Source organism: Pieris rapae, chromosome 15 (assembly GCF_905147795.1).
Source record: "Pieris rapae chromosome 15, ilPieRapa1.1, whole genome shotgun sequence".
Lineage (NCBI taxonomy): Eukaryota > Metazoa > Arthropoda > Insecta > Lepidoptera > Pieridae > Pieris > Pieris rapae.
In genome coordinates this window covers 4467421-4611573 of record NC_059523.1, presented here as the reverse complement: position 1 = coordinate 4611573, position 144153 = coordinate 4467421, and the positions used below count along the sequence as shown (strand labels likewise).

Genomic DNA, 144153 nt, shown 5'->3' with positions numbered 1-144153 from the left:
ATAATATTCAACATGCGAATAAAATAAATTGCGTTTTTAATGAGATTCGTGTAATAAGCGAAATCCTTCCGTCCCAGCGTATCTTAAGACATCACTTCATTAAGCCTTGATTTTTAACCCTTTGTAGTGAAATCATGGATTAAAAAAGACTTCGACCTTTTAGGTCTGGGCCTCAGATTTATCTGTTTCGTAATCATTTGTAATCTTGTACGCGGGGATCAGCCTTCTATGCCTGATACACGCCGTCTTTTTGGTTTGTAACAATTGCAAGTTTAACGAATTTAACCATAATGTACCTTTTTTTAAAATTTCATTCAATTTGTTTTCTTAATAAATTGTACTGCAATAACATTGTCGTTTTATTTCATGGCTAATATCTATAGCATAAAATATGATCACTGCTTAAAAATGCACTATAAATATACTTTTAAACGCGACCCGCGAACGTTTTTGGACGCTAAAGTTTGGCCATCAACATGTCAAAGGTGCCCATACCTGTTCTAAGGCATGCCGGCTTCCTCACGATGTATTCCTTCACGATAGTGTTAAATATGAATATGATATGAGAGTTGCATATCGAAATTATGTGCCATTTAGAATTTTAGAGGATCCTAGCAATACAAATGTAACGAAAATAGTTATTGTGCTAATGTCAATCACTGACACAACGCATTCAATATTAACTGTAACAAAACGCATGTCTTCTACGAACGCAAGACAATATGGTCCCGGAAACCAAACGGTAGTATGGCTCGAGGCAGCCATGGCCAGCTATTAGTATGTTCGCGGGGGGTGACATAAATCAAGCAGACAATGATTGTAATTGCAACGCACAGCGCAGGCGCACGTTTTGTTTTCTTTTTAGTTGCAATCTTAACGACTTCTGCAGGGTGTCTGTTTTGGTTTGCTTCTAGTTATAGAAAGATTTCTCTTTACGAATTGGTCGTAACAATAAAACTTTGCATTACTTTAATATATGTTTTGATGAAATTAAACAATTATTCTATTAATTTCGAAATAATGAAAATATTTATTTATTTATTTATTAAGTCTTCAACATCATACATTATACATATTATGAAATCTATTGATAATTTTATAAAATCTTCTATCTAATATGTACGACAATATAATATGTAAACATAAGTTTTGCTAAAAATAGGAATTAAAAAAAATTAATTACATATTGAATTATGTATTAAAACCTAAACAGAACAACAGAATATACAATATTTAAAATTTTCTTAATCTACATGCTACTAATTAAAATATTTAAAAGTAACCAAACAAAATTAAACCAATTTAAAAAGTTTGGTTCCCGTGGTAGTGTACCTTTAAGACTTCCGCGCTGTATTGCAGGCCTGCTCTGGGGTCACCGGTACTGTCTACTAGGTGCCAACTTAAATTTTTTTTTCGCCTGTGCGCTTGAACCTCACGACCCAAGAGTCTCTACTCCAAAGAGACCAAAATCAACTTCGAGGATTTTTTCTTACATTTAAGCCGTTGCGCCTGGTCTATGGCCGCCCCAGCTTTTTTGCTTGTTTAAGGGTGGTGAGAGGAGGCTAACGTATCCACAAAGGTAGCATACCTTACCAAAGCCCGTTCCATCTTCATCTGCCATAACATCTGGTCGCTTGCCATCGTCTCTTTAATGCCGCGATGCCATTTGTTTTAATTTTATTTTTATTAATGTCTACATACAGGATTCCAATCAAGAGATTGTAATCCGCAAGGAACTCTGCAAACCTGGTGCCGTACAGTTATAGACGAGGCAAAGAGGGCCGGAAAGACTTGGAGCGAGGTGGAACACGAGGCTAAAGCCCGAACACGATTCATATAGCTATGGACGCCCTCTGCCCCATCTAGGGGTTATAGGACATTAAGAAGAGACATATAGGAGACATACTTCCGCATTTGTTAGTACATTAATAATTAAATTGCATTGTTACAAATCAGCTGTATATAAGTATTGCAAAATAGTTATCGAATACATATATATGTAGCTGTTAAGCAATTTTAATACGCAGTGTGTATGTTTACCGCAATATCGACTGATACCCGTTACCTATTTCTGGAAGGTCACCGTTTGATCTCCAGCAGTGTGTCGAATAACACAAGCTGTAATTTGTGAGTAATCAAGACACGATATAGGACCTGTTTAAACAAAACTCTTTTACATCCCCACTGTTCTGTGACTTTAATGTCTTATTCAACAGAATTGTTACATTATATCAATTTAAACTAACGATACCGCTAATGGATGACAATATGAGAGACAAAAGAGCTTTAAACATTTGTTTTGCTGATTTTATGGGTTCAGATTTGTTATCGTGATGGATGGCGACATGAACGGAAGACAAAATACTGGACACTGCACCCCATTAGATAATTACTTTGGCGGCTTTTCGAAGAATGCTCCTGGGGAATAACTGCGTCTGCGCCGGGCCGGCTTTATGAAAAAATCCGTCGATAGTTAGCCATTGATCCTTGAGCGAATCACGGACAAAAATAATAAAAACATCACAGTCAAAATATATGTTGGACTTATTGAAAAAATATGAAAGGAACACTGACTTTCTGTTGACTTTGACGTGCCGAAGTCATAGCTGATTAACAAAGAACTCGCAACATTACCACCATTAGTATAAAAGTTATTTTCTCTTGCTTTCGGAGCGTTTTTTTCTGTATGGTCTCCCGGGGGCGTGGCCCGTTTCGAATGGAAACATTTGCCAATATTATCGTGAAAGGACTCTGAGCAGATGAAATAATTTATTTCTCGATGTCGTTTTGTGTCCCAAACTATATGGCATTGTCCGTTTTTTGCGTCGGTCGCTTTGCCGCCTGTGGCTACGACATCTCCATTTATCCCTTTACGAAAAACACCGACAGTTCAAGCGGAATTGTGAACCTTCTTGACGCGAGTGTTGCTTGAACTTAAGAAATTTTTGTTTGAATTAAAAGGGAGAAGTTAAGACCTTTTGCGATTAAAGATGAAAATGTGTGTTGTTGACAATAGTATTAAAGTGTTAGTAAGTGATCCGTCGGTTTTGTGCAAAGCGGTGATTTCTGTTGACTTGTGATTTACGTCTATCGGACGTTAAGGAGATTATGTAAATTGCCTTGGTTTTGTCCATCTAGGAGTGTGACGAATTCTCAATTCCAGAATAAATTGACATTGGTTTGAATTATTAACTATTTTTAATTAATTCCATAAATCTAGGAAATATTTATAAGAATAATATGGGTAATGAAGGTTAGGAGTCTCACCTGATGTTAAGTGATACCGCCGCACATTGACAATGCCTTTTACCTATTAATACGACCTTTTCTGCAGTTTCCCTAAGTCAAATTGGTTCGGAAATATTTCAGTGGGCACACATACTGGTGTGTAGCATAAACTGCCTTAATAAACGCTAAGTATATTTTTTAAGATTGGACAAGAATTACTAAACTGCTAAATTATGAGGAGAAATGTTGTTTCTATGAATAATGTTAACATATTATATATACATAATATGTTAACATTATTCATTATTATTATATTATTAATATACATAATATGAAAATAGCACATAATACCTAAAAACAAGAATATTAATTAAACCTTACACTATAGTAATTAAGAGAATTAGACATTGGACTAACACGAATACGAAATCCTTTATTTTTATTTAATTTCTCAAGTTATTTTTTTTTCAAAACTGTTATTGAATTTGGATGTCAAAAGTTTTTAAATAGAGTTTGTTCGTTGGTTGGGACCTCATTAATGGTGAAATAGACTATTTCAGATTTCTGTATCTATTTCGTGTTTTTTTTTTAAATAGCCAAGTAGTTGATCAGCCTTCTGTGCCTAACAGCCTTTTAATGACAGAAAGTCCATTCGTGCACAGCCGAGTATCGAACGACCTCAGGGATGTGAGTCACACGGTGAAACCAATAGGTATATACTGCTCCGCCTGTAACAAAAAATATACGTATACATAGTATATCATTCAATAAAGAAGAAGAATGTATACCTACTGGAACTGTCCTATTCACACAACTGTTGGAAAAACAACAAAAAACATATCTAAATGTAATTCTTAAGCATTTTCGAAACCACGCACACACACAAATAAATTTCATCAAAATCGAACAAGCCGAGTTTAATTAAAAACACACGAAGGGAATATTTTTTTAACCAACACAGCTTCTAGCTTTTAAAAGAACCATCTTCTAAATTCAAATATTATTATTGCAACTGGTGTTCTTATTACAAATCCTTGAAAATTTTTTTCTGTTCAATTTATACCGTTTTAGATTTACACCGTGACTGAAAAATCCTAAGACTTTGCCTTTAACAAGGGTCCTCTTTCAGTTTACATTCTATTCACATGTCCAAAAACAAACCATAACAAATTGTACTAAGCTGTAATAATGAGTTTGTAAATTGTCCACCACAATTCAACACTCCCTACTGTTCTTTAGCAAATCGGCCTCATCATTGTCTAAAAGGAATCACTAAGCGAGTCCTAACGATCTTTAACTGATTTACAATACTTCGTATGGGGTCCAAAACCACGAAATATTTTATTGTTTTACAGCCACCATAAAACTCAGTCACGTCAAAAGGACACCAATGATTTTCTAAAATGTAGCAATAAAACCATCAGTGCGCATTGAAAAAGCTCGGACAAAAAGCGCAATGTGGTTTCTATAGATTTGGCACGCTTGAATTTATTTTTGGCTTTATACCGCGTGATGAATGTGCGGAAGTCAAATCCCTTACAACTTAATAATAACGATAAACACCGGTCCCCCATTTAAATATGTTTCGCAACATTAGTGCGGCCATTTTGGTAAGCTGCGAGAGATTTGATTGTACGCACGGATTAGTTGGATGTTTGACAAACTTACTTCATTGTTGTCTGTGATTAATCGACTCTATCTAAATATTTTACTTAGCTGTTAGCTTTTCGTTAAATATATCTGTGACAATTGTAAAATGTCTTATTTATTCGTGATATTATTTTGTTCATATTTCAAAGTATTGTTATTATAAACCTTACAAAACTCGCATATAACTTCTAAAAATTGTTATTGTAGTAGTTAGTAGCTAGTTTTAATATTTGAAAGGGCAGTGTCAGCCTAGTAGATTTAGCGACTCATATCCATGAGGCCGTCGGGTCGACAGCGTGTGTCACAGGAGGCTGATCACCTACTTACCTATTAGATTGACAAATGATCATGAAGCAGATATAGAAATTTCAGGTCCTTTAAATATTCAGTAGCGCTACAACCTTTAAAGGTTGTAAAGCGCTACTGAATATTTTTTAATAGTATCTACTATATTAACTGTTAGTGACTAAAAAGGGCTCTATCAAAAGCCGACAACGCACCCTTAATTGTCTATGGGCTTCGATGACTGCCTTTTTTGGGCGTCCCACAGATTCGTTTGCCCCCCTATATTATATATATATATATAATATAATATATAATTTAAAATAATAAAAAATAAAAATAACAATGTTATCATAATTATAGTAAGAATCTTTAACCGCAGCTGCTTTTTTATTCATCCTATTTAACACATTTTAGTTGCAGATTCATAAGAGCATGCCAACAATAAGGAACTGTATCACAGATGTCATGCGCACATTATTAATAATGGTAACGCCGACATTTACCACAATAACCGATATTGCAATAACAAACACGTCTATATGATAAATTATAACATTTTATTGCATGCCCTCAATATTAGATGTCTTCTTTGCAAACATTTAATATTGGACTGGAAAATGGGCTCTATGTACAGGGAATAGAGTCGCATTTAGTGTAATATATCAAAAGCCGTTAGTCAAAGCTTGTGGGGTGGAAGTGCATTGATAGTGCTCAATCGTACGTAGCAAATTGTCGATATTCTGTGCAGTCATTAGCGGCACATTTTGGCTCAAAGCGGTGCAACACTGGCGCATGAAAGCGTTTTCAAAACTATTCGAGTGAAAATTTTTGTGAGACTTTGATATTTTAGCGTTTTGTTGTATATTAAGTGTTTTATAAAAAGGTTTGAGATTGTTTATCTTATTTTGAGGATTTAAAAAAAAGTCTTACTTATCTTAATTCTTATATAATACTTACCTACATTCAGGTACTATTTATACCAGCGTTGATTGCAAACAGGATGTATTTAATAAGGCATAAGGCGTAGCTTACATAAGCTGTTCCTAATCTAAGCATTCTTTAGGTTACTAAAATTTGTTTTAAGTAGTACAGTTAACCTCTTTATAACACGGTACTCTTATAACGCGTCATCATATTACGCAATTTCACAAGTATTATATTTATTATATTTCATAAGTATTTCGGGTATTTCACAAGTTATATAACCGTACTATGCCATTCATAATGGATTTAATGAGAGTACTACAACGCGTTTCCTATAACGCGGAACCAAACTACTACAGTATCACAAGGAGGAACCCATCTAATATAGAAAATATAATAATGTTACCCAAAACATTTTAATTAATAAATACAATACAATAAAATCTCAAAAAACCCGGCGTATTATTAAAATGTAAAAACATTCATACAAGTGATGTTATTTCAGTTTGTATACAAAAAGGCCCACCCCGAGGCCATTTCTAATCTTAAATAAAACAGGGGATAATCTTTAGACAGTTTTCAAAACAGGCGGCGAGTCAAAGGTTTTGTAAGATCTTAAAACTAACACACCACACATACTTAACCTAAACGAAATGTTCCTACAAGATTTATTTATTGTCGATGTTTCAGGCTTGCAAGCATCACGAATCATCAAAACAATGTTGGATCAAATGTATATTTTTTTTATCCCAAAATTATCCCGTTTCAAGAAACCGGGCGAAAATTTGAGCAGCGGATTATAAAAAAAACATTCATATTTGAATTTCTTTTTCCATTACCTAAATTAAACCAATGTCTCGTTTTGAGTCAAAGAATAAATGGTCAATAAAAAAAATATCGTCACACAACCCAGATATTTTTTTAATAAGCAAAACATTTTTATAAAAATATTAGCTGAAACGGCGTAGGCGGTCTATATATCTTTGTTTCAAGTATTTTAAAGGCACTTTAGCTACCACCTTACGCGGTCCAATTTAGAGTTGCACAAAAAACAATCCATCGTTTTAGCTAAAACACCAATTATCTGATGGAGATAGGTAAACAGAGATGGCGCCGTGTTTTGGTTTAAACGGTTATCTATTGAGCCACCCACGACCTAAATTAACTCTAATTTAGGGATGTGCTGGGTTTAATAGATTAAACTTTTATTAAAAAGTGCTATTAAACTTCTTTGTAATAATAATTAATAAAACATTTATTTACATAGAACAGAGATTAATTATACAAAAATTGCAAATCTTATAAAAATATGCAAATGTCATATTAAGTATCATAATGCCATAATAATAAGTACAGTTAAGTTATATATAGGTGTAGTCAAAATGCAATCCCACATTCAAAAATCTAATCATTTTTGCTTGTAAGCGGCTCTCTGTAACGCAATTTTGAATCACTGTTGCTATTTTTCGCTTAGGTTCCAATATAATAGTATAATTTATTTATTTAATTCAAGGTTCTACTCCCTTTTGAAAGAGTAACTGGAAGATATAACTTCACAGACAAGAAAAGTAAAAACGTTTATCATACTTTAGTATCGTAGTCTTTAAAAAACCTAAATGTCTCGAAGCAAACCCAAATCTTGGGTGGTTCGCCAAGTGCCAATAAATCATAAGATAATTTGTACATGTGTTCATCCTTGTCACACATGTTGATCTGTCATCGAGTACCTATTTGTTTGCTGTTGCGAACTTTTCAAAAAAGGAATATACCTATAGGCCTCAACGTTCCACTTTTGTATTTATTATAATATCACATGGAAAGGTTTTGTGGTTCTCCTATTTAATTATTAAACGAACATGCCCCGTTAAACAAAATCTGAAGTAATGTCAAGTATGTGGCAGGATTACCTATACATAGGTACAACAAATTATACTTTTCCAACTTTAAAACGCTACTAATACTTTTGGCGTCATTATAACTGTTTCTCAACCATTATTTAATTTTTTATGATAAATATGTTATGTCCTTCTCTACAAGGAAAATTTCAATTGTATACAGCCCTGATTCGAGGGATTAGGCTAACACTGCTCTGTTACATCGAAAACTACAGAAACAAAAGATTTAAATCAATCAATTGGAGGTAATCCAAAAGATGATACCGTTTATATGATATGATGATATGTTTATTTGTTATGTGGTATTACTTTGTTCTTAATTTAAACAAGTGATATAAGAAACTAGATACTTTTAAAAAGTTTTTATTACATACATTATTACATATCATTAAATAGATTACAAATTTACACAGATTAAAAAATTATATAACATATTTTAACTTACTTGGGACTTCACATAAAGTGTTAACAAAAATAAGTTAATCAAAGTGTTATCTTGACTCAATTAAACAATGAATTATCGACAATAATACAGCCATTTTCAGTGTATGTGTGATCTTTCTTAATAAAGCGTTCATTCCTTTGTCGAATTCACCTCATTAACACTTTGGAAATACCAGTAAAAATCTAAATTGATAAATGGAAATATTTTCAGATGGGAGGTCTGACATCAAAGACAGCGGCGCTGGTTAGTTTTGACAAATTGTTTGAGATCTACACGTGTTAATCACTTAACATTCTTTTTGAGGTAATTACTTCGGATTTGGCTTGCCTAATCGACGAAGGATGTTCCCTTGACATCAAATGAGAGAAATATTTCATATATGTTATTTAGGTTAGTTTAATAAGAAAAATATTACCAATTGTATATACAATATTAGGGTAAAAATAAAAAATAATACTTCAAAGTGATTTTCAATCAGGTACATTATTTCAGATTTTTTGTTAAGTGTTTGGTAAATTAAAATACCCTTATAAATATAACTAAGATGTTTCTTACTCTAAGGGCCTCTTTCACAATGTATGGATAAAGTACCAAATGGCTATGCAACACATAAATTATTCGAAAGATAAAAATTCGACGAATGACGAATAGCGCTATCTGACAGTCGTGAAACGCAAAAATACTGTTTATTCTACCAATAAGTAATAAATAGCTTATTTGGAACTCTTCCGGACATTGTGAAACAGGCGTATAGAATAATAACTTTGTATGGGTGACGTAAGTCACAAAATATATAGTTTATTATATTTTTTTAACACGTTAGTTTAAAATGAATTTAAAATTTGTCCTGTAGTGTAACCCCTTAGTAGTTTTTTAATGATTTCTCTATTTTTAGTAATTTATTATAAAAATATGCAATAATTAAAAAATCCTCATATTTTTTTTAAGGACCGTATGGTCCGTTACATTAAAATTAAAGTTCACACGCTCGCGACTGTGGTCTCTGGACTTCTGGTATTTGTTATACATTTAATCCAATCCAATGGAAATTCATACATTTGCTGCAAAATTAGTTTTCTTATAAATTCACCCTCTGGAGCACGTGTTTTTTCTTCTAACCGAGAAACAAACACGATGCTACGCAAATCGCTATCTCTTAATTGAATAGTCAATAGCTTCGATGACAGGAGACGGAAAATGACAGAGATATAATTAAGTGTTTGTAGTTGCGTTGTGGGTGTCCTGTCCCGGCTTTGGGACCAATTAGGGACGGCTTGAGATACGCCGCCGGATTAGGAAGTTGGTCCAAGGAAGAGCGATTTGCGAAGACTTTGCTAGTTGTAGGATACCTTACTGTCGTAAAATTTAGATAGTTAAAGCAAAGTTTGAGCAGAGTTGGCCTAGTGGCTTCAGCGTGCGACTCTCATACCTGAGGTCGTAGGTTCGATCCCCGGCTGTGCACCAATGAACTTTCTTTCTATGTGCGCATTTAACATTTGCTCGAACGGTGAAAAAAAACATCGTGAGAAAACCGACATATCATAGACCCAAAAAGGAGACGACGTGTGTCAGGCACTGGAGGCTGATCACCTACTTGCCTATTAGATTTAAAAAATGATCATGAAACAGATTCAGAAATCTGAGGCCAAGACCTAAAGAGGTTGTAGTGCCACTGATTATTATTATTAAAACAAAGTTATCAAGTTAATTAAATCATAATATGTGAAAATAAATTAATGAACTTTTAATATCAGATAAATTATAATATTTTGAAAACAGTCCAAATGTTAAACGAAAAATAATAATTATATATTTTAGTATCATGAAATGATATGTATAATAATATAGTGACCCCTTTCCAACGGAATAATAGCTTGTTAATTTAGCAGTTCGTTGAGTTATAAATTTGCAGTAAAAAATCTTTTACCGCACAAGAGAAGGCGTTGGACCCTTGTACCATACCTTGTATACGGATTACGGACAGTTAACGACAACACGCGTTTTCTTGACCACTCGAGAGTAACAGACAACAATATTGTCTCAGCACAAAGAAAATATAAAGAAAACGCTCCAATGCATTACCGCAAAATAATGGTCTGAGCTTCTTTGACGCGCCGAAAGCAAATTTTTGTATGTTTTACTTATTTATTATAATCATGTCTGTTGCTTTGGTAATGGTAGCCATATTTCTATGTGGGCAGTGTGGTTAGTGGTTTCAACGTACGAGTCTTATACCTGACGTCGTAGGATCAAGTCCGGGTAGTGCACTAATGAAGGTTCCTTCTATGTGCATGTTTGCATCACTCTTAATGCCAGAGGCAGGATCGCGTTGCCGGCCTTTTAAAAATTGGCTTGCTCTTTTATTAAATGGATGTTCAGGTTGTGAATTAAAAACAAATATGTGAATTACTGTAGTTAAAACGGTGCAATTAGATTTCGCTTATACATACAAGACATTTATCCCCTTACTCAGGTTATTAAAGGACAAATATGTTAGAAATGTCTCATCTGGTGTTCAACAATCTTAGATTTAACAATAAACTCAACAAGACTCACTCAGCTGTGCTCTGTAACGACCAGTCCAATTATTCCCTCTTCGCCTTTGAGAATACTTCAATATTTGATACCAATAGAAAATGTCTCATGAAAAATCCATTGATAACGGGTTCTTAAAACTTCGGGGTGATTCAGAATACAAAAATACGATGCGATTTGTTGCTCATAAAGGTATTTAAATGAGCGTTTAAATTAATTATTTAGTTTAATTGGGAGCAGTGTTGGCCTAGTGGCTTCAGCGTGCGACTGTCATGCCTAAGGTCGTAGGTTCGATCCCCGGCAGTGCAGCAATGGACTTTCTTTCATGTGCACATTTAACATTTGAACGGTGAAAGAAAACATCGTGAGAAAACCGGCTTGGTTTAGAACAAAAAATCTACTTTTTGGACGTGCGTCAGGCACAGAAGTCTGCTCACCTTCTTGCCCATTAGATTAACAAATGATCAAGAAACAGATACAGGAATCTGAGGCCCAGAACTAAAAAGGTTGTAGAGCCACTATTTTTTTTAACCGGCCATATTAGAATTAAAGTTTTCTAAAAATTTGCTACCCATGACGACATTAACTTTCAGCCTTCCTAAAATACTTTAAACTATTTTTTACAGTTAACAGTTAGTTATTTTTAACAGTTAGTTTTAGTAAAATATCGAAGATTTAGGAAATGAAATCTCCGATGCGGCTTTACAAAGGGAACGTAAATAATAAAATATGTATCAATTAGAAGGAATCTGTCACAACTAATTCGGAACATGTGGGGCCGAGTGTGTGTCGTCACGTGGTAACACTTTACTATTGCTCATGCGCATCCATGTTTTGAAGATTGGTGTCGACAAAAAATTTTTGGACCTCCAACAAACTCAAGTCTGAGTTTTGCTAAATACCCAATTAGCAGTTATTATACATATGTATGTATTTGCTTTATGTCCAAAGCGGAGTTCGGTCTAAATCATGTGTATCAGATTCTACGGAGACATCAAAAAAGGGGTTGTTTAAAAATACATAAAATTTAGCTGTTGTTCAGCTTTGCATATATTCACAACATACAAATATACAGTTTTTACAAAATTCTTAACCCACAAAGTAATAATTTTAATAATCAAAATAAAATTTGACCTATGTGGAAGTTTTACCTAAACGCTGGTGACATTTCCTCGTTGTATTGCGATACTTATTCGTATAACGATGTAAGCATTTACTTGCATGAATTTCTAACTCGTCTTTATTTATAAAATACGTTTTTTTCTAATAAAAAAAAATTCATAAACGCTAGACCTGAAACATATGATTATTTAAACTCTATGATACCAATATTTTCCATCCTTAAAAAAAACATTAATGTCTCTTAAATCCTGTTCGTGACTTAAGTTCAAGCAAATTGCAAATCTCAAAGCGTACGAACGGGACAATCCGATCAATTGGGCACGCCACTCGCGCTGATACAGCCTTAATTATCTCGTCGCTGTAAATATTTCATTTGAATTTATATAACGCGAGATGCGGAACCAATTGCATTAAGGCTTCTAAGGAGGAATTAATATTGTCTACGGTGTACGTGACTACTAAAAATGCTGTTTGAAGATACATTATTTTAAATTTGGAATTTATTCGCGAAACACTGAGCTTTGATTTGAAAAAGGAATTTAAGAAAACTTGTGATAAGTTTAAACGTAAAGTACTATCGGCTATCACAGAATTTAGCCTCTTTAGTAAAAAATCTTATGTTGATGTAGATATATGAAACGAATACTGCTACGCTAAGAATAGATCCAGTGCGGGTGAAAGCACTGCGCTTTATTTGTCCGCTAAAGCGACTATTATATTCATTCTCTATATCAAAGTTTCACCTATAAATGGCCATAGAATGTAAGATCAAAAAAGTATTTTGATTTTTAATCATTTTAATAGCAATAGGCTACCGTATTATTACGTTTGTAAGGTGTGAAACAGAATGCCGATCCGCCTACAATTATACCTTACACAATTATTGCAGCGCCAAGCTTATTAGTACCGATGACGCGATATTTCAGACAAAGAATAGTTAATTCTCATAGATACTAGAACATTTTTATGTGCGCACCAATACGGAATCCACCTGTCCATCATCCAAATAAGTAGATATAGAAGTCGTGTTTTGGTTTGGAAAGCGCAAACTCGGAGATGGCTGGAGAAATATTTATTTAATTTATTCCTTGGACCTAACGCTGAGGATGGATGGATGAGGTTTTTATATATATAAAAAATCCAAAATTAAGTCTTTCGTTTTAATTCAGTCTTTATGGGGAAGGCTTGAAAAATGATTTTTTATGTTGTTTCAAAAGAGGTAGGATAAGTAAAAATTTTTTTTTGTTCACCGATAAATTTGCTTGTTATATAATATAATTATAAAATCTCAATATATAAAATCATGTATTTTTGAACGTCGAATTAAAGGTGTTTGATATATAATAATTTTGTGAGAAATAAATAATATAGTAGTATCTTTATAGTTATTTTTTGATTTATTAACACTTCGTTACATTACAATATAAAAAAATTGATACAGTTAAATGAAAAGAAGAGCAACTGGCGACCTTATCGCTTTTAAGCGACCTCTTCCACGCAACCACAATATAATTACATACAATTTGACATGTAAAATAAATATTGGTATAACGATGTCCGCAGACTACTAAATATTTAATAAGAATGATTGCCAATTTAGATGCAAACAAAAAAGTTATTGTAATCGGTGTTTTGTAAGCCATGTACAAAGTACAAGTTGTAATTGCCACCTACAGGTTGATACTGTCACGATATCAATCCAATAAAAATAAATTTTGATAAAAGAAATTGATTTTATCAAAATATAATTCCATAACGACTTCAGTCCACTTACTATGTAACTAATTTAATCATAATTATTAATGTTTTAATGTTTTTTGAATGGCTACCAAATATATTTGACTTTTTATAATTATATCACACGGTACGAATACTTAATATTATTATCGAAAGACGTGGTAGCCTTACATAATTTAAATAACGCAGGTGTTCTCATCTAAAGATATCGACTCTTTGACGGTTCGGTAGGCGTTAATATCGGCACATCAAAGAGTGTCGCATCTGTATCGAAATCATCACCGGCATTGTACTCGCATCATTATAGCGCCACGCCTCCCCCTGGTCTGTAATAAACATATCAACTTCACACGGACCCCGGGCACACAATACCAGAGAAAACAAAGCCTTTTGTACGCTAATAAGTCCTAAATTATCGGCTGCCGTTTGATAACTCGCTTTTTTATTGAACTCTCTTTTGTCGGTTCTGTTCTTTTGTTCTTTGATTGTTTGATTTGTGGATTGTACATAATTTGAAGGAAAGTATTGTTAAACGTCTATATTGCAAAGAAATAAAAAAAATAAAAAAAATAGTGGCGCTATAACCTTTTTAGTTCTGGGCTTCAGATTACTGTATCTGGTTTATAATCATTTGTCAATCTAATAGGCAAGTAGGTGATCAGCCTCATGTGCCTGACACACGCCTTTTTGGGTCTAAGACAAGCCGGTTTCCTCACGATGTTTTCCATAACATAGAAAGAAAGTCCATTGGTGCACAGCCGGGTATCGAACCAACGACCATAGGGATGAGAGTAGCACGCTAAAACACTAGGCCAACACTGCTCATATTGCAAATTATATTTTGGATTCAATTGAGTACATTTACATATTCTAGTAGAAATAAGTTTAATTAACTTAAGTGTCTATTGCAGGATAGGAAAACCAAATCTCAAATAGCACATGAGCAAACATTATCTCAGCTAAGCGCAAACCCAAAACATTTGTCACGTCATAAGAGAAAAAAACGTCTCCAAACCTATATCAATTACTGTTTGAGCTAAAGGATTTACTGAGAAAGTGAAAACATCGATGACAAATACAAAAGAAGTTATTAAAATACATAATAGCGATGTCAACAGAGCACGGCCCACCCACGACACTAATTATTGCAAAGACAGATGTTATAGAAAGTGAATGTGCTGAAAAAATACTCGAGAACTTCAAAAATAAGCGCCGACGGATTACTGTAGTGCTAAAACAAAATGATCTCTCAATTATTTGAATAGAGTTCAAAATTCAATACAATATACTAACTAGCAAAACTTACAGACTTGTCTCCAATTGTAGTACAAATTTCGTAAACTTGAAGTGTTAGAGTTGAAAATCGTTAACCAAAACTCAGAGATAAGTTTGCAAGACAAATCGTCAATAGACAAAACGACAGCGTTGACAAAGCTGATAGTTTATTCATGGCGGATTATCTTAGGGATTTATTCATATATTTGCAAAAAGGACATCGCAAACATCCCGCACCGGGCTAATCGCTTTATTTAAGGTCCTTCATGGATGATCTCGTTTTGGTAATGTCATTGTTATTGGTTAAATTAACTATGCCGGTTTAGACGCTTTCAGTTCTTCAATGAGTGTTATGGTAAATAGGCACTTGAATTTTTGGACCACCTTCGATGTGCAATTGTATACGTTTTAAGAGTTTAATATGAGTTGCATTAGACGTAGTACCTAGTAATTACTGGTATATATAATAATAATAGCCTTTATTCAGATACATTTAAGCACATTAACATTGTAACCTTCTTCTAGTGTATCTGTGTGCCCTTTTTCGGCAAGGGCCTCAGTTCCAGGCTCTGTACTATGCCACTCTGTGCCTCCTGTTTCTTTAATGTGGTCTGTCCACCATCCAAGTGGTCTTCCTCTTTTTCCTTTGCTGTACTAGTTTCGTAGCTTTTGGCTTCTCTTTTCTGTTCCTATTGCCATGTGCCCCGCTCATTTCCACTTTACAATAATTTATTGTTATTGTAATCTGTTACCTTAGTTATTTTTCTTTAGTTTGTCTCTTCTTTTCTTCCCTATCGTATTATGCCTACCTTGTGTTTAATAGTTGCAATGGATTGCCGAAACCAGGGGAAAATGGAGGAAGCATCAACATGACCTTCTTCCATTTGCGTATTGTTTCCACAAGAATGTAAGTGCGTGCTGCTATTTCACCATGCCTACTACTGATCAAACTTTGACAAATCTTTGGTTTTATTATTTTTTCGTTTATATTGTTATTTTTTACTATCGCATTTAATAAAGATGTCATGTAGAACCTGGTTCAGCTCCTTACAAACAATTTGCAAAAAAATACTTGCCGATTAAAAGAGTGGCGGAGAAATGGCGAATTTTACATTTACTATATATATATTATTATTTTTTTTTCGTTCGTAGTAAATGTAAAATAAGAAAAATTTAATATGTACTTCTTAATTTACGGTCATAAGTGTACATTATGTGAACTAAAGGAATAAATTATTTTGAATTTGAACTAGATTTACGTATATCCTTAAATACTAATTAGGACTTATAAAATTTACAGAAACAAACTACTTTTGTTATTCATGTTTAATAACATAGTAAAGCTTACCATCTAACTTCAATAGCAATTCCAATTCCAACAGCATGGTATCTTCTGTATTTCGTAAGAAAAAGGTTTCAAATCATAGGAATGAGTTACTTTATGTCTATAGGAATGATTATCTAGTAAATCATCGAAATAACAATTGAATTTACGTAGTAAACTTGCTGGTAGGATTAAAAATTATGATGTTTACAATCGTTAAAACAATCCATCAATGTGCCTACCGTCAATTGATAACAAATTATTTATATTTTTTCTACAGGATTGTAATAAGCATGCGTCATGATTATTTAGCTTGAATTTGGTAAATACATTCTTTATGCTGATATTTTGCACTTAAAAAGCCAGTATAAAGTTGGAGCGACACCGGGCTTTCAAAACATCCCAGTAGTTAAATATCGCACTGGGTGTGTTAAGGCATCAAAGAATGTAAGTTTATAAGTATGACATTTCTTCTTCTCTGGCATTGAGAGTTTACATGGGAGGCGGTATTAGTTAAAATGAAGTGAGCCTCCTACCTTAGCTTGTTCTATTAAAAAAATATTCCCGATTGTCATGTTCGGGCCCAGTGTACCCCAATAACGTAATTTTAATAAAGTTATATCATACTGGCCGATTTATTCATTTCACCGCTAATGTGTGGGTACGTTTGTCGCGGAAGTCAAAATTTTACTCACCCTATCTCATTACTGTTATTGCGAAACCAATCTTATTAATTTAGTATAAGATCCAATATTGTATGAACGTTTAATAATTAGGGTATCACATGAGACTTCAATAGGATCGTCGGGCGTAAGAAATTAGCGACATTGATGTCCCATTGTCGAGTGTGACTTGGGTGTCACTGCGCACCAAATGTGCCCGCAAATATGTTGTATGATAGACATTTAACATTACAATAAAACTCTAATATATTGTGTTCGAAAAATACTGGAGTAGATAAATTATTACTATTGCTTTAGCAAATGATTTGTTATAATTGCAAATTCACACGAATCGTTTTTATAGACTAAGAAAAATATTATGATTTTTGCACCTTCGAAGCAGACAAGGACATTAATTTATTAAATGTTCTGTTCTACTCGAGCTCTTTGTTGAAGCGTGCTCTAAATTAAATCACTTTGAAGCTGTAAATACAGTTGTGAAATGAAACACAGTAGAGTATCTCTTTAAAACTAATATGATATTCAGACGATATTAAAATTATATTTATATGATTTCTTATGAACAGTTGGACTAGTGGTCTACCCTAGTGGTCTTATGTGATCGCTGAAGGAAACCAGTGTTTGTCAAGCAAAGAAGGCTGATCATCTACTTACCTATTAGGAAACACAAATGATCACAAAACAGATATCTAAAGCCCAGAGTTAAAGGTTATGGTGCCAAATACGATTTACATCATTTTGTTTCTTTATTCTAAAGATTTTAAAAGAAAAACCTTTATTACCCATTGTGAAATATACACTAGTATTCGCTGTGTCGTGAGCAGCTGGTGTCTTCCATTGGACATAATAATGATATCACTTGACGTAATACATTCTACATAACAATTTTATAATGAAACTACTGTTGTATAGCCATACCGTTTCAGCATAGAACTGGTTGAGAAGTTGCCTAAGATTGTTAGTTTTGAATCTATGCATAGTAATAGCAAAGAAATTGTTTAATTTTCACAAAATGCACGCTCGAATATCAAGAACTAGTCGTAATAAGTAAACATGTGTGTAAACATAATTCAATGTACGTCGCTCCAGTAACAGTACTAAGGGTCCCATTACAATAGGGCTAATTTAATCATAAGTCAGAAGCGAAAGCGTTTTACATAATAAGTTACAAAATGTAACTTAAATGATCTGTACAGGCGTTTTTTTATATGACCAATGATTACAACCTTTTAGCTCTGGGCCTCAGATTTCTGTGTATGTAAAATAAACTACATACACTTTTCTAATAGGCAAGTCATAATTTTGTGTCTGATACAGTCGACTTTTTGGATCTGAAGCATGTTACACGATGTGTGGGCATATCGTGATACATATACAAATTACAAATTATATCATCTCGTGTATAAATTTTTATTTAATTATATATACGGAATCAAGTTTTAAAGTATTGATTTTTCTCTGTAACTTTTAACTTCACTTCTTGCTTTCAATAAAATCGCTTATGCCCATACATTGAGTCATCATACATAATCTGACGCGGTTAAAATAAAACATTTATAAATATTTGTCGGCCGTATTGTTCGGCGACAGCTAGCACCAGAACCCGGGGGACGAGACATGTATTTTACAGAACTGGGTTGGGAAAAGTACACCCCAATTTATGGCCTTCAATAGTCAATTATAGTTTTTATTTATGTAACAAAATTATAATGTTCCACAACTTACTGAATTCCCGTTACGATATCTTTTATGTGTTTATACATACATTTATTAAAGAGATTTTTCTCTATTTATTTTAAATTTAGAATAGAGGACGGGATGTTTAGTTGTTTTTTTTTTATAGAACAGGAAACAAACGGGAAGGAGGCTCAAATGATAGATGAGGGCTTGCGATTGCATTGCGACTTAAGAATTGATACGCTCTTTTTTTTGAAGGACCCTACGTCGAATTAGTTTATAAATACTTGTGTGGGCTGGTTCCACATAGTAGTGGTGCGCGGTAAATACTGCCTGGAAGACGCTCAATTGTAGAACGACGGACTTGACTTTCGCCTGATGATGAAACTCTGCTGCAGAACTCAGCTAGCCTAGTCATGAATGTGTTGCCATCGTTACCCTATCACAGCTTTAAGTATAAAACTGTATAAAACCGTATAAAACCCTTCATTCTTGCTATACTGATTCCTTTGTTAGACAATAAAATTACGCTGGGTATACAAATGTAATACTAAGTTCAGGATATCTTTATTTATTATAAATAAACCAAATAACTAAGAATTCAAAAAAGGAATACCAAAAATTGAAACTAAAACAGACTAGCATAGACGATTATAAAAAATAAATACAATTTTTCCCCTCACATACCTCCTAAATACTACAAAATAGCAATTATGAACTAACTATTGTGTCAATGTCTCACCGTGATTCTGAATATTTGCTCTCAGCGTGATTCTGTTTCATAAATATTTTTGTAAATTAATGAGCATGGCATTTGTTTTGTTATTTTTAAGGGTGACATACATAAACAGTGTGACTTAAAAGAGGACTTAATGCAGGGAATGCTTACCCGACCCTTAGACTGAATGAATACTAGGCAAAGGTGGGTGGTGAAATGGGGTTGGTTAGGCCGCATGGTACTTAGACGAAATCCAGGAAGCAATATAAGAAGGAGACCCATTACTAGTCATGAAAGTGGATGAAGAGATATATCAAGACCATAGCAAATGGAGATCTTTGGCCTTTTTAGGTAGGGTTAACCTGGACTCTAGAAATAATAGCCATTCTTCCATTTCGTTTGTTACGCTCATACACCCGATTTTAAAGTAATTATTAATTAAATAAAGACTAAGTTCATAAATCATATATGAAGTCCTCGGTTTAAAGCTGTTACAAAGAAGCAACTGCAAAGCGAGGTTGGAATGGAAACTATGATCACCACGCCCAGAGTTACCCTAGCCGTCACCATCCAAATTATGTCATTAAACATAAAAAACCTTTGAAGCCGGTCGACAGTTCGACACAGAATGTATCATTTAGCCACGCTGGCAAAGTTACAAAACATGGCAGTTACTGACATCAAAGGGGTCCGACACCCCATATAGTTATGCATTTGAATTATTTTTATTTCATTAGTAACAATAGATTTCACCCGTTTTGAAATATGATTTGTTGGCGGCCATATTTATAAGCATCCCCTGCGCGAGCGCAGATTTTACACACACATAAACATTTCATTTTTTAATGTAAGCGTAGCGAATGTAACAAAAACCGTTTTTGAAATTATGTTGTCTAAATTCCGGCCATGTCGGATGGAGTGTGGTGAATTTTGATATGGTTGTGTGTTATGACACAATATTACAAACACGATGCCTTATGCACCTTGAATATTGTATTAATTAAACATATTACACCCGATAATAGGACGTACTATCAAGTAAGTTCTACTATATATAAAATTAAAAATAGGTGTTAAAGATAAAATTCTAGGTGTCATAATTTTCTTAACTGTTTTAGACGAATAATGTAAATTGCACTTAAATACGTCTTCTACCTAATATCATTATGTCTATTCGTACTATTGGACGCCTTTGGAGATTCATATAACCAGAAGGCTCGCAAGTGCGCTGCCGGCCTTTTAAGAATTAGCACGCTCTTTTCTTGAAGTAGCCCAAGTCAAATTGGTTCGGAAATACTTCAGTGGGTCAGGATCATAGGTACCGATGTAGAGACGATACATATGGTATTTTATATTATTTCCCATGATTAGGTCAAGTTCTGATGATGCTTTAAAATAGGCACACCTGACTTGTGATGCTTGACTGATGAAGAAAAGTAATAGGCTATAAAATAACTAACACTAGTTCATTTTTAATGAAAATCAATAAATTACATTGTAAGTATATAGATAATACTGAAATTACGGAAATGGATTCACCCTTCGAACAATATCGCAAATTGAGACGTTGCATTCGATATGCATTACCCATGTACAATATGCTATAATGGTCTCAATAGAGATTTTAGGCGGAACTAAGGTTAATAAATCAATATTATAGGGGTAACATTGGTAATAAAAATCAAATTCGAACAAAATAACTTGTTCGGATTTATAAACCACATGAGTAAAAGTTACTTAAATTTACAGCTTAATAAGTTTTGTTTGTTAAGCTATGTTTTGTTGATTTTTTTACAGGAGGCAGACGCTTAGGAGGCTCAACTGATACTGCCGCCATGGACACTCACATTTCCAGAAGCTTCGCGAGTGTGTTGCTGGGCATTTACGAATTAATACGTACTTTTCTTGAAAGTCCTTCACTTCAAAGAAGTTAAAAAGTGGCTCATAGATAGTTCGGAATTTAAAAATGTTACTAAATTTTTGTTGTTCCAAGTAGAATATTTAAGTAATTATCATAACAATTTTAAACTCATAGCTTTTTGAAAGAAACTTCTTTAGGCGCATGAGGGTAAATTTTTTACGGAACGTCACGAAGTTGTGCAGCGTTTATGTCGAAGAAAAGGGAGAGAGCGTTTGAGACAGATGGAGAGAGAGCGAGAAAGGGTGATCCAGAAAAAATTCACGTGTTCGTGTAAATATACGGTGTATTCGTTTAGTTACATATATACATATATATATATATGTATATTAGAACTTTAGATAGAAATTCTGTTTCGTCACGTGCAGTAAACTCAGATTTACGATTTTTTATTTATTTATTTTACCATTAACGCGAAAACACAATAATTAATTTACAAAGAAGTTTAACTTCTGACACGTGTACTTTGTACGTACGCACTTTTTTTATTCCCTTATTATGCTAACGTAAGTTTTAAATTGTCATAATATTAAACTCGTTTTCTCCCTGGACAACTATCAAATCACTTTATTTAATATTGAATAACGCGCCGTTTCTCATGTCCACTGTTGGACAAATGCATCTCTCCAGTATTCCCAGTACGGCCAGTTTCCCGCGCATTGTAACCAACGCCTTTCTTTCTTACCAAATCATCTGTCTACCTAGTAAGCCATCTAACGCTTCACCGTTCTCGGCCTCCATTCCAGGGCTTTTATGCCCCATAGGACATCCGGTCTTCGGGCAATATTCGGGCAACGGGCAATTGAATTATGCGATAAATACTAAATTGTACCGACGAATATGACGAGAAACTATATTTAAGTAAAATAACTCATCAATAAATAATATCTAAATAAATTGTTCCAAACTCGTTTAAGAGCGTATCTTAAAACATTTGGTACGTTTGGGTAATGCGAATGGGTAAAAAAGGGCCGCTATCACATCGCTATCACACAATAACACTTAGGAGAGGCGGCTTCCTCCGATGGTATGTTAATCGGCTATTTAGATACAATAAGAGTGTCGACTGAAATGGTTTGGATGCTTTAAATTATAAGCGAAGGCGATTACATCCCTGTATCTGTACTTAAAACCCATTTTTTGGCAATACATTAGCTTGCGGTCGGCGGTATGGAATAGCATTTATCGATTTAATTTATGTACGAAATGTATTGAAAATATACTCGTGTTCGGACACATTAGTATCAAATATTAAATTACAAAACTCTCATGGCGTTTGTTTATTTATTTGTTGTTGTCTTAAGTCAAGGTCAAAATAGTTTGTATTTTGTATGTATGTACACTTATAAAAGTAAAAAAAATACAGTTCTCTACCTATACTCAATTACTCACAAACTGATGCATATAATAAAAATTTAATTTGGCGACTGCCTGCTCGGTCAACGTATAAGCAGAGCAATACAGCGAGGAAATGCTGCCAGCATTAAAAACCTTTTTTTAATTTTTGTTATTATTACTGATATAGAAGTTTAGAATATTGCAAATACTTTATTAAAATAATTACTTTTTCTTACGATTGTTTTGAACTAGTGTCTTTCGAGGTACGAGATCTTCTACCCTGACGCCTATCGTCGTATTTTAGACCTATGAGCCTATAACATATTGGTTTCGTCACAATATTTCATGTCTGTACAAGCATGATTGGGAACAATTAAATTAAACTACATGAAGCTGGAATCCGTGCTGTAGGCTTTCCAATACTATCGCGAGAAATTTATTTATTAATTCAATTCAAGTGACAATTCAAAACGTTCTTTAACTACATATGTCTTAAGAGAGAAGTGCTTCTCGAACGCTACATCCTTTGTCTTGAGGCATAGCTTTATCTGCCCGACTGTGGGACAAACAGGCGTCAATTTGCATGAATTACATATTAACAGTTCGTTAACAATCTGTATCGCTTATAAATATTGTGCTGTTGGGCAACATACTGCCCGATAACTTTAATTCAATAACATATTTATGTTTGGGTTTTTAAACACAAGAGGAATATTGCTGTTTTCTTTTGGATACAATTAGGTTTGCTATATCATTCTTAAGTGGCATATTTGTATAAACAATTTCGATGTTTGTCAACATTTCCTTAAATAAAAACTTTTGGTAACTAACTTACGATAGCATGTAATATCTGAACGAAAACTATTTCTAGTAAAAAAATATGTGTATGTATTTAGTGTGGACTAAGATGTGGGTAAAGTTCTAGCTAACTAAACCAGCTTAGATCCTTCCAGAAACTACTACTAGTTGTATGGGCACTTCGTATGCTACTCGAAGCGACAGCACTGCTCCAAGGATTTTGGTTCGTTGGGAAGCCACAGCCATTACAGGACTAGGTTGGTGACTGATTCCTCTGTGCTAAAACAGCCTCTGCAGGACTCAGTTCAGTGCACTCAATCAGTGCTCAAGGGACTGTCGCGCCAAGGACAAAGAGAAATCAAGCAGACAGTAGGTACAATATTATATACATACATAAACAAATACATCATTACAGTCGAATAAATTATGTGCATTAACAGTTTATTTTGAATCAAAGTTACATACACATGACTATAATCATATCAAAACCCTGGCAAAAATCTAGATTTTTGAACAATGTGAATGCGTTTGATCGTAATTTACAAGACATATTAAGTAAGTTAATTAATTAAAAGAACTCAAAAGGTTTTTCATAATCTACCATTAAATACAACTGACAATAATACAACAAATGGAATTAATAATTCTGAGAGACTGTAAAGAGAACATGACAATTAACCTCAAAATTCGTTTCTTGTTTTGATCGTATCCGACCGTGTGATCACTTCTACTGATTTTCTCAATTAGAAACTAAATGCTATTAAAATTGTAGTTATTTCTCTATTAGATGGGATTAAATATGATAGTTTAATAGATTGACTTGCTTCTAGTATTAAGAGAAATGATTGAATCTCAATTTGACGGCAGTTACAACATGATGTTAATGTTTCATATTATAGCATTTATTAAGTTTATTGACAGTAATCTAAAGTTAGAAGCTTTTAAGTTAATTGAGATTGGAGATTGGTCTTTGTCAGTTTTAACTTACAGTTTACGTTATAGAGCACTGTCCGGATAAGTTCGTAGAGTAGAAAGACGTAGAGTGAAGTTAAAATAGCTGCCGAAGTCCGATCAAGTTTTCTACGCTGAATGTCAGCGACCTCACCTAGGAGGCATAGAACCATAAGTCAAGTTCATAAAAAATATCTATAATCTATTTCCTAACATGATGCAAGTTGTAACAATTTAATAGTATTGTATTTTATAAGTATAACATGACTAACTATCAGAAGATGTCTTCTGCATACAAATATTCCTATTTCCGTGCAGCTTGCAATTGACACAACTATATTATTATTATCACAATTATATTGAGATATTGTATACGTGGAAGACGTATATATCTCGATAAGAGATAGCATAATCTCTGTCTCAAGGGCAAAATTGGTAGAGGCGCGACTAGATACGAACATCGAACGGAAATGAAATGCAATACTAAAACCTTATCAACAATCAATCAAATAAACAACGGTGCATGATCCAAATCTTATGATATATTTAAATCTTGTTTTTGAGAATTTTTCTTTCGCCTTGTAATAAGATACTTACTTATATTATTTATTAATTGCGACTGAATTAACCCTTGGATTAGCTGTTACATTTTTTTGTTTAAGTTAAAGTTTGTGTTCAATGTTATTTTGTGTTGTATTTTGTTAATTATTTATGCACCTCTTGTACCTCTGTAGGTGTTTGTTTTGCCTGAAAGAAATCTCTTGTTAGCGATAAGGCCTAGTTGCCTAATACCTGCTATAATAACTTAAGTACCTGCTTTTCTATATGTTTCTTTTGTATAAGGTAACGAAGTGTAAATAAATAAATAATTTGTTTCATATTTATCGTGGCTGGCCATTGGCAATACAGAAAATGTACAAATACAATTTAGATTATGCCCCTCGTTCGTAGTCTTAAAGTAAACACATTATAAGATTTTAAAAAAATACTAATCTAGTTCGTAGTTTTAGTTATGTTTATGTTGGTCTTAACGATAAGGGCTTTAAAATAAACAAGTGTCTAATTGATAATAGTATAATAATCTTAATTTTTAAATATAATTACAAGATAAAGTATTACTTTATTTACTTATTATTTATAAACCAAACCAACCAAAAAATATATCTAGATATTATAATTAATTATTATTATAATTAATGAATATTTTGATGAATTTAATATACATACAAACACAGTCACTTTAACCAAAAATTGGCCTTACTCAGTTTAAAGTTATAACATTGAACAAAACATAAGGTACACTAAACTTAACAATGAAAACATTAAATTTTAAAATAAAAGTAAAAATATCACAAGGATTCTTGTGAAATTTAAAATGAATATTCCATAATCAACACAGATATTGTTGTGACAGTGTGTCAAAACGAATTTACTTTATCTCTGGAGTGGATTATCTTGATATTGGCATGAATTCGGCGTGTATTGGAAACCTAGTAGATGATAAAATAGGTGTTCAATATTAAATAAATATCATTTGAAAAAAGAAGTTATTAGCTCTTTTGTTTAAGCACAGTATTAAATTGGGCGACTGCGACATCTTTTTCATTGATCAAGTAATATTTTCTGTAATTTGATCCAATGACTCACTGAATTTTGATCACTGCTTAGCATCTAGTAGGAGGAGGTTGTTGGAGGGTGTTGCCAGAGGGCTCGCGAGAGGATCTTTTAGGAATCAGTACGCTGTATTCTTGAAGGACCCTAAGTCAAATTGGTTCGGAAATTCTTTAGCGAATAGGTTCTACTTAGTGGTGGTACCCGGCTTAAACTACCTTAAGATATGATCAGTTAATAAGTCCTGTTGACCTACTTGTTATAGCTTATATACCATATGGATTTATAGTGTCGCATTCACCGTGATTTCCCAATTTATAAAGAGCATATAACTTTTATTACAAAATAACATTTCACGTGGCGCCATCGTGAATAGTATTTGACCAAACAAAAGACTATCGTCAAATCAAAAATAATTTTCTCCATTACAAAAACGAGCGTGTAACGGAACGCGGCCATTATTATATATCTGTTATGCAAATAGTCTATTGTGTGAACAGTCACACTTTTCGTTTGCGGCGCCGAAGCAATTATTTTAATTATATTTGCTAGAGGGGGAGGACCTTCAAGAAAAACGTTGGTCATTCTGACAGTACAAATACAGTTGTAATAAAATACAGTGGGGAATTTCTTTGATTGTGATTTCCAATTTAACATTGTCGTTTGATTCACGGCGAAACCATAATTGAAAACGCTTGTCAAATATGTAGGAATTGGAGTGCATGGCTGAAAAAAATCAAATTTTGTTGTAATAAAAATGTTCCGATTGGATTAAATATCCACTCAAAAAATATTAGTTCTATAATATTTATTATTCTACATTACAACATGATGACATTTTGATTATCGGATAATTAAATTTAAAAATACATATAGATAATTATAATATTTTATCAGTTATTTGTTTATTTTTATACACTAATCAGTACTGATAGATAGCATTAAAATATTTTAATTTGACTATAAAACTAATGATAATTTGAATAAATTTCACAATTTCGAGATTTTTATTATTTATTTCAATATTATTAGACGACGTCCTAAAGCCAAAGATCGCTTTCTTTTTGGAACCACTCGAGTATTTTGTTTTTTTTTTAATTTCTGTCACACATACAAAACATATTTTTTAAATTACAAATACATACATAAATTCATAAATCTATTTACGATTACACAACAGCAACGTCATTACAAACTTTCAGATTTTATCGCTGAAATCAAAGCAGGGGGCGCCATTTGACAACACTCAAATGCCTATTAGGGCGATCAAAAAAAATACGCGAGACATGTTACACAATGACAACAAAAACATTTAACAAATAGGACTTCTTGCGAAATATGAGTAGCACAGTAGCAGATAAACATCTACAAACATATTATTTTTCACTCAACTTAGTTTAATCTGATTCCTATCTACTTGTGTAACGCTAAACTGGTTTTATTTAGGAAGCAATCACACAAGTTATTTGCAATATTCAAATACTATTTTCAGCATTTAAGGTACACAGGTACACTGCTATTTATATTTTTTTTATTATTTCTATTGGTTAAGTATATTGTAAAATTATATTTGTTTGTTTTAAATTCTTGTGACATTATTATAATATTGACTAAAAAGATAGATAAGTGAATTGGCCATAAAATGAAGAATTATCTTTATATTTGTTTGTTAGATGGATCGGATATGTCAAGAATACATTTATCTAACATTACATTTTACTAAAACCTTAAATATCAATAATAAACATAGTTTTTGCAATACGGTGTAAATATGAAAAACATAGTTTATATAAATTAAATTTTATGAACACCACATCTATAAGTAACTGTTAATCTCTGCAATGAAGTTAAATAGTTTGCTTTCCGCGGGTCGTGAATATGCAACCTATTGAGGAATCTTATAATTAAATAACATCGAGAAATAAGCACAAAAAATATGAAAGGAAGTGTCATTTTTGGGCTGTTTTTGTAGAATTATTACCAGAATTTGTCACAATCGCCGTTTACCGGACACACCACAGAGAGAAGCTAATTCCCATACATTGAATCGGATTATCTATTATTTGCTCGCCCCAATAGATGCAATCAGTGAAACATGATCGTTTTATTATAACGATATTTGCTAGTTGCAGATAAGGCCTGAATGCACATATTATATTACTGGGTGGTTTGTTTCTTATTGTTTATTCTGAATTTAACGGATTTCCAACAATAACAGGACAAAACAGAAATAGATTTGTTCGTTGATTAGGATAATAATAGAGTGTAATCAACTATATTAGGTAAGGATGTATTATTGGGTAATTGTACGACTTTGAAGTGTGTGCGATCTCTGTTTCTAATGTATTTTTGTCTCGTCGAAGAGAACATTGTAGAAGATGTGACTGACCTGATACGGCCTGAAGAATTTACTCTAACATTTAGTAGTTAAGGATACTTATACTGATGTAAGACTTACATATTACAGTCTTTGATACATCAAGATACAATAAATTTCATTTCAATACAACAAACTATCGAAAAGCAGTGGTCTAGTTTAAGTGTTCGACTCTCATCCCTGAGGTCGTATGTTCGATCCCCAGCTGTGCATCAATTAACTGTATAACTGCGCGTTGTAACACTCGCTCATACACTGAAAGAAAACGTCATAAAACCGGCATTAGACCCAAACAGACGGCGTGTATCAGGCATAGATCATAGATCACCTACTTTTTTTGTGTAATATATGTCATAGGAGGCAAACGGGCTTCCTAGGAGGCTTTTGCCTAGTAGAGTACAACTGAACACGAAACATGTAAATGTGTAAATAAAATTATTTCTGTTTTTATCTAGGCTTCTGTTTTGACGGACAGCATAACATTGCTGTGGTTCAAGATATGATAAGACGTGCTCAGTGATGGAATCGTGCTGTACCGGTCTGTGAGATTTGACACCTGACCCGAGGTGACCATACTTTTTAAATTCTTTGGATTAATTTGAATATTTATTGCCCTGCAATTCTTAGCGAGTCAATGTTCGATTTGACAGTTAGGAATCACGGATGTGACGTGTTCATGCGAATCTAACGATCACCTATCTATTTATTAATATTTGTGGTTTTTTTGAAATATTTTATCTTGTTTTTTTATGAGTTGTGTGAATGTAAATGCTGTATTTTGTCTAATAAGGCTTTTGTTTAATTAATAAGCGTAATGTATTAGCATGTTTTCACGTAAGTAAGTAAATGTTGTAATGTCTGGGAATATCTCATAAAGAAAGGTCACACAGACAGTGGAGGCGAAAAGTATTTACATACATATTTGTAAAACGGTGTATGATTAATTTTTCACTGGCTGTATTTAATGGATTATACCATACTTTCACAAGAGAATATGAACCCTACACCTGACCTCCTACCGCTGGCGGTGTAAACCAAAGCGTTTGACCGCAAATAAACAAATAAATATAATTACATACAAATCATATATCTAGTTCATCGCAATACGTCTTATTATCGTATAAACTATCTCTTTTAACCTGTCATTTCGCCTAGATCAATCTGACGTTTCTCGCGCTTACTGCTACTGACGTACAGCACTTGAAAAAAAATTGTATTCCTTTTAATTGCTAAGCGATAGTCACCCTTACGCCATAGATATAATATGGCTAGTAGTAGTATTGCCTGCCAATCATCATTTGTTTTGGTATTCACGTGCGTGTAACTTGATCTGTGGTTTTGTGTATTCAGCGTTCTGTATTTGATTGAATACAGATAACAATGTAGATCGAATATCAGGAGAAATGTGTTACAAAATTGCAACGTCGTGGTTTGAACTCTAGATTCAACGTCATAGAAATCTGTTAAGGGCCTAATTTGTACTATTTATATGGAAACTCTTAGTGATACCACTTGCAATTGTCCATAGATCACAATGATAAGTAATATAATATCGTTTTCCAATATACCTACCTATATGATATGAACGTTACATAATTTAATGAACATTTAGTTCCAGTATGTGGAACCAGCTGCCCACTGAAGTAGGTATTTCCGAAACAATTCTACTTAGGGTCCTTCAAGGAAAGATCGTACCATCATGGGTATTGAAGTAATTTATTTATTAGTATTCCTACAATAAGCGCTAAACGGAATACTCATTAACAGGAAAGTGAACAATATTAAATATTATTAATATTTAATATAAACACCTATTTACGTAATACATGTAAATAAGTCAGGAGTTACAGATTGTAAAGAGGTTCTTCGCTTCTCTCTTCTTTTTAATTTTATTGTTACCCAGAGCAAAGCCATTTTAAGGATATCACAGACTATAATTAAAAATAACCAACCTACTTTTGTAGTGTTGAATTCAGTCTCAGTATCCTATAGGTGACTTGATATAAATAATGTAATAGTATGAATCGTAATAATAGAGAAGTAGGTATGGTGACCGAAGCCGCACTGTCATTATGTCATCAATATTCTACGCCGATCGGAGGGCTACTGTTATCAATATTGTACCGCTTATTACGGCATTACACCATAATATTTTCACAAAATGGTTCTAAAGACACGTTCCTAAGACTTTTGAAGGTTTTTAATTCGGAATTAGTTTGTATTGTAATCTGCTGTATTAAATGTTTTTTTTACTGACTGAAAATAACGGAAGTTTTTGGATGTATTTTGAAGTATTCAAAATTCGAGCGTTCTCCCTCAAAGGCCGGCAACGCACCCACTAAAAATGAGTGGCTATGGGCTGCGATGACTGCCCTTTTTGTGCATCCTACAGTATAATAAATTCGTAGGTAAACTGATACAAAAGCTTAAGGAATCAAATATTCTGTTCCTAAAATCTCCTAATTAGTATCATATACTAAGCAATACAGTGTCATTTTAGTGTGTATTTTTATAGATATTTAATTATTAAAGTTTACTTTAATACCCAATGAACTCCAAAATACTAAATTCAAATTTCTCATTTAAATTCTGTGATATTTTTTGGGCTGCCTGGAAGAAATTGATATTTCACGCTGTCCGTTATGAAAATGTTTCTTCAAAAAACCTTTATTTATTTTTTTACTGTAACCACAGTCTAATTTGAATAGGCTATTGTCGACATGTTGGTAAATTCCCTGAATAAATATTAAAAAGTTAAGCGTCGACGGCGGCCATTGCTTTACCATATTATTTAGTAATTGTTATATGCCATCGTATTACATAACTTTTATACACATAGTCGCTATATAGTACCTACTTCTACAATTTATTTCAAACACACAAATATACATTTTTTTACAATGTTATATACCAACATATTTGATAAATATAAATTTATATTAATCATGTTTTCTATTTATCAATTTTAAATTATAATAATGTATAAAAATAATTAAAAATTGATAAATAGAAAATTAAAATGTTTAGTCTCTTTGGCAGTGTACCAAAGCTATTGTAGTGTACCTACAAATAAATAAAAATTTATGCCAGCATTTTCTCGCTGTATTGCGTTGTTTCATACTTATTCGTTGAACAAGGAAAGCATTAGCTCTGGGGTCACTGGTACTATCTACCAGGCGTCAACTCAAGTTTTTAATTAGCGCCTGTGCCCGAGTGAACATAATTTTCCAGAAAGAATCTAATTGATGATAAACCAAATGATGTTTCTGTCTTGATGACAAATTATATTACGTGAATTTTTATTTAGATAACACAATAGTGTGAAGAACACATGAACCTAAAATTAATTAGGTAGGTATCTAACACAATTATTAAATACATCATAATACTAAGTCATTTTCCTTTGATTTCACTAGTCATCGGAATATTATCTTGATGCTAACATAGTCATGGCGATACATTGATATTATTAATCTTGTTTCTATAATGTTATCGAAAAAAAAAATTACGATCTCCAATAGAGGATTATGTATTGATAAAAGCAATCGATATGGGAGCAGACGAAATTATCTTATTTCCAAATGTACAAAATTTGTTGTGCAAGACAACCTGCATCTCTGTTCTTTTAGTTTTTAATACACGTTGAATTGACAATATTCTTTGGTTCTAAGTCGGTTGGAAATGGAATCTGTACTGAAACTTCTTCTGATGCCGGTTTATTACGAAAGGTTGGCTTAAAAACTAGAATTGCCGGATAGTTTACGCTTGTCGCAACAGTTTCTCGGCGGATGGGATGCCCGTCCACTTCCGTATTCACGATTTCTTCCTTCGACCAGCCTGTATCTTGCTTTGAATTTATCCCATCGTTATGAGCTGGAAATTTTATACACACATATATCCGACTTGTCACATTTTAACAGTCTACATGAACTTTCGTGTCACCCTGAGTAGTTGAAGGACTCTTCCCTTCGTTACTTTTTGGATCCCGCTGAAGCGAATCATGTGACATGGTAACATCACGAAATATTCATTGTTCTGAATATTGTGTTCACATTGTGATGACAGGTCGATTTTCAGTTACTGTATTGACGCAAGGCTGATCAACAACTAATTCTGGTTTTGCTTAACCGTTTTCAAAAACCTGAAGTGAAAATCTCTTTACAAATTGGTTTTCATCAGTCAGCATTTATCACTACTCAAAAGACTTAAGTATAATTTTAGGCGAAAACAAAAACACAAAAGGCGAAATATGAAAATTCTTTTTACAATTCTTATAAATAGAAGAAAATACCATCAAATTATGGTGAACAATTAGGAGTTGCCGGTACTAGGCGTGCATAAATTATGAGGATAATGTAGTGAACTGCGCGACCACAACATTAAAACAGTTCCGCTTGATCGGCGTGCTACAGCTGGCGACCTTCTCATGGTCCCTGCCTACCTGGTACTTAGTCATATTTAATTTTGACAATTATGAAGTTACATCTATTTTTTATTTATATCATATAAAGTAGATATATATATAAATAAACATTAACATATTTGTATTTTTGTATTAACAGTCTGCAGTATTTCTTCAAAAATCTAGTAGCATTCGTCTCACAATAATTTATTGATCACAAGAACATGTTTTTTTACAACAGAGTTGATTAAATTTTACACATAAAAAAAGAGAACATTTACACATAAAATAAATTTTTGGTTGTAAGCTTCTTGCTTTGTCTAAGCCGCGTAACTAACACTGACCAAATTGATAAAAAAATGAAATAAAAAAAATGCATATTTTTTGAAAGTGGAATAGAAATCATTTCATATTCCTCACAAAATGTCCCCATCTACTCAGGTATGCAAGCGATTGAATGAGGAGCAAGCGGTCATTATTGTAATTGAGGTGGGAATCACACAAACTGTTTGGACTTTATTCCGTAAATTCTCCATACATGACACATAATATTTAGACCATTATTAACCACAGTACTAAGATGCCTCTGTGTGCATTATTTCAATTAATCTGAAGAAAAAAGGTTTTGCTTCGTAACTATTAAATTTTTTACTTCAGGCTTGGTAAAATATAAAAATAATTGACAATTTTATTTAATTTCGTGGTATAATTTATAATAATAATCTTATCACATTTATTGCATTAATAACTACGAATTTCGCATAAAAAACAAGAAACTTATTATTATATATAATAATTAATTATTGACTATACCTTCTTCTATTCCTTTCGTCTATCCTCCAATGTTTATTCTTTCTTTGGAGTAGAGACTCTTGGGCCAGTGCGCTAATGACATAAATTACAGGCAGGAAGACGGTACATGTGACCCCAGAGTTGGTGCATTTCTTTAACGAATAATTATCGCAATACAACGAGGAAATGCAGCCAGCATTAAAGTTACACTATCACAAACTTTTTAAATTTGTTTAAATGTTCTATTTATCATTTTTTTATTATTATTATGTAGGTGAATATAGTAATTTGTGTGTTAAAATATATAAATCGTTTTTATGCAAATGTCAAATAGCAGGCTTTATTCCTTAACGTAATGACGAATGCATTTAAAGTAATATTCCCAAATATGACAACTACATTCTTACCTTCCCATTCCCACGATTTTTTTTGTCAGCTGGAGCGTATACACTTTTAAGTGTCTTAGCTTAATTTCATATAAAAGTATCGATACGAACGCTTCTTAGATTATGCTAAAGCAATGAATTGTAGTGAAGAGTTTGCGCAGCGGGCGTCAATGCGCACTCCATTTGGTGAACTCTCTAGTGTTACTTCAAAATGTCTTGGTCCGATAGAGAAAAGAAGTTCCCATGTTATTAAATATAATGTTTAGAGATCGGTTAGTATTTTAAGTTCCATATACTTCGTTTTATATTTGTTTACATATAGGCGTTTCAAAGATTAAAATCACCAGCTTTCCGTGCCAACCAACTTGCAACAAGTATAGTTTCACTGGGAATTGATATCCAAGACATCAATAATTCATTAAAAATAATACGATTATAATGTTAATTCTTTCATCATCTTCTATTACATACCGTATAAAAACTTGTATAAAATTAATTGAAATCAAAAACATGCATAGTTACAACCACAAATAAATTCATATAATTTGAGCATTTCTTTTGAGTATAGGCTTCGCAGATGGCGTCTCCCACGATCGGCCTTCCCCATACATTATGTATGATGTCGAATTAAATGTTTGGTTTACAAAGCAAAACTATGACTTATATTGTAAAAAGAGATATTTGTAATTGGATGAATATTATTGAGTTAAATATCAAAAATATTTACATTATCTATGACGTCCTTCTAATGATTTTTTTTTTCGCAAGGTATTGATAGTGTCTATGGGTGTCACTTAACGTGCGATGCCCCCTATTCTATTAAATAAAAACTTTCAAGTCAATCAGATATTTTCGGAACACCCATCCGATTACAGGAAGGGCATTCTGTTATCGTTAAGGTTCTTTTGCTAATCTATATAAGCCTTTAGTAAACCTTATATTTTTAATCTTATTATACTTATATATTTGTGCACTCAAATTTTTGTTTATTTCTGTTTTTTGTTATGGCCTTGTTAACGCGGCGATAACTAGAGTACTGAGTAACAGTACTTGTACGTCCATACGTACCGGGAACGGCCAAAAAATCGAAGAACGGTGACTGAACAAGTAGAACTGGTTGAACGGAAGCTGATGATAACAAACTAGCTTTATGATAGGCGATCGAAATTACTTTGTATTTGACACGAACTGAGAAGTCGCTATGAGTATGTATCGGATTTCTGTTTATTATATATAAATAGACATATATCTATTATTTTTTTCATATTTTGTTACCAGTTTAAATAAAAATAGGTAAAAAAACTTTTTAAGTTAAACGGTTTTATGTTAAACATACATTGCAATGTTTAAGATAAATGTACTAAAAACCAAAAAATAATAAAATAGATACAGTCGTGGGAATTATAAACATATGCATAGACTAGACTAAAATGAAACCAATGATGAATAATGAAGAGTTATATTATATATAGGTACCAAATAGCTATGCAACACATAAATTATTCGGAAGATAAAAGTTCCGAAGAAATTTCGCGCTATCTGACAGTCGTGAAACACAACAATAGCGTTTATCCTACCAATAAGTAATAAATAGCTTATTTGGAACTTATCCGGACATTGTGAAACAGACCCTTCATCTAATAAAGTTTGTTCCTTTATTTCAGATAGGTACTCTATAGCCTTCAGAAATTGAATTGTTTGCCATTTCTATTAAGAATTTAAATGATTGTAACAAAGTATTCTTTATTGTGTTAAAAATTCACCAACAGGTTCACACCTAAGTATTTGGGCTACTATTTAAGTGAAGTTTGGTTAAATTTTCATGTTAAGGGCAGTTGGTAGTGGCTTCAGTGTGGCTTCATCCTTTAGGTAGTAGGTTCGATGTCAATGCAACGCAATTTCTGTCTATGTGCTCATGTCACGTTCGAACAGTGATGAAAAACATCGTGATGAAACCGTCTTGCCTTGGACTCATAAAGTCGACATAACGGCGTGTCAGACACAAGAGGCTGATCACCTACTTGCCTATTATATTGAGAAAAATATTTCTCATAGAAAGACTTTATCTTTCATTAAGCACGACAAATAATAAATATACACACTTGTAGTCCAATTTTTATTTCGCAGTTTATACCAAAACGGGCCTGGATGTATCTGTTGTACTCTAAATAAGGGGACAGATAAGCAAACAAGGATAAACGTTTTAAGAAGAAGGAAGTTTTAATTGCGACTTCCAGCGATTAATAACACGAATACCTACATCTCACTTGCTTGGTCTCTGAACAAGGGAATTGTTTAACTTTAACTATTTATTCACGAAAATGTCTCGAAGTTAATTTAATAGTTACTATTTGTATCAGCGAAAACTAACCTCTCGTGTGCTTTATGTTAGTTCCTATACTGTAAGAAACAGTTTTTTTTGTAAATATTGTAATGTATTATTGTTTGAAGTTGATGTAATGGTAGCTAATAATAACAATATTTTAATTATATTAATATACAATTACAAACTAAAAATATATCTAATAACTAACCTTAAAATTTAATTATTAAAAAATATTATTAAAAGGAGTCCCTTTAGGCAAGGTTCCGAAGATACTAGCAGCGTTCCCCCTTTGAATAGCTAGACTAATTCTTTGTGCAAGGTAGCTGCCATTATAATGGTAGCTTATATTGTTAAATAAATAACATTATTTTTGTCAACCATATTTTTTATATTTTGTTCACTGACTGGTTTGATAGCTAAGCCTTGTAAAATATATGCTTTAATTTATTGTTAAAAAAGCTTTGTTACTGACCCAGTTCTGTCATTACGATGTGTTTTAATTATATTGGCAATAAGATACAAAATTATTTATAGAGACAGGTCAATGTCACAAAATGAATGTCTTGAAAGTGAATGAAGCGAGAGGGGTATATCAGGACCGTAGACAGTGGATATCATGGATGTCTCTGCCTACCCCGGTAAAGGCATTTTCTTTTGCGAACTAGCGAACTCTGGAATCGACTACCGGCGGGGATTTTCCCTGAGAGATACGACCTCCAAAAATTCAAAGTTCGAGCGTACTTTACAATGTCACTTATCCCTATAACGAGTTTCGAGTGTCTGTAGTAGTGGCATTAAGGAGTATAGTGACATCGCCCACGCGCGACCCCGACGCTAATTCAATTTCATATTCATTTCTATTATAGTGATGTTTGTTAAGTACAACTTATCGATGTGAAACAGGTATTCTATACCGGATATTTGACACTGCATATTCGTCAGTCATCAGTACTGGGAGGGGCCAAGATTGATTCTAAAAAAATTTTTTTTTAGATAACGCGACTTGACTTGTGAAAGTCCAAACGCGGTATCGCTTGTTATCTTGTGGTGTTTAACTCTTGTCCGTCGGCTTTATATTTTATCGTAACAATAATAACAAAATTGTGATTTTTTCATAAAATTATCGATATCTATTGCGCAACAGTATCACTGGTGTGGGCATCAATTATTTAACCTTACTTAAGGTGCGGGTCACAAACATCGCGACGGAATTGAACATATGAATTGTCGCGTTGAGTCGCGGCCTGTGAGTGTCCACTTTATTCAATCCGATGGACAAAGAATCATCCTACTTATCTATTCATGTATATTTTGTTCTAAAACATTACGTCTGAGACTGAAGCACTATCAGACGAGCCGATATTATAGGGACGAAACTGTAAAGATTTTGGATAATGTGTAAATGTATGTATATTAGTTTGTTCCATATACAAAAGAACGGTTCTATAAAAATTTAATCTATATAATGTAATAACAATTATGAAAATGTTATTTGATTCAATTGTTAAGGTAATTTGATAATGAAACTCAACATAAAACCTCTTTAGGACCCACTTTCTAGGCAGAAAAAATACTCTATTAAAAACACATATCAATGACAGTCCCAGCGCCATTTAAAAAAAAATTTAAATGACGTTTATAAAATTTGATTCGTCCCGGCATTGTTTCAAGTCACATTTCGTTTAAACATATCAAAACTGCTAATAATAAAAATATTATTTGAACAATTGTATTTACACTAATTTACTGATTTATGTAAAGTAATGTATGGTCCACAATTTAAAGGCCTCTCTATTGATTTTCCGACTATACTTTTATTTTATATTTTGATTCGACATATTGGAAAAATATTTTTTTCTTAGTTTTAGGACCACAGACTCCATGTAATGTATGATACAATCGTGATTATGACGTCTATTACATATTCCCGTTTAGGAGGCTACCGGACTGTCCGATAATCGAATTAGGAGCATAATAATTCGATTGATCGGCCGCGATCAAGAGTTCACGGACTGACATGGACTTTGGTGTATTCGATTTTTGGATGCGGTATATTAATCATATAACATTAACGATGCACAATGTCAGTAACATTCTTTTTTCTTTTACTGAAAAATTCAGCTATTGAAACGATTAAATTTAATGATATCTGTGATTAATTTAAAAGTGCGTTTTAATCGCGTTAAGTCTTTACCTCTTCTAAATGAAGTGCATTAATAAAAGGCAATATAAACTACAAAATAGATACACAAAGATATAAACTTCTTAAGATCTTATTGTACTAAGCTTTCAACAAGCCTATACATACTTTTAAAATAATACACAAAACAGCCGTTACTAAAATCGGATAATCAAAACAAATCATAAAACCTCTTTTGTAAGATGACGTTCAGACGTAATCTAATCTGTGTCGTCTACAAAAACAATTCACACCTAAGCTCACATTTGCAGAACAATAGATTAGTGTAGACATCGATATCTCGTAGATAAATACGTCTTAAGTATCTAACAGTTTGTAAAATACTACAAATATTTTTTACCTGTCTAATCGGTTTAAATTGCCTTTAATATTAAGAGATGTGTGTAAAGGATTATCAGTGAGCTTAGCATTAGGAATTTCTTGTAATTTCTTATATTACCGTTGGCCACAAATGACTAAGTTTTAAGCGTTCTTAGTAACGGGGTATGGAGCAATACAAAGTCAACGACGTGTGTCAGCCACAGGGAGCTGTTCACCTATTTGCCTATTAGATTGCCAGATGCCATGTAACACATACATAAATCTGAACCCTAAAAATGTTGTAGTACCACTGATGTGCTTATTTATTTTATTGCAGTAAAAATAACATGAATAAAAAAATACTAATGCCGTATCCACTATTTCCTACAAATGACAATGACATAACATTTGTCCTAACGTCAGATACGTCACACGTCATGACGCAGTTGCGTAGCAATCGTAGATCTCTGTAGCTTTAAAGTATTCTAATCAGCTATCTTTAATCTATGCCTATTGATAGTAATGCTCATTATGATCTGTGGTAATACTGTGCCGACGATTCTAAGTCTGATTCATTTAAATTGTTAAAGGATTAGTCACAATCTGTTTTATTTTATTAACACATAATTTTTTAGAATAAAAGAAAATGCTTTAAAAAAGTTAAGTTCACTGCTTTGCATTTGTTACAAATATTATACTTATTATGAAATTAATTATTTTATATTTGTAGCCAAAATGTGAATAAATTTTACTTTTTATTACCTACTTATAGAAGTAACTAGTTATTGTTTTTGCTATGTAAAAAGATTTAGGAATATAGTAATATTTAAGTATATAGTTTGATAAAAATAGCATTTAAGCGAAATGGTCAACGAATAAAGGGCTATAGATTGTTAATGATATATTAAAGGGAGAGCTACCGCGAACGTCATAACTAATTAACGAACAACTACGCAAAAACGAAATTGTTTCATCACTTTTTTTCGAAGTTTTTATCTGTAAATTTTATGTTGGCCGTAATTGTGTATGGAATAGATAAATTGTTACGTTTTACTACCGTAGAAAATAAATAATATAATATGAAAAGTAATTCTGAATTCATCATAAAGAAAACTTTTACATACATAAATATTACAGAAATACTCTTTTAAAACTACGTTTTATACACCTATATAAATCGATATTATAAAGTCCGAGGAGTTTTTATAACCTTAACTAAAACGGAAATACAAAAAACATCGTTTAAGTTACAGCGTTTTTTAATATTCTTTTGGGTCCTAAAGTTCACTTTGTTTTTTTTTTAATTTATATGACTAAATATGTTATCTACATTTATATATTCATACGAAACAATAGTCTGTAACTGACTGAATAAAAATAAAGCCACCTTTTTTCCATACTATTAAAAATTCCAAATTCAAAAGCGATGGACTGACGACAAGGTTAAAGTTTCCGGAGAGAAATGGAAGAAAAACGCAAATAGGTAACAGATTGGCAAGTTCAGGAGGCTTTTATCCAAAAGGGGCCCATATTGCAGAATACGATGTAATGTAAAATAAAACAAACTAACATATAGGTACCTACTTAGTGCATAATAACTAAACTAACACACTTCTGATTTATAATTTCAATGCGAATAAAAACTTAAAACTATTGTTATCAATATTTAATCACGGCAAATGTCTTGTAGGTATTTACAACCATTTTTGCCAATGTCATTATTAGAAATATAATGAGGAGTTTCACCAACCTATATCTAGCCAAAGTTTATTTATTATCAAAATCGTATTATGAATGTTTACGTAACAAATTTATCAAGATTTTCGATAAAGATATCCACGAACAATACACTATATTTTAGAGTAAGTTTTACTTAATTGTCACAAAGTAATTGTGTAGAAATGTTCAATATAATATAAAGAGGCGCTTCGAATGTGTGGCGTCTAATGCGTTATGCTGCTTGTGTTTAGGGGGGATAGAGGGATGCGGAGAAGCGGGGAGCGGGCATTGTGGCGAGGGGCGTTTCCCTATGTATCGAAAAGCTCTCTCCGCGATTGGTGGACGCAGCCTCTCAAAGCTGCCGAGGCGGACTGAGACGCACGCTCTATAAATAGCTACGCCCGCCTCCGCGCATGTCAGTTCGTTCGTTGCTCGCAGTGTGCACGCACGCGCGAGTCGTTATCTAAAGTGTTACAAGTGAATATACAACATGGTGAAGTTCGAAGGAGATTTTAGTATTAACGCAATTTTAATGAATCATGCGGCCTCCAAACCGCCGCCGTCTCCTACTACATCCAATACCACCCCATCTGAAGCTGATTTGAGCGATTCAGAGCTGGATGTTACGGGCACCGAGCCCGTTGACTGCACCAAGCCTAAAGACGACGAGAAGAAGGACAAGAAACATGAAAAACCTGCATACAGCTACAATGCATTAATAATGATGGCAATACGGAACAGTCCCGAGAAACGTCTCACATTAAATGGTATCTACGAATACATCATGACCAACTTTCCCTACTACAGAGAGAACAGGCAGGGCTGGCAGAACTCCATCAGACACAACCTGAGTTTGAACAAGTGTTTTGTTAAAGTGCCGCGACATTACGATGACCCTGGTAAAGGGAATTACTGGATGTTGGATGCGTCCGCTGAAGATGTTTTTATTGGTGGTACAACTGGCAAGCTACGTCGGCGGTCAGCGTTGAACGGCAGATCACGCCTTGCTTGTTTTAAGCGGCCTTTATTCCCTGGTGGCCCCTTACCTGGAGGCTATCCGCCAACCACATACTCACAGTTGGTCGGTTTGTACTCGCAATTGTTGTACCAGCGATACGCCCCTATGCAAATGAAGACTCCGCCAGTGACTCCAAGCGCCGTACACCCGGCTTTTAGAACTGAAAACTACTCAGGATTACCCTATTCTCCAGCGATGTATGAGCGTATGCCGTCGGGTCCGTTCTTGGGTCAGTCGCCGCTACTCCAGAGCTCCCTGAACCCGCAAATGATGTCGCAGACGTCCCCGCTGCTGCCACCATCGCCACCTATCATGCAACATTCGCCCAGCAACTCAGGTGCTTCCAGCCCTGAGCTGCCTTCACCTTCGCACCACCCGCTAACACCCCACATCTACAAACCGGTGACAGTGCTTACGCGACAATAACTGTAATCTCAAGAGGCTGAACACATTAGTGTTGATTATCTGTGATCTAGATTTAAATGCACCAGTGGAATTAGTTTTAAGGTAACCTCTCTGCAATATTATGTATTGTTATCGTAGCATTCCGCTTCGTCTATTGTAAATATTCCAAAGTATTGTATATTTATTTAATAAATAGTTTTAAGTGAGTATAATAAACAAAGATATTGAACCTAATTTACGTTTCATTCGTCCCAAATAACACCCAAACAAACCCTTTTATTGTTGATAAAGTCGAAAGAAATATTTGAATTCAAGAACTAACTTATTACACACCTCTATTACATATTTGAAAATCCAAGTGAACCAATTTATAAATTATAATCAATTCAACAGATAATATTACCTCGGTAATAATAATAAAAATCGATTCCTTGAGTCAAGTCTATTACAATTGACTGGAGGGCAAAGAATATTTAATTACAGTAACATCGAATGCTTCACCCAAAAGTTAATGAACTCTCATGTGGTTAGAACATAGGCCTATCTGCAACCGCGTTGGTTATTTTTAGAACTCTATGTTGTTAATATTACTTTTCAATAACTGCTCCAATACATATCTTGTTTTATACATTAGGTATGTGGAGTAGGCCGAACGTAGGCCTAAACTGTACAAGAGTAATTATTAAAGAAATAAAGAACTAGGAATTAATAATGGCGTATACATATCACGAGAGATAAGTAAATTATATAAAAAATATTTGTAAAATCCTTTTGAATCTGTTTAGATTTTAGAGCTTGGGAAGTTGCGTTTTATATATAACTGCAATAAACGGCGTATAAACATGCATTTTAGATTAACTATGAATGATAATAGTTTTTACTATATTCTTGATATAGTGATAACAATATTACAGTTTTAGTAGTATATCTACTATTTCATAATCATAAAAGTTTCATTCGTACCTCCCAGCTAAGTTCAAACCTTTGTGGCCAAAGTTAATTTACAAGTAATAGGACAACAAAAAATATGCCATCTTTTAGCGTTACCAATTAAATGAAAAGACAATTTAATGATATAAATTGTTTTAGGTAAGGCTTTAAATATAAAATGGTCCGTAATTTTATTAATCTAATCTTTACATAATATTATAATAAAGTCTTCGGCCGAGACGAGATCTTTTTATAAAATTGATTTTAATGTGTTTCTTCTATAAAAAAATACAGAGAATTTTAGAAAAACACTTTTATGTGTAAGTACGTATGAACTCGAAACTGATTTATAATCCTGCTTTCCTTACATCAACACCAATTATGCATGAAACTTAGTTTCATATGGCGCAGCCCGGAGGTAAACGACCACTATTGAAGATATTGTGGAATATGCTTAGTACTCCTAAGCCTATTTTAATAGCGCTAAATAACCTGCATCATAAGCACACCCCACATACATCCTTCACGTTCATAGCCTTTCCCACCATCACACAACACAACGGAATTAGTAGAATCTATAAAGAATATTAAGGGTCTGTTTCACAATGTCCGGATAAGTTCCAAATAAGCTATTTATTACTTATTGGTAGGATAAACAGTATTTTTGCGTTTCACAACTGTCAGGTCGTCATTCGTCATGAAACGGAAGTATCTTATTCGAAACTTTTATTTTTCAAATAATTATGTGTTGCATAGCTATTTGGTACTTTATCCATACATTGTGAAACAGGCATTTAATGTATTTCATATTCTTTATAGATTTTATAAATGTATGAGCCTTTCTGTACCTATATGTTATGTATTTCATCTTTCGCTTTATCATTTGTATATGAGTAATTGTTTTTTATTATATACAATTTAAGTGTGGTGTAGGAAATTATTATTACAATTGAGACTTAGCGCTAAATGTTTCAAAAATGGTTTTGATTTTGAACTACGGGACGCGTTGTCTCCATTTTGGATCACTACTTGAGAAATATACGAACACGCTAGTTACAATGATAAATTATTGAATAATTAATGAAATGAATAATAAATTATACAGTACAAAAATAATATTACTGGATAGTAATTGAAGAACATTCTAGATATCCTTCAAAAGCTGAATGAATGTGAAATTAATGAATTTGTAATACATATAAGTATTTCTGTTTTTACTAGTTTCATTTGTTTTTAATTAACTCGCCTTCCGGCGGATTCATTGAAATTAATTTCTTTTACGCGGATATTGATAAAACTTAGTTTTTTAATTTTGATATTCTTTTATTTGATGTTGAAGGCCGCACAAAGTTTTACCTTATCAGAAATATCAACTTACGTTCGTTGATATTTGGAAAATATATTTCAGATGCTGTTAATATGGTGAAATAATTTTATATCAACAATGCTTATTGTTGAATTATTTTACTACAAATTTACTAATTGTATAAACATGAATTGGTGGCGGTTTATTCGCTAAAACTAGAGAATAGAGGGATTTGGCTAAATATGATGTTGAAATACTAAAGTTCAGGGAAGGGAAGGTTTAAAATGTATAATATATAAGAAATACTTAAACAAATAAAAACACGAAAAACGACAAATGTTCTTAGCTTATAGGCACACAACAATAATTGTGAGTCGTAAGGATAAGGGGGAAATTAAAATGAATTAGTAGAAATAAGAAGATACTTATAATACACTTCTACTTTGCCTTTAAAATAGTATACAGTACCACTAAAATTTTTAATGAAAATATAAAAATACTTAAAAGATAATTAAAGATAATGAACTGGTAAATTAAAATAAAAAAAATATTTTCTACTGGCGCCCACGTTTTTACACGTGTTTAAATATTCATTAACTTACTTGCGTACTTGACTATTATTATTTGTTTTTATGTTGGAGTCAAATGAACAGGAGGCTAAGTGATAACACCGCCCATGGACACTCTTCTGACAGTGCAGACTCGCAAGCGCGCTGCCGGCCTCTTAAGATTTACGCTTTTTTCTTGAAGGAACCTAAGTTGAATTGGTTCAAAAGAAATTGCAAATTGAATTTTATTTATATTGTAATTGTATTAATATTGTAAAGTACAATTTCGTTCAACATTTCCTGTCGTGTGACGTCATATTTGAATGAACCGTTTCATTTAATAATATAGGTAGGTATAGTAAAAATTTATGTATGATAGAGGGGTCTTAGGTCTAATTAGGTATATCTACTAATTAAACGATTTTTGATTTTTGACTTTTGGAGAATCAGCTAGATGTGCAGGTACACGTCATAAAACCTTGGCGATTAAAAAGAGTGACTGACAGATTATTGCCAGTTCTTCTGTTCTCCTTGATTTGAGAATCGGGAGTAAATTTATATTTAGAACTATTTTTTTACTGCCATAATGTATATATGAAATGATATTTTGATTGATGTCAAACATAACATAAAAATATATTTTTTAATTCAAATGAATAAATATATTATTCTGTAATCTCATTTAGATTAAATGATTTAAGTTTTAATCGTTACTTGTACATATTATCTATATGATATTTTTAAATATTCAAAAATATTATGATTCACACATGATAAACATTGACGTCAAATGTGTACTAATGATTAATATACCTAACTAATCTTTTGATAGGGGTTCCACTTTGCTAATAAACTTAATTATTACTTTACTTATCATATACCTTAGTGTATTTTTTTTACATGTTACACGCAGAGATCCAGAAAGCCTAGAAAACCTCATCGAGACTGGCAAAGTGGAGGGCACCACACCTCGAGGCTGATGTCTTGCTGGAACTGATTAAGTTATGGGTTACCCATTACGGGTCTTACCACCCATGTCCAAAGGCTTGCGGAAGACAGAGTACCTTATGTGATATGTCGGCTAGTGTGGGTGGGGCACCACATTGGAGCAGGGTTTACTATAGCGCGCCTAGAGTGACACAAAAAGGGTTTCTCCGCTGTAATGCTATATATATATATATATATAAAGATGCCTTTCTAGAATTGAAAGTGTGCAAAGGCGGCTATCACTAAACATGAGGTGAGCCTCCTGCCCGTTCTATAAAAAAATCCTGTTTCGAAAAGTTCCGCCAGTTTTATCCCTTTTGCGACTCTAGATAAAGGCATACCAGAGGTAAGCTCCTCAAGTTCAATGTTGCCTTAAATAAATATTGTATTTAATCTTTCAGCTACACATATTATTTAAAAAACTTAGTCAATATACAAAGTCAAAATAGATTACATTGTTAAACAAAATATACGCAAGAAAAAACCAAGTCAATTAATTACATGAATAGATAAAAACGGAAATTAAACATAATGAAAAAGTAAATCCTCACTACTTCTAAATAAAGTCAGTGTTGCCGCTTTTTAAAGTATTTTCTTAAGCCCGATTTGGGAATGAGGCACATATAGGTATACACAAATTGTATTGTTTTCAGGTAAAACCATCAGGTCATTGCAGAATTTCGCAGATAATTCTTGAACCACGATGCACAAGAAACAATTGTAAATATCGAATTGATTTTATGCTCGCGTAATTTCAATAGTTGCACAGTTAAGTTCAAAGTTCAACTATCAAATTAATTAGGCATGCTATTGTCGAAATATCGATTACAGTATTGACTTGATGCCCGCGACTTATACGATAATAAGTGCTTGTCGAGTTGGAGGTTTCATGGTGGCAACACTTTTACAATTTGGAATGTGCTAGAATACGGAAAAGAATGTGTTGAGCGTACTGCAATATCGTATGTCAAGGTTTTCTTATTGATGGTTTCCTACTGATATATATTAGGGTAAGCATTATATAATAATAAAATCAAATAATGCTTACCCTAATCCTAATCCTTATACTACAAAGCTAATTTGTAATAAATAAAAGCTAGCATTAGCTTTAACTAATCCTTTATTTTTTATTAGGTTTGATAAGGTTTAGTATTAAGATTAGAATAAGAATTAGAATTAGGATAATAATTAGTGCTAGGATCAGGATTAGGAATCCTAATAAGGTTATTTGAGCTACCTTCTAGGTATTTGGAGTGCTTCACTGCTTTGCAGTAGGCGCGGGCAAATACTCAGACTATTGAAAAATTGTCAACTGCACATGTGAAGATTTTTTTTTTTTATAGAACCGGGGCAAACGGGCAGGAGGCTCACCTGATGTTAAGTGATACCGCCGCCCATGGACACTCTCAAATCCAGAGGGCTCGCGAGTGAATTAGAATATTGATTTTCGAGCATTCGTGTTGTATGAAAATTAGAGACCAATTCAAATTTAAGTATGACGATTTTTTTAGTAGAATTGAGTATGCAGAAACCTCGTAGCGACTAAGTGCGCTGACTGAGCTATATTCATAGAAATAGACATTATACCTAATAACATTTTTTTTTTCTTTCTTAAGAACAAGTTTTAATTATGTAATGCCTGTTGGCTACTTATTGGCCCTGGCTCAGCATTATGCTGAAGAGCAGACTGTATACATTCGTCTATATAAATTTAAGAATTTGTATAGCCTATCAAAGTTTTACGTTTTTTAGTTTTAGGTCTTAAGATAACTTGATGAATTTTTGTAGCCCATTTCATAGGAATAATTAGTTTTGATACGTTTCCGTTATTTTCTTCTGTTTTCAGTGTTTTTTGATTAATTCTAGAATTATGTGTTCAAAGTACAAAACTATGTCTATTCTTGTATAAAAACAGCAAAAGTATCACGCTTTTTTCACTACATGTGATCAGTCATAATATCTTTAAAAGAGTTACGATAAAATCTCACTCCATTTTATTTAACTATTCGCGCATAGTGCGTAAAACTCATTGTTTGTGGCTGTATGGACTAAGTTATGGGAAAAAGCGTATTTTTAACATTTCACTGTAATTAATTAGTTTAGTTTAATTAAATAATGTAAAAAAATCTTTAAGCGTGAAACAGTGCATTTGGTTTTACTTTGAAAACTGTTAACAATAATTACTGGCTCTATCATTCAACATTACTATTTTTCGTCTCGCAGAGTCGTTTGCCCCCCTATTATGTAATATATATATATATATATATATGTGTGAAATAAGTATATACTCAAAATTATTTTTAATGAAAATATGTAAATTTTCAAATATCTTTTGTAACTGTTATAATTAAAGCAAATACAATTTCAAATTAATTCGCTTTTTCCTATTTCTTGGGCCTTACAAGTCTTTAGCACCTGATCACAACAATGGATAGACAGACAAACATGTAACAATGACGTCTGTCAGTAGCTCCCATCATTAATCATCCATCATCCACGTCGATTTCTACTGTTCACTATATGACTAAAGAAAAACATTGTGGTTAGCACATGAGCCTTCATTGTCTACATAAAACTTTCTATCTATCTATCTCTACATGCCTTTCGGTAGACGGAGATCAGGGATCTTCCACTTCACTTGGTACAGTTCTGACTGACCTCTCTCGCTTCATCCACTTTTATAAAATTCACCATGTATGCTCGTTGGTTATTTGTCCCTTCTGTAGTACCTCCTGGATTTGATCCAGGTATGACTGACAAGGCCCACCAAACCCGATGTCACGCTCAACGGATGCCTTGTATAACCTTCTTGTAAATCGCTTCTCATTTTTTTGTTCTACAACCCTTTCGCATCCTTTATGAATATATTTTCTAACACTTACCTTCAAAGAGTATGAGAGGAAGATTTCGAGAAGGAACTTGTATATTTAAATATTTGAAGTTTTAAAGGTAAAAATTATTCACAAGAAAGCCAAATCAAAATTAATGTATTTTCACAAATGTTATCAAGAGATATGCTTTTATTGTTCGTTTGTATGAATAGGCTGGACATCTTATGTACTTATTTGAAAAATTCTTTCATATTAAAACCATACATTATTTCTGATGAACATAGGCTATAGAAAGTTTTGAAAACGTTCTGTATGTAATTATGATAGTGTGATCTAAGGTCAAAGACCAATAAAGATTCCTAAAACGCTGCAGCAAGTCTTCAGCATAGAGCACAATGATGTAATACAGTTTTATAAAAGACATCAATATCTAAAAAATAATTATTTTTATATTTAAAGTCTCCTATGCGAGAAAGGCTTAGCGAAACCGATAGTTGTTGCATAAAGTACATTTTAGTTAGATTAGGAATTTATTAGAGCCTAGTACAGTACCTTGAGGTACACCAACTTCAACGTTACAAAGGATCTCCTGGGTATAAAAATAATCTACACGATTATACAGGTTTTTGTTTATACAGTGTGGGACAGAATATTCCCCAGCGACCTATCCATTCCGCCGACCTTCGCGGTGGCCACACCATTCTCTATTATACACGCTTGTCAGTACCAAGATGTAGTGTGATTTATTGTTATTGAATAGGAATAACCAATAAAAATGTATAATAACCAAAAAAAGTTCTGCATATGTGTGACTTCAACTAAAGAAACCGTACCAGATCAGAGGTTTGCAATGTGGATACATTTTCAGTTTCCTTACTGTGATGTGCACAGTAAAACAGTTTATTTAATTTAATACTAGTTCGTTGGCCGTTGCAGAAATATAATGCAAATGACCTGAATTGGCAACTGACGGCGTTATCACTTTCGAGAGATCTCTTCCAGGCAACGACTGTGAAAAAAATCGATATGGTAAGCGAGAAGCGCAAGAATATAATTACTTAGACAAAACTAAAACAGGAACAAATAAACAAACTAAAAGGGCACATAATTTTAGATCAGTCTCACAGTTAGTACGAAAGTTACGATGTGGACAAGTATTTATATAGTAGAGATTAAAATGAATATAGAGAAGGAGCTTAACGAATAGGGACTGGAAGTGAATTAAAATACCCGTGAAATGAGAGAAGTAACCATTCGGTAGGTATCTGCCATAAATAGGCGAAGAACAAATTATGAACTAGAACTTATAAAACAATTGTAACCCTAGATTTTTTGCTATTTTGTATCATAAGTTAATATTATGATTATGCTCGAATAAAATTTTCCATAACGACAGACCATCAGCAGAAAAGACATGGTTTGAACAGTTTCAACAAAAAAAAGCTATTTTCTTTATATTTGGACTAATAGTTGCTGCAACTTACTTAGTTTTGATTACATTGGTATTATTATTTTTTTTCATATATGAAAATTACATTTTGGACGTAGTAATATAGCATATGTACCTAGAGTACAAAGTACAGCTGTCTACAAAACTAATCAATAATAATAAAATTACCATATTCATTAATTTTAGAATATTTTGTCTATGAAATTAGAAAAAAAGTTTTATTGTGATTTAGTTTACTGCCTTCACAGTTAAGTTGCCTTAACTTACCTTAGAAGCTAAACAATATACAGGAACGATCTAGCGAGTACTACTCAGCCTAGTAGAACTTTATTGTACTGTTGTCCTTTTGTTTTGAACTTTGTTGTCCTCCTTCCACAGACAGCAAAAATCTGATCTCAATCAAATGAAATCCTTAAGTAGCTTTAACAGCTTTGACGAGTAGATTGCGTATTACCTATGATTTCTTAAAGAGCATCGTATTTTATATATGTTAAAACGATAATAATGAAACATAAACCTTGTAAAGTTGGTACACATACAACCACATCATGTCTAATAAATTAATTATGTTACATTCTAAAAAACAGCCGGCATTAATTATTATCACAAATCTTTAATAATCACCTAATTGTAATATATTTAATATAGTAAAAATATTTGTAGCTCGGAAAAGCGTACTCATTTATGTATGATAAACTCGTTATCAATTATTTATTTTTATACAACATGGTTTAGCGATATTTTATTACAAACAAATATTATGACAATTACATCACGCAGTAATAAACAGTTATAACAACATTGTTTAAACGTGATAATCAGTCTTAGAACACCGACTGATTAGTGGTGCCTCGTGTAGTAAATCTTTACTGTAATCTAGCCAATTTATTAGGCGGAAATTGGGCGTTAAACTTTGGTAAGTCCTTGACCACTAAGGGCGATATAGTTTTTTATTTATTTTTTATTTATTCATACTTCGTTGCTAGAAAGAAACACAAATAACACAATATATATAAATTACAAGGGATGCAACGGGCGTGTTGATCAGATAGTGTTGTTATATTAGTACAATTTTGAAACTTGAAGGTAACAAAGTAATTTAGGTAGGTATATTCCCTGAAACTATGACCTTTATTAGTTGTCTATATTTCTTAATTGATTAAACAGTGAACAAGTTCACAATTCAAGGAGAGCAAAAATATTAATTTAGGGTGAAAACCACTATTGATTCTTGCGTTAATATATTTTCGTAAATTAAAAAAAAATCCCGTTTGCCCCCTGTTCTATAAAAAAAAATTAAGGAACAGAATTTACACCAAATATCCCACTTAAGTAACACAGTTAAAGAAAACACATGTTTAGTGTATGTATTTGTTTATTTCTTTCGTAATTCTATTTATCGCTATGGATATTATTTATACTTCCATTACGCATATTCAAGAATAGCTTATATAGTAGTCGTTAATGTCCGGACTGCGCGGTATACCAATAATCACCAAATTTTGAATGTCAAAGTTAGCACAGAACCTTGTGCTATAAAAATCACACGTCACATTACGATTTAATCAATGTCAGGTGACAGGCAATTATTTAAAAAGAGTGTAGATTATATTACAATTCATTATTTGTTTTATATTTTTATCACATATTCACAGAAGTAATGACTCAACTTTACGATTATTTTTAAAGATAACTTATCGTTACTGCATTATGTCAACTGGCGTAAACAAATGCCTTACTCTAGTATAAACATTTTTTTTTATTTAAAAGATTTAAGTAGTCTCAGTCCTTTGTGCAGAAGATGTTTCAGCGCAGAGGAATCAGTCAGCAACGAAGACCTTGAATGCGTGGCTGTGGCCTCCCCAGTGAGGTTGCTCTGTGAAGTTCCCAGGAATGTTCTGGAAGGAGCTAGACTGTCTTAATTGTCCCAGACTACACTAAACGGGCGTCTTTAAGGGGAAATTTAATTTAATTTTATTATCCTCCTATCTCCCATACTATCCCAAAATTATAATTCTAATTAAAAATCAGGCACAAAAATATTTCTCATTAAATAAAACCTAAATATAAAAATTCCCCATTAAATATAACCATCGGTTTTATTAAACAAATTTTTATATAAATAAAAATTGATATTTAATTATTTTGATAGAGACTTTATTAATCGAAACATTAATCAATAATTACCGGCTACTATTTATATATACGCGGCCGATGCTTACATACTTGTGGGGCCTTCCGAAAACTCACAATCGGGCGTAAGATTAGCACTTTATGCCTGACAGTGCAAAAACATTATTAAAATGATTGCATAATCTATACATACATAATCTACAAGCTGTCTCCGCGAACTTTGTTTCGCTTTTATATCATCTTTTTATTTATCCTACGTTTTATGTAGATAGACCAACATTTGGATCAGTATCCTGTGCTACCCTATAGAGCCTGTTCGCTTTCCAGACTGAACCTAAGTAGGTACTTTTAGAAAAAAAATGTTTTTTCGCCGCATTAAAATCTTCCTCAGAATTTCAGGTACATATTTTAAATATAAAAAAACTCGAATTGGTCCCTCTTCGAATTTTGCTGTAAGCTATATATTTTGTGATTATTCTTTATTTATATAAATAGATGTTATCTTTGTTTATTTATTTCACAATGTTTTGCCTGTTATCAAAGGTGGAAATGAAATTAAATTGATACCACAAAATTACATACAACATATTACTATATCACATTTTTTCCCGCTTAGCATTACTAACAATTTCAATGCTATTATGCATCAGTGAGCTGTCCTATCAACCAGTGTCTGACTAACGCTCATGCCCCGTATCCTATAGTCTCGTGATACGTTGTTTACTGACAGTAGTTCTCGAGTTCAACCAAGTATTAGAAAACCTGATAGATAGAGAAACCAGGATCTTACACACTAATCAAGAGTCAGAGATTAGAATGACTTTTAAGAAGCTGTAGTGGAAGTCACTGGAAGAAAAGTCCAATAATCTGACAGAATGACATGATGATGTCCATGTAATTTTTTTATACAGAACTGGACAGATGTTTGACCACAATCGTATCCGAAGTGAGAAGCTGTTGGAGGGCACGCTTGTCCAGCAGATGCATATTCCGCTTAAATGAACCTATATCATTCTGTCTCGGGAAGTTGAAAGGGGAAAGGAGTTCTCCTTAGCTGTTTTCACAAGAAACGACGAAATAATCATCCTGTTGTTGACATCCTGCAGTACCGCATCTGAGGATGTCAACAACCAAGTAGTGAAACATCAGCGTGCTTCTAGTTGAGAGTTTATTGAAAGGGGATTACGGAATCAGATTGTGAAGTTCCATGGAGAATTCTTCGAAGTTCAAGAAGACTGAAAGGCAGGCAACGACCATTGCCTTATTGGATTGGATTGCCCCATTGATTTATTGGAACATTTATGATGGCGCGTTTCGAGTAATGAAAGCAAATGGGGCAAGAGCTCTTTGCCACTTGACAAGAAAATGACTGCTAGATGTAGCATCAATAGAATACAATGTCATAGTGTTAATAATCTTTTACTATATATGTTACAGATAGAAAATTGTTGTAAACTGCTTTGATATAGTTTTTAACAGAAAATTTTAGTAATTTTGGTAGAATTAAGTGTTTAAGAAGTATGTAAGACTTGGGGGACCTGACAGGTATTTTTTACTCCAAGGGTTCCTAAATATTACATTGATTATTAACACATTTTATCATTTATTATTATGAATTTCCTATTTACTTCACAACACATATAAACAGAAATATCTAATTAAAACAAAATTAAATTTTTAATGGCGATCGACATTTTCATAATGACACCTACGTGACTGATCGCACGGCGTCGTTTATATCCAAACATTTAAGGAATTAAAAACAAATTAAAAAGTAATAACCGTGATGTTTGGTGTCGACTTTATTGATTCAATGAAAAACCGTTATAGAACGAATAACAATATAAATAACAAAAGAACATTTGATTAATCAGAATTTTGTTAATTATCTGAGAAGAAAACTTTATAACACAGGATATTTCTTCCCCTCTTTGTTCTTGCCCCCTACGCCACACTACACTAGGATTCCCTGTCAGCCTTCCAGCCAGTCCATTTGACATATATATTTAGAAACTTGACCTAATAAATTCTACATAACCCTTACTGTTCGTAATAGAATCAATTATATTTTAATAAAATTTAATGAGGGTCATGAGGGTGAACCCAAAAATATTTCAACTCGGCTGATCCGCGCATTGTTAATGAGTCGTTGTTGAGCTTTAGTTGGGTAAAGTTAGATGCAAATAGTTTTTTGTGCATTTCTTGCCAATAGTTACGTTAAGACATTAAGACTTATAGTAAGTGTTTTTGTGCGTGAACTATTATTGTAAGGCAAGGTACAGCATCAGTCTAACCACTTTTTGTTCCCAAATTAACAATTTCTCCACAATTTACGGCTGACGTGATTTTGTGCCTTTCGTCCTAATAAGGAGCACTACATTGAGGTATGTAATCAGGACTTAGTATAAGATTATGCATCGACGGCCACCGAACCGTTCTTTGTGATACACTTACAGTTTTATAATTAGACTACTGTTGCATAAGAAGAATACGTTTCACTATAAGACAGATTGATACGATGTATCTATTGCATAACTGTTTCATCCAAATCATAGTTAAACAGCTACTCATACAAATTACAAATAATCAACCAGATGTGCACACATATGAACAAGATTTTCAGCTACATTAATGTACACTGGACATGTAGCACTTTTAATTTTTATTGAACATTGAATAAAGAATTTTTGAAATTGAATTGAATATAATAAACAAATATGCCAGCCCATAAATTGTCAGCCTAATAGTAGGAGCGTGTGGCGGCAGCTGAGGCGTGCCTTCATGACGCCAGACATGTTTCTTTCTATAGGAGCAACACCTTCACACTCACTCGTAAGTTAAAGGAAAACGTGAAAAACGATTAGACCATAAACAACATGTGTCAGGCATGAAAGTTAAGTACTTGGTTACTAAGAAATTAAACACAGATACAGAAGCTAAGACGTAGAGGGTTCTGCTATTTTAAATATCCTTACATTACATTGAAAATGGACTATGGAAATCTATGGTCCGAAATAAGACCATTCCTGGTTTATAGACATCATCAAAAAAGAATGAAATTAATCGCTATTATGAGATTACGTTCAAAGTTAAAACTATTTATTTGTTTTTTTTTTAATGAAGGCAAGAAGGCAAGTTATTGATATGTCTTCTTGCACATAACCCTCGGCCTTACAATCCGTCCTACATATTTTTTTATACAACAGTATCCGAACTGGCCGGCGCCTCACCTGTTACTAAGTAATAAATGACTCGTGTTTGCCGCAACCTCGCCCAATACATAACGTAACACTGACAACCCATGTAAAGATTTATTTATTTATAAGTCGTCCTCACGAGCTTTAGCTAGTTTGGTACTTATAATTTTAAACAGCCAAGGCCTCCTGTGAAGTAGTCTATTTGGGTCTAAAGTTATTAGAGAATAGCGCAGTTTGATTCCCCTGCGTCCAAAATGTATTAAAATTGACAAACGGAAAACTGTTTTTCGGACTCGTTTTTACGTAACTCCAAAAAATACAAACTCTTTCAACTAATCATAAAAGTCAAATTGGCAGGTAGAAGGAGACCTGGTCGCAGACGCACGTCCTGGTAGAAAAACTTAAGATAATGGTTTGGTCAAAGCACCACGTCATTGTTTAGAAGCGCGGCAGCCAAAATTAAACTAGCAGCTCCTCGCTATAAGAAGAAGAAGAAAAAAAATCCACTCTTAGATATGCTAATATAATTTTCCGTACTTAGCGAATGTATAGAATGAAAAGAGTCGTTATACACACATTGTGCAATGTATATGAAATGTTTTATAAATCAATCGGTATTCAATTACCAATAAAAATATAATATGAAGTATACAAAAACTACTTAATGAAGTTATACGCTGAACGGATGCACAATTAATGATTTTGTTATTTGTCGGTAATCATCAAACGATGTCAAAATTCTGACGGATCAAGGCTTTGAGCCAGCCGCGACAGAGGTAGTCAACTTTTTAATGTTTAATTATTATTGTTATAAAGTATTTATATAAAACATGACTTCGTATGGACCTGTGTGTATAAGCCTTTCAAAACTATTAACCGAGAATAATTGAATAATAATTTTAATAATATTATTAAAAGTACAAATTAGAATTTTTTAGTTACAGCCTCAAACTAAGTAGAAATAGAAAACAGATAAACTTATATGGTAAGTGAGAGGGAGAGCCATGCGGTGGTAAGTGAAATGCGGCCTATTGGAGGCACTACCTAGAAGCCTATTTAGCCGCTTGAATGAACATATTATACTCTTTAGGGAAGATTAATTAACAGTTCTACTCCTTCGCTGGCACCAAAATTAACAATCCAAATCGTGTAGTTCGGCGCAGCTCAACAACGAAGGAACGAAACACCATGCTGTTTAGCATGAGTCATGAGTCTCTTTGACCATAAAAAAGTTGTTTTTGACGTTTAAAAATGTTGATAACACCTGATCATGGAGTGCAGAACCGATCAATCAGAGGCCGTGCATCGTTAGCGAGCCTCACAATAACACTGTTTACATATAACCGTTGTTACTCTATAAACAAACAATTATACATTACAAAAGTGACTCCTGCCGTAATAAGTGGATGGAAGATGGATCTACCAGTCTAACCACTGACTGGCCTGAAGGACCCAGTTGCTAAGGTCGAGAAGTTGACATCCATAGCGGCCGGAGTCTTAACATAGTCATAACTAGGGCATGCATCAAATCATTTTATTGATCCTCAGATCTGTTCATGGGCTTAGCTGTATTAATAGAAGAACCCTTTGTATTTCTCGAAGGTGTTTAAAAATATACTGAAGCCAGCTATCGAGTGACAACCAAAATGTCATATTGCGTGTCTATTGTAATTGGGCAACAACATCTGCAAAACAAATAGAATGGGGTTTTGCTCCAGTTCAAAAAATTTGTATAACTCATAACTTGGTGATTAAAAAGAGTGGGGGAGATTTTCTTGCCAGTTCTTTTTGCCCGCTCTACACCCTTGACTTGCGAACTGGTAGTTAATGTAAACTTTAATTTGGCTGCTGAAGCATTTTTTCGAGCTGGCAGCTACTTCGGACAACGTATTAGTCTAGTAAGTAATTGATTCATTAAACGCTATATTCAAAGGGGGAAACGCTGCCAGTATTTTTGGAACCTTCTAGAGATTAACTATTGTTTTTTGTTTAATGAAACTATGTATATATATCATAATAATAATAAACATTAAGCCTCATTTTGTTTTCTGTAGACGTTCAGAAGTGAACTTGGTTACATATACGATTAAAGATTTTTGAGTTTGAGATACCTTAGAATCTAGACTAAGCTTAGGTTTCCTGTATGACAAAAATCTAGGGTGCAACCTTCTTGGTGTGGTGCGTAACACTATTCGTATGTCAGAAAGACATTTTGACATACTGAAGTCGTATTTATCATGTCTAGCATCCGAATCTTAATTAAGACCGCTAAATAACTGCGCTTGAATGTTTTTTCATAACAACAATAAATAGCCAAGTTTAAAAAGGTCTGCGATATATTCAAATTTGCGTTTCCACTGTCACCTCATATCATTTCACATTATCGAGATTCATCTTTAAAAAATGACTAAACATTTTGATGTTTTTTTCTCTATTTGTCTCCGATGCAGGCTGTCACGCAATTGGTCTTGTAACGATACAGATTCTCTTTTGATCTCGCCGCCTTAAAACATACAAACGAATATAACCTTTAAACTTCGCTTAGAGTTGTGGAGTTATGTTGAAAATGGCTTGATTAAATCAGGAAGGCATTTGATATCTTTATTAATGTGGCCAAGCTCAGATGATCGATGATAACTAATTATTAGAAACAGTTTGATATGTTAAGTGTAATTTAAGTCTTATGCCATTGTGATAAGGTTAAAAATAAAATACGAGATCAGCGATTATCGTCCGTTATTGTTTGGTTATTGTTGAAGAGCTAAGTAGGATTAGACTAAAGATATCAATTTTTTGTTTGTTTTTGTTATAGCCTTTTGTTTACCTAGTACATAAATGATGTACTTACTTGTACAGCTATTTTAATTAAGGTTTTTAAAAAGCGAGATTAAAAAGGTTGGTTAAGGAACGTAAGGTGCATTTTAATTCCTTATTCTAGTGAAAGCGATATTTTTAAGCTTACAAAAAGATTAAATACATTTTTTTAAAAGCTTTAACGCATAAAGAACATCGTTCTCAGTCAAATAAACTCAAACAGAAACAAATAACAATTATAACTTTTGCGTTTTTGTAACGTTTACATCATTTTTTACGAAAAAGTGTACAAAGTTTTTTACTGACTGTCTGCCTTTTGATTTTACCTCACTTTTCATTTCGCTGTTGGTTTGATATAAGGTTTTACGCACTTAAAAGTTACATTTTTTTATTTACATTGTTAACTTCACTTATTTAATTACCCCTCAATCATAAAAATAATTAAACTTAAGTGTAAATGGGCGGGGCAAATGGCAAGAGGAACGAAAACTAAACAAACAAGAAAGTACTAAATTAGTGTCCAAAGTATAATAAAACGCAAAAGAGGAAGTCAATGTAGAAGGTCGATATATAATATTAAAGATACAGCAGTATCCGGGGAGTCAGGTAACTCTTACCGAGATTGATAAAAATTACTAGAGTACCTGTAGCAAGTGAGATAACAAGTAGGTTATAAATTAGTAAAGAATCGGAGTAAGACGACAGCTTCATCGCGTTGGCGCATAATTCTTTTGTAAATAACGAGCGCGCTAATTGCCAAACAAAACACAAATCCTATTTCTCTGTTTTAACTCACATAGATCTAAACATTCACATTGCCTTTATGTATTTACTGATAAAAGAAATAACGCTCTTCTGCAATACCGTAATCATTGTGTGTTATACCTAATATTTTATTACGTCCTGATGATCAGCTGACAGTTTCTTTGAGTCGTTTGTTAGGAGTGGACGGTTGGCTCCATTACGGACATAATTAAAACAGAATGTATAATAATATACTAAAGCAACTAAGATTAGCACCACGCACTCACTAGTGAGAACAATTTCTTAGAACAAGAAACACTAATTTATTTCGTACAAATAACTTTTACTGAATTCAAAATGGTAAAATAAAAAGTAAAAATACGTAATAGCTCAGTGGTGTGAGTCCAGTGAAGCATACTCGGCCCTTTTGATGCGAGCTCGGCGCAGCTCAATGGGATCACATAAAACAGTTTCCATGTTCATGTCCCAGCATTTCAATGTTTTTATTATAAGTCATGCGACTGATTACGATGATATGATTATGGTTTAATTTAGACTTTATCTAATTGAATTGTCCACCTTATAAATGAGAAACTATTTATTCTGCGTTTATAAAGTTATATGTTTTAGTGCCATCTCTGGAAATACTGGCCGGAATATTTTTTTGTATGATTAAGGATTGGTTCATGTTGCGATGTTACTCATCACAGATAGTATTAAATAATGGCCAAGAATGTGTTATATTATGTGTTATATATTTCTGCATCTCAGCTTTTCATCTTGTCTCCTAGAACACTAAATCTTTTAAGATTGGCATAGAAATTTATTTATTTACAAGTCTTGTACTTGTCTAAGTCTTGTAGTTGTCTCTTTATCTCGTCTCCAAGACCACTAAATCTATTAAGATTGGCATATAAATTTATTTATTTACAAATCTTGTAGTTGCATGCTGTACAACTGTATCTACAAAGACGTAACGCTAAATAAGACTTTACACCATTCCAATTCACAGTAGACATACAGACAAACCAAAGGAACTTAAACCCCCATTAATATACTTTTTGTATATTAATACGTCGCGTCTTTAAAAAGACCAAATCAGCCTCAATTTTAGTCCCATCAAACGCACAATACTACAAAAATAGGCCAAAACAATCTTAACACATTCACACAAAACAAACTGAACGAAACCTGACGCCATATGCGATTGAATAATTATAAGAACAATTAGCTTTTGATGCGTTTGAGTTTTAGCAAAACACGCAGGCCTCGGCTTCGGTTACCAACACCTTAATGCGCCAAGTTCTTCAGTAACCCGACACCAAGCAATTCAAATGAATCTTGTATTAGCTTACTCTTTCCTCAAGAACGTAGTAAGTATGAAATAAACGTAATCCTACATAATGTAACAAAAATTATATATAAACTAGCTGCCCCCGCGAACTTAATGAGATTTAACTGAGCCTACCTGTTTAGTACATACCAACATGGAACATTTTGCTATGCTATCCCAGAGACTGTTCGGTTTTCCGGAATAAAATCGTTTTAGGTTGTTCTGTGAATTTTTCTCTGTATAAACTTCAGAGTTCACAACATAAGTTAATATTGAAATAAAAAATATGGGTTGATTTTAAAGGGTTGAAAATTCAGGGTTATATGTATTTCCTAATGCTGTATCATAAAAAAATGAAACATTTTTCTTATGTAAAATTGAAAAAAAAAATGAGGGGTGGATTATCCTTAATATTTAGGGGGATGAAAAATTGATATTGTCCGATTCTCATACCTACTCAATATGCACACAAAATTTCATGAGAATTGGGAAAGCCGTTTCGGATGAGTTTAAACACAAACACCGCGAGAATTTTATATAATATAAGATATAGCGACATCCTCCGCCGTTACTTCATGTGCCCACAGCTAGGACTTCGATAATGTAACCCAAATTATGAAAAATATTCTTACGCTGAGTATTGACAATAGAGCGATGTACCTACTACAGTTTTATAGAAGACAATATCGACGTAAAAGTCCGAGACACCATAATTATTCAATATTTAAACAGATTCAGCGCAGCCGGGACTGAACGCTTTTTATAAGCAATTTTCAAAATTATTTATCCAGAAGTCATTCAATATTACCTTATCATTTAAATTAACGAACAGTTTTTCCGAACCAATTTGACTTTTCCTTCAAGAGCCTACCAACCAAAAAAGGCCGGCAACGCATTCGCCAGCCCTCTGGCATTAAAAATCTGTGGTACCAATTAACATCGGGTAAACCTTCTGCAAAGGGGCAGAAGGTTTAACTGATGTTACTTGAGTAATGTCGATTGAAATTTTTTTTTCCCTAAATAAATTAGAGAAAGAAAATTCCGTAAGCGTTATGCACGATATGTATGGTATACAGAGAATTAAATTAATAAATTAAAGATCAAAAATCTTTATAAGTATTTCCAAACCAATTCGACTTAGGGTCCTTCAATCCTTCAAGAAAAGAGAGTGCCAATTCTTAAAAAGCCGGCAGCGCACTCGCGAGCCACTCTGGAATTAAGATTTTCAAGTGGAACAAGAGTTTTAGATTTGCCGCCAATTCACAAAAATCGAATGACAATTGAATGTCGAATCTAAATTAAAGGTTACCTAAGAGTTCTAAAATTGAAATTCAAAAAAGTTTTTATTAGCAACGTTTCTAACTGGCCAGTTCTAAATATTTTCAGTGTTACCCACGTTTTAGGAATCTGTTACTATAATATTTATTTCTGCCAATCGCCTCCAGAGTCAATGAAGTCGTCCTAATGCTGGCAACATTCCTCGCAGATTGCTAAGCGACGAAAGTGCTTTTTTTTAACCTTCAAATGAATTACGTTTTTGGCGTATATGACAAAATGGCAAGTCCATCTTTTTAATTTGTTCACACGTGTATAAAGATGTATCACCCGCATAGTAAGCAGTATTGTTCACCCGTTCGCTCACCTGTCTGCGCTTCCCACATTCGGTATCTTTTGACACCAAAAACCCGCGTAACGCGATATACATCTTTTAGCGCAAAATGTTAGACAAGGAATCCCATTATGCCTTTAAAAAGCGATTTTTCGCATTTTATGAATTGAGTGGTTAAGTTACATTGTATATAGCCTAAAAACTGATCGATATTTTGTTACTGCTTTGTGCTAACTAATGTGTATTGTTAAGTTCCCATAAGCTAAAAAAAGATTATAAGCCTTTGCTTAAGTAAGTGAATTGAGCACTTTTGTTACAGTACCGTAATTTTTTTTTATAGAACAGGGGGCAAACAGGCAGGAGGCTCACCTGATGTTAAGTGATACTGCTGCCCATGGACACTCTTTGCCAGAGGGCTCGCGAGTGCGTTGCCGGCCCTTTAAGAAGTGATACGCTCTTTTCTTAAAAGGCCGTACTATTTATAGTATTAATTTTTGTTAGCATATCAAACATACTTAATATACGCAAACATATTTAATATACGCAACATATTAACATACAACAAAGTATATTTAAAAGTCATTAAATTAAATTACGATACAATATCTTTCACCCGCTTAATGTTTCAATTCGCGTGCGCACCAATCAATCACAACTCTGTATCGCCAACAAGATAATCGGGTTTAACCTCCATTAATCAAAAATTGATTCCCATACAGCCCGCGGCCGCTATAACTATTTATTTTTTAATAATGTGACAGGTAGAATGCCCGGCATTTAGTTCGCTTTATCTAAAAATCCTTTACGGATACCGCTCGGTTCGTCTTTTCGACCATAATTGTATTGAGTTTAGGATTATAGTTGAGAGAAATCGGTGAAATTGATGTTTGCATTCGATATCTTTGTATCGGCGTGCCTCAATTAGAGAGGCCAGTACTGGATCTATTCGATACCGCACTGGATTTATTAATTAATCGATATACAAACAACAGCCGTCATCGTGCTGATAACGCAGAGATTGAGACGATAGGTTTCATGTTATTAAGTGATACAATGACAATTTATTTCTATTAATTTCTTGTGTAACTTAATGGATTATATTTGGGTCAGGTTTTAGTCTGTGATCTAAGAAAAAACAAGAATACTTTCTTTATTCTTTTTTGTATTAATTTTAAATTTGTATACATAGAAACGTGGTTAATACGGATTTAAAAAGAAACTTTTCTTCATTCAGTATATTACCAGGTTTTTGTGCGCGAATAAAAACAAATTTTACATATTGAATCATGTAAAATGCATTAGATATGAATATATATAAATAAACATAAATCGCATATATTTTAGATTTTTCTGGAAAGAAAACTTTCACGGAAAAACCTTAACACCAGTTTCAATTTTAACAGTCCATACCATACCAACCGGTACCATAGCAAAATATTCCATATGTTGGCATATATCTACTAATAATTTACGCTTAATAAAAAATTATTAAGGCGAAAACTTTCCAAAACGTGTAACTTAACGCTAAGAACCACTTTAATACAAATGCGATTACTATAATATAATCGAATTACCGATGCGAACTTTTGGGTGAAATAATCCTTTCATTTTCGTCGCGTCTTACATTTTTGAACAAAGAATATTTTTTATAAATATTATCTTTCAAGTGGCCTATCACAGAGGTGGGTTTAAACATATTTTTTAAATAAATCCTTTAAAACGTTTAAGTGCAAGGGTTGTGTTAAATAACGCATGAATATTGTAGTGGCGTATGGGTTTTAGGGTATCTATTCACGAGGTTTTGCTACATGATACATTTTGAACAAACTAAATATTGCGAAAAAAAATTTAAACCTCATCTATATTTTTTTACACTTATCTTGGGTTTACTACAGATTTTTATATACCATAAAATGGGGGTAAACAATCGCACGGGACGCCCAAAATCGGCAGTTATTGCAGCTGATGGACACCAACTTAAATGAGAGAAAGTGTCATGCTATGTACCGTAAAACAGCTAAACGCCAACTTATTGATATGTATTATAAATTACCTTAACTGTAGGTAATATGCCAATACTGAAATCATCTCAAAATTTTTAGAAGTGTATTCTATGTATATAATATATACCTGCGACACACATTATTATCTTGGGAACCTGGTTTAAGGGACATTTTAATAATATATTTTAGTTATTATGTTTTAAGGCTATTGTTTTTCTTTTAATTAATGAAAATGTGATTAATATAACATGTATGATGTCTATGATATTGCGTAGTGTTGCCATTCTAATTAAACAAATGGCATCGTGTTTTATTTAATAGAGTCAAAGTAGTTGTATGGTAATTCACACTGTTGAATATCAATCAGCAGTGACGTAATGTTTAGGTGATTCAATATCAAGGAAGATGCATCAAGATCAAGACAATAAACGTCGAGTGTTATAATCGTTCGTAACAGCACTACCTAAAGACAGTCTGCTTCAGAGTTAAGCTCTCCTGATCGGAACCATGTTGCTAAACTTAGTATGGTGACCATTATTTACAAGGTCAAATAGATTTTTTTGTAAATAATTTATACCTTTTTCTAAAATTAAATTTGAATTGAATTGAAACACATGTTAAATACTTGTAACTGCTCTTATAAATTTTCATAAATTATTTGATTGACATATTCGAATATACAAATAAGAACAAGATTATTTCAATCTTTATCTCATACAGAATAATGACATTAAGATTCTCTAGGACTGGGGTTACAGCAGTAATTTGAACTGGGTAAAAAAGTTATCAATTCGGCCCTACTTTCAAGTTTTGCTTTTCGTGGACCTATCAGGATGTTCTGGTGTACCACAATTCGGATTTTGTAATCAGACCGATAGTTTTCAGGGTCTTTACGATTAACACCTGTCTTATATCCAATAGAAGAGCTGTGTTTGCTTAGTGCCTTCAGCCTGCAACTATGATCTCCTAAATCATAGGTTCGATTATTTATGTTTATTTGGATTCAATTTTCTCTCTTTGCGCACATTAAACATTAACAGAAAACATCGTGAGCTTGCCTTAGACCCAAAAAGACGACGGCGAGTGTATGACACCTACTTGCCTAATAAAATAACATGAAAAGGTTGTACTGACTTTTTATTTAATTTATCCAATACATAGTCACCCTACCCACTCAAGTGGAGTCCATCCGCCCCGTTGCTTGCATTTATTAAACATATCTTATATCAAATTGATTCGCTCTTACAACATATTTGATACAGGCGGTTTTCGCAAAACCAATCAAAGATGGAGTCCGCAGATGTGTTAGTTCTTTGTTGTATAATTTGCGTTTTCCGGCTTAATGGTTTTGTCGAGAGAGATTACTGTGAGGCACTGGGTTCGATCCCGGGCCGGTTAAGTGCGTAAGATGCGCTGCGTTAACGCATCGCTGCTTATTGACATGAGTGACCTTTTTAACCCCACTTTTACCATAGTGCGTATAACCTGCAGTTAGTCAAGAATTTTTTATACACAATTTCGCCTCAGATATCTCGGAGTTGAAAATACAAAATTATTAAGCATTTTATAGGCATGTAGCAGTCATTTATGCCTGACACACTGATATTTACCTTAATAAAGTACCAGCGGCAGAGCAGTGCTCAGTGCTTCAGCGTGCGAACCTCATCCCTGAGGTAGAAGTTTCGACCCGGCTGTGCCTATGGACTTTCTGTCTATGTGCGAATTTAATATTCAATATTTACTCGAACGGCGAAGGAAAATATCGTGAAGAAACCGACATGCCTTACACCCAAAAAGTCAACGTGTGTCAAGCTCAGATGGCTGATCATCTACTTGATTGACAAATGATCATAAAACAGATACAGAAATCTGAAGTCCAGACCTGTTGTAGTGCCACTGATTAATAATTTATTTAGATTTTAAAATGACATCATTGATACACAGTCACGCTATTGAGAAACGATATTAAGCGGCATCTATCATTCCCGTATGTCAAAATACATTTTTGACATACATACGACATATCGCCGTCTTCAATTGTACATATTATCTTACTATTTATTGTCTATAATCTATGAATCTAAATCTAGAAATCATTGCTCTACATTTTTTAAACATAATTAATATTTGGGACGCAATTTTTCTATTTTAAATTTTAATTAAAATGAAACGTTTTAGCGCAACCTAATTAACCTATTAACGGTAATCAGGGAAACATAAACATAAATAATTAAAATATTTACATAATTTATACAACTTTATTTTCAATGCAAAACAAGTAACAAAAGGTGACCTGAATTTATAGAATAATTATAGAATTGAATAGTATTTTTTCGCACTTTGTACCAATTCACAATTGTATTCGCTATTCTTGATTCAATGTTAAGGAAAAGTATTGTTAACCAACGTAAAACACATATACATATATGTCAACTTTATCGACAATTTTAAATATTATGTTTTCGGAAAATATTTTCAAGCAAATACGTTCGCAGAATTGTTGGGTAATTTGGAGACACCTTGATATATTTTATTTATATTATAACGGATTTTCCCCGAAGGTGTAGTTATAGACCACGGATCTCCCATTGAACTGCTAGGTCAGGACTGTATGGCAGATGACTCATTATCTCGACACCTGCCATAATCAAATATTCAACAATGCGTTTTGCGGAGCGCGCTGAAGCATTGTCGTGGTGAAGGAGGATTCGAGGGCGCTGCTATCGAACTCCATCAGTCTGGAGAAACTGTCCTTCCATCTTCTAGCACAACTGTCGCGAAATGACCTTTTCCACCAAACAATAAGACATCTTTTTTCCATGACTTCTTCCTTTCTTTACCTTAGTTGTCCGACCCTCGAAAGGAAACACCCACTGGGGTGATTGTCTTTTGGTTTCGGGTTCGTAGCAATATACCCACCTTTTATCACCCGTGCCGATGTCAAATACAGCATTTGAGTCACCGTCGTTGTTTCTATCTATCTTTTGGCGACACTCGTCCATGCGAAGGTGTTTCTGGTCGTCGGTCATAATATGGGGAATCCATCTTACACAAAGTTTCCTGACGCGTAAATGTTCATGTAATATTTTTGGAACTTGACTCATACCAGTACCGAGGCTTCCTCTATCATGAGTCGCACAGTACTGATGTTATCTTCAGTAGTCGCTGTTAAAGGACGTCCCTCACGCGGATGATCATTGAGATTGCTACGTTCACGCTTAAACTCGTAATACAATTAAAGTAAAAAGTGGAACGAGATGGGGCTTCATTATGTTACGCAGTCTATCATAGCTTTGTTGTTGAAAAAGCACACAGCGAAATCATCATAATAAATTTTTGACCGAAAATTTTCACGCGATATATTTACGTGACACCAAGATTTGCCGCCAATCAACAATAACATGACACATGAATGCTATACTACATTAGGTAAGCAAAGAGTTTTAAAATTGAAATTCAAAAAAGTTGTCATTAGCAATGTTTCAAACATTTTCAGTGTCACCCACGTATATGTCAAAATCGCCTTATTGTATCCATGAACGCATTTCACATATTTACGACGTATTAAAATATATAAAATTATATCACCGTAAGGATAATATTGCTATATCAAAGCCAGTTCTTAATCCTTTCAACACAAGTGATTTATAGCCAACAATCATTCTCTGACGTAACATGTTGACGTATTGTGTCCATGTCGTGTTTGGACATCAATATAACACTTATAAGTCATTTGGGAGGATTTTTAGCCTAGATCTATCAAATTTTCTTAAAATATACTTTGTTCTTACTGCAGCTCTGTAAAAATACTTTTTTAATGTTTATATATACATATATGATATATCATTAGCGATAAAAATTAAAAAAAAAACAAATACGATAACATAATTGACAAATTTAGATTATTAAAATCTAGATGTGTTAATTAAATAGAAGACTAAAATTTTAAATAAGAGAGACCAGATCTGGTGCTGTCTTCGCTTAACGAAGTATTATGAATTATCTATAGTATTACACACTACACAGTAAGTATATTAATACAGCGAAGAACTGCCAGCGTGAAAGGCACACTGCCACAGATACTAATATTTTCTTTTTCTTTTACATTTCTATGTACCAATTATTATTATTGCGCAGGTTAAAAACATTATAAATCCTGTATATATATTTGTGTGTTGGAATATAAACGTTAATTATCTCTAGCTTGATTAGAAATCTAAATAATGATTATCAAACATAGTAAAAAACATAAGCTCTAAAATTGATCCCTAGCAGACACCCCTTTTAATACATGCTTATAGCTATTCTACCAATGGTATTAACAAGTAAGAAGTATTAATATATCACAAAAAACGCAATACAAAGTTAAACGAGTTGAAATCTTTAACGTAATCCCTTAACGCTACTCAATGATCGATGAAATATGAATTATTAAAAAAAAATCTTGCAGAACGCCTAGTGTGGGAGTGGAACTGGCGGCGTGGATTGAGACATCCGACACGCTATCAAACGAGCCGCCATTGTATAGTCCTTTACTATCTCACAACTTGGTTCTTAACCATAAAGAAAACCATATCTACCTTAACTCTATACACATAAGCACTATTTTAGCGTGTTAATACGATTGCTAAAGGGAACATTTATCTTGGGAGATGTTCTTTAACCCTTATTCCGTGCGGTATTGTTGTCCTAAAATTTGTCAGATGGCTGTATAAAGGCTTTTTTAGTTTTGAATGTTGGTGCATTAGGCGTTGTTGATACCCGATACGATTCTAATATGAAGAACTATACATTCGGAATTGTCTTGCTTTCATAAAGCACTCACCGATTTTTATAGTCTTTATGGCCTCGACTACGAACAAATCAATGATATATGGACCTAAACGTTTGTCGAGTCATCTTAATGGAACCAATTAATATAGTATTACAATATCTCTATGGTATTAAATGACCATACCTGTCCTATTTTATAAACCTTCTATAAGTCAACAATTGACTCACTTGACTTCATGTCCTATAAACCATAGATGGCGTCCACAGTGAGTTTCCATCCCGTCTGGTCTTGAGCCTCGTATTTCACCTGTCTCCAAGTGTTCTTTAAAAAAATATATACGTGGGAAGTGTCGTGTCTGAAACTGGAGGCACAGAAGAGGACTTCACACATTACCAAGGCCTAAACAACCTTCGCACAACTTCGGCCTGCATGGCAGTCACGGATGTTTAGTCAGCGCATAAAGGAATTAATGTGTTTGACATTAATTCCTTGCACCGTTTTCATTCCTGCACATGATATTCGTACAGCTTGGATGCGTTCTCGGGGTTGACCCACTGCTTATCGTTTAAACTTACCACCTTATTAAAAAACTAGCTGTACCCACCGGTTCCACTCGCATTAATTCGGTCGTAGCACGATGTTCTATTTTCTCGGTAAATGAACCTTTCTATGCAAAAAGAATATTTTTTTGTTAGACATGGTGTCGCGAATATTGATGTTATTTATAAATCTGTAGAACATCACTTTGCTCTATTGTTGATAGTTTCCTCAACGTAGGCGATTTAGGATTTTTAATTGCCTTTTTTTGAAAGTTTTCTATAGCCTATGATCATCTGACCTAATTAAACTATAACATAGAGATGATGAAAGTTTTTTTTAAATAGTTGTATAATTTTGGATCCTATTTAATACACACAAACCAATTTTTCTTTTTATAATTTATATTGTATTTATTTAACAGCAAAACATCCTTTGTAAACTGAAAACTTAACTATTAATAGCGGCATACGTGGCTAGTTTTTCTCGCTTTCTCTACGCTCTTGTTGAATAAGTAAATGTAAACTTTTTGCTTCCAGTTCCTTTTTAGTAATAACTTTCATAAGTGTAATTAATTACCAACATGAATCTATAAATTTTGATTTGAATAGATACACTCCGTGCGTTGTACCTACGTTGCTTTATAGTATTTGTGAATTCGTACCAAAAAACAAGTAGAAGATATCTTACTGGTCTCTTTAATTCGTTAGCGCAGGTTAATTGATCCGACCCGGCATTTGGCTTCTTATTATAATTTTTATTGTAATTCTATAGGCACTGATTGCGTACACAAACAAGCTCGTTTACGCCATTCAATTTGTTACTTCTGAATCTTGTTTTGTCAGATGGAAATAAAATCCATCATTTACTTATAAGAAGCAACAAATACACAAAATAACTGCTATTATACGCGCATGTGTTTTACTAATAAATTATCTAGGGAACACAAATCAACTTATCTGCTATAACCCGCCCTATATATTTCAGCTGCTATGCCCTGCAAATTCCCTCATCGTCTCTGTCTTACTTTATCAGATTCAACGACATCTTTATTGTTCCTAGTTGAGGTGTTCTTTAAAATTTTGTCATATCATTTGTACCAAAAACCTCAACCTCTGTCAACCAAGCGGTTATATGTTATACCTACTGAGACCTTCCCTTTTCTTAACTCAGCATAGAATAAGACGACTGATTGACTCGATATTAGATAGATTGTATAAGTGTTTGTTGCCTCAATATAGGGCGGAGGAGTTGCATCACGTTTGTCGCACAACACCTCCCCGCTCGCCCCTCTGAGCGTCCTGCCAGCGCTAAGAGATTGTTGTCACATTCCTTCATATCCAGGGCATTGGTGCTCAAAGCTATTGTGGCAATTTAGTTCTATATAACCTGTATTTCAAATTTAGAATATCTCGGACGTTTTAAAATAGTCACTGCACTTTATTGTATGCTGTGGGTAGTTGAAAAAACATTCAGACATTCTTGATTGACAAATAGCTTTTTTGTGGTATATGTAATTTTGGAATGTTTTGTCATTTTGTAAAGGGAAATCTTTTTTCAGATGTTAATTGTTATAGCGCCGCTTTATGTGTCCAATTAAACGGTAATAGAAAATCAATTCATTAATGTGGTAAATTATCAGAAAACGATTTGATAGTCCAAAGATTCTCCTCCTAATTTTATATCAGTTTTTGTATTGTTGTAGACTACTTGTTTGGTGTTCTTTTTATAAATATACTTTTTAGTTTAATTTAATTTTATTATAACTTATAAATACAATTTGGAAACTGCTACAGAACATATTTGCACACAGGATAACTGTTATACTTATGAAGCGGTGAATATATAGCATAGCTCTTCCCCCCGTGGATCTAGATTTACTAAGGACTTTTGGATATTTGATTAAGGACTATTGAGATTTGCAGGCAGTTGGTCCTTTGATGTAATGTGTGTCCATTCTATTTTAAATAAATTTATAGTTAGCTCTATATAGTGTTTGAGGAACGCTGGACAACTAGACCGAAGGATACGGTAGCGGAGTGCCAGCCAACAATTGTTAGACAAGTGAACACATCCTTTTCACTACAATGATAATGGACGACCGTGCGTCTTCGCGCAGCTTCCTATTTACAACTCATACCAATTCATATACATCACTATGTGTTGTGCCAAGTTGTATAATCCAAACTGAACATCCTATATTTATTCAACCTTTGATCACAAGCTCATGTGATCTGTTATTTGGTCATCTTTAAAAACCAGTGGAACTACAACTTTTAAAGTGTCAGCGTCACATTTATGTATCATTTGTTTTTTTCTAATCAAGTGGATCAGTCTTCTGTGCCTGACACACGACTTTGACCTAGGTCAACATGCCAGTTTCCTTGCCAAGTTTTCCTTCTACGAGCCAGAGTTGCGCACTTACGCTCTAACTAAATAACCTATCTCAATCCATTTTAGACATCTAAATACAAATATTGATAAAAGTGTGCCAATAACCAATGGACGGATTGAGTACCTAAGTAAATTGTAACTATAATTAAATCATATGCCGGAAAACGTGTACACGTAAGATTTTTCATCAGAAATTACCGTGTCCAACCAACAATACTGTATTATTTAAATTAATCCTGCGCACTGTTTGCTTTTCGTATTTGAATTTGAATATTTGAATTGTTTAATGATTTGTGTGCAAATAATTGAAACAATGTATAGTTTCCACGTGTAGGCATAAATATTGTGGATAATAAAATTCGCTTTAGTAAATTTACACGTGCCTTTGTGAAGGTCATTTAAACATATGAAGGTTATGACGTCATAAAATTGTCGTCTAAAATTTTGTGCAAAGCAAATATTCTGCAATAAGCGTACTTGGACTAAAGGTGTGACTTAACGAATTGTAATAGAAATTATGAATTAATTAGTCATTTAAACTGGTATGTATAAAAATTAATAACATTCACATCTGCTCACTATGCTACACATCTAATCTTTTTTTTTAATAGAATAATTTTACTGTGTACCTTAACAACTAATATCAACATAACATAGGGATAATAACGGCCCCAGTCCCCATAATGAACAACTCTTTACTCTTTGTCCTTGGCGTGACAGATAGTCCCTTGTGCAAAGGCTGTCTGAAAGCAGAGGAATCAGTCACCCAAGTAGTCCTAGAATGCGTGGCTGCGGCTTCCAAACGAAGAAAAATCGTCGGAGCTGTAAGATCGCTCCGCGAAGCCTGCGAAGTTTCCAGGAATCTTCTAGATTTCTGAAAAGAGCTAAGCTGGCTGAATTTACCAGCATTTTACGCACGAACCAAATATAGTAGTATTTGGTCCGTGCGTATACCTGCAATAACTGGATGTTAAAAAATATTTTAATAAAACGAGTGCGGTACTTAGTAAGAATGAGTTATCATTAATTATACCACGTTGTAACAGCTGGCTTCGTCCATCCTTAAATATATTAGTTTAGGTATTATATACCTAATGGTAACCTGTAGCTCAGTTTCATCATCGGAAGGGGAGGCTGATTGCAAAATTCCACCCGTATCAAATCGACGTCTGTCATTGAAAAAGGGCGTTTTCAAGCCAGTTTTTGACGCGATATGAAACGAGCTATCCGCTGAAGTATTTCCGAAGTAAATCGACTTAGGGTTCTTCAAGAAAAGAGAGTACTAATTCTTCAATGCCCACTGATTTTAAGTATACCGCCACCCGTGGGTATCTCTTAACATAGATGAGCCTCCTGCCCTCTTTTTAAATAAAAAATAAATTTGACTTATTTTCTTAATATCGTAGTAACAATGTCGCTCAGGAACTCTCCATTGAAGAACTATTTACGCTTAGCGTCTAATGTTATTAGAAACATCAGTTCAGTACGATTAATTAAAAAAGCAATAAAAATTAACACAACACCCTAACTTAATAAAGTTGTAAAAATTTAATAACTTTATCAATTTTACGATCTTGATGAAGACAGTAATATAATTTTGACCCCACAACATCGGTTACCGAATCGCGTAAACGGCGCGGCGGCACAAAAAATTATGAGATGGAGGTGTGTGATAACTCTATGAATGATGAGCTGTATCTTTATTGTAATCTAATGTTATTGCATTTACACCTTACAACTTAATTCGATTTTATGCTTCAAACGTGCATTTTTAGCTTTCAATCTATTTGGAATAGTTTCAAGATTTTGTATTGTGTAAAATATTTTCGGGGCTAATATAGCTCAATAATTATTAGCTAATGAAAAATTCACGATTTAAAAAAAAAATAACACTTATTATTTGTATTAGTAAGATTTATATGTCTTAGGGTTTATTCCACTATAGTGACGCTATAACCTGTTTAGGTCTAGGCCTCAAATCATCTGTTTCATGATGATTTGTTAATCTACTAGGGAAATAGATGATCAGGTGCCTGACACACGCAGTCAACTTCGTCTAAGGCAAGCCAGTTTCCTCACGATGTTTCCTTCCTCCAAGAGCGAATGTTAAATGAGCAGATAGAATGTTCATATGTGAACAGCCAGGAATCCAATCCGACCTCAAGGATGAGAGTCGTACACTGAAGCCAAAACTGCTGTTAGAATTAATTAGAGTACTTATATAAAGTTTAATAGAGAATTTCGTAAGTCTATAACAAATGGGTTCGGGTCTAAAAATATCTGCCATTATACTTTTAAGTCTCATATACTTTTTCTGTAGTAATGTATAAATAAAATCCAGATAGTTCCTACTTTTTATTAAGTGTTTGTAAGGGGTAGGTTTATGTATTATCAATATTAAAAAAATTAGTAAAAGTATTTCCGAACCAATTCTACTTACGCACCTTCAAGAAAAGAGTTTACTAATTCTTAAAAGGCCTGCAACGCACTTGCGACTGCTGTGCGTTTGCCTCCTGTTGCGTAAAAAATAACAATATTATTAATAAAGAGTTTAATGTAACTTAGAAATGTCCCATATTATGTAATTTTTCTTTACATATTGTGTAGTATACTATGTAAAGATACTGTATGTTACTGTTAAATGTAATAAACTCCCCCACTAGTATCAGGGTCAGTGCAAAAAGAGAAAAAGCAGAGATGAATAACAATTTTATCAAGTTTGCAGATTGCAATGCGCGGACGACGCGTGCCGATCCCCTGCAGGGCTTACAAACTTTTTTTAAATTACTTATTACAATGGTATTACTTATATGGCGACATATACCAACGCTTTAACAATGTAAAATAATTAATTTGAGATGTAAAGAAGAAATTGGCACGCACTAAAAGTGTGTTTAGGACAGAAATTATCAGGAATTTTGCTTCTCTTTTTTTAACTAACGACTATAGACGATCCCCAACGAGAGACTATTCAACAGTTAGCTAAAAAAATGTCTTGTGAAGTGGATCGTGGAAGACTTCCAGCCATCAAGCTGATGCGGATAAAAAAACTTCGTCAAAAAGAATTGCATAGTGAAAGTAGCTAAGTACATATATATCTTTATTTAAAACGGATCAAATGTGTGAATCCCCTGCATCCAATTGCAGTGAAATTATCCAATCAAGCTGCTTTCTCAGCTGTTGACCTCTCGCCCGCACGCCGGCAGCTCGAGCTGAGCTTAAATATCTGGTCACGCTTTATCATGTCAGATATGTAGGCAGTCAAGCGGTATATATTAGTATATATATTTAATGGCGATAAATCCATCCTTCTATATTAGCCAATCAAAAGCATAAATAACGTAAGCACTTCATTTATATGTAGAGTAAGGTCAAAATCACGCCGAGCTTCTATTAATAAAAAAAACGCAATATTGTTAATATTTATTGATTCCATTACATTGATAATTGAATTAAAAAAAGTGTGGCTTCCTATTTTGTTTTTGTATATAAGAATCTATATCGCGTTCGGAGCTCAAAACTCTTCTGGGCATTCTGCCACACGGCGTAAGGTCGCAGCGCTCAAATCCTCCAGGATGGGATGGCCTCAAAGCCCGTGGTTTTGACGCTAGCCTTACTTCCTCCTGAATACTGTAACACTGCTTTTTGCCTTCAGTTTTACATTCGTGGTGATATTTCGAGCCGCCCTGATGTGCGAAAGGAATTTCAATATTTTTACTGAAAACAGAAGTTCTACTATAATTTCTCTTTGCTGGTACCTGCATTCTATTTGCCAACGGGCAGTAATTAGGGAAATTATTAGCTATTGCGTCACTTATGCCTTCGTTATATATATTCTTTCTTGGTTCAGAGCATTCAGGGGAAATCTCATTAAGCTTTGGGCACGTGGGCAACCTCGCTCGTCGTGGTTTTGGGCAAGGCTCTATGTACATGTAATCTATATCATCATCCTCTATTTCTGATACTTCAACTGGACTTCGCTCGCAATACTTCAAGCTAAGGCTGTCACTGTCAAACTTTTTAAGAATAGGAGTAGGTGTAAATCGTACCTGGGGCTCGGGTTCGTCTCTTACTGCTATGTCCGACGCTGTTATAGAAATAGTCGAGGAATAGGCCGCTCGTGGACGTGGAACTTCACAGGCGGCATCGTTTACATTAAAAGTCATTGTACTGTTATCACAAAACCGAATAATGTTATCTTTGAACACTCTTCTTTCAGGCACAAATCTTTCCTTGCAATTTCTACATCTTCTACAAATAAAATCTTGCTCATCTTGACAATCATCAGTGAAGCTATCTATGGAGGGGCTCCAATGTAGACCTGGTACAAAAGTTGGGTATGCGGTAAAAACTTGTTCTTTTAAGGCATGATTTCGTGGGTTCCTGGTAGATTTTGGAGACGATGTCGCATGAGACGTAACAATATAAAATGGATCATTCGAATCTTTCTTTCCATAAAAGTATGAGCAAAATTCTCTCGACTGTTCTGGCTGCTTTATCGTATGTCGTTTAATTTTGTCCAATTCATCAGCCATCTTCTCAGGATCTTCCGAACTAAATAGAGATCGTCGTGCAACGTGACCATTTTTACTTTTACCTTTCATATTCGTTTCGGCTTTTTTAAGCCTCAGAGTCATCATGTGTTTTTAAATTTTGTATTTTTTAACATTTTTAATTTTGACATCGTAATGTCATTCTAAATTCTGGCTGGGACACCAAAGAGGATAATTTCTGATATTAAATTCTGTACGTGTGGTTGACTGAGGGGGCAACGTTATCGTGCTAAGTATAATAAACAATAAATATGATTAAGGTACAGCTGATGCAACGGAAGAACCTAGTTGATCGCGAACCACTTCAATTCATAATCTCGCGACAACAGGGGATTGAGTAACATATTTCTTACAAACTCATTCTCTCAATCGTCTACGGAAAATAAAACTCAAAGACCAAGACAATAAAGATTCTTGTAACAGACAAATGCCGTATGTCATTAGAAATATTGACCAGATAACATAGAGCTACGTCTGCGATGTTTACGTATGTAAGTTGAGAGGTCAGCCATAATTGGTGAAGGTGATGAGGGCTGTCAAGATGGGCAGATGCGTGCAATTGTCTAAGTCAAAGATCAGAGGAAGTCGGTGCGGAGTGCGGGCAGCTGCCTGGCGCGTGCGCACTGTTTACTTGATGCTTACACTAATTGTATGACTTATCGTTAAACACGTGAACAAGTGACGAACAGTATTGTGCATCATTATGAACAATCTTATGAATCAGACCCCACTTACATTTCCGACAATCACCCAATTAATTATGATCAGCAAGAATGCAGACATAATACAGACGTTGTTCTTCGTACAAAACAATTTAATCTTCAAATTATAGAAATAGAGAGACTAGGTTTAGATCGTAAAACACAAATTAACGCGCGGTGGGCCGCAATTAAAATTACAGCGTTGATAACGCGGTTATAAATATTTTATCGTCCATAAAGTAGAATGTGTCCATTTCAGATAGTCAAGTGGTTCCGTATCAATTACTGAACGTTACGCGTCTTACCACACCTTCATTGAACGAACGAACGATTGTAAATAGACGCTAACGGGACATATGTATATCTTGGGTACACAACTGAATCTTTGAATTTTCTGAAACGATGTTCGATTTTTAAAAATAAATCATCTATGCATAAATTATCAAAGACAAAACGTCTTTATACTAGGGGGTGATACCAAAAAAAAGACATCACTATTTAATGCAAAAGTTAAGTTGGGGATTCTGTCATTCATCGGTACCTACTAAAGGTCGTGTTGGCGTTGGCCAGTGGTGGCCATGTTAAAAGGTGAATATATATATTTGCCAAAACATGTGACTTGTGTTACTTGAAAACTAATATTTAAAACAATTAACTAACATATAAGTGTATAAATTATCAGACTAACAATGTTATTCTTAATTTAGTGTTTCTGGTATGTTTTGATTAAGCCAGGCCTCATAAATTAAACATTTATGACTTGTTAAAATCGTTTTCACCAGGACCTTTCATTTTATTTGTTTTAAAAAAGTCTATAAAACAAACTAAGCTGTGTTTTGTAAATAGAATATGAAACAGTGGGAAGACTGCAGCCATGAAACGCCATTAAAAATATTCTGGCGGTAATCAATTTACGAATGTCACCCAAATTCCATAGACAAGAGAGTTTTTGACATTTATTACGACCATAGTCTAAACTTTTAACAGATTCTAAAAACAAGTTTTTCAATTAACTTACTTAAACAACTTGTAGTAGTGTGATGGACAAATTTTTACATATATATTTAATGCATAGATATCGATCACTTAAGGAGGATCCTTGATCCTTATAGAATATATAAAAAAAATCGAATAATTAATTTAAAGTGACTTCGGTTTTTAGTAGACAATTTTTAAAGCATAATAGGTAATACTTAAACAGTATAAAAATAAAATGGAAGTTTATGCTTCCTTCAAGGGCAGTTATGGCAGCCTATGTTAGGTGCGTTGTTAGCCTTTGAGGAAGGATTATGTTCTTTTCTTATCAATTGTAGGTCCTATCTCACAGGGTAGACCCCCACCGGGAGTAAATTAGACATCCTTGATGAATTAAAGTAATTTATTATTAATAAAATAAAATCAGCAGTTATTAATATTTTAAAGCATTTAGATTAGCCGTAAAGCTTTCGACGGACAATTATTTTGGAACATATTAACACTTGGGCGAATATTAACACGAATAAATAACATTATCAAATATCTCGATATTAATACGTTACATTTTTGAGACACTACGTCGCGAACAATGACCCTATAAACCTCTAATGTAAATAATATATTGAAGTTGCCTTTTGACATGTTAAAATGGAAATGGGCCCGTCATATTGCTTGTGATTTTCTTGACACCTATGTAAAAAGCCGGTCGTAAAGCTTTAAACTTGAAATGGCCCATTGGGTAGAAAAAGGAGGAACTGCTACTAGAAGCTTGGAACATGATAGATATGACAGGGCCTATCATCATATTGCCCGCGATTTTTATGACACTTGTGTCAAAAATTATGTTAAGATTTTTACTTGGAATGGCCAATTGGGTAGAAACAAGGAAACCTACTAGGGTCATGAAAGATTGTGGAGATTGTGAAAAAGATATGAATATGACAGGCAAGTGGTATAAAAGTCTTGATTGGACTCCTTCGTGTAGTGTTTAAAATAAAATAAATAATAATCTTAAGATTATGTATATGCTAATTTCGTTAAAAATAATATTCAATATTTTATTGAAACGAAATGTTACCATTTTTGGTAATGTCGTTCTTTCTGGGTACGTTTTAACAATAAACTAGTCACCCAAAAATTAATTGATAAGAAAACTCGTAAAACGATGGTTGTAACTTGCAGGTAGCTAATGAACTAATGACCACATTAAAGTTAAAACCAACAGTATACGTAACATTTTAATAGTTCTCGTTAACTTTATATGTGATTTACCACTTTATACCTTTTAGATTGGACGAAAAATAATTAATCCATTATGTAAGAAACTACTTTCAGAGCCGTAGTGGAAAACTAAAACAAAACACGAAAATAAAATGTTAAAAGATGTAAATCATTGATGGTATAACCCATTTAGGTTTGTGCATCAGATTAATGAATCTGTTTCCAGAGCATTCTAATTGGCAAGTACCTGATCAGCCTCCTGTGCCTGACACACACCCCCGACTTTATTATCTATTGCAAACCGGTTTCCTCGCGATAATTTCATTCACTGCTCGAGCGAATGTTCACCCGAAAGAAAGTCTATGGGATGGAGCCTACGACCACAGGGACAACAGTCGCTCTCTGAAACCAAAATTCAAATTCAAAAATCTTTCATTAATGTAGGTTACAACTAACATAATGTACACTTATGAACGTCAATTTTTTTTACATTTACTGCTAGTTCTCAAATCAAGGGAGTAGAACGGAAGAAAAGAAGTGGTAATAAACTGTGACTCCGCCACTCTTTTTAATCGCCTCCGCTCGAAATAAAACAAAGTCTTTAAAAATAAGTTTAAATTTAGTGAACGTGGTGATAATTTTATTGAAAAGCACTTGTTGAACGCGTAGTAATGTATGATATCCGTTAATTATTAAAAACAAATTTAAACTAGATACCTATATGCGCCCAAAAATTTAACTTTGGTACCTACAGACAAAATAGTCCTTCATTTTTTTTTATAGTTTACTCGTTAAATAGTAATATTAATCAAAATGTAAAAACTTCTTTTTCTTTTTAACGAATTAGACAATTAAAAGTTGTAAACATTCATATACTATTTACATATCTTTTGTTTGATCACGTCTAAGCCCTCGGGAGTTGATCCGATCATCGTCAGCTATTATTCCTTATAACTAGTACAAATAGAGGTGAATTTCATCGCATTCATACAATTTGTTTCCTATAATAGGCGTCCCACAGAGTGCATGCCTTTTGTAAGGTAATTTCACTCCCCTTCTGTTCACTGTATCTCATTATGGGAATACTCAGTAACACACTCGTGTATTATGTTATTAAACTAATGACTCTTTGTTGCTTAATGCTTATTCTAGGCGTCAACACTCGATAAATGATGTTATATTTCTTGAGTATTAGGTTAGGTTAGGAGTATTTAGGTTTTGGAACTGTCAAATAGAAATACATACTAAAATATGACAATTTGTATTACATAGGCTGTTAACATATTAAAAAAATACAACGTAAAACAATTTTTATTTCTTTATTAAGTACACGAAAAACATACATTGAATTTATATTTATAATCTATTTAACAATGTTACATATCTGTAGCCGTATTAAGCGCATGTGTGGCAGTTTTTGGCGCCATTTAAACGTTTACTTATACCAAAGTTTTCTGGGATTTATATCTGATATAAAATATGGCAACATTAATAATAAAGTTAGTTTAAATTTATAATCCATGAAAGAAGGAATGAATACATGGAGATTTGTATATACTTGAAAAATAATTGAATTACATAAATAAAAGAAGCAATTGAATTACCTCTCATTATGAACAAATTTCATAAATACGATTTTAAAAATATCGAAAATAACATTGCAATTTTTAACAAGCTGAAATAACAAAACAATAATACAAATATGAAGCGACACACAATTTGTCGCGCGAATTAAAGTTTTATGATGAATATTATCCTCCTATCGTATATTTTATCAGAATTTTCGACGTGGCACGATAAAGTAATTAAAGAATTCACTTTGATGTCTTGAAAGGGCCAGGTAGGATGTAAGATGGATACAAAAAGTATCTTCTCATTATGGCAGGTGTATTATATTAATATGTTATAGTATTAATGTTTTATTTTGGCAAGCGTAGAGTTGGTTACGGTATGGGGCGAATGGGGTTCAAGTTATAGAAGGCTTTGTCTATTATTATCGGGAATATTCGTTGGGCTAGAGTGGGTGTAGTGGTATCAGCGTGCGGCTCTCATCCCTCAGGATGCAGGTTCGCTGATGTTTGGCTGTGCACCAACGGTCTGTCTGTACGCATTGAAAATTCGCTCAAATGGTGAATGTATAGTGAGGTGCCTTAGACCCAAAAATCAGTGTTTTTCCGGCCCTGAAGACTCAGCTACCTATTAGAAAAATACATGATCACGAATCAGATACAGAAATCTGAGGCCCTGACCTGAAAGGTATAGCGCAACTGATTTTATGAAATATAGTCATCAAATATCTAAATAGTCGTTTAATCGAACGATACAAATCTATTTTTTTATAGTAGTAAATAGACGAGGCATGCAAATAATTAAATTACGTCACTGGTATTTCGCTTTACATGACATTAATACCTTAAAATAAAAGCAATATAACATCACTTATAACTTGGGCTTTAAATCGTGACCCTTGCCTATCGACGGGGGTCCCGAAGCAACTCATCAATTACTGCCCACTGCAGCGCCCGTGTCATAGTGCTGGCACACGTCAACAGGTGCTGGAGAAGTTTGGAGCATCCTAATGAGACTAATACTCATTGTAAGCTTGGCATTGTACCAGAGTACAATTTATACAAATAATATTTTCAATTTATTCAAATTCAGTCTCATGACATTATTAATAGTCTCCGAGTCTCTATATCTATATTAGGCAATACGTTACAAGCTCTGTGGCTGAAACGTTAGGAAACAAAATCAAAATCCGGGGGAAAAAAATACAATTTTTAGGAACGATTGGTGATAAAAAATTTCTGTGCTAAGGATGAAAGTAGACATATAACATCAGGCTACGAGAGAATTAACGCGGGTGTATTAAGTTCTATTATATAAAAGCTGACAGCGCCAGGAATTTTTTACCATACGGTACTTGCGATTTTGCCAATTACATAGGTATTGTGCGTTTTTTTCTTTATAATAATCACCAAATCACCTTAGCTCGATGGACTGAATAAACATTTTACAATGAAGCTAATCATCTTATCCTAGGCAAACCATACCACATAAACTCATAATAGATTTATTATATTAATAAAATTTGGTATTATACCAACCTGTCACCGACCTTTTTGAGTGGTGTTAAAGTCATAAATACACAGGCCATAAATTATATTTTACAATTGTTTATATTGCATCTCTTTGTAAACGAAACACTGGGCAATATAACTTGGTACAATTACTCTATTGTGTGACCGTTTAAACATTAAATGTATTATTGTAACATATATTGACCTTACCAGCGATATATGTTTTAAGTCCACTGGGGCTGAGATTTATATATCACCGCCAAAGTAAATTAAGAATGGCGTTCACATTTATGCCTGATTACCGTAAATAATAAAGGTTATTACTCACTCGTTAAATTTCAAAATTTAGATTTAGTGAGATTTATCGCTGATCAGCCTGTCATTCAGTCTATAATTGCACTCCGAAGAATGCTCCTTGGAACTCAAACTGATTCCGTCAACTTTCCAAACTACGCCTGTCTGGAAACACGCTGCAGATTCATCCCATCCTGATCCTCAAGTGTTCCTACACGATTTAGACGATCGATTTTTAATAAAAACACATGGAGTGGAACTCCTAGCCTCCTTCACTTTAAATAAAGAGGATTCAAGTGGCAGCTTGATAAGTATCTCTTGGATCGGCGTGTCTATAGGCCAAAGAAATATTTCATCAGGTGAGATTGCTGGCAAACGTCTACGAGTCCTGTATAATATAGAAACCTTTTGTGATACCAAGTGAAATAACGCATACAGCATGAGAGAAGGTTACAGGTATATATTTATGATACAAAATTACTACTCTATATTAATATAGAGGGAGAAACCTCTTCAAATAGGTCTAGATCTTAGCGTAGGTACTGAAGTGTCGCGGCTGCCGCGAAGCTTTGTGTGAAATCTGAAATATATTTTTTTTGTATAAAAAAAAAATGATTACATTTATAAATTTAATTTTAAGTTTGTTTGCAGTCCTAAAGGTATTAAAAACAATGATTTTTCTTTCTAACAGTGACATAAGAAAATATATTGCAGTAGACCCCCAGCCGCCCAAATTTTACAGCGCTCATATATTATGGCATCTCCAGTTTATGGTGCCCCTGAATGGTCAGCATTCAATAGAATATACTCCATAAAGAAATCCTTAATTTGTTTTGGTTGTACGAAATTGTAGCATTGTTCATGTTATTGTTCTGAATTTAGTTTTTGTCTCACGAGCAACGGGGGATAAGAAATTTGTTTGAAATGGTGTTTCTAAACAAAAACTGTTGTCAAACTTTCGATGTACGAAAAATGCATTATGTTACTTACGTTAGTTTATTAAACGAAACATGTAAAGTGAAAATAACCTTAAAGTTATTCTACAATCTTATCCCGGTTGCAATGGTCAGGATTAATAATTATTAGTCGTTCTGACATTAAATACAATGACAATGACAATTCTATGGCTGCTCGGAAATTAATTATAAGTGTACCCACTTACACAGAAATCACACAGAAATCTATCCGTAAGCGTTACATACTAACTTATTATTCTGGGAATCGACAAAAATTAAATAAATTATCTATTCTAGATAATTTTTATAGTTAAACACACTGTTCCATTGACAAAATCAATTCATTTTTATTACCGCATAGAACATTAAAAATTTAATAGGCGGGCGTAAATTTTATCTTTATAATGTTTTAAAATTTAAAGAAACGTGATCGACTCGGTGCATAAACAGTGGGAAAATATCAGAGAAGAATAAAACGTTTTAGTAATTTGTACAAAAGTTCATCAGCTTCCTAGTAACAAAATATTACTTACGTTAATTGCCTATTGAATCTTCATGGTCAAAAAAATATTATAAAAATTATGACGTTAGTACACTATCTAGTACCTAGTATAATCTCTATGCAGTAAAAGTACCTATATATACTTATATTTTGGTTATACTAATAATTGTCCTACTGTATCGTGATTCCAAAGGCTTGTGTGACAAAAGTTAAGCTAACACAATGTGCTAGCCACCATATATTATTTTACCTTTAGTAAAAACATTCAAACTAATTAAAAGCATTGATAAACACAGCTATCGCAAAATCTCGATTATACAAATGACAAAACATGCAATCCATCAATTCGCGCCATTTTATGTGTCAAGTGTCACAGTCAACTTTCTCATTCCAAGAACGAGGCACAGATCTGTTTCCATTCAGCCACATCATGTCCCAGTGTTGGCACTTTGTTCTAGCTTTAAACAAAGATAAACAACTATTAGGCTTCCCATTGAGCGCCACTGTAAGGACAATGTGGTCACAGCGTCAACTCCGTACAATAATGACGGATTGTAAATCTTAGACATATACAGGCTGATTTACGTTAATTTTGTGACTCATGGCTGTTATACTAAACCTAGAAAATTATTGTCACTGTATGCACTTTATACAGATTTTTCTATTTTTTTTAAATTAAAAATTATTTATGTTTTATTATGGGATTAATTTTAATAAACCTTTTAAGTACAGATAAATTCCGAATCAACCAACATTTCTAAGGTAACTCGACCAACCAGACTTAAAATTTGAAAAGAAACCTTTATTTTTCGAAACCCCCTATACAATGAACGATTTGAATCCAAATAACGGAACGCATTCGAAGGCCCAGCAAACCGCGCAGTAGCATTGGTGATGGATCGTACTTGAACAAAACAAACTAAGACAAAACATTACAGACTCAGCGAGGTGTCTATTGTAACGGATTCAAGGAAGGAAACGTCACCCCCTGTTGTTGTAACCGAGTTGTGTCACTCCTGCGCAACTGTTTTGTCATTTGGATGTATTCCTAAAGATTTTATAGGGATTTAATACCAATCATTTTGCGTCAAAAAATTTTATGTGATCAAAAACATGGTCATCCAGACTATCAAAGAATAAAGACAAAGAATAATAATAAAAGTTTATATTAAGCTTTTTACTTAATGAAAACTCATTAACTCTGAACCTACACTTTTACACAATTTATTATAAACATTTACAGTGTGTGGGTGGATGGAGACAGACAAAACAAATCAAATACGTGACAAGAAGAGATATTGCGGCACTCTATCAACGAATCTGACAACAGCATTCCATCCCGTCATTGTGGCTTTAAAACTTTGAGAGGTTTAGACCTTATAAAACAATAAACCTCACACAAACTCTACCTTGTTTGTTTCTAGTATGTAGGTACCTCTTATAAACACGAAAGATAGACTAAAGAATGATATACATACATGTATTCCCAAACGTGTAGTCATTATTTCATATGGTATTACGGATAAGCTTGTTTCCTATTAGAGGACTAAAGTTCTAAATAATTCTACGGATTACTTCTTGAACTAAGCTTTTTCCAGAAGAGGTAGACAGAGATCACAGATATCCACATAGCTGTATCGGTTCTTCAAAAATAACAAATATATCATAATTCACAAATAAGACACAACGCGGATGATTTATTGACGTTGCATTACAAATGTTTAATTTATGAATTAGTTAAATTTCATAGTTTTTATATATAATAATATACATGCGTGAATTACATCTATTATCTGAAATGGCTAATGGTATGTAAGAATGTTCTGCACCGAGCCTTTAAGTCAGAAATACTGGTTGATCAATTTAAGAACACATTCAATTAATTTTAGTTTTAAACAGTGATCATATGAGTCGTGTAACAGAAAGCATATAGAATTTTTCGTTATACGGATTGGCCTTTAAATAAAAAATATTTTTTTAAAACAATGCCTTGAATAATAAGCTAACTTTATTTCGATTAATACTTGAATAGAATAGCCAACAACATCTCAAACTATTCGCATTTGATCAGACTTAATTGCTTGTTTGTTTGTGTATAATTCATTCGACATATTGACATGCTTGATTTATTTCAACGGCGCAATAAATTCTTCCAACGTAAACCTTATTACTATAAATCCAAACTGTCACTGTCAATCAAAACTTAGTAATGGAATTTGAAATTCGAATTATCATTTATTTTCGCAAAATAATTACTAGTTTTTCAGTTTACGTAGATAAAATATGATGTCGAACTTTGTATTATTCTGTATAAAATCCATAGATAGCAAAGTCCAACTTTCTTTGTTATTGAACTTGTTTATAGTTATTATTACACACAATTATTATACCTTTTAAATCACTAAAAATGTATCTACTATATCTGTTATATACTCCTCGAAAGGTCCCTTAGATATAATGATCACCATGGATAAAATTTACCAAGACATTGTGATAAAATCCGGCGTATTTGACTAATTAACTGATAATCACCCTCGATGCCACTAAAGAGTTAAACAACATATAATAATTTTGATGTATGGCAGCAGATAAATCTATTAACAGTTGACATCTCTATCGAGCGGCGCGGCACAAGGCATTATTATTTTAATGTTATTATTCAAATTATTATAATCTCGGCAGCCATATTATGCCGTTCGTATAATCCTTTTTGATACGCCGCTTATAGTGTTGTTAGGATTGACGTACACTTGCCTTTGGATTTCGTTGGCGGTATCTGTTTTATATTCTGAGAATAGAGTTAAAGCATAAGTATAATTATCTATTGAAAATACGCCATTACCATAAGAATAAATAAATAAATAGAATTTAAAATTACATTATATATGTACAAAACTCTCTTTTATATTAACCTTACAGTGGGTGGAAACAAAGTTAAAATTTCAAAATAAACATCGATAACTATATAAAAATAACCTTATTCTATTGGTTGGTTATTGTTTATAATAATAACCAGCGACCCGCCCCGGCTTTGCACGGGTGCAATGCTGATACTAAATACACTACAGAAAATCTGTGAACGTTGTATATAAAAATGTGGGTTATACATAAGAGATAGACATATACCATCATGGACTTTTCTGTAGACCTTTTCAATGTGTACAATACTAAGTATATTATTTTGATAAAACTCGTAGGGTTCAGGTTGCCTGCGTTTGCAATGTAAGCGCAAAAAATCTTATTATTTACGACATCACATTAGAAACCTAAGAAATAACAGTACTTCTCCACTATTTAATGGATGTTATTATACATATAAACCTTCCTCTAGAATTACCACCAAACCACTCTATCTATTTAAAAAAATTCATTAAATCCGTTGCGTAGTTTCAAAGATTTAAGCATACAAAGGGACATAGGGACAGAGAAAGCGACTTTGATTTTTACTATGTAGTGATAAGCGACCTCTTACAGGATCCCAGTAACTAAAAAAAACTGAAAAAGAAACATATGAAGTGCATGAAGTTTATAACCAAATCTAGGATATAATTACAATGAACACTAAAAAATTATACTTTATTATAACTAAAATTAACAAACTTTATCCTATATAGTAAAAAATAAACTAAAAGCACATCACTTGTCATGTATTACAAAGCAATATAATTCATGAACAAATAAATATAGCGCAATATTTTAAACACATACAATATACTGCTAAACTGTTTTAATGAGCGACGCTCCTACGAAGGTGTAAATGCCTTGTAAAATACGCGCCGGGATATATCGGAGACAATTTATTTAAAGGGTTACCTCTCCCCTGTCCCCCCTTAGAACTCTATTGCAATGAAGACGATTTTCCTCTAACAGGCATACATTAACAAACAAAAATATGTGTTATCGTTATTAGTATAAAGTTTTATTTAATGTTTATTATGGTCGTTGATTGCAATGCGAATAATAATATAAATCTGTGTTGAGATAATTCAGGTGTCACAAATGTTGTGAATAAAATTTTCGTAAGTTGACTTGAATTTTTATAATACTTCTACGGACTTTAAAGTATTATTTAAATTTTAATCTGTTCTCGCGACATTTCTCTGTGACAGCTGACAGTGCTGAAGTATACAGGATACGAGCCTAAGGTCCTTATGTCAAGCCGCAATATAACATATTTTATCTATGAAATACTTCAAACTAAATAGTGAAATTACCTACAGCTATTTATTTATTTATAAATTCGAGAACAATCCTTAAAAATGTAAGAGAATATTTCCAAACACACCTCAATTATTTTAGAACATAGAAATTACAAACAAGGAAACTTTAAAAAAAAATTGTTGTGGTTTTACTTAAAACTACATATAAGATTGATTGAAGTTCCACAGTACGGGCCTAAGAGTCAGGTGATGATTGACGTCATAGAAATATAATACGAATATGGCATAAAAGGGCAGTGTTTTATTAGCGGGAGCCGGGAACGGGCGTGGTCTTGAAGCCGTTCCAACCCTATCGGAAGTGAGACAAAACTTCCTGTACGCCTTTGTTGCTTCATCAGACCTTTTCGCTGTGCTGAAATGAACAGCGCTTTTGGAATGAAAAATAAGGAACTTAATATGACACTAAAAATCAATTTTTGGAAAACTTTTATTAATCAAAATAGACACAGAAAGCAACCATTTAAAGTTAAAATTCTGCAGTGCATATTAAACAAAGAAAAAAATTACATATTATGTCAAAATATATGTCACTACTGCCACAATTAATTTAATAACTGTTAATCGCAGATAATCAAATACGAAACTAATTGGCTTATTCCTCCTGAATCCAAAGTGATTTGACGAATTCTTGTGCAGACATGAAACCAACTTGATTATTGGTTTTATTACCAAGGAGTTTTTTATTGTATTTTCTAGTAAAAAGATACTCCAATTTAATTGATTGAAATGTTTAAATCTCGCTACATTAACAAATATCAAAACTCTACGTTTATGATAAAATTTCATAAAAAAGCTGGATCTAATAAACTTTATACCTGCAAAATAATCTTAAGGCCAAATTTTGACAATTTTGTCAAAACGTTTCCTTCCAAATGTCAAAGGATTGTGAATGAATTGTCGGCGAATTCTTTGATAAAAACTGATTATACATCTATATTAGAGCGAGTATCTTATTTACTTCATGGTGTTGCCAGTTTTAATATATTGATTTACACTGAATATAATGTAACATTTAGAAGATTTAATTTTTTTTACTTATATATTTTTTTAAAGGGATAAAATAAAAGGACTTTTACGGTTCCGGGGCATCAGAGTGCTTTAAAGAATAGAGGAGGGAGGAGAGGATGAATAAGCGAAATAATGAAATGTTAATTGCTATGTAACGAATGAATGCAATTTTACAGTTGATGAGAGAGCCTCCGACGATTTAGCAAATCGCCTCGCTTATAAAACTTAAGCCTTAGTGAGCGAAATGTACAGCCTTGACTCGTACATACTACCCCAGGAAAAAGTGTGACTTTATTTTTATAGAACAGGGCAAACGGGCAGGGGGCTTACCTGATGTTAAGTGATACCGCCACTCATGGATACACTCAATGCCAGAGGACTCGCGAGTCCTGCCAAGTCTAATATATAGTGCTTTAATTAAATGCTTAACAGTCTCTAGGAAATGTTTAATGTCTCTGAACTAATCCTTACACTTTTTAAATCATTCCATGGCAGTATAACTTTTCGGAGTCCAGTTTCTGGAGCCCACTCCTGCTGCCAATGACGGTACCGAAGTCTCAGCTGTTTACTGTATTGGCACTCTACCACTTATGCTCTAAAATCTTATATGATGGATGCCTCTAAATAGATTTTTGTAAAACGCTAATGATTTAATAATTCTTGAAGTTTCAAATAAATATATTTGGTTACAAAGAATACCCAATAATCGGGTGAATTTGAACATAGCAACCCTATTTCCCACCTCCACACGTTCACTCGCTGTGTTACCCGATCTCTGTACTATTATGTCCATTATTTGGGCAACACTAATTGTGCTCCTTTCGAGACGGGAATGGGCTGTTGCGTTGTTTGTTCCATAATAAAAGCGAGATGTGGTGAAATTAGTCAGGAATGTTCTTTATACGCTTTTACTAAAAGGTACAGAGGGCCAAAGAGGTCATTTTACGTACCTGTATTCCATAGAGGCTTGCATTAATGTAGGTTTTTAAATTACGTGAAGACTTATTTGTTTAATTAAATATATACCAAGTCCTTAGACGAAGTATGTACTATATCCAGTAGAAAATTACTTTATTTTCACACGTTTCAAGAAAATTAATACGTAGACAAATTAATAAGCTAATTTGAAATAAATATATTCGGTTTGGCGTTAATAAATGCACTTCACAACTCTGAGGTCTTGCGTTCCAATCACGGCTGCCAACCAATATAATTCTTTCTACGCATTTGACACTCGCTGGTACGGTGAAGAAACCGGCAAACCTTACCACTGACGGCATATCAGGCACAGAAGGCTGATCATCTACTTGCCTATCTAAAAAGGCATTTGATTACGAAACAGATATAGAACGCTGAAGCCTAGACTTCAAGCGTTTTGGTTTTTGGTTTTTTTCCACAATACATTCTTCTTAACACCACATAAGTGGGTTCAGTTAGTGAAGTCAAGCGACAAAATGTGCAAACGTAAAAGTTATACAAAAAACGTTGTTTATTCATTTCGTAATTTTTAATATTTATGTGATCAAATCATTTAAGTAACAAATCTAGTTATAGTATTTTATTAATTAGCAGAGCAAAACTTCTGCTATTAACATAGGTAACTTTCTCTCGTTCAAAATAACATATTTTACTGAAAAACAAAACACTACTGAATAAATATTATTACGGCTGGTTTTTTAGCATTGGTGTGTAACAGTTGTACAAATAGATCTCGAGTTACGTCTTACGATACGTTGCACGTCAACTAATTTGTCGAAAATGCTTGATATTTAATACTGCATCAGATTGTTTTAAGTAAATATTTTTGTTGGTTTGAAATGTATCTGTGTCTTCACATATTTAGAATGTGCTTATTGATTTTCAATAGAATCAGTTGCATGCAATTGCAATAGTAATTTTTATGTCTCCTAACTAAACATTAAATACTTATCAACATTGTTATTTCTAGTTGCAACTACAGCATAAATTAATTACGAGTTAACGGATATTAAAGCGATTACAAGTTCAATAATTTCATACGTAATGGCAACCAGAAAGGATTTAATTGTCCTTAGATCAGTTAATAGGGTCTCGTAATGTTACAAATTCAGATAGATATACTTAGGTTGTAAGATATTACGTTTTACTTGGACGTTTATAACATTTGTATTGCTTTACGAAATTTGGTCAGATTGCATCTGTAAGATCGCACTTGTAAGAAGAAGAAAAAAAACTTAATTACTTTCTGGGCATTGAATGACTCTCGCCAATTTGCCGTAAACTGGGTGTGTTCTGACTAAACGCTTTTATGACTGACTGGTCAGGGTACTTAACCTTACCATAATTCCAGTTTCTTAAGCTCTATGCTTTATAAGTTTTACATTATATTTATTAGTTTACAATAATAAGTCTGCTTAGGTTTTTATGTAGACAACTGTAAAATGTAAGCCAAAATTATACAGTACGTCTCGCATAAGTATTTCTACCTGTTTCTTGTTATGTTAACACCAATGCTAAAGGTGTGTTTGTTGACATCTGAGTTCTAACGATAAGCCGATTCCCACGACAGAAATAGTCTATTTTACGAATGGAGTAAGTCAAGCGAAATAATCATACTTGTTGACTTTTATTGTATCAGAAATCCGTGCAGAAAGGTTTCTACTTTGTTGATTTCCTTTTTGATTACCGAAATTTACAGAATTACGCATTTATAATTATTATTTTCATTAAATTTCAAGAAGGTCGAGTCAAATATAATCAAGAGTCAAAACAAATAACATGATCTTTCTTTTAATATTAGGATTTTTACTATATGCGACATCTTTAGGCCAGTAGCGACAAGAAAGACTTTTATTTTACTATTTTTACTCTTCTTAAATTCTTTAGTCCTGGAAATCACATTACATTGTAAGTCAAAAGGCAAAAAAGTTATATACTTAAATTAAAAGAGGTTATTTGATGTAAAAGTTGTAAGTTGTAAATATCTTGCGGAATCACGACATCTATAGGCATTTAATGTAAGTGTTTACCTAAACTACTAATTGTATGTCACGCCATCTCGCGACAAATTTATAACTTTATAAAAACCGTATATCTTAAAAGAAACTAGTTATGATTTCAACATATAGATGTCATAGTTTCAGATCGAAAACCAGTGAATTGATATATTGGGCAATTTCATAAGAAAATTTCAATTTCAATTTTAGTAACCCAATAAAAATTTAAATATTACTATAACATTTATCTTAATCTAAATAATTAACTCTTTAGGGTATAACATTTTAATTTAATACTCCATAATTTCAAGCACATAATAATATATTATAATATAAAATATTTACGCAAATCAATTTAAATCAATCTGAAGGAATATTATTAAAATAAAATTAACCTAAAAAAATTAAGCCTGTCATGGTTTACAAATTTACATCATATTTACTTTCTAAAAATGGCACTAATAATACAATTTTATAATCAAATTATAACTGAATTAAATCAATATAATATATCTTATACTAAATTAACTATTTGATACTAGACGGGTCTAAATTATATAGTTGTTTAAAATGTCAATAAATGAGCTGTAAAATTTGTTTACAACCTACAATTCAATTATAGTATCAAGCAGCTGGTTTAGTAGAAGACAAGACATTTGTATCTCTCAAATAATGTACAAAAATTAAAAATTATTGTTGACATGACCATATTACAAATAATTAGTTTCTTTAAAACTATAAAAAAGGTATACTTTTAAAATATATTATGTATTTTATGAAAGTCAACATCTATTTAGATAAGCCTATAAAACTTGTGATGTATTAACATTGTGTTCCAAATTTCAAATGATGTATAAAATTACTCTATATATCGCATATTACTACTAATTCACTCTTACGTATTTGAGTGTTTTTTATCACTAAAATCTATAAATATTAGATAAAATGTGCTTTTTATAGGCACTGACCAAATCCATATACCATGCTCTATTACAATTTATTCAGCAAATTGCAGGCTATATATCTACAAGTTAGTATATTTGATACATTACAATTTTGTCAAGCTACAATATACAAACAGCATTTGTTTAACACTGGTGAAGAATTTAATTTAAACCAAGTAATAACCTATAATCAGTAGCAAGAATGTAACTTGATAAGTCAGTTACAATGCATGTTCTTAACAAAAAAATTTTCTCTGCTTAGGTTCCGCATCACTATCACTATCTGAAAAACAAGTAGCAAAACCACTTTTGTCTCTTAATGAATCCTTTTTCAATGATTGTTTTTTAATACACTTCTGTTGCCGTGCATCAGTATCTCTAATATTCTTCTTTGCACATACTGGGCTTCCAACATTTATTACTGGACTAGAGCTTTCCTCATTCAAGTTTATTTGATCACATGTGTTTTCAATAAGTCTTTTACGACTCCTAGTTCTATATACGAATCTTTCAGGTGAATTCTCTTTCCTATCATTCTTTTTTTGAGGTGGTTTTCCTTTATTTTGTGTATTTTTTACCCGTCTAGGATAACGTGATGTAGCACTGCTGCCTGATTGAAAGGACTCATTTGCCAAGTGACCATTATTCTTTTTTGAGATGTGTTTTTCATCAGTTGAATTTACAAATTTAAGCAAAGATGTGCTTTGGTTTATCCTTTTTGATTTTTCTTTATTGGAAACAGTGATTAGATTGATTACATTTTGAGATGAGTCTGTACTGTTATTTAAAACAGCAGATGTTTCCTCACCTGTGTTCATAGATTTGTTTACACAAACAATTACCTTGTTGACGTCATCTACACTTTGTCTAGAATCTTGTATAATAAGCTTGTTAGTCCTTCTTCTCACCTTTCTAGGTGTTTTTTTAAGTTTAGTTGAACGTATATAGTTTGCTGTGAAACCTGATACATCACTGTAGTCTTCATATTCACCATTACATACATCATTTTTTGATTTCCTTTTTATTATTTCTTTTTTACTTCTACTCAGTTCACTATCTAATCTTTTCATGCTATCTTCACCTTGTTTAGCTTGTACCATTTCTTGACTTCTAATACCATTAATAGCACTATCATTTACAATTTCTCCAGAAGAATCAAAGATTCCAGTGGTATTCATACTTTGTTGGAGACGCAAACTCCTTCTTAAGTTTTGTTGTTGCGAAGGGGATTCCACTTTAGGTGTAGATCTTGCAGTTTTATTTCTTCTAGTTAAACTATTTTTACTAATTTTATGAATTCTTGGCTTTTTTGGATTTGGTGTTGAAGTATTTTTTATATTAACTTCAATACCACTGCCAGATGAAATTGACTTACAGTTATTCACAACTCTCTTTTGGTTTTGCTGAGGAGTTTCAAAGTAAACATTCCGCTGTTTTTCAGATAAGTATGAATTATTATCTAGTAGGTTTTTCTTTTTCTTTTTCGGTGGTGAAACCTCATTTTCAATTGGAAGTGCATAATCTCTTGAACTGTGAGCCTCTACAGTTTGTTTCTTCATAAGTTTATCATAGTCGTAGAGGCATGGAGCTCGTTTTGTATAAACCCAATAAGAAATCTCATCCATATTGTTCATAAAGGGATCTCTTCTAGGCAGGTTGAAGATAATGTCGGTTTCAATGAATTTACGTTGGTGAAATTCTTTGTTGTGCATTGGCTGAGAAGAAGACGTCCCAGGCATTGGATGGGTGTTATGCATATGCAGGTCCCTTGCATCATCAGTTCGTCGCTTCCGCTTGACCCTACACGCCGGTGACCAACATTTCCCGCCATTTTCTTCACATTCCATGCACCTGGAAGGGTTTACATTATAATTAGAATTAAGACACATTAATATGTAAAAACATATTTTTAACCATTGTTGTAACAATCACAAAAAGCTTTTATAAAAACAAGTAAGATTACTTACGTTAAATGTGCTTTAAATCAACATGTTATAACTAAACATAACAATTTTACGGAATATATTTAAATCCTTTAAATCGTATAAACACAACCTATATAAGCTTTTAAATTTTGTATCAGTTGTATCAATACGGTACCGTATATATTAAGGTACCTTTTTATATGATCTAAAGCGACCTTAAAATCACAGAAAAAGAAAAATTTTATAAATCTTATTGTTTTCGTAGCAAATTCTAATACAAATTCACAAAATTATTAAATTCAGAGTACAGGAAAACGAAATATTTCTCGTGACATATGAGTTATGACACTCAAACGAAAAACCAAGCCACAGAATTCAGACATTGATAATAAAACATTATTGGAGAATGGAAGCTCACAATATCATATAATTCGCAAATAAACGCCACATTTGGCTTTCGCAACATAATTGTTAGAATAATAACTAAGGCGTTTTTGGATTGTCTTAAAAAAAGAGGTGTAAGGAATTTTTGTTACGCCATATTATTATGTTTTCAATATGAAGTTTTAATTTACAAAATCGCAGTGCCGCCACTTTATTGATGTTATCACCACATTAATGTATTAAAATACGGTTTATTTTTTTATGATCGAAGCTGCGCATTTATTTCATGATTATTTCATTGATAATATAAGCAAGCATTCTCTGTTTGTATATTTTCTACATACTATTGAAATTCTTTTGAATGTGTATACTATCTCTGTCACTGTCACAAACACAAGCCTTAACACTGACAATATTTTTTGCGGGTAAATTTATTTAGCCATTGCTCTTTTGTTTTGTTTCATAAAATACTAAGGCAATTTGTTTAGTATGCTATAATTATAAAATGAATAATTTACAAAGTCTAATTGATCGTCAGCTAGGCATTTGTAAGTATAATCGATTTATAGTAAGATTAAGATATGTAACATATTAAGTGTTCGCAATAACCTATAAATTTGTTTTTATTATTTAGATGGTCGGTTTAACTACGATAATATTCTGAAACGGTTCGTGGTATGCGAGGATGAGTCTTATTATGGACTGCAGAGCAATGCTCAGGCTGCCAATTTCGATCAAGATTCACCTATATTTGCTTGTCGCTTCTCTGAAGCTTCAGGATATGAACACATAGTAGCACTGGCGGATGAAGACGGTCGAGTTACTATTCAGGTAATTTACTCTAAACAATGTTTTGTACAACATAGGGTGTGAAAGAATTCTGTTAATAAATGTATCTTGTTTATCTTGCACTGTATACTAAATTTTACTAGCACTATATTTTGATAGGTATTTAAATTCAATAAAAACAATTTGTAACATTACCCTGGAAAATGTTACACAAGGAGAAGTTTCTCTAAAAATATGTTTTAATATTTATTTATTTAGTACTCATACAGCTAACATAAATTATATAGCCAAGCCTGCCTGAGAATATTATAGCCAAAGATGGAATACATGATAAATTTTACAACAAAAGGATTTATAAAAGGGGACAAACAAACAAACAAAAAGTATTTAATACATTTGACTAATTGTGATTTAATTTATTTAACTAAGCCTAAATTGGTTGTGTTGTGTGATGATGTAAAAGTGTGGGTATGTACGTGGGGTGTGCTTATGATGTAGGTGATTTTGTGCTATGGATATACTTAATAGACTTTTTAACCGTGATAACCTAAACAAGTCAAGGTCTAAATAGTGGTCATTGTATGTCCGGGCAGCGCGATGCAAAACTGAGTTTTTATAAATGTAATTTATCCATCATGAATATTTGTAGTAATTATTTTAAATTGGGTTTCAGGATACATCAACAGCATCAAAAGCTAATTCTTTAGAAGGGTTTCAATGTCATGATAATGCTGTGTTTGATTTAGCTTGGATGCCTAAGCACATGAATTTTGTTACAGTTTCAGGTAAGGGAAATAGGCATATTTTCATATGTAGATGAAACTTAATTTGTTGGAGCAGCAAGCCCTATTTATTTATTTAGGAATTAAGAATATATTTTTAGAATAATAAAATGATAATTATCTTTGGAATATATTGGCTCCTAGTGAATGTCTTCCTTTTTCATTGAAGGACTTTGAAGAAATTATTAAAAGGGTATATTTCCCTGCGGTGGCCGCCTATTACAGCTGTTCTGTAGGATCATTTGCACCCTTTTATATAATGGAAAGGAACTAAAATATTAAAACATAAAATATATCTCTTTTAAAAGATTTCTTGTAGATTTCTATTAACTTTTTCACACCACTTTATAACAATCAAAGGCTTAATTGTTTCTACCCATATCTTATAAATTGTTGCAAGTTTTGCAATAATGTCCTTTTAAATTTTTCTAAAAACAAATTTTATACAGAGCACAATATTATATATATAATATAAGTAAGTTTTACATACATGATATAATCTAACTATAATACACAATTTAAACATATGAAAATTCTAATAGTTCATCTATTGCTTGATGTAGTCGTTGCAAATATAATATTATCTGGAAAATTAAACTTATTGCCTTGTTGAGTATAATGTGTATGCCATTTATTTGTTATAGGTGACCACACGGCTAGCCTGTGGAATGTTGCAGAATCTGCACCTAGACGTGTAGTTTTATTCACTCATCACACGCGCTCAGTAAAAACAGCCGTGTTTCGACCGCAAGAGCCAGCCGTGTTCGCGACGGGCGCTCGAGATGGTCGCATCCTTATTTGGGATGTTCGAGCTAACAATCAACCTTCTGTAGTGGTTAAGCCCGATAACTGCTTAGTAAACTGCCACTCTTTAAGTTTTACACCCAAAACCCCCGGTTCACACTCGAAGAGAGCTCGCCTCGATCCCCACCGTGCCATATCAGTCACTGGACTAGTTTTCCAAGATGACCAAACACTCATCTCGTGTGGAGAATGCGATGGAATTATCAAAGTGTGGGATCTACGCAAGAATTACAGTGTACACAGAAGGGAACCACTTCCCAAACATGCTATACCGTACTGTGGAATGTCAACTAAAAATGGTTACACGAATCTTATCATTGATAATGCTAGGATGCGTCTATATGCAAGTTGTATGGATAATTATATTTACTGTTTCAATATATCCACTTACAACACCATACCCGAGCAAAGGTACCGGGGACATGAAAATAGTACATTTTACATTAAGACCAGTTTAAGTCCGGACAGTATGTATCTGGTCAGTGGGAGTAGCGACAAAAATGCATATATTTGGAATGTCAAGTATTCTGATCCGATCGTTAAACTAACTGGTCACTGGGCTGAAGTGACTTGCGCTGCCTGGTGTCAGAAGGGGGACGTAAAGATCGTGACATGCAGTGATGATGCACGTCATAAAATTTGGAGAATCGGGCGCGAGTGCCTCGAAGACGATGTGAAATATGAGGGCAAAGCTGAAATCGTCCCGCGCAGAGATATCTCTCACCCGGATCTATGGAAGGCTAGGCATATTGACTTGACCCCAAATTCTCTCAAGAGAAGATTAGGAAGTAACAGGTCGAGCTCGCAGAGCCCGAAGCGTATGCGAACAGAAAATAACACGGGAAGAAAAACAAAACGATGCCTTACAGACCTCATGAACGCGTCTAAGGGTGACGAGTCTCTAGCTAAGAGGCTTAGACCAGATGTTATTCCTGAAGAGGAAGAGCCAAAGTTATTGCCAGCGGGTTCTAAACGCCACTTAAACGATGACAGAGATAGTGGAAAGGACTTTTATAATTCAGATCAAATCCAAATGGTCAACGACTGCTATATTGCGCAACCTAGTTGTTCGTTTACAACTCCCACCAAAAATTATGAAAAAAAATCCTACAAAATTCTTTCGCCGAAAAGTCCTAAAGCTATTTCGCCATCTACAAACAGAACTCCAGTCAAAGTCAGTCCATGTAAAGTCAGAATTATCTCTTTCTCCACTCCTACGGAAAATTTGCCCAATTACGTAATGACGGGTGAAGCCCCGCACCTGAGCCTAATGTCACCAGTCAAGAAAAAACAGGATACGACAAATTGGTTGACACTGATGGTTCGACAGAAGAAGGGTAAGGTGGAAGACAAAGTTCAAGTTACGTCAGCTCCGCTTAGCCCAAAAGACCAAAACACACCAACGCGAAGAAATTCAGCCACAGACAGACCGCCAAAAACAAACAAACCTGGAACACTACTTAAATATTTTAGTGTTTCCAGGCGAGAGAACTGATTAGGATAAGTGTATAATCTATTTTAACCATAGACAACTAGTTATTGTCTCATCTGTGAGTGGACTTAAGCTATGTCAGAACTGATACAGGCATACTTGAGCCCAATAACTAATAGTAATGTTTCTTTAATGTTTAAATTTATGTAAGTATGAGGCGAAATCTTATAAACTAGTTCCTTATAGGCCTTAAGTTAATGATTTTTTATACTTAGGACAACAATAAATATGCATAAAATTTATTATAGTTTTATTACTCCTATATACTCTTGATAGTGATATAAACCACAAACTGGTCAATTCTGCTCATTTTATGGAAGGGTTTATAACTCACCTGGAGCCCATCCCCCCTCCCACAAATATGAAATTGCAGAACAAACACACACACACACACACACAACATTTTCTATAGCTGTAATACTTTTTGACATTTAACACCTTTGTCTTCAGTCACCGTGACCACGCACGCTGTAAAGCACGCGAAACGTCGGTTTAAATTTAAAATTATGTCTAAATAATTATAAGTTTAAATACAATAATACATAACTATAATCCGTATAAAAGTGTTTTTCTTTAAATGTGTAAAAGTTATGTTAATAAAAGACAATACTATTGCAGAACAAACAAACTACTCGAGGGGGGTACCACTTTATTCATTTGAGCCGCGGGCACCAGTTTGCGTATACGTCAGAAGGTTATCTGTTCTCGTCGCCTCGGGAATGGACTTTTCTAACCTCTGGCTCTGCGATGACCATCCGTGATTGTACGTATGCTCTCATGGGTCTTATAGCGGAATTGACGAAACCGATTTATCGAGCAAGTCGTAACTACGAGAGATTCCCCGCGCGAAAGTGTTTCGAACTGATCTGCTGAAATTGTGATACTTGGTGATTTTAAAGCCCACCATGCTAATTGGCTCAGCTCTAAAACCACCGATCTCGCAAGAAGATCCTTTTGACTAGTTTGCTTTAGCATATGACTTGACGCAAATGGTCCCTGCCATTACCAGATGTCATAAACCCTCTTTGTTAGATCTTCTGCTGACTTCGCATCTAGAGAACTATCCATTATAAAAATCTAGTGTTTACTTTAAGGACTCTTCTATAAATTTAACTTATATATTATACAGGGTGGCTAAAAGTCGTGGATCAAACGCAACAAGGGGTTAATATGGGGTCATCAGCTACAAAAAAAATCAAACCCTGCAGAGTTATAATTTATTTTGCGATTTTATAATAAAATTGTCTTTTTTTACTAATTCATATTAATATTCGAAAGAATCTACATTCTGTATCTTTTTCATAATATCCAGGGGATTGGAACGTATGAGACCTTGCTTTAGACATGCTATTTATGATTGTTTATTGATACCAATATGATACGATTTAAATAATACAAATCATAACTTTTTCTAGACTTCGGACCACATTGAAATAAAAAATACTCTACCGAAAAGTGACCCTGCATAACGAGATTTGGCACATTTAATATCATCCATACCATCTGTAATCTCAATCTAGTCCGATTCATACACAACTGGTTCTTTCGAATATATAAGAATTAGTAAAAAAGGACAATTTGATTATAAAATCGTAAAAATAAATCATAACTGCAGGGATTGAGCCTAAGGACCTCACATAGAACAACTTTTTGCAGATGATGTCCCCATCTAACCTCGCGTTTGATCCGCGACCTTTTGGCCAACCTATATAGTTGTATTTCTACTATTTTGTAATGGTGATATGTCTGTTATATTTCCTTGTTAAATAAACTTTCAAATTGAAAATTGTTTTTTTTTGCTATGTAAGTTTACTGTATTGAAATAAAGTCTGAACAATGTGTTCTGATTTTTATACTAAACATTAACAAACCTCCCACTAGTCAGCATCATTCGAGTTAAGAGTATATAATGATATATTTTCTTAAGAACAGGTTTTAATACATTGTACTTATTTCTTATATATATTGTACAATAGATGTCGCTTCTAAGTCAAAACTAATCTCACTAGCGTCACTCCGCTAGAGGGCGCTATAATTAGCTAATTGTTTTATTCCTTAAGAACTAAGGGGTAACGTTAGAAATAAAACAAGGGTGAAGATGTGCCATTGCTCACTCTTTATTACGCTTGTTAATTCAATATATAAAAACAAAATATAAATTATCTTGTAAAATATCACCAGTGATTGATTGTTAAACGTTGCACCGCTTTAAGCCCCCACTGAAATACTTGCATAAAAATAATCGAGCGATGCTCAGGGACAGGGGTTTGAGCGGCGCAAGCGCAGGCGTCAGTGTGACGTCGGTCGTAGCAAGAAATCATAACACAATTTTAAGAAAATTAACAAATGAGCCGCCTCCGCCATACAATTTGTTATACCTACTACATCTAAGACTGCACTTACCCTACACTTAACACTATGTACATACAATCTTTATCCAAGCGATTTAAAAAAAAGTCTTAGTACTTTTATCGTATTAATTTGAAAATTTGTTAAATGTCTTCTATCATTAAATTCACTGGATTCACTCGCACCACATTTTTTTTTTCTTCTTATTTTATAACGTTTTAGTTTTGGTTTAGGTATAACACAACAAAGAGTAACAGAATTTTTAGCCCTGCTAAATAAACTAACATAAGTTACAACTAGGTACAACCGATAATCTTGATACTTGTACGAACCACGCGCGCCACTCCGTCCCATACCCCGTTCCCCATCCGACCCGAGCACTCGCGTCACGTTTCCGTTTCCCAAAACTTACAAAAACCCTATCAAAAAGCGGGAATCGAAACGACTGTAAAAAATACTATGTATAAAGGACGCCATATTGCACAAAAGGCGCGGCGGGTTCGTATCAATTGACAAAACTGTTAAAACATTTCGATAATCTATAAAGAAATCACGTTGCATGGCTCGAGATTTTGTGTTAAATGAAAGGAGAGAAATACAAGAGGTGAGGTTTTAACACAAACAGCCAGCGTATCAGTCGCAATTCGAGATCAAATAGCGAGGCAACTGACGCCTCGCGTGACCGCGTCCATGCATGGGGCCTAGCGGACCCCGCGTGGGGCTCTTTGCGCCCCGCCCGGGGCTCACCGCTCCCCGCTTGGACCACCGATTATAACATACCATCCGTCAAGTCTAATTTAAATTACTCGTTATGTAACTAACAATGGCTTCGTACAAAATCCACCGCTTACTGGTATCACTGAAACTGTCACAGTTTCCGTCATAATTGGAAGTTTGACGAGCGATACACACATCCCGATATACTATAACAGTTTAAACACAGTATTCAAAATGAGTAAATACTTCCAAAAACTACGTAGTGTCGGCGGGTCGACCCGGCGCGCGACTAACATCTATCAGTAAGTTTGTACTTTGATCATTATTTGAGTGTAGAGGAACTAACACTGGAGCGATCTCGATTCGATACAATGATATGAAAGTCGAATAGTCAGCGGTCGTCCGTTGCACGCGACGGTCGCATTGTTTCGTGCGAACGTCGCTTACTAACACTGTGTATACGACATATAGTTTATTGCGCTAACGGATAAGTATAGACTAAATAGAGGCGGGCGATGTTTCGCACGAAACGGGCGGAATCCTGTGTCCGGCTGCCGGCGCGACGCGTCACGGCGGGCCCAGTGGGGGGTTGGTACGATCCTTGGGAAACTGTACTGATTGTGAGAGGCTCACAATTTCTGGAAAGAAAAACAAAATGCGTGACAAAATTGCAAAGATAGTAGAGTAGTATTACAGATATAAAATGTAAATCTTCTTTGGCAAGCTGGATCAGTGAAAATAATAAAATATCTGTCCAACTTTGGGGATTTCCGGGATTTTAGTCATAATGCGGGTCTAAATTATTTTAACATTTACCAGCAGTGTGCTCGAGTGTGGGGACACGCGCGGCTCACCAACAGAAGACGGAGAGTTCTCCGCCGTGCGCACCACCAACCGCGCGCCATGATCGCACGCCACCACCGCCCACTTTTAACTGAAAATTAAATTTATTTTGTTAATGTCATTGTATAACTTATCAATCATCGTCAATAACTTATGATACATTACTATATAGTAATGTATCATAAGTTATTAGAAATTTAAACAAAATTTAGAAACAGTGTAATCAAAACACTTACTATAAACGCAATTTTGTTCAGTACTTTATGTAAAAGGGTTCGTGGTTAATCACAGGCTAAAAATAGAAATGTATTAAAGTTTAGCCACGACATTTGACACTTACGATCAATTATGGTTTTATTTTACGAGCGACCAACAACATGCCAACCCCAGCTTACAATCTTGCATATAAACACATGTTTAAAATTGACTATTCACGCGTTGTTGCAATAATAATGTACTTCCAAGAACCAGTCTTTATACAAATAAATGTATGTGTATGTACTTAACATAAGAAAATCGACTTAAAATACCTACCTGTCAATATTATTCGCCTAGGTATACCTATACATGTCTCATCAGAGTTGCCAAAAACCACCTACCAATTTTATAAATCTAGACTTCTAACTTCTTCCTAAGCTGGAATTTTTCAATTCATAAGGTTAAAGACCTTATGAATTAAATCAATACAACCTTCAGTTAGCGAGATGTGAACAAAGGAACGTACATCTATGAAATATAGCACACGTACTAGAAAACTTACACAAATAATCAGTTTCCAACACAGACTTACAGATCTAACTCATAACATCCCTAATTTTAAAGTCGGATAAAAATCACCTGAATTGCAGTAGCACATAAAAAACAGTTTACATAGAATTTAATATCTGTTGTCCGTCTTGTGGTGTTTTTATTTCTCCGGTAACCAAACCAAGATAAAAACGAAATCTCTTTAAAAGCAGTTATAGTTTTTGTTATACCATTCGATGACTGTTAATTACAGTTTTAATAGACTCTAGAACTCCCCCAATGACTGTATAGAAATACAGTTATCCCCCTGATTTTCAATTAAGGGGTGACTTGACAATCGATATCAATAATGCATATTATTTTCGTAGTACAGAGAGGTGTAGAATGCGCGCGCATCACGGCCATTGAGTGGCGGGAGTCCTCATTGAGGACACCGGGCATAGGATCGCAGGACCCCATGTATGTACGGACATGTACGTGAATCGATTTTACTATGACAAAGGATTTACTATCAAAATGTCGCCGGCTACTTTCGTCTACTCTAGTTAGGAGTTGAGTTCGATATTTAACTGTCATCGAGATCTGTTTGTATTTGAGTTAATTGGTTGCGTATTTGTATATATATCTTCATAATTAAAAAGAAGGTTATACTGTTTTGTGCCCCAATTATATTAACTATTTATATTTGTTTGGTGTAAGCGCGACATACCTACAAGATTTTGGAGTTAAATTCTAGTACCTTAGGTACATATCAATACAAACAATATCTATAAATTTATTAAAAAGTCCCAAATCATAATACCTAAATAACCATTGGACACTTAACACAGGCAACTTTATAGTTAATGATTCTATACTGACAGCTTATTCTTTCGCATTTTAATAAGGTTTGAATTGTGAGCTTAAGGCATACTGCTGGTAGAGCCCGCATGTAAAGGTCACTGACCCTGAGATAAGCGTTAATTTTAATTTTGTGTTGTCAGATCAGGAAAATAGTCTCTTGAGTTATACAACTTGTTGATTTCAGACCATAATTCTATTGTTACGTTTGACGATGGCGAGGGCGTATCGATATGTAAATCTATTTAACTATACAAAGAGAAACTTTTATATATTACAATATAGCCAAGTACAGCTAATATTATTAACACTATTAAAGTGTTTTAGCAGAAACTTTATCTTCTACTAGCGACATGTCACGGTTTCGCCTTGATATTGAAAATAAATATTATTTTTGAAATAATCATTGCATTTTGAGTTTTGTTTCAAACGTTTAAATATCTTGTACCTACATTCTCTTATGTTTAGTACTAATATACATAATATGTTTTAGTAATGGTATATGCCTATACAAATATAATCAGCATAAACTCAGGTTATTTATGTATTTTATAAAGTATGTAAATATGTATAGATTATGTATTAATGGGTATTCTAATTAGTGTTCATTCATTGATGCTTTAATGCAGGGAATATTAATTGAAATGCTCCATGCTTAGAATCCATAATACGAATATTTTTTCATTCAGTATATTGAATAGACACAGGTATTATTTTAAATCTATAGCAAGAATTCGTTGTAAAAATAATAATAATTTAATGTATAACTATATAACATATTAATAGATAGTTAGTTTTCAGTTTATTTTTTAAGCTATAAGGACACCCCGTTGTTTTTCTTACGATAATGTATTGTTATTTGTTTTTGGATAAATGTAGTAAAGTGTGAATAAATAAAATTAATAATATTTACATACAAGTTTTGTACATAAAACAGTCGAACAAAGAACATAAAAAAGGCATAGAAAATTCCGCGGCTTCTCAGAACCCAGGTTCTCCAGGTTAATACAACCTCGGTTCGATTTTCAACAACAATTCAGATGACAATTAAACGCTTCAGTTTTGTTTAGAATTACACACATCGTCTAGTTACAGTCTATTTATTATAAGTGAACTAAATAAAATAATGACGCAACTTAAGAATAACAAGTCCGCATAATTGCACGCAAAAGTAATTAAAAATTAACATATAAAAATGTCGGATTGAGTGTGGGGATAGCATGTGGCATGAACGCCATGCAGTGTGGGAAAGTACGCATATGCGGACACATTGTGTGTCATCTCGGTTAATAAACGTAGCAGACATTCTCTTAGGAATGAATTATATATTTTTAAGAATTGCTGTTTTAATCCACTTATACACTTTCAGGGAAGTTAAGGCTTGGAATTTAGTAAATGGAGTTGCAGGAGATGGATGAGAGCTTATCCTGACGCATACGGAAGTCAACGTTGGGTGTGGCAGAAAAAGATTAAACTAGAATAAATTCCGTGGAAATTAGAGAGTTCATCGATCTGTGATGTAGGTTAAAAGAGGTTGAGACAAGGATACGATACGATGAGGTTTGGTCTGTTGGAACAGATGAATGAGAGTCGGTTAACTAGTAGGATATACTGATATTCTGGATTTGGTCCAGGTAAGGGACTAGGTAATGGAAAAATTAAAAGTACCCATAACCAACGAGCATGCATGACATGACATTCACGTCAGGACCGTAGCAACTGAAGATCTGTGGTCTCTGCCTACCCCTTGCGGAGGGCGTTATAATATAAATAAACAAATATTAAGGTCCAATCAAATTAAGAATTTACCGTTTATTTGCTTTAAAAATCCATTGGCGCTACGACCTCCAAGTGGATAGGGAAAAGCCTATGCCCTCTCTCCTGAGCGTCTCTAACGCGGCCTTGTAGAAACTACCCGAGTTGGTTTTAGTGGGTATTGTCCAGCCTCTGAGTAGCAGAGATTCTGGTGTGAGTTGAGACCCACATACCTCTGCTACTTTAGGGTAAATGAAAAAAGGTGAAATCCTAAAAAAACTTTTCAAAAACCGTCTAGAACTGTTACAGGCCTCTCAAAAATTAAAAAATCTCGTAAAATATTATATATTTACATGATACATTGTAATAACGATACGTTTTAGTTTTAACGAACTAATTTTGCTTTTATAAATAACGGGGCTTGTTTATTCTACAACATACATAAATGATAGCCTAACACACAAATAAAAAACTCAATAGCGCATTAGTAAGCACCAGCAAAAAGGTTTTTATGCAGGTCTTGCATTTCTGCGCTCCCGTGTTTTTATCATTATTTGCATCACTAGATGGCGTTGCACGTGCTTGGGGTAAATTGTGTGAACAAATATGATTCGCATCAGTGTTTAAATAACTGTATGCCTACTGATTTATTACTATAGAAGATTTCATTGATTCTAATAAGTAATATTTAGATTCTGGAAAGTAATATTTAGCCCAAAGGTCACCAAAATATCGATCAAAATATACCTATAGTATACAGTACCTAAGTGAGGTATACGTTAAACTGAAGGAAATTTGATCTGCAATTGAATGCATCTATGTACAGAATAAATGGTAGATACCGTACCTGTTGCATTTTGTCAAAGTCAAGCGCGGGCCTGTGTCTACGCGGCGGTGGCGGCAGCGGAGCCCGACGGCGGCGGGGAGAGCGTGGCGCACACGCGCACGGTTCACGCCGCGGTTTCAGCGCCTCTAGCGGCGGCGACGTGCGAAATCGGACAGGCGTCTCCACCTGAAACACAACGAATTCAAAGTCACACAACAGTAACATGGTTCTATCTGAAAGGTAATTTCTATATTCTGTCGTATGTGAAAAAGCAACCGTGTAAATTTTGTGTAGTTAACCGAAATTTAATGTAGTGTAATATTCTCAAAATCCGAATTTTAAGCCTACAAGAGAAACCTCAGATATGTATTTGATTTGATTTCTCTGATCATTTTCTGTTTATTTGAATGTTACCGTAGAATATCGCTCGCTAAACTTAGACACACAGTTGTGGGAATGGCAAAAGTGGATCGTCGTGTTGGTATGAAACGTAAACCTATTTATATCTGATACTACCTATAAATACCTGATTATTGTAAGGCCCCGGTAGACCCCGAAGCAGGTGTCGCGGTAGTGTTAGTGTGGACAATGAGCAGTGGAGGTTAGATGGCGAACCTTAGTGTCGTCGTCGTCGTCAGACGGCGCCCGCGGCGGCGTGTCATCGTCATAAGGGTGCGCTGGCCAGCGACGCTTTTCCGGCGCTGCACGTGCCGGCGAAGAGGCACCACGCCGCCGCGTCTCAGCACGCGTCGCCCCGCCCGCCACGCCGCTGTCACCGCTTGGTCCGCCGTTGATCACCTGTCCAAAGCCCATTGCTCCGATATGAGTGCATGCTACGACAGGGTTCGTGAGGCGAGCCGTAATTCAACTTGTATTCCGCAAAAAATATATGAATTGTGAATGCACGCGTATTCTCGAGTCGAGAGCGGAAGCCGCCGTAACGGGCCCGGCAGCGTTACAAAAAATAGTCACTCGACTCGTAATGTCTTGAATCAAAACGAGTCGTTTCGCTCCGGGCGGCATAGAGGGGAGCGGGACGACGGAAAGAAAAGAAAAGCGGTAGTTAGGAGCGGGCGGGCTGCGACGTCTTCACTGAATATTTCAGCATGTAATTGCAGAACTCGCAATTCTCGTCCATCAAAGCGTCGCGTCATTACACGGCTGAATTAATGGCCGGAGTCACCGCCCGCCCTCCGCCCCGCGCACCCTTACCGGAGAAAAAAACAACTGGAAATAGCTTGCGAAAACGCTGCGGCTGCCCGCTCATTTATTATGGATACGAGTCTACGAAAAAAACCGAGTACACTCACTGAGGGACCGGAATCTAATGGCATAAATTACTAACGACTGTATTGAATATCGACTAACCTTATCTACTAACAAACCTTTGCTTCATTTCGTGAATATGTTAAATATGGCCTATTTTAAAGTGATATAAAAGATAGATTGCGTGTTTCAGCTCCTTTCGTCTATTCATTTCCGTGGCTATACAATAGCGCAAAAGTAAAATAAGACGAGAAACTTAAACTTAAGTAATTTACAGCAAAGTTTCGTTGTGGAGTTGCGGGGGGCGCGACGGCTGTCGGGTCTCGGCCAAATTTTACGGTTCACTGGAACACAAAGAGATCATCCGACTACACTAAACCCGCTGCGCATTTTAGTTAGCTAAATATTACTCACGTCTATCTCTTGCCGGCACAAATCGGAAGAGGTTTCTAGAACGTCTTTGACATGCCGACTTAAAAAACCTGACCTAATCTGTTGGAACATTCTTCCAATGTTTAATTTTACTAAGCCCGTTAAACATAGGCCGATTATGATTATATATCAAAACCTTAGGCAGCCTGATAAGAAATCCTTTAATAGGCAGTTTCCGAGATAATGGATAAGCATAGATAAGGCAGGCACAGGATCTCCATGGTTCACAATAGACAGCCGCCCAATAAGAGTTCATTGTAGAGTCGTCAGCCAGAGTATAATCTCACACGATCCATTTCATAAGAAATATATCCACCATTGTCCGTTTATTCCTTACAATTAAAGAACAGACAAAAGAATTTCTAATTTTCCAACCGAGCGGAAGATAAACAAATGTTATGTAAGCAGCAGACGAAAAAAGGAAAACTTAACAAAACGTAGGTAGACTGTTTGTTCTCTTTTCAGTAGCACGAGGAAAATAGCTTAAACTGAAGATGGGTAGGTATTTACGTAGACATGAAAAGTGGCGTTTAACATAATTGTGCCTGCATTCTGAGTACAAATACAATGAAACCATTCAACGCGGACATATCATGTATTACGGGATTATGTTGGTGCTACTTAGCGCTGTAATAATCTAATCATAGATACAATCTTCATGTAGTCTGCAATTGTGAAATACGTCTGTAAATGTTACAATGTTAAGGTATAGATAGGCGCAATTTTGTTTCAGTTCGCCGGCACCTCTTGAAGGGACTACAATGAGGCAGAGAGGGTATGTGGTAGGGGCAGGAAGGGCGCTCCCCGGATCCACGTCACACTAGAAGCTCCCTCGTAATGATACCCTGCACCTCCGCCACTTTGATATCACAAATGACTACCTTCTAGTCTTACGCGTCAAAGTTACAACTCCGACATGATGTAATACGTGTGTTAAGTACAAGTACTGTGCTATGTTCAAATGTAATTCTACGTATTCACTTTAATGATCCCGCTATTATCCAGTAACTGCACTTTGTTAATGAAAAGCATTCATAGAAATATAAGTGTCTTCGCAACAAAACTCTAAAGTTATCTCTAAAAAACACGTTTTGTTTTCGCTTCCTTATATGTATTCGATTTTAACAGTTCAAAGATAATCGAGTAAATGCCGCAACGAATAGTAGAAAATCAATAAGATTTCAAACGCAGATGGGTCTAAAACAATCGACTAATAAACTATTTTGATTTGGCTGTGGGAGAGGAATGCCAAGGAGTATCTATAAAAGCAGGTGGCGCGGCGTGAGAACTCTGCATGTCTTTCTTTTGTTTAACTAATTTTTGCCAGACTGAGGCCGGGAGGGCGTTCACCCTGATATTTTTATTTTACGTAATATTAGCTCTATTCGGAATCAATTATTCTCTTCGAATATTAAGTAATCCAGTCGCTATCCCGATTTCTTCATAAACAAATTAATCTCGGTTTTTATCTGTTTGCTTTAATTAGATTAAATAGAATTTTAAGTCCTTGCCTTTGCTTTGTGCCAATTAAAAGATAACCCGTCAAATATAACTGATAATTCTGTTCGTTTATAAATTCCGTTGTTTAACTGTTCTAAGATGTTTTGTAATTTACTAGATGCATAGCTTGCAAACAATGGGTCTTTAAAAAGCAATTCGTATACAGAGATCCGAGATTCGAAATGGCAACACTAATGTTAATATCGGTCGAATTCGGCAAATGTGAATAGATATGTCCTTTTGGTGAATGGAGGGTTTTCGGAAGCGGTACTTTTGAATGTCATAATGGTTCCCTTGACGTGGGGAGGTTACGATTGCTGTGACAGCATCCCGGGTGGAAGGGGGGGTTTAATTTAGTTGCGGTGTGTCGTACAGAATTAATGTGGCATGTGAGGAGGCGGTCGCTTGGCAAGGTATAACTAACTTAGCTCTGCTGTGAATTAGATACGGTCGTATAGGAAACTTCGTTATCGAATTGTATTCATATTTTTCATATGGAAATTGATAGCTTTGTAGCAAGAGTTTATCACGTATCACCCAACCTACTTTTGTAAACTATTCAAACATTGAACTGAGCTACATGATAAAATCATAAAAAGCAGTAACCTTTGTGATTCAAAGAAAAATGCTTAAGAATGAAGATGTAATGTTAGATTGCGTTAGGTGGCTGCGGGACGCAGTGCCAATATGTTGAAAGCTCTTGTTAAAGCTTAGCGAACATCAAAGACGCGAGAGTTGTTTGTTGTTCAACCTAGTCTAGGTCTAGGAATTTTAACTAAGTTATATTAAAGTAAGTTTTTAAAAATTAAGCCGTAGAAACTTCGGTATACTAAAACAAAACAATTTTAGATGCTATCGACAGAAAACATATCCATTCAATGTTAGGTATTAGAATTGTCATTACTAAAAACGTCAAAATAAGTGCGCGTGATCGCTTTAAATGTTAGATCAAGGTTAACTCAATGTGAAGGTTACTACAGTCTTAATATTACTAATTATATTTTACGGCCGGCTCATTAGTTTTTATTGGATGTAAATTAAGAATTAGTTGATTTATACAGTACAGTCACAGTTAGTGGAAGATGAATAGTGAGAGAAAAAACATCCCGGGTATTTCCAGACCCTATTTGATCCATGCTTTTTAGATCTGCTGAACGTATAGGCTCAAATCACTGACAACTACTTCCAATTACCGTGCCCCTTAAAGAAACCAGTTCATAAAACTATTAGCTTTTACATTCTACATTTTGTTCATGTTAGAGGTTCTGGAAGACGGGGTTCGTGTAAAAGCGGATCTATGATGGAATAATAATAATAATAATTATTATTATTAATTAGGGAATATTCCAGAATAAACTATTATGCAATGAGCAGCATAATAAATAAATAAAATACGTTTATTTTGGAATATAAGATCATCATGGTATCACTTATTCCACGTCATTAAATTCAAGCCTGTTAGCAACCCAAAGAAGATCACATCGGCAAAGAAGACAAAGGGTGTTGCCCGAGAGAAAAAGCCGGCGTAAAAAAACTCTCGGTACTCTTTTAAAAAAAAAGCAAATAATCAACAATTCTACAATATTTAAAAACAAATGTAGCAAATAAATTAGAAGTAGCAAAAATTGACACAGACTACTAGACATCACAGTATGAGTGTACACTATAATTGAAAAATATTTGATGAAATCATTTGGTCGGAAAAAGCCTAATTTAAAAAATCCTTCTCTAGCATAAATTAAGAAAAGCCAAAAAAAAAAAATTTAAGGATTTAATTTACCTCTAATTCTTCTTCTGAGGAGTGATGGTCATATAGCTGGTCCGGTTCGGGCGCAACGAGTGGCCGAGGTGGAACAGGAGCGCAAGCGCACGCCTCTCCGCCCATGCCTATAATATTTATTTATTTATTAACACTTCGTTGCATTACATAAAAGGAAAATATTAAACATAATTTAATGACAAGCAACTCGCGGCCTTATCGCTTTAGAGCGATTTCTTCCAGACAACCACTGTGAGTAAAGGAAAAAACCACTATGAGTATAATAGATAAGGTAGGCAAGAAGTGCAAAAATAGAAAAGGGAAAACAAAAAAAAAACATACTTAACAGAAACAAAAAGAAATAAAAATAAACTAAACTGATACAAGTTACATAAAACAAAACAATAAGTAAACAGTGCACATGAATCATGACAATCTAATTTAAGATTTAAGATAATAATAAATTAACAGTTCAAAACGTGGGTATAAAGAAGTTCCACAGACATTATATTGTTGATGCAATATATAGACGTGCGTGAAGTCCCCAGAGGCGGTCCAGATATATTTCTGCTTTTGTCAAAAAATATTGTTTACCCTCTAGAATAGGCAAGCAGCTAAAATAATCATTGTCCTGGCTTCGAAACCAAGTTGAACGCAAGATATACAAAACTGTTACCCACCAAGTATTGGAAGGTAAGCTAAATAGACCCTTGAAATTTACGAAAGTCACAATTATTTAGTATGTAATAATTGTACATATATTTACTGAAAGCATAATAGAATCAGATAGCAATATATGGCTCCTTTGTATTCAGACTGGCTACACTATTGTCTCAACGGAGCCATTAAGGCGACCTGTGGGCACCTCTAAAAATGTCAATACATTGCATAAGTCGCCACATATTACACTCCTAGTTCAGTGAACGATTTAGTATGAAAATGATTGTTAGTATACATTCAAACTGTATAGTTTGTACCTACATTACACTATTTCCTACATATGAAAGTTTTTTTTGTAAAATGTTAATAATTCGATTTAAATAGTTTGATTTTCATCTACATATTATGTGAAGGTATAAATATAGATTTTATTATATATATCTATATATTTATATATAGATTTTAAAACATTCGTAGTTTAGTAGTAAATTAAATATTCCACAGAAGGAAAACATTTCTATGAAATAAAGCTTTAATTTTAACGTTAATTTAAAAAAAACATCCACATATTTGTATCATAGAAGAAAACCTTAGAAAAATAGATTGTCGAATAATGCGAGCTTTATGTTTTCGTTCGGATATATTATGTAGATAACAATAATTTCCCTCAAAAAAAGAATGACATTTATTTATTCACATTAATAAAGTTGTAACTTATTATTATTATTAGATAAAATTACACTAGAAATCTTCGGAATATTATTACCAAATCATAGTTTAATTCAAGAATCTTTTTTTATATCATCAGTTTCTAAGAGCTCTCTCTTAGGATATAAAAATAAAACGAATCAAAAGCTTGGAGCCGATGCAAAGATAAGTCATGAATAAAGCTCTTGTATGTATAAAAAAAAAGAGTCTTATGTATTAACGGTTTGATTTTATAGAAAAACTATACAGCAAAAATATTTCCAAATGCTTTTAAATGAGCGAAATGCTTTAGTGGAGACTTTCAAGAAAACAAATGTAAAACAACTAAAAAAAAAATCCCCCACCGAGAGACATGCATAAAATTGCATAATTATAAAGTACAAGTTATGCCTGACAACAAAAGAGCAAAGTACAAAATTAGTCAAACGCTGAGCTAAGCATCGCTACGGGAGGGCGCCGTGTGCAACGGAACATTATTACGAACCTTCTGGCACTCGCACTTGCTGAGCGATTATTGTTGACAAACGAGGTTTTATCATTAATCAGTTAATTGATGTATGTAAAATGAACAGATACTCATTAAACTAATCATTTCACTATTAAGCTATCTTGAAACGTTATATGTATTTATTTAATTTTGTGACGCAGACACTCAGCAGAGGTGGAATGATGGGTCGTTGTGGGTACGACATGATGCTAATCTTAGGCTAAAAATAGCTTATAGCAAGCTGTCGGTATCAGTCGGCACCTATATGGTGATATATTTATATGTACAAACTTAAAATTAAACTTTTGGTAATAAATACCATACCCCAAATAGCTGCAATCGCGCGATCAGATACCGGTTGCTATTCGTAATAACCCTACCGAGTGCAGTGTGCGGGGCGGGGTTGAAATGCGCGGGGGATGGGGTGCAAGCCAACGGGGGGAGGGGGTGGACTTGAACTTGCATACAGCAGACCGCGCGGCGCCAAACCACGCGCCAGACAACGTTGTTATCAAATATCAGGGCAATTTTTGAAATTCACTATCGAGAGTCGACTCCCTTTTCAAATGCACCAATAAATGTTTAAGATCGGGAAGATTCATTATATTTTAGCGTCTTTCTATGTCAAAATGTATGTATTCTTGATATCTGATCTCTTTCGATCAATTCATTAAATAATTTGTCGTGTTTTTCTATGGTTTACGAGCCAAGCCACTTTAATTCAAGTGTGTAGTTGTGTGTCCTTATAAGAAAATGAAGATTTTTTATTAACTTTCCTTATGTTAATTATTAGTATATTGCTTTAAATGTTCCCAAATGCGTCACTTTATATATGAAGTCGCAGAAATCTCAAATGCTACACATTTTGCAAATGTTTGTATGATTATTTATTTACACGTTATGAGTTAGGAGTCTTTTTCAATTTCAATATTTTTTTTATTTAGACAATCTTTATGCTGCATGTAATAGACCCATGGAAGTCCAGTGAGAAGGTCACCAGTCTCCTTGGATAGCAAATGGTCAGCATTATAGAGATGACTACAAAGTAATAAACAAAATATAATTAAATAATAGTGGTGTATGAATCGTGGGTGTGTGCGCATGTATAAGGGTGTTTGAATTAAATGTGTGTGAAAGAGTAGTTTGATTTCAACCCAAAACCTCAAAGTGATTTAATAAACTATGGTTCAAATACGTATTAACGTATGAACATCTATTCATCATTCAATATCTTCATATTCCCAAGCAGGCCCTTGATTGGAACCTGCAAGGAAAGCGAAAGCGTAGCCGTCCCAAGCAAACCCAGCGCCGTACAGTCGCAGACGAGGCAAAGAGAGTCGGTAGGACTTGGAGCGAGGTGAAATACGAGGCTCAAGACCAAACGCGATGGAGACTCACTGTGGACGCCCTCTGCCCCACCTCGGGGTAATAGGACATTAACTTAAACAATACGTGTTATAGGTATAAAGAACCTTCTTCATGAGATTTGTACTGTGCCCTGTTAAAACCGGACCTATAATTACTTCAATATACTTCGATATCACTTCAAGTTTTCAAACATTTGTTGACAAACATACGAAATGTATGTGCTTATAAACCTAAAATAGATTCATAACACCAAAATATAAACTCCAACAACGTCACCGTTTTGCCGTTAACGCCACAACTGCGCGTTTTTCAAGGCAGTTTTTGCCGTGCACCACCACTTTGTGGAACCAGCTGCCCACTGAAGTAATGCTGAACCAATTCGACTTAGGGTCCTTCAAGAAAAGAGCGTACAAATTCTTAAAAGGCCGGCAACGCACTCACGAGCCCTCTAGCATCGAGAGTGTCCATGGGCGGCGGTATCACTTAATATCAGGTGAGCCTCCTGCCCGTTAAAAAAAAAACACATACAAAACGTTTTTTGGACGTTGAACTTTAAAAAACAACAATTTATGCATTACTTTTGGCACCTAGTAAATCAATTAACTTAAACTATAATTCATAAGGCGTGATCACAACTTCGCTCTTGGCACAGAACTGTTTTAAAACTACTGACTCATAAGTTAAGAGCACTAAGAGAATCCAACCAGCGTGTAATAAAGATAAGTAATTGACTCAAATGAAATGAAATGGGAAAAACAAATCTAGCGACGAGCTCGAGTGTGTTCCAATATGAAACAATTTCTGATAGTTCTACGCTATGGCAAATTTCTTTAAGATTCACCAAATTCAGTGTACGCGCTTTTGGTATGCTCTTATAATGATGAACGTATCAATCGTATCGAACGCAGACATGAAATAAGTGTGTATTAAATCTGTGGTAAAACATAAAATATATACATAACACTATTACCACACTGGTTCAACAGCGACATCTCACAATAAAATCTTGTATGTAAAAGTTGTTTTCAAACTCTATTTTATTTATTAATTCTTTTTACAGTTTATTGACAACACACAACTTTTTTGAGATAATATTTACAATGTTATAAATAAAAAATATAGCCCAAACGGATTACACGACATATACGAAGAATTACGAGTAATACAAAAGCATGTACTAAGAGATTTACAAATAATTTATTGGTTGAGGTGTGGTGTGTGGGTTGAATGTGAAAGAGTGTTAAAATCCATTCAATTTGCTTATATGCTTCGAAAAGACGCGTTGATTTTTTAAAGTAGAAACCTAAACAAATATTGGCTACACAAAATAAAATATATTCATGTAATCTGACAGTTGACCGATTAATATTATATTTAAAATTCTTTTCAATAATTTTCCCATACTTGCGCCATAGTATTTTTGTTCAATGGAGATGCAACCTTAATTATAAGAGATGACGTCACAAATACCGTTAATGAAACTGCAAACTAAGTTAAAATTAAGAATAAATATATTATATTTAGGAGTAAGCTTCCAGTTTACCTTGACAACAGCTCTGTTAAAATTATCTGAATCGCTTGTGAATTATTGAACAAGTTCACTTGTTGTTATTATAGTCACACTAAAAACAGCTTTAATCCAATGCAATAAAGAGGAAATTAGTGTCAAATATTCATGAGAAGTATTGTTATCGCAGTAAAGTCGGAGATCAAAATTCTATGGATGACGAGAGCGAGTCACGAAGCCGAGATACCTTTTCATACTGTTTTTTTTTACGTACGTTGGTTATAGAACGAGTTCAAAATGCTTGTTAGAAAGTTCGCTTTACTATTGAGTTTGAATAAGATAAATCAGTGGCGCTACAACCTCTTTAGGTCCTGGCCTCAGATTTTGAATCTGTTTCATGATCAGTTTTAAATCTATATGCAAGTAGGTGATCAGCCTCCAGTGCCTGACACACGTCGTCGACTTTTTGGATCTAAGACATGTCGGTTTCCTCACGTTGTTTTCCTTCACCGTTCGAGCAAATGTTAAATACGCACATAGAAAGAAAGTCCATTGGTGCACAGCCTGGGATCGAACTTACGACTTCAGGTATGAGAGTCGCACGCTGTAGCCACTAAGCCAACACTGCTCATTTTGAATACTAGAGTTCATAAACCTATCACATACAAAGATAACGCCTTAATAACAAATAATTTATTCATCAAGCCTCTTAATCTCTCTATCCAGATACCCTTAATAGTGGGCAGAGGAGATCACCTAATGTATCCTGATGTATTGGTTAAGTTTATAAAACATGTACAATACACCAAATCGTACACGATACTAAATATAGATGTTTAAATACTTTGAAATAGTATATACACGTATAGTAACGCGTACAGAGTACACATTGTATTGCGCGTGGGCAGACTTGATCCTGCACACACGTTCTTATGTACATAGTACATTTAACACACATGTGTAAGCTCGGGCATGCGTTAGTCATTATGTATATCGACGAATTATACTTTATACTCAGACCGGTTCGTAAGTGTTATATGGAAATAATAATTATTTTTTCAGATACTTTTTGTTAGGCAAAGGAGGTACTTTTCTTGATGCATCCTAAGGCGAATTATTCAATAATTCATTAGTTTTTTTTTTTATTTAATATTTATGATAAGCAGTAAAGAAATTGTCATACAATGTAATATCTAGGGATAATATAGTCTATACTGTATTAGTAGTACCACTTTTTCTACCGTGAACTAGTAGCAAATGATTTTACGATGACTCTATTCTCGATTGTATGCTTGCAGACGTCCATTAAATAATCTTTGAATATCCAAACAGTGCAACTAAACGAAGTTAGATGCCTTATGAGTTAACTTTTTTCTTTAAATGCGAAAGAAAAACATATCGATACGTAAGAGGATGTATGAGTAAAATGACCATTTATTCTTTGACTCAAAACGGGACATTGGTTTAATTTAGGTCAAATAATAAGTAGTTTAAAGTTATTTATTTAGTAAGCTTACATAATAAGAATCCCAAAACATAGGTACACAAAATACAAAACAAATTTATTTTAATTTGACTCAAATTTTGAAAACGGGGCAATTTTGCGTCCCACAGTTTATTTCGGGGACAATCGGACTTGTAATTGGAAAAAGGGACAGTCCCATACAAAACGGGAAGTCGTAACGTTAATATGTATGAGTCATATAATTGTTTATTAGTCTACCAAAGACAAAGTTAATTACAGACAAATGAGTTCGACATATTTAAGACAAGATGGCTGAATGTAAGGTTTTGTTCTCAAATACCATTTGTTTAGTTTAAGTAATGTGTATGTTAGTCTAAGTATTGTTTGTATAAATAAAAAAAAATGTGAGTTAGTTGAAATCGGTGGTAACGTTAACTTGACTTTTAACTTTTACTAGTAAAACTGTCTTAACATTCAAAAATCTTTTTGTTGACTATACTTCGTAAAACCAGTAGTATTTTGTTGAGAGGAGAAAAATAAGAATCTTTAACCAACCTAGTGGATTTTTTTAGACGGATCGCTCCCTATTCTAGGTTCGAATACTAGCAGAATGACGACGCAGAAAATGATTAGTTCAAATAGCCCCTTTAAATTTTTACGCCCAGGTATTTTCCAAAACAGCTACTGCAACTGTTTTACCAATGTATGAAAATCGCTTATAAATATTAAATTATTCAGAATTTCCCATAGATAGCAAAGTCTCGTCACGTCTGCCTGTCCGTGTGTCAAATTTGCATGTGCACCGATTCACTCAGTGCTGACATTATAAGATTTATTCCCTTGTTCCCGCTATTTCCTCGCGAATCCACCTCATAAATATTCAATGATGCTGTACAACTCTATTTGTGGGTAAATAATGAAAGACTGGTTCAGTAGTTACTTCACATTCAAGTGCTTGGTTGACAAACTTCAGAAAATACTAATATTATTGTCTGTGACAAATGCAAAAACTACTGGAACGATTTACATTCTTTTCGCATTTAGAATGCAACGCAAAGAAAACACAGACAATTTATAGATCAAACAATACAAGCTGTGTACCTAATAGATAAAAAAAACAAAACTGAAATTAAAAAAAGAACAATTTAAGATTTTAAAGGAAAACGCCATCTTTACATTTGGTGGAAAAAGTCAATTGTCAACATCGTCATAAATTGTATTGTAGTTAGCTAAATATTTAGCAGAAATTAAGCAATTAATTTTATAATTTGTGCTCGTTCGCGGCACAAGGAATAATTATGAATAACTTGTCGCATACGGGAGCCCTCCCCCGTATGCCAAGTGTTAAAGAAACTAATGACAGAAAGTATCAATCACGAAATTACTATAGTAATTTAAAGTAAGTACACTTGAACGTTATCGTAACGTTTTGCTATCGGAAATCAATCCTTTGCAACCAGTTTTGTACCTTTAGTTATTGTAAATAGGCGATCAATTTAACACAAAAACAAAAACACGGAATATTGATTCGCCACGTGCGGTATAAGCCTTTAATATGGCATCTTTGAAAATATAATCAAAATAAAAGTGAGGAACTAACGATTCCTAATCAGTTTTTAAATATAATATTGGGCTTTATATTAAAAATACAATATGTGTTATAAAATACAAGCTTCGTGTTGTAATAAACCATATTACTTATGCTTACAATTCCTTTGATGTAATTTTACAAAATTTTAAGCCCTAGCGTTCATAATTACATAAAAATATCTACTTATTGGATTTTTGCGGCAGAAACTTTTTAATTTACAGGTATTTCATTATTACTTCAACGTTCGAGCTGTAATTTTGCATTCAATATTTCATGTAATTAACGTTAACGGTAACATAATTAAAAAACTGTATCGATGAAATTAATATTCAGTCAAAAATATTTAATTAAGCTACTTTCCATCCATGACTCAAAGACATTAAGTATTCGATATATTGGTTTAAACATACGAGAATAATACTTCACAACTCAACTCTTATCCTCTGAGCATGTTACAAGTAACATGGATATTTGGATATTATCTACCGATCTGACCAAGGTCATGGAAAATATCCAGAGAAAACGATAATGTCTTAAACCCATTGTACGTAGATTGAGGCTGAACATCAACTACTAAACATAAACACAACAAGCAAAAAAAACACTTAAAATTGCTTTCTTGTATATAATACATAAGCAGTCATGTATTATTACATATTATACGGAATTCGACTGTTAGATGGCCTGAACTCCTAAGATGGTTTTTACAGAAGGAATTAGAGAATTGAATAAAAATTCTATTGATTTTCCCATACTTGGGAATGAATAAGGCATGACAATATTACTACTCTAGAATTCACCCTCCCGATCCTATATCGTTTACGGGAGCAATGTGATTACTGTTCGATTACTATTCGATTACTATTCGATTATTCCGCTCACTTCTCGCTTGATATCGATTCAACATGTTTATGGATTTATTTATTAAATCAATTACAGGTTATCGCAGTTGATAAATGTCAGTTATTTCTTGTATGATAAAAAAGATATTAAACTCCTCATTTTAAATGAATTCTCAAAGTTATAGATACGTTATCGGTATGTAATGCAAAAAATCCCGTTACACAATTATAAATAGATTCGACATGTCTTTGTGAATAACAAAATATATATTGAACGGTTTTTTGAAAAACTAGCTGACCCGGCTAACGTTGTTTTTCAGTGTATGTTATTTCTAGAAAAAAAAAATTAATTCAATAAAAATAACTCTTCTGTAAGTGTGCGGGGATATTTTTATAATCGAAAGCGTTATAAACAATAAAAGTATGTTTTATTTAGGTTAATAAATTAATATTTATTAAAGTAAAGAATATATTTTAAATTACAATCCTTGATAGCAAACAACATCAAAAATAATTATTCATATTTCTACTATCAATTATGGCAATTGAAAAAAAAATCTCTCAAAAAATATATAAAAGGGTTGATCGTAGAGGGGTGAAAATTAAGGGTTGCATGTATTTTTGTATGCATTTTGTATAAAATATAAATTGAGGATGGACCACCCTTAACATTTAGGGGGATTAAAAATAAATGTTGATCGATTCTCCACCCTGGCCGATATGCACGCTAAGGATCACGAAAATTGGTCGAGCCGTTTCGGAGGAGTTTGGTCCCTTACACCACGAGAATTTTATATAAAAAAAATCAAATCAAAATTTATTTATTCAATTTAGATGCGACTTAAGGCATGCTTATGAATGTCAAAAACGTTTACAAAATTCGCCAAAGAGCAAAACTACGCCATCCGTTCCCAAGACTACCAAGAGGTCTTGTTCTGAACAGAACGGACAAGAAACTATATTAGAAGATATATAAACACGTAATCGACCACAGCGCTGGACGAAGAAGTTGAATCATAGACATGTACATAATAAAGAATACAGGAATTATAGGCAAGTACGCGATCAGCTTGTGCCTGTCACATGTCGTGGATGCGTCTTGGACTCATTAATTAACCAATATAATGTTAACCGTAAAGCATTAATTGCGAATGAATTGGTTCATCAGAGTACTTTTTAATTTATTTACTAGCTAATTCCACGACTGTATTGCCGTCGGACGTATTAAATAACTTTTATATAATATAACTTAAGTACATAGCATTGGTAACTACGATGATTAAGCACAACTTTATGTATAATAATTAAAGCCAATTTTAGAAATATATCCCTTAACCTATTGTTCATACAGTTTAAGTTCGTCTCTATTACTTAACTGCGCTTCGTAGCAGAGATTTTAATGGAAATTATCTGTGACGTTAGTTTATCTGACACCGGGACCAAAGAGTCATACAAAATACAAATTAATAGGCAAACTTATTAAAGTTGTATACAAAAGCAGGTTCTTTTCAAAACCTGTTAGCGAATTAGCTGTAACATTAAAAATAATATTTATTATCACATTGGTATACATAAGCAGTTAACTGGACTTTTTATTAGTTCAAGTGGTGACATGACTACATCAAAGGTGACTCATATTGATATTTGGTTTCTTGACTGTTTATTTTGGTTTTAAGTCATGGCTTAGTAGTCCGTGTTGCCAAATATTATTCTGTGGTAACTGTATACCTTGTACCGTACCAAATAGGTTTAATGCTTCAGGAACAGAAGTATCCTAGCCATTTGCCTATTGTCTATAAAAATATCAAAAGCATGCTATCTAAGGCCCGGTGCTCATTATCGGCATAGGCAAGAAAAGGGATCCTTCGGCATTCCTACATGCAAGCGCATACTGTCGGAAACTATGTCTTGGCTTGCTGCAACGTTCTTAGGGATGACGAGGCGTCCTCGCTACCCTGGACGGCGTACCGAAGGATCCCGAAGTATCCCGAAGCAGCCTCAAAGCTGCCGATGCAGTAACCTCAAGCTTACCGAAGCGGTATTTTTGTTACCTGGATAATAGATCATGGAAATTTCTACTTTATTGCCATAAGTTACTATAATGCTTTTTATCAGCTAAGACTCTCAGCCGTTCCGATGCTGAAAGTGAGCGCCGGCCCTAAGAGATGTCAGGTACTAAATTATTATGGATATGTAATTTATGTAAAGTATTAAATAAATCATATTTTCAAATCAATATTAAGAAATCCATGGACCATGAGGCCGTTTCAATTTATTTAATTTGTATTGAAATAAACTGATTTAATTGCCGTTTGAAATTTAAGAACAGTTCATATTCCAAATACAAACACTGTCAAATACAAATCTGTCGATGTCAGATTGACAATTGATAGTAGATAGGTACTTTAATCAATTAAGTATTAAAAACATCAGGAAAATCTATATAAATATACGCTTAGTCTAAATGCAATAATATTTTTTATTTAATAATAGGAACGGGACACATTTATGAGAAATAAATACTCAAATACTTCCAATCTAATACTAAGAATTAAAATCGTTAAGGATAAGAATGCTAACAAGTCGATTCAAACTGATAATTTATAATTCTAGGCACAGTGAGAGAGTTGTAACATGTTCAGACAAGCTCTCAATATTAACTTGTCGATAATGTAATAATAAGAGAATTTTATGGCACATCTATTAGCATGTAGAAGCGAATAATCTGGATCCTACAAGTATTAGTAAATTTCTTGATACTTAATAAATGTAATATCACATTATTAAACTTCTTACATTTACATTTTCGTTAAGGCAATTCTCAGTTAAATAATTTTTAAATTGACATGTACAAGAGTGCAGATAAAAGGTGACCATTACACATCAGCCCCCAGGGCATGTACAGAGTGATCCGGCAGACTGGTGGGCGCATGTATAATTGCGGAACATTGGAGGTAGAGCTCGCCTTGGCCGCTCGAGCAAGGCCAAGGCCGTTCAAACCGCCCCCCCTTCCTCACCTTCCCCCTGAGACCTGTGTAAAAGGCTTATTACACCACGCGATATTCAGACAGTCTTACTGAGATTCAGCCTAGTGTAATAAGAGTTAGCCAGTTAGCCTGTCTAATTAGACCGACCGAATGGGTTCGGCGGTGCTTACTGGCTTACTTGCTGAATATCGTGTAGTGTAATAAGACTTAGCACGCTAAATCATTCAGTCAGCGCGCGGCAGTCGCAGAGCAAAGACGTTTGTACATGTTTGTTTTCTGTGGCCGCGTGCACCATGGAGTGTTCGCAAGAAAAAAAAGTACTTTGGAATGTTTTTTATTTTTTATAGATAAAGTTAGCCAACGCTCGACACACTGATACATTGGTAAAAACAAACATGAATCTTAAATTTAGAAAGAAGGTTCGGACAATCAATCTTATTATAGAATATCTTAGCTGCAAACGATGTGTCAATAAATTTAAATAAATTTTCTGCGATTCTCTAATGACAACATACTAAAGTGTGCCAGCCTGGCTCTGTTCTTGATTTGTACCGAGACATGCCATTTTTATTGCCATATTGAATGTATGGAGTATCTATTAAATTACATATAATAATATAAATTACTAATATAACATTTTAATTGTCATTCAAACTCGGCAACTCCTACTCTAAGGTAGTTTCTTAAGTCACATGGCGACATCCGTCACCGACTACGTACGCTTTGCAAATGAGTAAAAATGAGTTAGCGTGCGATATTCAGTCCAGTGTAATAGCGAGCTTGCTAATTAGATTTTAAGACAGTCTTACTAAGCCAGTCTGAATATCGCATGGTGTAATAAGCACTTAAGCGCAAACCATTTTTTGCGCAATGATGTAATCTGAATTTCGGCGCGGGCGCACTGTAGCGAACACCGTCACGCTTCTATTGCGAAACAGAACACGTTTGTTGTTATTTTATGTTTATGTAAATTTCATACAATGCAAAATGGTTACGCCTATTATGTATATAACTAGGGTAATTACGGCAAAGGAAGTCTACCTAGTTTGTTTTTAAACAACTCAGTTCCTAAGGCAGAGTTGATTATGAGGCGAGCGACTGCGGAAAGAATAAAACAAACTAAGTTGAACTGTCTGTTCCGAGTCGTTTTCAAAGAATGTAAGTAAGAGAGCGCTGATTGTAAAGCGTAAGCTGTTTAAAGGAGATTCGAACCGCAAAGCTCACGGCGAAACCGCAGCCTCGGAGGAATTACACGAACAATTAAACCGGAATGCAGAACCTCCATCTGCATTATTTATTCCCAACACAACCCGCAAGCAAACAAACAGATTAATAACTTCTTGAAACGCCTGAGAATTCTCATCAAACCGCTAATTCTGACTGCACTGACTGGCATATACAAACAGCATTATAGACAGCATTAATCAATCTCTGCAATTTTAACAGGTCGGCAACGCACTCGCGAGATTTCTGGCTATGTGCGGGGGGATCACTTAAGATAGAAGAGCCTCTTGCCCGTTTGACTCGTCCTAAAAAAACATTGCTTTTGGATTTTTGGAAATTTTTAATGTTCGAACGTAGATTATGATTCTTACCTCTTACCACTAACTACCCTTTGACAGGCAAAGTTAAATGCATTAATATAGGAACGAATAGTTATATACGGATACTTAAGAGTATAGATTTGTACATGACTCTACAGTATTCAATGTTTAATATTAACCCTAATTTACTAACGCGGACCGGTTGGCATGAAGCTATTTGCGTATCAATGGTGACAGAACCCGCATCGTGCATTCTTACCGACTTCCTTTCTACCATGCCAAATAATTTTAAGTAATTGGACGGTGCCAAAAGGAACACTTTGTAAGAAAACGTATAACCCTGCAGCGGCCAAATGAATTTGTGTACAGTCCAAACATTTGTAGCATGTAAATATTTTTAGATGTATTTGAGGCGAGGTAAATTTGTTAATCACATAGCCGTAGGTAGAGAAGGTTAAGTGCTCATTTTATCGTTTGAATGATCTAATCTTTGATTTTTATTTTCTATTATTTCTTTTGAAATAAATAAGTTTTATTAAGAACTGGACCTACGCTTTGGTTACTTCTGAGCTTGACGTCTTATAGACCAAAGGAAATAATTTTTTAAAGAGTCGCCGATCGTGGCACTTGTTCCGTGGGTTAAGATTTCATTGCGCCCTGATAAGTGAGTCTCCTTATAGCCCCAATGGCCCCGCAGCAAAAAAACCATCATTTATGGGTACTACCTCTACCTCTCTGCAACTTTTTAAATAATAGTAAGCCTTCGCAGTCCACTAGAAAATTCACTGGCACGTTACTCATAAAAACGCTGCCATTTAAAAAAGGACTTTAAATCATTCGAACAACACGACAGTTTACATGAACTCGATGAATATTTTACAAATCGCCCACTGAGTCAGTGTTGCGTACTACGGGCACCTACGTACGTGGCAGCGTATACGTACATATGTATACGTACGATGCGGTAGTATAGTATTATCGTTGCCAACACTTGCGCCAGAACGTTGACGTTATTTTTATGTCACGCCTTACGCTTGTCCAATAATTTAGTAGTAGACAAATTTATAGAAACGTTTTAAATATACTGGTAAAAGAGTTTTTATGTTCGTTTTATTTATTTCCAACACACAAATCCACTAATTATTTTGACTTTTAACTGTAATTTTATTTGAATAAATTTTTCTTTAAATCAAATATTTATACATACTACGAAATCTGATATACTGTGATAAAGGGTGCAATAACAGTACAGTCAAAACCGTTTACGACATCGTTTAGCACAACAAACCATTTATATATACATATATGTACAAACAAAATCAAAGGTCACTCTATTGTATTAGGTTCTTCATAACAACGTCGTCGGCTGTTACGACTATTGGTTTTTACGACAAAATATGAGTAGTACCTTCGATGTCGTTATAACAGATTTTGTCTATAGATAGAGTAAAAATGTCTAGGGTGGTTGAATTTTTTTATAGACTTACTGATGTCAGTGACGTCGTTCCACTTCATGATGACGTCAGCACAGTAGTCACCTGAAAGCAGAGTTTGGTTACAAATTGCTTAAGATCAGACAATCAAACATTAATGAGCTTAAGTATTGCTAGATAAGGGCATGGGAATCAATTGTTGATTACATTACATAATAACTCTCATTGTATTAGAGCGAAGATAGACCTTATTAATGACAGAAAAAAAGTGCAAGTATTTATTTATTTATTTATATGAATGCTTAAAATATACAATAAATATGACATCACTAATTTTACATATCAATTTAATTCGAACATAAAAATTACAAACTAGCAAGGAAAAAATTATTTATTAATAATAAATATATATTTATATATATATAATAAATAATAAATTAATATTAACTTAATAAGCAACTACACAATCAAAAAAACACAACTAAAACGAAATAGAAACTTAAACAACACTACGAACCTGATACACAATGTAAGAAGGAAGAATTGTTGTAAAATATAACAAGTTTTCATCAATGTTAGTAATTAAGTTGTAAGATCGAGGTTATTAACTGGACAATTAAAAGAAACAGCTAATATTATAAAATTTAAATCCTTACGAAAAATTAAATCTTAGCCGATCAGGGATAAAATATGCATTTGTTTGTATAAGGTATTGATTTGATCTGCTCTTAACCGGTGTTTAGATGGAAAATATTTACTTGAACTCCTACAGATACACCCACGTCGTCTAGCGATAATAGGTTTTATAGACTCCGATTTTAAAATCATTAAAATTCAACTTTAAACGCAACGTTATCACAAAATATTTTATGAATTAAGTAGATTAAATGTTTTAATAATAAAAGCGTTTTATTTCATACATTAAACTTTATTATTCTGTAATCTATGTAACTCTGGTATCTTATTGGCAAAGGTCCCAGACTTTAATATGTATTTATATACAAGTATACTAAAAATACCAAAAATGTTCAAAATAAAGAAAATCAATTAAAATAGATTAAATACATTTTTTTATAATACTCGTAGGACACCTGATGTAAAGTGATACCGCTAGACTAAGTACATTTAACAAAATATTCGCAATTCGAATGTGTTATATGATTAACCTGACCAGACGTCCCGTTTTAAACGGGACTGTCCCTTTTTCCAATTAACCCGGTGTCCCCCAAATGACCTGTGGGACGCAAAACTGAGCAGCAACTTGAGCAGTAGAACATATAAAAAACGTGACAAGAGTGTCGTTCTTATTTAAAATTGTCACCAGCTATGTCAAATCAATTTTTTTCCTCTGAATCAACTAACTAAACATTTTGGGTACCTATATTTTCTGATTAGTAACTTTATAGCAAACTATTTTTCACTTACTCTAGTTACTGAAGCTTTAAACAGTAAATGAAAAAAATATATTTAACGTCTTGTTAAAGTCTTAAAACATTACTTCACCTTGAATATAGTTATCCCAGCATGTATCTCAATGACTTGACGTTTTTCCTACTAATAACTGTCCATTAGTTTATCCTTGGCGTGAGCGGCCGCGTCGTTACGGTAGGTCGTCACGTTTTTACTATTTTCCTCTATTTTATTATGTTAGTGATATAGAAATACTAACACCGATGTATAAAAGATTAAACTCCTATTCGTAAAACTGAACCTGAAATATTTAACTTAAGTATGTCCCGTTTTGTCAAATTGCGTTTACGCTGTGATGAAAAGAGACGGATGGATAAGTGGGATTTAACCACATATAACTTTCTAATTCTAATTTTGCGCTTATAAGAATAGCGAAAAAACTGAGCACGTTCACGATGTTTTTTTCGAAAAAGTTTAACATTCATTTATCACGCAATAATTAAAACGGGATGAATTATGTTCTTCAATATATCAAAGTAAGTTAAGTATTGTGTGAAATACTATGACTTATAAATTGTAGTATCGGCGATTTAGTACAATTGTGTGACAATACGAAATGGCGTTTATCAATTGTTTAGATAACTCACATGTACTCAAGGTCATGGAAATTTACCAAAATAACGTATGTATTTATAAGTACCGCAATAGGTACAGACAAAATCTACAATTGGAACCATCAGAATTCGTTATATCTTGTAAAAAATTATCTGATTGAATGTAACTTATAACAAAAATTAAAAAAAAAACAAAAAAACATAAAAGTCAAAAGTTTTTTCCTTTATCATTATTTGTACAATCGGAACTGTGAATCAGATATTCCATATCTTGTTGTTAAAAATACACCGATAATATATGTATAAATAGAAGTTATCTGGTCTAACGTAACGATAAAACAGAAATCAGTTTAAAATTCAAATTCAAAATGTACCTACGTATGCTCATATTTACGATTTCTTAAACTCGTGCGACGGAGAAACCTATAATGGGGTTAGTTGCAATAAAATATTTTTTGAGGACCAAACAATCCATAAAAAAGGAAAAAATAAAGTTATGTTAAATTTTATCTCTTGGGTAAAGAAATATAGATTCTGATGATAAATATAAAGTGATACAATCTTCCGACAATTAAACCTCTTCTTACGTGGACTTTTCTAATTAATAATAGATAATAGAAATATTTAATATTTTTCACTAAAGTCTGTTGCATCTACCACAATTTTTAAATCAGTACCTATACACACACTAATATTTTGTGAAAAGAAAGGCATGGAAAAGAGAGAAAATACACAATCTTTAATAATACAATACCCGTGCGAGACAAATTAATGTAAACAGTGCAATAAGAAAAACAAAACCAAGAATTTAATAAATAGTGTTACCATACAGCATTACCACATAATGTAGTTTTTTATAAAACAGTGTGAGTGGGAATCTTCACAATGGTTCCTTTAATTAAAATCGGCTTAATGGAATATTCTTGTAACAGGTAAATAGAGAATTAAAAACATGCAATCATTGTTTTAACACTCGGCGGCAATCGGTAAGCGTGACAGAAAAGAAAAAAAATACTATATTTGTTCGCATACCTGTAATAGAATATGGTCTATGCTCTATAGTCTGTAGCATTATTGTAATCTGTGACAGATGTACATTCCCGCTTTTTTACGACAATCGTTAAAACTGCACTGTGGTAAAACTTTTTAATATATAAAATTTATTGAGTATAAAGTGAAAATAAAGAAATTCTTAAAGTAAGTATTGATTAACATTTATAAAAAAGCGAATTTACACTCCAATATCTTGACTTTCGTTAGATAAGTCTATCTATTACATTATGCGATAAAGGTGAGCAAATAAAACAATAATATTTTTTATCGTCTAAACATTTACGCCGATAACTTCGAAAATATACTTTTTTCAGATTTCTTTTCCTCTTGTCCGCAAGCATACTATAAGCCTTAATAAGCTTAAGAATGTTATGTCATTTTTCCAAGTTATAAGGACAAAACATCATACAAGAATAAGGGTATAATTTTTAAGTCAGTCGGTAAGTAAAATAAATAAATCAGTGGCGCTACAACCTCATTAGGTCTTTGCCTCAGATTTCTGAATCTGCTTCATGATCATTTAAATCTAATAGGCAAGTAGGTGATCAGCCTCCTGTGCCTGACACACGTCGTCGAATTTTTGGGTCTAAGACAGGTCGGTTTCCTCACGATGTTTTCCTTCACCGTTCGAGAAAATGTTAAATGCGCGTCACATAGAAAGAAAGTCCATTGGTGCACAACCGAACCTACGACCTCAGGTATGAAATCGCATGCTGAAGCCACTAGGCCAACACTGTTCCTAGTCCGTAAGTAAACTACGTAATATTTTTTTTAATGATTTACTTAATAAAACTTATGATTTTAGTACCTACTGCAGCAACATTCACATTTAAAGAACAGTCGACATTGACAGAAGTAGTAAAGTCGCGAGCAGAGTTAATAAATAATTTAAATTGAAGCAATCTACTTGCACAAGCAGTTGATCAATAAAATATAGGTATAGGCTATTGATATGTACACTGTTAAACTAAATTATGGTATTGTTGTCTTAAAAATTTAATACAGGGTAATAATTTATACTTAGAAACATTTACGTAAGTACTATTGATACACAATAGTGATGATTATTGCAAACAAATATACATAATCTAAAAAACCTGATTAATATGAAATTTCTTTATACAATTTATATGTGGAACAGGCAGACAGAGATTGTGCCATCGTAGACGCGCAGTCTCTGGTATTCTTTAACCTAACATTAAGTTCGAAAGATATGTATTAAACGTTAAAACACTAAATTGAGAAGCGATCCATCAGCGTGCAGCGAGTAACGACCGCCAGTAGCAACCTTCGCGACCTGGATTCGGTTGGGGTGAATGGCCGCCGCGCCGACCTCTCTCCTAGAGGCTAGAACCTAGTGCATCGCGCGAGTTACAACGCACGCTTAATTCGATATTACAAATCAACCGCTGCAAAAATTTACAGTTTTTAATTATCTTTCATAGAAAAAAAATACATTTGTTTGAATACTTAATAGCGAAACAATAGGGCATCGAATAAATATTGTACTACATTGAATTACATTAAACAAGGTAATCTCGTACCAATTTTAAAACACCAAGATTTCTTGAACACCAATCTACGATATGAGCCATTATGTTGAAATAAATAATAACAGCTATCAGACAATTACCATTATTGCTATTTCTATTTCTGATAGCCGCAATTACGTTTTGAAACATAATAAGCATAGAAAATAGGGGGCTACTATTACAGCGAAATTTAAACAAGAATCAAGAGATATTTTGCTCCGGTCGTTAAAGATATTTTAAGGAATTATTTATGGTTTAAAGACCGATGGTTCGGACCGAACCGAAGTTTAAAGATGTTACAGTATTAAAATGAAAAAGTTAGCCGATAACGTTAAATGTGGGTCAGTAACCTCGCGGCGTGTAACGATAAACAGCTGATCCATCTATTGGGAATAGGTTGCATATCCAATATAAACTGCTCTATTTTGATTAGCTGTTTAAGATAGTAAGACTAATGCATGTTTAGTAAAAAAAGTTTTCAGTGAAACTGTATTTATATGAAAGAATTTGAGTTTCGGAGTTTACTCTGGATACAAGCGGAAATTAGTATTTAATCATTATACACAGCCAAATAATAGTTTCGTCTTCAAAGTCGCAAACATTCATTAGGTGAAGATAAACGCCTCATAAAAACGATATTTGAACAAAAACCAGTCGGACCGGTCGCGTTGTCGTGACATAAGTTACAAGCACAGAAACGCTCACGGAAATCACGTAGTCATTGTTAGCTAGCTTTTTGTAGCACACATTCACCAAGTGTATATAACCACGCGTCTTCTCTTCTGCTAAGATAAGAGGAAGATTGCCGTTTACATATCGTTACACTCAGACATGGAGCCACATAACTATAATAATAATTTAGTTCAAATTTGTTTCACTGAAACTTATATCTAATTGCGCTAGTTATATAAACAAAATTAGTCAGGTTTATCTGACGCTGAACTAGGTGTGAACCTGTATTTCAGCATACAGCGCCTAACCCCTTAAATATATTAGACAAAAACTCTAGCATACAATACACGACTCATTGGCGAAACTGTAATTTACAATCAATTTAACAAGTGATTCTATTATGTTGTGAAGTGTTCAGGTGTTCTCCCTGTGAGTAAGGTGAGAGGATGTGTGTCGTGTGTGTGGGAGAGTGTGTTAAATACTCAATGTATCACAGCCTTTGGCCTTCGTTATAATACTTACTAATACAACGTTTAACGGTTATAAATTCCACATGAAAACTGTTTCAGCGAATGCTCAGAGTGTGCAATTAATATTTTATCCGATCATTTAAAATCTTAAGCAGGTATTTTGGTAACCGGTATGAGATAAGATCATGCACGAACAAGTTTCAAGTAATGCTAATGAGGTAATGTAGAAGAGATTACATATACGTGTTCGTTATTTACTTAAATAAATATGGTGAATGTATAAACGTGGTGTTAAGTTGGAAATGCTCGTTATTGTCGTAAAGTAGTCATTAATGTGCGACAGTGCGAGTAGAAAGACATCTGGATGTAATTGCAGAAACTAGTTCTTAATCCTAACATAGTATTTAACTGCCTACTATGAATTGAATATGGTGGAGTAACTAGACTAGTTATTAACATTTTATACAATAGTAGACAAAAAACTGATTTATAACATTGTTGCAGGCTTACATAATCATGTGTTTATGTAGGTTTGTAGCGATATAAATATTTGTGTTGTATTTACATATTACAATAGCATCAAATATCAACATGGCAATAGGTCACTCTTGTTATGTCTTGCTATCAATCTTCGGTTTGAATTATAATAATAACACTAAATCTTTACGCGGCAAGTGTACCTACGAGATTAAACTGTTGCGAAACCTGATCATAAAACTGGTAATAAGCGGAATGCGTAACAAATTTTAAACTAAACGCCACGTTTCGAGTTAGCTTTAACTAAGTCGACTTTCAGTACGTCTACAGGTATAATTTAACCAGTTTTTAGATCGAACATAATTTCAAAAGTTTTATGTCGCACGACGCGAGAATGCGGGTGTAAAAAAATTGAGTTCCTGGAACTTCTGATACTACAGAATAGTTGCGTTTTTGTGGTGAGAGACGCCATGCATGAGTCCGATCGGTCATAGTACATCGGTTGTGGCGGCGAGTACTTTTTGTGGCTGTCGCGTCGCCATATTGGGATGTGGCTGGGGGCCCATTCACCGCACAATTGCCAATTGATGAGAGAACGCGATTCACTTCTCAGGGCTTGCAACATACGCTAAACAATACAGTTTAAAACTGCCACAAAAATAACCAGTAGTGACTATATTTCACAGTTGCAATGTTCTGTAATTAGAATCATATTCTATTACAACTTATTATGATAAATCTACTCGTATACTCTATAACACGAGTTGTATAATAGAGCATAGACAGATAATTTAGATAAAAGAATGACTGATAGATAAAAGAAAGAAATTCACATGTCACATGTCAGAATCACAGTGTACATAAACCCGTTTAGATAAGAGAAACCCCTAGGTAGAAGCCCTAGCGCGCATCCGTCGCCGGCAGCATTATATGGCAGCACGCAGCTTCGAGGAAGGGGACACCAATTAATTTATCCACATTTGGAGATATGTTTTATTCATTTTATCTAGATCTGTAATCTATATTAGATGTCTGTGAATCTCGCTTGCCTAAATCAACTAATCAGTTTTGAATGAAATAACTTGGTAGAACCATCCTCATAATATTATCGAAAGCCTTTTATTAACATAACTTTTACACGCTGTAAAGCACGCGAAACGTTTAAAATTATGTTTAAATAATTAAAAGTTTACAATAATACATAACTTCAATTCGTTAAAAAAGTGTTTTTTTTTAAATTAAGTAATTATATGAACTGATTTTAATTTGATCAGGCTTTTGGACACATTAATCAATTCGCTACGTTATTTAGTATTTCTTAATTTACATGAAACGTTATTCAGAGAATTTTAAGTGCGTTTTATTTTTGATAGTGTATAAGAATTTGAACTAAAATAAAAAGCTTATGATACATCCATCTTAATAACTATTTTATAGTGTATTATTTGTAAACTACAATTCTGTTGAACAATATCGATCCGTAAGACTCGGACTAGATAAAACGACAATGTTGCAACTGCAATGGAAGAAATACATGAATAGAACAGGTGGATTATCTGGTCATCGTTTGAGTTATATTCGCTATTAAATACATTGGAAGCCGCTTAAAGATAGTGTTTCTGGATAAGAATCAACATTGTTACCTTGCATTATTTAACTTAATATAGGACTACTTACAAGATTATTTGTTCAGCTATTTTACACCTGAAGTCTTTTAGACCTTAATTATTGACTGGCTTTTCTTTACTAAGCACAGTTTAATGATCATTCACTCTAACCCACAACCTATGGATATTTTCTATGTATCCGACCTTCGCCCAAATCCAATAATAAATCCATTGAAGACAATCTGAGATTGTGACAGTCGATTGATCTATCTACATCCCAATAACCAAACCCTACGAATACAATCCGTCTTCGTAGGGTTTGGTTATTTGGTTATTGGGATGATTGATATTTGGCGACGGATAGAATGCAATCTCTTCACTCTTTCCACTCATATTTGATAATCAATATAAAATATAAACCAAATAAAACCATATAAATAATATGATTCAACAACGTTTTAATTATTTTTAAAACTGGTGTGAGTTAAAATCTTAAGATCAATTCACATACACCAATCCGACCTACCATGGTTAGCTTGTATCGACAGATAGCTATTACAATCCGTCGATTGGTTATAGGCACACTTTTATCAATATTTAGATGAAGATCTAAATATTGATAAAATCTATCTATCTCAGATGGTCAAAAATAGATTGAGACAGGTTATTGGGTTGGGGCGCTTAACAATGCAATGGCGTGTAGATGTAATTTAAAGTATGAATATTTCTCTTGTAAATATTTAAATTTTTTACAACACGAGAGCTTTATTTTAATATATTTTTTGCATTGTCATATCAATAACGATGGGCGTGATCGAAGTGACAGCTGTGGTGGCCACGCCAGCATATCCGTTGTTGAGGGACACCTGAACAAACACGAGAACCAAGGCCATAATGATTGCGCTATTTATAGACATGACTCGCCTAATTGTTTATGTATGATTATTTATCTATACAATTATATGCAGATGAGTCCTTGGAACTAGTGTTGTCTTAAACCTTTCAATGGATCAAATAAAGTATCGATATTTATCTAGAATATTAGTTTTTTTTTCTTACGGAAAATATATGTGCGAACTTCGTCACACTCAAGTTATGTGCTGAAACTAATGTCTACATTTAAAATCAATAATTAAGATGAAAGTCAGTCAAGTAGAATCTATTAATGTATTAGGAAATATCAAGCAAAAATTGATCAATTCATAAACCATGCATGCATAGGCATGCTATGTAGAAAAAGCAAAGTTTAATTGGGTACTACTTAAATATTGAACAAAAGTTATTTTGTTAAAAGCCTTTCAATTTAGAAAAACCGATTTGAAGAAAACAGATGAAGAACACTAATCCAAATAACAGTATGAGTTATTCATTTATTTTAATGGATCGTTAATAATTGTCTTATTAAAGGAACTTATTAACCTCTATCGGGGATAACTATCGAAACAAGCTCAACACTAAGCAGACTAATAGAACAGTAATGATAATAACTTATCTGCTATTAAACGAGAAAGATTAACATGAACTTAATATTAACTTTCTCTTATCTATGGCTTCATGGCTTATTTTTGACGCTAATGACAAGAGACTCGGTAAAGCAATAGTAGTATGAACTGTCAGCTCCATTAGTAGTCTTAAAACACATTTGTAGTAAAGTAGTTGGAATAACATTGAATACCAAACCTTATTACCTCAGATGTAATCTTAGGTGAAATTAGAATTTAAATACATATAATTTATTTATATGCCCATCGTTTTCTACCTAAATACAATTAGTTTTGTAATCTAAATATCCGTTCGGTTCAAGATAAATTTTATTCAGTAATTTAAGACAGATGCCTGTAAGTGTTAAATCAATGTTTAATATGAACTATTACATCAAAGGTCTGCGCTGAAAAGCAGTTGTTTCTTCGGGAGTTTAGGTTCATTAATCGACGATAGTTAACGACCGAACAGAGGTGTTTTTTCGGTACCCCTACCTAGGTAGTATTCAGTAAAATCTACAAGAGCATTGTTTGAAATTGAGGACCTTCGAGTTACAAGTACTGAGCCGCCGTAGCAGACCTAAATCCACAGAGGGTTGCCAAAAACTGTTTTATACTATATTATATCAGGGCTGTACAAGAGTATTCGATTGTAATAAACGGTGCGGGCGGCGGCAGAACAATAAACCGTTTACATTATGACTATTATTGATGGCTATTATTTGGGGAACGGGCTTTGTACTGTGTACATACTGGTACTACATAAAGATTATAATATAATGTATGCCTAATAATTGCGAGATCCCTCACGCGTCATTTCCTTTCTAGTATCTTCACAAAACAGATGTGGAAATGGGCTGGGCATATAGCATGATGCACAGACAAAGATTAACTTTGAATACAACTATATGAACCAAGAAGAACAGGGTGCCATAAATTAACATGAATAGAATATATAGAAGCGTTAGCAGGAGCATGGAGAAAGAAAGCCATGGATAGGGATGTTTGGAGAAAGTTGGAGAAGGTTAGGATACTAAGTAACAAGAAAAAATGTTTGTTGTTTTATACTTTTCTCTAAGTACAATGGCAATTGAATTGCTGTAGCATCATCAAAGTATAATTATTATCTTTAAAACTCTTCTTCATTTTATAATTTCCCAATTGTTGAATTACAACTATACTAGTATTATATAGAGAAAAGATTTGTATGTAAGTATGTCTGTAACGAATTGGTTAAAAAAATATTGGATCGATTTGAATGCTCTCTCTTCAATATATGCTATAATATTAAAGAACATGTCAATATCTACAAAAAAAAAATTCTACTCATGCGAAGCGGGCCGCTAAAAGCTGAAAAATATGTATGATATTTTGATTAAATACTAGAGCTTAGGCCTGTTTTATTTATTTAACGGTGTTGGCCTAATGGTTTGACTATTCAATTCTTAACGTTCGTTCGAATCCTCGTTGCACTCTAATGCACTCTTCTTTCCACTCATTTCTACAGTTTAAGAAAAGAAAACCGGAATGTGTCAGGCACAGAAGACCTTGTTTCGTTGTAAAAGAATACCTACACAGAAATCTATGGGCAGGATATAGATTGTTTTAAACTTACACGTCAAATTGATACCTTCTCTTTGAGTTTTTGGAATCAATTAAAGATATAAGGAGTTTAGATAAAATATATATCAACCCCTAAAGTTAAATTATAGTGAGAGACAATCCTTTTAAATATTCGGGTTAAACAGTTTAAAAACATTCCTCAAAATATTCAGATAAAAAAAATTAAGACGTTTCTTTCAACTGTAATAACATTTAAAGAACTTTATTCTTATCAACAAAACGACAATTTTATGTTCATGATAACTTTATTATGATAATTTATTTATTTTTCTCCCATACAATATTTGCAACAAACAAATAGAGTTGAGAAGGTATTGGGTGACTGGATTCCAAACTAGGTAATATAAATTATGCCAATTGCATATCGCCAACTAGTACTTTTAGACGACCTATATTTATATGTACCTTAAATAAAAACGTTCGAGAAACCTACCATAATTACATGCTAAATAAGCAAAGTTAATAGCTATGATAATTAAATTTTAACTGGATATAACATAAAATGTATGCAACTTGTAATTGCTATCAATTTACTATCATGCAATTAAAGTATGATGTTTCGTAAAAACTCTAGTTGGGGCCTAGAAATTAATTTCCATGTAATTTTAGCGGTTTTGATAAATTATGTTGTGAGAAAATCATGTCACACTTGCAATTTAAACACTTGATTCGTCAATTTTATTTATACGTAAATATTGAGCTAACATACATTTTATATTATAAAACAAAATACTTAGACAATATACCAAAAAAAAACAGATTACATAGACAAACAATATTATGTAATTATATTATATGAAACATAATACATAAGAACATTATAACACAAACACATAAAAAAAGAAAGAAAACTGAATTGAATTTAACATCAAACAAACGACAATAAATACTTAATATTTCAAAGAAAAAAGTACATTGTTACTGCTAAACAAATTCAAAGTCTTCCCGCCTCTTCAAATATTCTCTCACATCCTCTTTGGTGAGGTAGAAAATATCAATATATTAAATGTCATATAACAATAACAATTGTATCTTGTCGGGTAACGGGGTTTTCCGGGAATTCTTAGAGAAATTAATGATTTGTGTACCTACCACTGTTTAGGAAAATTTTCTATCAAAAAACGGTATGAAGCCCCATATTAACTTCATTACAGTTAAAGCGAAATACATATATTTTATTGACGACTAGAAAAGACACTGGGCAAGGTTTAGGTACCTAATTCTACAAATGATATTTTGATATAGATTAACTTTAACTTTTTTATGCAGCATGGGAGCACGGGAGTCTCTCCTGATATTAAGTGATACCGACGCCCATGGACACTGATATTACCAGAAGGCTCATAAGTCCGTTACCGGTATTTTAAGAATTGACGCACTTTTTTAACAAGAAGCTAGATTATCAAACTAAAAGGATTTGGAGCAGTGTTTCCCAACCTGTTTTTATGCCACCGTAGCCCTTCAAAGATTCTTATTAACCCTATATTTTTTATGTGATAGGAGGTAGACGAGCAGGAGGCTCACCTGATGTTAAGCAACACCCAGCCCATGGACACTCGCACTACCAGAAGGCTCGCAAGCGCGCTGCCGGTCTTTTAAGAATCGGTACGCAATATTTAAACAATATTATGGTTTATGTCAGATATAGTTTAAAGATTATACATATAACATTGCTAAAAAAAATAATTCACTTAAGAACCCTTCTGTCCTGTTACATAATAGTGTTATAGGACACAGTAAGTAATTTTTAAAACATATAAAAACAAATTAAATTAAATTCCAAAAAAAATTAAGAAATTTTCAAATATTCCCCTTTACAATCAATTTGCCCCCCTGTGGGATGAAACACACGTTGGCAAACACTGATTTAGAGGGTCTATTAACTACTTATGGTCACATTCTAATGCTCACCTCAGTCTGTGAATAACTACATGCAATGCATTTTATGAATTTCAGATTTGTATTGGATTGGCAAGCATGCTACACTATACGCCACGACTCATTTAATCAATCGAGTTTTGGATCAAAAAGTGTTTTCACAAGAGAGTCGGTTTTCCGACATGTATTACAAGCCTTTGGGTTCGATCTCGCCAAACGCTTTTTACAGGCTGACCCCAGTAAAATGTAAGAGGGCTCTACACAGTGGTAGGGAATTTATCATCTGGGGTGTACCTTGCTAAAAGTCTTAGTAGACCGATCACCAACTTACTTACAAATAATATGATCCAACAGTTAAGCCAACCCGTATGCGTATTAATTTTCAAAAAAGTAATGTAGAATATCTCCCAAGCACAATCAAAATAGTATACGTTCAATCGTTTAGAGAATGAGTAATAATAATCGGTTGCAACAACGCAATCGCGCTGACCTTGGAACAGCCGATTATCAATGGAAAATTTACAAGCATATAAGTAATTATATATTATATGTCAGGTGCATTATGTTCGGCGGTTCAGACGGCGCGGCGACGGTGATAACTGCATTCCTACTTATTTTTACAACCTAATGACATTTTGCTATTGTGCGAAACTGAACCTTCGGTTTTAAATATTGTAGAATTGTTTGATGATTTGCTTTTTTTTTAAAAAGAGTACCGAGAGTTTTTTACGCCAGCTTTTTCTCTCGGCCAACACCCTCTGTCTTCTTTGCCGATGAGTAGGGATGCCAACAGGCTCGAATTTAATGACGTGGAATAAGTGGATACCATGATGATCTTATGTTCCAAAATAAACGTATTTTATTTTTTAATGATATCTTTTCCACATTTAGGGATTACGCTTAACCACTGGCTTAGCGTAAGATGGAAAAATATATCTGTCCTAAAGATTGACCATGTCTGCCTAATGATTTATTTAGGCTAAACCGGACTCTTCAAAAGCCTGCCTATTTATGGTCTAGAAAAAGGGGACATACACTAAGGTGGAAACCAATTTTTTTCTTTTTCTGATGACAAGAAGGCAAATGAATAATTAACGAGTATGCCATATCAACTATCTAAATAATTCGCGTCGCAGACAGAAAAACAATTTTTTTTTGTCAGTATCTGTATAGACTAAATTTATGTTTAATAATTAAAAAACACAATATTTTATAAATTTGAAAGTTTCGTAGTCATGGGGTGGTTAATAAAATATTTAATTATAGTTGTATTGACCCATCATATGGGGTACACCGTACATGAGCTAATAGTTTCAAATAAACCAGTAAATAAGACATATCTCTGATAAACTTGTACAATTTGACCTACAGCTTGACTTTCTGGACTTTCGCGATAAACGTGTAATCGGAGTGATTTGCGTGACGTCTCAAGATTTATTGCAAAGTACGGTTTCTATAAAGTATGCGTTTTTGAGAATTCATATATTATGCACTATGGACAGATGACAATTTTTCTTCAGCTAATATCAAGAATTATTATAACTGAAAGCAGTTCATTCATATAGGACTTGCTACCTAGTGGTAATGCCTTGGAAATTAAAGAAGCCGCTGGATCAGATAAGTGTGTATGAGTATATATATATATATATAGTAAGAAGAATGTTACTAAAAAAATGTCTAAAGCCTTTAGATTTATTCGAGTAGGCTTTTTAGATAACACGTCAAAGATAAGATGATAATAACTGCTTTGTTTACGAGTGTTATCAATCGGCTTGGTATTAATAAATTATATACTACGATATTACATTATACTATCTAATGATAACCGATTGGAAAGAACAACAAGTGATATGATAATGAAAATTTAAGGTTATTTTGATAATAGGCCACACCACCTTTCTTTGGAACCCTCACTGTCTGGCAATTAAAAACAATTTGTTTTTCTATTATCCTTTAGATATTAAAGGCGTTACCGCTAACATTATGTTTAAACTTTTATACTAGTAAACTTTGTTATAGTGGATTAGCCAATTGAACCAGACATTGAAAGTATAGGCCAATAATTGGGTAAATACAAAAATGTTGATCAAACTATGTATTTAAATTTTAAACACTATAATCAGGTCTTATTAGAATCTGCTAGGCACTATATTTCAGTGAATTCTACTTGTCAGTGTCATATCAGTGTTGTTCAGAAATGTACAATTATGTGACTGAAAGATGCTCATACTAATGTGTTATTCACGAATCGACCAAACTAATTTACGATTCGTAGTGGATATTACGTGTTCTGATTGGAAGTTCAAGGACGTAACTCAAGGTCATTTCGCAACAAGCAGGGGTCGGACCCCACTGGCCCAAACTAGAGTTTTATTGTAACCGGTATAAAATATAAATAAACAATAACACCTACTTGGAAATTTACATAAAACGAGTGTGCAAATCAACAAATAAATAGTAGGTACTTAATTGAAATCAGTGCCTATTTACCATTAATCGACAATTAATGTTACCTATCTAATCGACTTTCGTTTATGCATACAAAAATTTTAAAAATCCCCCAAGAAACCATATGATGTCAATATAGCTTTTACGACGAGTGTTTATACTGTAATACGTTTAGTGTAGGACAGTGCCGGCCGGCAATCTCGCTGAGAGCCAGTTAAGGGCATAAGGACGAGAGTTACATGAATAGGCCGAAGGTCTGGACTCACCGGAGTCGGCGCGCTCGGCCTCGTCGTCCGACTCGGTGCCGGAGTCCCGCTCCTCCACCTGAAAACAAAAACATACGCTTCAAACAGACGATCAATCCGCTACATATGCCTATCGTCACACCGCTATCAGACACGATTTTGATTGACTCGCTCTATGAAATTTGATTAAAACTTTACCGAAACCTGTGCGTAGGCTAATGCAAAGTGAAATAAAGTAGTATTTGAGCTTAACAAATGTAAATTGAGCGATGTAGAAGCCGGCGACCGTTCCGCTCCTTTGTTCTCGAGAGCGGGCGGCCATTTTCTGGTGGCGGTGTGACCTTCACGGCGCAGAGCCGGCCGCGTCGACACCCACCTTCTCGGAAACGTTCTCCTCATTCAACGAATGCGTTCGTAGCTTGTGAGTCAAGAATTTGAGCATTATTGAGCCTCAGCTCCTCAGACCGTCCACGGCACTCACTACACTGCGCCCTCTCGCTTCTCGACGCGCCCGCCCGTCACGATGCGCTACACAAACTATTGCTTGCTGATTCTAAAAACCGTTTCACGCCTATGGAAAACGTTCCAAAACCATTGTAATTAATGACATCCGCATATCACTACGTAAGCGAGCACCCGACCGCCTCCCTCGAACGCCGGTCTACTACTAGTTTGGTTGGAGTAGCCTTGCGTACAACGCAGTCAGCTGAAGTGGGTACGGCTCATTAATACCGAAAGGGCCTAACGCAAAACACTTCTTAATTCTGTCCGCGAGACTGCTGTATGCTATCGATTAACGAAAGGATGGTCCAAGAATTAAACTGAGCACAGTATGAATTCACAAATTAGCTTAAATATTGCGTAAAATGTATTTGAGTAGCACTAGAAATGGACTCGCCCGGCGACCCATTGATGACAAAGAACCGGAACACGCAGAGATCGGACGCGATTGGACCAAACATTACAGAATAGGATCGAAATTTAATGCAATATGTTGTGTCTTTGTCTAGCGGCGGAACGTGGCAGGGCGCTCGCGGTGGTGATGAGGGGAGGCCGCGTCTGGATCGGAGCTCGCCGGCCCGATCCCATTCGGCCGGCAGAGCGAGACGGCAATATGATACAGGTTCTGGTTATATAACAAGCCGGCCGCTTGATAATATATCGCTGATAAAAAGTTGCACACGCTAGCTGCTATAGATATGCGCTATGAAACTTAAGAGCACTTGGCTCATAAATTACAGTTTCAACTTAACTTCTGAGACTTTGAGATCAAACTTAATGAAATATATTCGTCGCATAGAACTTTAGACTGATCGCTCAATAATGAATATACTCCAGAATTCAAGATCTAGATTACGATTTCTTTTTACTCTTATGCAAAAGAAAGTATAGCTTTATAATAACAATAAAAAAAAATACGGTTATTTTGGAACATAAGATCATCATGGTATCACTTATTCCACGTCATTAAATTCGAGCCTGTTGGCATCCCTACTCATTGGCAAAGAAGACAGAGGGTGTTGGCCGAGTAAAAGCCAGCGTAAAAAACTCTCGGTACTGTTTGCGTAATTACGTAAATTATTTTCCATACTATCAATAAATTATCTCATTATTATAAATATTTAAAAATAAACTGAAGACGAAGAAGAATATTGAAAATATGGATAATTTATATAGATGTATATAGATTTAGGCTGATAGATGTAGTCTTAATAATTTTTAACATATCAGTCTTATCCATATTACGCCATAAACACCGTTCGCACCCGCTGTAATGAATAGG

General features: G+C 33.8%; 4 protein-coding genes across 4 annotated transcripts; 2 read left to right on the top strand and 2 right to left on the bottom strand.

Moving 5' to 3' along the window:
• The first annotated feature begins 40870 nt into the window (after nucleotides 1-40870).
• On the top strand, nucleotides 40871-42263 carry LOC111002428 (fork head domain transcription factor slp2-like). Its single transcript, XM_022272587.2, has one exon. It carries the CDS (start codon nucleotides 41107-41109, stop codon nucleotides 42058-42060), a length of 954 nt encoding a protein of 317 aa, XP_022128279.2. The 5' UTR covers nucleotides 40871-41106; the 3' UTR covers nucleotides 42061-42263.
• A 50231-nt stretch (nucleotides 42264-92494) lies between these two features.
• LOC111002429 lies at nucleotides 92495-95509 on the bottom strand. Its single transcript, XM_022272588.2, has 2 exons — nucleotides 95026-95509; nucleotides 92495-94909 (listed from the first exon to the last, which is right to left on the bottom strand). Exon 2 carries the CDS (start codon nucleotides 94903-94905, stop codon nucleotides 93295-93297), a length of 1611 nt encoding a protein of 536 aa, XP_022128280.2. The 5' UTR covers nucleotides 94906-94909; nucleotides 95026-95509; the 3' UTR covers nucleotides 92495-93294.
• Nucleotides 95510-95787: 278 nt separating this feature from the next.
• LOC111002432 (protein lethal(2)denticleless) lies at nucleotides 95788-99475 on the top strand. The gene is made up of 4 exons (XM_022272590.2): nucleotides 95788-95915; nucleotides 96002-96198; nucleotides 96830-96941; nucleotides 97583-99475. The coding sequence occupies exons 1-4, from the start codon at nucleotides 95873-95875 to the stop codon at nucleotides 99235-99237; spliced, it is 2007 nt and encodes a 668-aa protein (XP_022128282.2). The 5' UTR covers nucleotides 95788-95872; the 3' UTR covers nucleotides 99238-99475.
• A 1852-nt stretch (nucleotides 99476-101327) lies between these two features.
• LOC111002433 lies at nucleotides 101328-143337 on the bottom strand. Its single transcript, XM_022272591.2, has 8 exons — nucleotides 142747-143337; nucleotides 142392-142449; nucleotides 126915-126965; nucleotides 112290-112396; nucleotides 107927-108109; nucleotides 107333-107497; nucleotides 103117-103234; nucleotides 101328-102938 (listed from the first exon to the last, which is right to left on the bottom strand). Exons 1-7 carry the CDS (start codon nucleotides 142810-142812, stop codon nucleotides 103151-103153), a joined length of 714 nt encoding a protein of 237 aa, XP_022128283.1. The 5' UTR covers nucleotides 142813-143337; the 3' UTR covers nucleotides 101328-102938; nucleotides 103117-103150.
• Between the last annotated feature and the right edge of the window lie 816 nt (nucleotides 143338-144153).

Coding starts and splice junctions, on each gene's coding strand:
- LOC111002428 (XM_022272587.2), top strand. CDS start 41,107: ATGGTGAAGTTCGAAGGAGATTTTAGTATTAACGCAATTTTAATGAAT.
- LOC111002429 (XM_022272588.2), bottom strand. CDS start 94,905: ATGGAATGTGAAGAAAATGGCGGGAAATGTTGGTCACCGGCGTGTAGG.
- LOC111002432 (XM_022272590.2), top strand. CDS start 95,873: ATGAATAATTTACAAAGTCTAATTGATCGTCAGCTAGGCATTT. Junction 96,199..96,829: donor ACGGTCGAGTTACTATTCAG/GTAATTTACTCT, acceptor ATTGGGTTTCAG/GATACATCAACAGCATCAAA. Junction 96,942..97,582: donor GAATTTTGTTACAGTTTCAG/GTAAGGGAAATA, acceptor TATTTGTTATAG/GTGACCACACGGCTAGCCTG.
- LOC111002433 (XM_022272591.2), bottom strand. CDS start 142,812: ATGCTCAAATTCTTGACTCACAAGCTACGAACGCATTCGTTGAATGAG. Junction 126,966..142,391: donor GGCCGAGCGCGCCGACTCCG/GTGAGTCCAGAC, acceptor CTCTGCTTTCAG/GTGACTACTGTGCTGACGTC. Junction 108,110..112,289: donor CCTCAGAAGAAGAATTAGAG/GTAAATTAAATC, acceptor GGCTTTGGACAG/GTGATCAACGGCGGACCAAG.